General features: G+C 35.4%; 14 protein-coding genes across 17 annotated transcripts; 7 read left to right on the top strand and 7 right to left on the bottom strand.

Moving 5' to 3' along the window:
- The first annotated feature begins 987 nt into the window (after positions 1-987).
- LOC6639307 (RNA polymerase II degradation factor 1) lies at positions 988-2281 on the top strand. Its single transcript, XM_002061695.4, has 2 exons — positions 988-1885; positions 1951-2281. The coding sequence occupies exons 1-2, from the start codon at positions 988-990 to the stop codon at positions 2097-2099; spliced, it is 1047 nt and encodes a 348-aa protein (XP_002061731.1). The 3' UTR covers positions 2100-2281.
- A 1534-nt stretch (positions 2282-3815) lies between these two features.
- On the bottom strand, positions 3816-4391 carry LOC6639308. Its single transcript, XM_002061696.1, has one exon. It carries the CDS (start codon positions 4389-4391, stop codon positions 3816-3818), a length of 576 nt encoding a protein of 191 aa, XP_002061732.1.
- Positions 4392-8077: 3686 nt separating this feature from the next.
- On the top strand, positions 8078-9666 carry LOC6639309. The gene is made up of 2 exons (XM_002061697.3): positions 8078-8125; positions 8789-9666. Exons 1-2 carry the CDS (start codon positions 8093-8095, stop codon positions 9539-9541), a joined length of 786 nt encoding a protein of 261 aa, XP_002061733.1. The 5' UTR covers positions 8078-8092; the 3' UTR covers positions 9542-9666.
- A 3409-nt stretch (positions 9667-13075) lies between these two features.
- LOC6638789 (histone-lysine N-methyltransferase trithorax) lies at positions 13076-16153 on the bottom strand. Its single transcript, XM_002061698.4, has 4 exons — positions 16071-16153; positions 14818-15970; positions 14581-14750; positions 13076-14498 (listed from the first exon to the last, which is right to left on the bottom strand). Exons 2-4 carry the CDS (start codon positions 15343-15345, stop codon positions 13376-13378), a joined length of 1821 nt encoding a protein of 606 aa, XP_002061734.3. The 5' UTR covers positions 15346-15970; positions 16071-16153; the 3' UTR covers positions 13076-13375.
- A 554-nt stretch (positions 16154-16707) lies between these two features.
- On the top strand, positions 16708-20201 carry LOC6638790 (cleavage and polyadenylation specificity factor subunit 5). Of its 2 annotated transcripts, XM_015179084.3 has the most exons (5): positions 16709-17128; positions 17209-17473; positions 17548-17713; positions 19714-19828; positions 19897-20201. In XM_015179084.3, exons 1-5 carry the CDS (start codon positions 16983-16985, stop codon positions 19916-19918), a joined length of 714 nt encoding a protein of 237 aa, XP_015034570.1. In that variant the 5' UTR covers positions 16709-16982; the 3' UTR covers positions 19919-20201. The 2 variants fall into 2 exon arrangements, with proteins under 2 accessions (XP_002061735.1, XP_015034570.1); XM_002061699.4 differs by lacking the exons at positions 19714-19828; positions 19897-20201 and adding an exon at positions 17963-19013 and having other exon boundaries at positions 16708-17128.
- Positions 20202-20700: 499 nt separating this feature from the next.
- On the bottom strand, positions 20701-27762 carry LOC6638791 (alpha-tubulin N-acetyltransferase 1). Of its 2 annotated transcripts, none has more exons than XM_002061700.4 (6): positions 27514-27762; positions 27236-27391; positions 26755-27150; positions 25738-25903; positions 22675-22766; positions 20701-21649 (listed from the first exon to the last, which is right to left on the bottom strand). In XM_002061700.4, exons 1-6 carry the CDS (start codon positions 27618-27620, stop codon positions 21127-21129), a joined length of 1440 nt encoding a protein of 479 aa, XP_002061736.2. In that variant the 5' UTR covers positions 27621-27762; the 3' UTR covers positions 20701-21126. The 2 variants fall into 2 exon arrangements, with proteins under 2 accessions (XP_002061736.2, XP_023034365.1); XM_023178597.2 differs by lacking the exon at positions 20701-21649 and adding an exon at positions 22257-22400.
- LOC26529875 (mediator of RNA polymerase II transcription subunit 15) lies at positions 23756-25511 on the bottom strand. Of its 2 annotated transcripts, none has more exons than XM_023178603.2 (4): positions 25140-25511; positions 24931-25047; positions 24247-24852; positions 23756-24176 (listed from the first exon to the last, which is right to left on the bottom strand). In XM_023178603.2, exons 1-4 carry the CDS (start codon positions 25203-25205, stop codon positions 23967-23969), a joined length of 999 nt encoding a protein of 332 aa, XP_023034371.1. In that variant the 5' UTR covers positions 25206-25511; the 3' UTR covers positions 23756-23966. The 2 variants fall into 2 exon arrangements, with proteins under 2 accessions (XP_023034371.1, XP_023034376.1); XM_023178608.2 differs by having other exon boundaries at positions 24931-25044; positions 25140-25357.
- A 5967-nt stretch (positions 27763-33729) lies between the features above and the next one.
- On the top strand, positions 33730-35194 carry LOC6638792 (phosphoserine phosphatase). Its single transcript, XM_002061701.3, has one exon. It carries the CDS (start codon positions 34131-34133, stop codon positions 34947-34949), a length of 819 nt encoding a protein of 272 aa, XP_002061737.1. The 5' UTR covers positions 33730-34130; the 3' UTR covers positions 34950-35194.
- Positions 35195-38239: 3045 nt separating this feature from the next.
- LOC6638690 (actin-related protein 5) lies at positions 38240-40347 on the top strand. Its single transcript, XM_002061702.3, has one exon. The coding sequence runs from the start codon at positions 38349-38351 to the stop codon at positions 40326-40328; it is 1980 nt and encodes a 659-aa protein (XP_002061738.1). The 5' UTR covers positions 38240-38348; the 3' UTR covers positions 40329-40347.
- A 1325-nt stretch (positions 40348-41672) lies between these two features.
- On the top strand, positions 41673-61493 carry LOC6638691 (AF4/FMR2 family member lilli). Its single transcript, XM_047012118.1, has 8 exons — positions 41673-41918; positions 42845-43717; positions 45346-45524; positions 46084-46153; positions 48983-50424; positions 55431-57165; positions 57234-57414; positions 60128-61493. Exons 2-8 carry the CDS (start codon positions 43177-43179, stop codon positions 60444-60446), a joined length of 4467 nt encoding a protein of 1488 aa, XP_046868074.1. The 5' UTR covers positions 41673-41918; positions 42845-43176; the 3' UTR covers positions 60447-61493.
- LOC111519772 (mucin-22-like) lies at positions 50837-52608 on the bottom strand. Its single transcript, XM_023181723.2, has 3 exons — positions 52510-52608; positions 52317-52448; positions 50837-52244 (listed from the first exon to the last, which is right to left on the bottom strand). Exons 1-3 carry the CDS (start codon positions 52600-52602, stop codon positions 50985-50987), a joined length of 1485 nt encoding a protein of 494 aa, XP_023037491.1. The 5' UTR covers positions 52603-52608; the 3' UTR covers positions 50837-50984.
- On the bottom strand, positions 53813-54352 carry LOC124460715 (GRIP and coiled-coil domain-containing protein-like). Its single transcript, XM_047012180.1, has 2 exons — positions 54267-54352; positions 53813-54193 (listed from the first exon to the last, which is right to left on the bottom strand). The coding sequence occupies exons 1-2, from the start codon at positions 54336-54338 to the stop codon at positions 53873-53875; spliced, it is 393 nt and encodes a 130-aa protein (XP_046868136.1). The 5' UTR covers positions 54339-54352; the 3' UTR covers positions 53813-53872.
- A 5912-nt stretch (positions 61494-67405) lies between the features above and the next one.
- LOC6638693 (ionotropic receptor 21a) lies at positions 67406-71100 on the bottom strand. Its single transcript, XM_002061705.3, has 7 exons — positions 70459-71100; positions 70264-70397; positions 69754-69998; positions 69102-69691; positions 68890-69043; positions 67865-68117; positions 67406-67659 (listed from the first exon to the last, which is right to left on the bottom strand). The coding sequence occupies exons 1-7, from the start codon at positions 71001-71003 to the stop codon at positions 67406-67408; spliced, it is 2175 nt and encodes a 724-aa protein (XP_002061741.3). The 5' UTR covers positions 71004-71100.
- A 19540-nt stretch (positions 71101-90640) lies between these two features.
- LOC6639566 (protein scylla) lies at positions 90641-93548 on the top strand. The gene is made up of 2 exons (XM_002061707.4): positions 90641-91477; positions 92347-93548. Exons 1-2 carry the CDS (start codon positions 91411-91413, stop codon positions 93090-93092), a joined length of 813 nt encoding a protein of 270 aa, XP_002061743.2. The 5' UTR covers positions 90641-91410; the 3' UTR covers positions 93093-93548.
- The last annotated feature ends 28348 nt before the right edge of the window (positions 93549-121896 follow it).

Raw genomic sequence — 121896 nt, 5'->3', positions numbered from 1 at the left:
AAGACAAGTTTCATTTCCATTTTTTTTTTAAGTAACACTAGGCTAAAGCTATTTTTTCAGTGCATTGCCAAAATTAAATTACATGCTAGATCCGCTTTACGACATTAGTTTTCAAGTTCTGCTAGTTGTTGTTAATACCAATTATAAATTTGGCTTACAAAATTCTATTTAAAGGGGTTAAAATATGTGCCAAAGCCATATTTTGTATTATACTTAATTTTTGTATATAGAACTAAACAAGTTTCAAAATTGCAAAGATATTAAAGACTTTTCCATTCCGTAATTTACATATTTTAAATTAAATCTTTAATTTTTATTTTTAAATATATTAATGAACAATTGCAATGTCCAAAACTTATTTTCATTTATTAGTCTGTAGGAAATTCTGATAAATCACCCTTATATCTACATATATATGCAGATTTCTAGAGACACATACTTTATCCTAAGGTAGATCGGCTAGATTAGTTAATTCTCTCTTGTACCAGTTTACAAACTCTGTCGAAACGAAAGGCTTAAGCAAAAAACTTGCTGACGTTGAAAAAGAAATTCTTGTTGATTATGGCCAAGTGGTTTTAGGTATTAGGTATCTTTGTATAGGCCAAGTATGGATTTCAAGCTTAAACTTTGCCTATGGATGGATGGATAGAAGAACAAGAAGGAGACATTGACTTTGTATGTACACTAGAAGTGGCCAGGCCAATCAAATAGCAAACCGGTTAATAGTCAATTCAAGTACCTAGCATCCTGTCGTGGCCATCGGCAACATGCAATTACAAAAAAACACACACACACACACGCACACAGAGAGCCATACATGGGAATTAATAACGTTAAATTTAGAATGGACTTTGCTTGGTTAGTTCGTAATACAAGAAACTAAAAATAGCCGCCGCGAGTGGCCATACCAGTTCTGATAAGTGTTCACCCCACCTCCAGGACCCCTCTCGCCCAGCTCTCTCACCTTTCTATCATCTTGATTGCAGAATGTTCATCCTAGCGTTGTTCTGCCTTGCGGCAGTGGCTAATAGCCATCCGATTGAATCAACTGCCCAGCATATTGTGATTGTGACGCCACAGGCCCAAGTGCATTTGGAGCCAGCCTTACGTTATGTCCATGGTCTATCGCCATTGGCTCGTGTCTCGGCCCCCCATCATGAGGAGACCATTGTGTATGTACCAGCTGGAACGGCTGCCTCTGTTGTCCCTGTTGTCGATGCTGTCGGCTCGGGTCGTGCCAGTGCAATTCAACCGATCCAACAGGAGACCAAGCAAATTGAGAATTTCCCCGAGAACATCAATCAGATCCAGCAGACGGCACAGCAGGGTGTGGAGATTGTAAGTGGTCAATTTGGTGAGGCAGCAGCTGCAGCAGCATCAACTGGTGCCGGTTTCTTCCCTGGCTTCTTCCCATCGAGCGGTGGCTCCAAGAAACCGGATGAGCAAAAACTAAAGACTGAGAAAATCGAATTGATCGAGACCCCGGCTAATACTCAGCCCTTGCTGGCCACTGAGGCACGTCATTTCTATGGTCTGCCCCAGGTCTATCATGCCCCAACTGTGGTCGATGTCGTCCATACGCCCGTCTACTCCTTCCCCATTTCGGCTATCCGTGCGCGCAGCATTCAGGCCGAAGCAGAGCCACAAGCAGCCCCATTGAAAACGGAATTGGAACCAGAATTGCCACTAGCTCAACCTTTGTTAAAGGAGCAGCCATTGGAGGAGAAGCAGCCATTGATCCAGCAGGAGCAGCAACAGCCAGCTGCCATTATCCCAGAGGCCAATGAGCAGAAATCCGAATTCGCTGGTCGTCTATTGGAGGGCAATGCCATTAAACAGGATCTTCAGCCCGCTGAACTGGCCAAGGAGCAGCCCAAGGAAGAGAGTAAGAGGCAATTCCTTCTGTCCGGCTAATTGAATATCTATAAAGATGTTTTCATTTAATTTCAGTTAAAATTCTGCCCGAGCAACCTTTGATCAAGAATCTACCAGCCGAGACTGCTATTCAACCCGAGCAGCAGCAGCAGGCCGCAGCTCAGCCACAATCTCAGCCAGCTGAGATTATTCCAGCCATTCCAGCTATTGCTGGAGCAGTTTAAGCAGAGCCATTACAACAACAACATTATCATCATCTCATCAGCATCCGCGAGCCATTCCTCAACTCCCTCCCCAAACCCAACATCATTCTCACCTCTCTCAAATACTATATCATATTGGGCAGCTTTGGTTCTTCAACGCTTTTGCGTGCCTGTAGCAATCAGGCCAAGGGGTTTTTCTTATCCTTTTTATCTACTATTAATATTATTATTATTATAATTTTTTTTTTTTTGTATACCTATACAATTTTAGTTTTATACTAACTAACCAATCAACCAGCCAACACACACCAGAAGCAACAACAATCGTCAACACATATTTCACATTTTCCAAACATCAACATTAACAGCAACAAATGCAAGATCAACCAATCAATCAATCAATCAACCAATCAACCAACCAACCAACCAACCAACCAACCAACCAATCAACCAACAAAAAACACACACAACACATTCATTCATAATTCATCATAATCACGACTAAACAAACTATATAAATAAAAGTTCGTTCATCATCATTATATTCATTAAACATAACATTGAAAAAAAAACATACATAAAACAGAACAAATAAAAACAACAAAAAAAGTGAATGTAAAATGTAAGAGAATGAGACACTTTTTATTGTTCATAATGGAAAAACGAAAGACTTGGGCAACAAACTTGAGAAAACAACACCCAGAAAAGAAAATAAAAGGAAAGACTTAGGCAACAAACTTGCGAGAACCTTTGCAGCAAGAAAAAAAAGCTAGAACAAACTCGCAAGAATCTGTAGAAAAACAAAATATGAAGCGAAAGACTTAGGCAACGAACTTGAAAAAAAAACTAAAAAAATTATATAAAAGACTTAAGCGTCAAACTTGCAAGAAAAGACTTAGGCAACAAACTTGGTAAAAAAGCCAGAACAAAAGACTTAGGCAGCAAACTTGAACCTACATATACAAGAAACAGAACAAAATGACTTAGACAACGAACTTGTAAGGACATCGAAAAAAGGAACAAAGAAAAAGATTTGCAGAAACATGGGAAACGTCTTGCAATGCGATGAACAATTGGCTACAATAGTGAAAAGACGACAGCTGAGGAAATTTAGAAAAATTAAATGAAGAAGGCAATTTCACTCTAGTAATCAATCCTAGCCAGAATTATTTAATACAACTAAAAATGTTAAATTATGGGCGCTATTTTGATGGCAGACGGCCCTGAGTTCTTTATTCAGTCACTTATGGAGAGAACTTTCAATATAGCATAAAGTTCTCTATGGCTTTCCTCTGGAATTTGTTGACCTGAATGTAAAGACAAATTCATCAAATTGATTGATTACAGTGTCCCACTTTGAATTTTGCATAAACGAAATTTGTTTTTAGATGGGCGTTATGTTAACCAATTTGACCTCCATCATTGCCAAATCGCTTTGAATTCCCCTCTTATGAACGAATTAACCGAAATGAAATCCCACAGCATAAAAATATTGCACATATTACAAAAAAGAAAAAAAAAACATAAATCGTAAGTACTCAAGTGCACGGCAGTGAATACTAAATAGGAATCGACATACACACACACCACAGTGGGAACGTGCCCAGCCATAAGTAAAAGAGTTGAATTGAGGATTGGTGGCACATCACAACGACCGTGGGCATTACGGTTTTTATTGACTTAGGTCTAAAATTGGGAATCATTGGATTCTTCTTCGTTTTCTTCCTGCTTTGCAAATTATTCACCACTCTCACCAACTGTAATGTAAGCATCCTTGTCATCAAGGGTTACGTCTTCTGCCTTAACCGTCGTGGTGGTGGTAGTGTCGGTGGTTGTAATCACTTCTTCGGGAATTTCCTGTCCCTGCGGCTGAGCTAGAGGCTGGAGGATTATTTCATCTTTGCGTATGGGCCGACTTGTATCCTTATAACGATAAATCGAGAAATAGGTTTGTATACGTTGAATAATATTCTCCACTAGTGGTGGAAACTTATGTTCCACACCGTCGCCATACATTTTTATGTTTTGTTTCGTTGCCTCGATATCTACCACTCCGTCAATTGATGGCAACTTAAGGGCTTGTAGTACACCGCGTAACAGAAGAAGATTCTCCAAATTGCTACCATTCTGATTGGGTTTACGTCTCAGGATTAAGCTTCCATTCGGTTTCAATTCCAAATAATTCATTTTATCCAAATCCGAAAGCAAGTTTCTTGTTGCCTCATTGTCTTTGTTGAGGGTAAGTGGCAAAATTGCCGCTTGCAGTAAACTGAAGCTAAGCAGCATTTGTATGAGTTGGAAAATTAACTGCATTTTGTTTCTTTTCCTTAACTTAGATTTGAGATAACAAGAAATAGAGAACGAAAGAAGTCGAGAGAGATGGAAAGATCCGTCTTGGCAGTCGTCTGTTAATGCACTAATTTTAGCCCGACTTTGGCCAACGAACTTATGCCCACAAAGTGCTGCGCTTTTTTTTCACCTGCTTTTTTTTCCCTGCTCTGAATGTAATTGAGTATTTCTTTTTACATATTTGTATTTGCCTTTGTTTGGCACTTGTTTACTCGCTCTTGGCACTTGGCCAACTTTTTTCCACATTTTTTTTCTTTCAAGACGTGCTTCAAGCTCCAAGCTTCTCTCATTGCGCTTTTGGTCACAACAAATGAGTCTCTTACCTTGTTTGAGTTATTTATTTGCATTTGTTTGTTAAATTTTGTTGTTTTTTCCCCCTTTTTCCTTCTTTCTTTCTGTTATACTTAAATTTCCGCCAATATTAACAAGGTGAGTGAAAGTGTTATATTCTATATGAGAGAGATTCACAGGGAACGAGAGAGAAATAATTAGAGTGAGGATGGTAGAAGGAAAATACCATTAAAATTGAAATTGTAATCCATGTGAAATTTTTAGCAGAACTTAGCAAAATTCATTTAACTAGAAATTGATTCAAAATGCCAACTCAAAATTCTCTTATCTATCATTTTATTAAAGCAAAATCTATAAAAATAAAGTCGAAGTGAAGTATAACAGATTAACAAAGGATTGTTAATTAGATACTAAGGCCAATTGAAACCAGTACAAATTACTTTCTCATTTTATTATCAACGATGCCAACTTAGTCATATTTCAAATCTGATTTGAAGAGAAAGGATGACATAAATTTTGATCTGGCAAATCTATCTAAATAGAAATTATGAATATAAATCTTCAAAAATACATTTCTGTGTATATTAAACTTTCAATTTTACAAATGTTTCAGTTGAACTCACCTTATGATGTCTTATTTTTCCAAAGATTTTCAATAAAATTGTTCAAAAGGCGAAACTGTAGAAAAAGAAGAGAAAGTTGTAAGATTATTATCCAGGAACTTAATAACAAAAAAAGAAAATATGATCGTTAAATCATATATGTAATATATAAATACTTGACATTATATTGCAATAAGTTAACCCCTTCAACATTTTGTGTTTTGCATTTATCATTTATCATGTCAACGAAATGAATTAACGAAAAGAAGAAGAAAAATAAAAAACGCAAAATATTTTTATTAAAGCAGTTATATATATATATATATATTATAAATATAAAGAAACGAAAAATTATTAGTAAGTATATGTACCAGGCCTCAATCCAGAAAACCTGATTTGGAAATTAGGTCTGCGTTTTTATTTAGACATTTGCATCATCATCACCAACAAGATACAGACTTACGACAAACATTCCAGAAGAATCAAATACAAATTCATCTGTTTTTCTACTTAAATATCAAATGTATTTTGGTTTTTGCTTCATCGCTTGATTGTTTTTAAAGGAAATTCCAAAAAGTAAATATAAACAATTTAAATTTAAGTATGTAGCCAAGAAGATTTATGAAAAATAAACAACAACAATAATCATTTTTTAGCAACAATAAGTTAGTCAACCAGTTGATGAATCATCAACTACAACTATGTTGTAGAGAAGGTTCTTTTCTTGTTTTCGTTCAAAACACAAAAACTAATGAAATTCATTGAAAAACTTTTGGCTCGTTTTTGTCTACAGCAACATTTTGAATGCTGCTGCCTAGCAACGTCAGCATTTTTGGTAGGAGATTATAATGATCTTCACGAATAACCAAAAATAGATTGCAATTGGTATTAAAAATAATAAAAAAAAAACGTGCAGCTTATTTATTATATAAATAGTAGTAAATTATTTTGTAATTTCTATATGTTGATTAATTGCGCAGTTTCCTTTATTTTCTGATACTGACACATTAATGGTTTAATGTCGGTCTTGCCCTTTTCAAGTTCTTAAGGCTCACCAATCTCCATACCTCCTCTCCACCTACCAACTATCCCACCATTCAATTCACCCATCAAAATCAATTCACTTCATCATGCTAATTCTTCCTGAATTGTGAAGTAAAAATGTTGTGAACTTTAAGATTGACATTTGATAGCACATTGAGAGATTTGATTACCAATTCTTTTTATATCTCTAATTATAATTATTCATAAACGTCAAGCAATTGCTTGCCGCATGTCAAAACATAAATAAACTTCCGTTTAAAATAGTTAGTCTACAGGAAACTGAAACCAAAAAGCCAAAGCTGTAAATTTTGCATTAATTATGAGTAAAAAATGCTCAAATTGTTTAATAGAAAAAATAAATAAATAGCCACATTAAATGCGAAAAAGAATGACCAGAAAAAGTATCGACTCACATTATACCCTTTGCTTATTTTAAGCTCTCTGTGGCCATTATATATATTGAAAATTACATAATTTTTTAAAACTCTTACGGAATTGCATTTAAGTTGAGATAAATCATATATGGAACTTTTTAATTTAACTTCGGTCTGCAACGAATTGAAGTGGGAAATCAAACATATATTTTATGGCATATTAATAACTATTTACTTAACTAAACTAATTTGAATGTCCTAGATATCCTTGTTTGCGTTCCCAAAAGTCCCAAATGAGTTAAACTATAGTAAGTACCCTGAGAGACTCGTAAGTGTAGAGGCTTAAACAGGATTCAAAATCCATATCACAATTTCGAATGTGGACGTTTTTAGCCAAAGAACAAGTTTCCAAATGAAAAAAGGTATCCCTTGATATGAGCGAAATACATTTGTTAAAGCAATTATAAAAAATATAATTTACAGTAAAAGTATTGGCAATTTCATTGGAAAACTCAAGCATCTTAACCATAACTGATAGCGAATGGCAAACGAATGAACCCCATTTTACTACCCATTAAAGACAATATTATACAATACGTAAGTACTATCTATGAACAACAAAAAATTGCGGTGGGGGCGGGAGGGGAAAATCATCTTCAAGACACTCGTAACTGACAACCAAATGAGCTCACAAAATTGCCACTTAGCTGCGTCTCCACTCTAATGAAGGGGATGTCCAAGGGAGCGAATCGAATCGAATCGCATCGTATTGTATGTGTAGTTGGAATGGAAGTTTAATGTTTGAAATAGGTTCTTCTCTATCGGCAGAGTATGGGAAATAACAATTATTATTATTAAATAACTAATTGAGCATTGGGCCCATACATACAATTAATGATGTTTTCATAGCATCAGCCCCCTCGACCTATGAGACGACGAGAACTCTCTGGGAGAAGTGTGAATTTGAGTGATGTTGATAATGAACTTCAAATTGTTGGCTGCCGCTGAGTAAGAAACCGGACAGAGATGATGCTGATGCCGATGCTAAGATGCTGCTGCTACGTCGCACATCTTCATTCAAAAGGCAGGCGAAAAAAAAAAATTTTATTTCTTTTTTTAATTTTATGCAAAACGCAAAAAAACAACAACAGAAGCAGAAGCTGAAGCTGAAACTGGGAAGCTGGCAGCACACAACAAAAAAGTTAGTATAAAAGGCAGCAACATTTAGTTATTTAGTTATTAGTCGAGCTTTAGCAACAGAACAGTAAAAAACAAAATCGAAAACAGATATTGGATAACTACACGCATATATATATATATACATCTATATACAACGAGTGATATCAAGTTTAACATGAAGTGTTTTATATTGGCCGCTCTAATGCTGGTACGAAAGAGAAAAAAAACGCTGAGATCTATATATTAGATAGACAATTTGCATAATCAGTCTGAAATTTACGATCGTCTATTCAATTGGTAACCCATTCAATTGAAATCCGGGTTGAATGTAACAAAATGTCACATTGAGTGTTGTCATCTGTGTTTCTCATCTTTTTTTTTTTTATTTTTTCTTTGGTATTTGTTAATAATATTTGTTTTGCTATAATATTTGGCAAATATTTAATAGTTACATGTGCAAAATATCTACAAAATGGCTACGATACAAAATACACACAATGACATCATCGTTTCCTTCGATTATAATTACTTATTTTTGTCATCAAATGTTAAAGCTTAGTTTATATACATATTATCAAGAAGAGAGATTTCGTTTTAGTTTAAATTGAATTTAAGGTCCAAAAGAAGGAAAAACTTGCGAGAAACATATTTATCAGATAAGAAACTTTTAAAACTACATAAACTAAACGTTAAAAAGTGTCATTCTGTTTTAATTAGTTATCCAATTTTCGACACCATTCGATTTTTGGTTGATTTTTTAATAAATTAGCAGTTTTTATGAAGGATATGTACATATAGAACTCTACTACACGTGTTTAGAAATTTAAATTGACCCAACGAATATTGCTTTTGTTTTTCTTCCCATTATTAGGCATCTCTATGCTCAGCTGAAAATATTTTCAAAATCAACATTACTCCGGAAGAGGCACAACAATTTCTGCAAAGCGCCCAATTGCGTGGCATCAACGACATTGAATATGCACCCAAGACTGGAGAGAATCCCCTGCCCGAGGCACGTAATGAGCGTGGTGAATTCGTGTACATGGGTCGTGTGATAGAACATCCGGAGGATTATGTCGAGGAACATTATGATGCCCATCAGTATCATGGTCAAGATGGTTTGGGACAATTCGCCTATGGCTATAGAGACTGGAACCAGGGCAAGAACGAGAAACGTGATGAGACCGGCAAGGTGACGGGCTCTTATAAATATGTTCAGCCACATGGTCGTGATTTTGTGGCCACCTATTATGCTGATAAAACTGGTTTCCATGTCGAGGACAATCGTCCGGCCCATTTGAAATTGCCAGCCACCAAAACTCCGGCTGTCCTCAAGGCCGAGGAAGAACATTTCAAATTGTGGGGTGAATTGGCTGCCGCTGCTGGTCACAATCCTGATCCTTATGCTGCCGAATATCAGACAGGTGAGGGTGCCTATCAGCCCAGTGAGGCCGAGACTCGTGAATATGTTCATGAGGAGCAACCCTATGTCCCCGGACCCGAGGAGACTGGTGAGCCCAAGGGCTTCTTCTATGCCTTTGACTATAATGTTCCATTGTTGCGCAACAAGGAGGAGCGCGCCGAATTGGAGCGTCTTAGGGCCATCAACAACAAAGAGGAATAGAGTCTGAGTTCACAAAATACAGATTCTTGTACATACTTCTACCATATATAGCCTACCATTCGCATCTGAAAATATTTATTTAAACTTCAAAACCTAAATAAATCTTAGCCACACACAATCGATAACAAACGATAAAAATCGAAACAAAAAACAGCGTCCTTTTCTACTGATCTTAAAAATAACAAACTTGTTGTTGTCTGTCTACTAGGTACATGAAAAAAACACTGATATACTTACTTTATCGGTGTTATTTCCTGATGAACTATTTTAGCACATTTTTTACTCAAAAAACAAAACAAATGCATCACCAAATGATCATACGCATACAAACATACATAAGCATATACATATGTGTATGCATGTACAAATATGTCTTTCTAGCGTTATTTTGTTACCAGTTTTGCCAAAAAACTCAAAGCGTTTTAAATGCAAATGGAACAATTTAAACATAGATTACCTCAACCTTATGCGGATTAAATTTAATTTCACTTTAATGAGATATTAAAACACAAGAAGAAAAAACAATTTGCAAACACTGCGACCCAGCCGCCAAAATTAAACACATTGCGTTGCCAGACGTCGTTCAACTAAAGCCTCTGTTAATTTAACAGAATTCACAACAGGAGCGCCAAGCAATCCTGTTTAAAAACCAAAAGCTTCTTGATAACCTAATTAACAGGAAGTATTTCTATATAAAATATAAATAACCATATTTATCTTTTTAGCTATTTAAGAGCAAAATACAATACTTACTTTCTACAGAATATTACCAGGCTGCTAACTCAAAAACCAAGTGGAAATACATTTCTTGAATATGTTTTGTCATTTTATTGTTACATACATATACATATATATAAAAAAATGTGTGTGTGTTTTGTTTTTTGTATGTTTTTGTATAATCTTAGTTATTCTTCTTCTACATCGTCTGATGTATATTTGTAATTTTATTGTTGCTTTACATTTACAAATTTTCAAACGCCTTCTTATCAGAGGGAAACTTTTCCCTATTGTTAATTTTCTTCTTTTTGTTGTTTGTTTGTTGTTTGCTTTTCTTGCTTATTGCTTTTTGCATTTAACTTAATTTTAATTAATTTTCGTTTTTTTTTTATAATATTTATATGTATGTGTGAGTGTGTGTGGGTGTATGTATAGTTAGTGTGATGATTTTCGTAATGATGTTTTTCTCCATTTTAATGTTGATGTGCATTCTATTTGTTTAAACTAATTTACAACCAGTTACAAACAAGGGCAAAGCATTGGAGAAGAGCTGGTCATTTCGCCCCCATTAAGATTTCCGTATGGCTACGCCCATGTTTAAAAACTAGCATTTAGATCGTTTTGTTTTGCACCTGAATTTCGTGTCGTTAGCTTTCGTTCTGGAAATTCTCGGTCGTTATGTAAGATTTAATGTAGCATACTTTTTTGGGTGCCAGTGTAGCTTACTTTTTGGGTGCTAGCAAAAATTAAATTTTCTTTGTATACATTTTTGTTTTGTTTGCGTTTTTTTTTTGTTTGTTTTTCTTTTGGAATTTAGAATTTTAGTTTGAGGAATTTTGTTTTTGTTTTTTTATTTTGTTTTTCTTTCGATGTTAAAAAACGAAAAATTTGATTTTCGAAATGAATCACATTAGTAGAGAGAATTTTTCTTTTCGTTCTTTCGTATTGTATGTATAATTTGAGTTATTTTTTTTTTATTTTTATTTTGTTATACACCCTGTACACCCATAGGGTACAACAAATGGGGGGTACATTCGTTTTTATATATGGCAGCATTGTTCAGTCCGATATTGCAGTTTTACGAGTTTTAGTTGTTTATTATTCATAGAGTTTTTGTTTTTTTTTTTTCTTTTCTTTTTGTTTTTATTATGATAAGTCGAAAATGCATGTGTTGTTTTGGGTTTAACTTAATTACTGAGAAAGTTTAAAATGAGATTAGGTTCGATTAAGTTCAAATAAATTCAAGAAAATGCAAGAGAACAAATGACAACAATTAAATAGAAATAATTAAGCAATAATAGAACCTGTAGAAATTGAAAAGATATTCAATATTCTATTATAAATAATGATATAAATTAAGATTATTTTTAGGAACTTTTACTATCGAGGGAAGGATATTTAAACGGTTTGTTGTTCTCAATAACCATTTGAAATTAATGCCAATTGTTTTTGAAATGCTTTTTCTACTTTTGGAATCGAAACTTTTTAATTCAAGTTCAAGTTAAGTCATATATCTTGCAATTAAAGGGTGTATTTTTTAGGACATTTGACACCTTTCATGAAAATATTCACCAAAAACCTAAACACGGAATAAACGTTAATTGGTTTCCTTCTTCAAAAAAAATCGTTTTATAAAGTAAATGTATATAAATTCTTTAATAGAATGATCAGGAGCTTAAAATGTTGTAAAAACAAATGGTGATCTAAAGATCTTTTAAAATAGAATCTCTGGAGCAAATGATATTACAATTTGGAGAAAATAACTAATCGATATGCAAATTGGAACAACATCCATCGTAATTGTGTTCAAAGTCATAAATAAATATAGAAAAATTGATCAAAAAAAACAATTAACAAAAAAAAAAATTACAAAGCACAACATTTTGAAAACACAATAAAATAGAAAAAATCCTAATCGAAGAGGAACCATTAATAGAAAAGTTCCATTCGATTAGGAAAACAAAAAGGCGAAAAACAACAGTTTAGCCATGCATTTAGTGCTATAATAAGTAGTATATAAATATATAAGTAAAGGGTAGCATAGGGGGTATACATTTTAAGGTACATAAGAGTTGGTTGGTTTCTACACAAATCATATAAAATTGGAGATCAATTCGATTCGATTCGATTCGAATCGATTATGGATTAAGGGATTGGAGTGAATGAGTAAATGTTATGGTTTTATGTTTTGTTATTCTGGGGGAAAATTTGTAATAATACTTTTTCTCATTTTCAATGGAGAAGGAGGAGAATGAGGCAATAATGCAATGTGCAATGGGCAGATGATCATTTGGCGCATGAGTTTCAATTTACGATTGCCTAAATGTTAGTTTAAATACCATTTTATCATTATCTTTTTTTTTTCTTTTTTCTTTGTATTATTTTACGGGTTTTCTCTTCTTTTTTGTTTTTTCTTTTTTTGTTGTATATATAAGGCAAACTGTATGCTTAAACATACAAATATTGAACTATATAAGTACGTCATTTATATATATATATATATATTAATATACATATATATATATCTATAGATGTATATATGTTTATGCCAGGGGAAGATTTTGGTTTTTATTTTTCTTGTTGTCACGATTATGGTTGTTGTGTCTGGTAAAAACAGTGGAAATATTATGGAAAATGGCACAAATTTTGTTTTTTTTTTTGTCCTACATCAACTTTATCGTCTTCTATTTAGTTTCTTATGCAGAGCCTTTTCACAAAAAATTGACTGACTTTTGTGATTGTGTGAGTTTGTGTGTGTGTGGGTGTGTAGTATGTATGTATATGTATATATAAACGTTTTTTGTATATATAAATCTTGTATATATATATATATATATATATTTTTGTATATATGCTACATGATGTCCAAGACTTCTCTTCTATGTCTAGGTGCCAGGAGGAATGACCAATTGGAGTAGTGAGTAAATGGATCCTTTTTGTTCACTCACCATCAATCAGGTCAGTTTGCTAATATTATAGCTAGTGAGTGCTAGTTTTATCCTTCTGTGTGTGTGTGTGTGTGTGTGTGTGTATGTGGTGTGTGGTGTGTGTGTAGGTAGGTATCTACTTACCTCTCTACTTAAATTTTCTTTGTGTTGCAACTTAATTTGAAGAATTTTACTTGGCAGCCGCTGCTGCTGCTGCTGGCGTTGCCTGAGCCGTTGATACTTTCAGCTTGATAAACATATTATTATCGTTGTTGCTATTGTTCAAATCAAGTTTCTGGACCTCACATTCCAGATTATTGATGCAGTTCTTTTCATATTGGCTGGCGGCATCGGTTGTGCTGGCCTTTTCGCCATTATTTGTCGCCGACTGTTGTTGTTGCTGTTGCTGCTGCTCACTGGGCGCCACTTTCTTCTCTTTGCTCTTTTTGAGGGCATTCAAAAGGGTTTTCTCTTTGCTTTTTGTCTCCTTGTGATTGCTGCTATCCTTATCCTTGTGCTTGTTGTTTTTGAAACGCGGGAAAATGCAACCGTTGGGCAGAAAACCGCCCAATTTTTCTTTTTTAGCAGGAGCTGGAGCTGGAGTGGGAACTGGTACTGGTACTGGTACTGGTGCAGGAGCTGGTGTAACAGCTGGAGCTGAGGCAGGAGCTGGGACGATGGCAACAGGTATTTGAGCTGGTAAAGGTGCTGATGGTGCTGGTGATGATTGAGGATTGGGCGTGACTACAGGCGTGACAACTGTAGCTAATGGTGGCTGAATGGAACCGTTGCCCCCGCCTCCATTACTATTTATGTTGGCGTTCATTTCCATTTCTAAGGCATCTGCATTCTCCAATGATCCATTTGTTTTATCCATCGAAGTACCACCATTATCTGTCTGATCCACACAACTGTCGTTGTGTGAATCTTCTGACGATTGTTGTTGCTGCTGCTGCTGCTGCTGCTCGATTTGCTCACTGGCTACTTTGTTATCCAATTGTTGGGCAAAAACAGCCAAAGTAATGCCATTACCATTACCCTGGCCATCTCCGGGCACTGATTCGGCTATGCTAGCTGGTTGCAATGAGTTGCCTCCCTCAGTTAGCTGACCAGCACCACCACCTCCACTGGCCGCTCTTGCAGCATCTGGCGATTTGGGAAACATTTGCTGTGTGGTTATATTCTGATAATGTTGCTGCTGACGCTGCTGTAGCATTTGCTCTTCACGTTCACGATCTCGTTGTGCCTGCACCGCATTCCAAACATCTTTCAGCTCACCAGAAATGTCACGATCCTTGAGTATGACGGCGTTTCTACATGAATGAAGTGAAAAATGTCAGTTTTCATGAATTACAGTGAATAACCACACCCCCTCCCACTCTCCCAGTCCACTACCTGACTAATTTCACGCCGGGATTCATAGCCTCCACAAAGTCACACATTAGTTCCACCATTGCGCGACGCTCTTCAGGATCTTTGCTATGACGACCCGAATCTTTGAGTACCTCTGGATTGGCCATAACGGCAAATACAATTGGTGGACTACGCGGACTGCCGGGTGGCACCTAAAATACAAATACAGAAAACCCTTAATTAAATGTCAAAGTTAAAATTCATTCTCATTGAACTTACGCGCATGCCGCCATAGAGAGGTATGGGATCACTGGGTTCTTGTGGTATCACAATGCGTGTCCAGCTAAGGACATTGATGAATAGCTCCTCCCCCGTCTCCGTGGTGGTCCGTATGCACATGTGGGGTTGTGGTGGATTCTTAAAATGACGATAGGCTCTCGAATGACGATAACTGTGTGGGGGTGGTGAGGATTGCATTAGGCTAAGACCCAGGCCGCTTAGGTCATTGTTGGTTTCCAGTTGCTGTTGCTGTTGTTGTTGTTGCTGCTGCTGCTGGGCATGTTGCAGCATATTATTTAGTTGCATTTGTTCTTCAACCATAATGTTATTGTTGTAGTTATTATTGTTGTTGCTTGATGTTGCTAAAGTCTCTTCAATGGCAGTGCTAAGATGTTCATTTGGTTGGTGTTGTTGCTGTTGCTGCTGTTGTTGTTGGTGTTGTTGGTGTTGATGTTGTTGCGGATGCTGCTGCTGCTGCTGTTGCTCTGAATTAGCACCCCCTTCAGCCTCAAGTTCTGCTGCCGACATAATGTATCTTTTGTCCTTTTATTTTTTGAACCAATATTTTGTTGTTGTTGCCGCTGTTTCGTCTCCGTCTCTCGCTCACTCTCTGTATCTCGCTCTCTCGTTTGCCTCTTTGTTCTACTTTCAGTTCAGTTTAGTGTGTAGTTCCTTCTTCTGCTTCGTGTTAATGCTGCTGCTACTGTTCTTCTTCTTCTTCGTCTTCGGGGTGCCTGGTGTTTCGCCTTCTTCTTGCTACTTACCATATAGCAATATTTAACTTTTGACCTTCTTTGGCGTAATTAATGGCCATGCATATTACGTCGCGTTGTATGTGTGTGTTTCGTGTCGTTGTGTTTGTCGCCTTTTACTTAGCTTTGACATTAAATATCCTCCCATACACGAAATACAGCCCTTACCTCTCTTACTCCCTTGCTATCTCTCTCGCTCTCTCTCTCCTTCTCTTGCTGTCGCCCCTTGGCCTACTGCTGCTGCTGCTTCACTGCGCACCCCCGCACCATACGCACACATACAGTTGGGAGTTGTCGGTCGCTGTCGGTGTTGTCGTTGTTTTTATTGTTGTTGTATTTATTATTATTGTTGTTGCTGCTGCTGCTGCTGCTATTGTTGTTGGTCGTCTGGGCCTTTGAGCCTGTTTAATTTTATAATGCAAGCAGATGAAAAGAAATTTAAATAACTTTCAACTTCAAAGCATCGGCATGGCCTTAATGCATATTCATTACGAAACTTACACATTTCACACGTTTTCATTTATAATAATGATTTTCCATTGCACCATTCAATATATATATACACCCACACACACATACATTTGTATGTATATATATAGGGGTGCATACATAAACACACACACACACACACGAAATGCGTTTCTTTCTTTCGTCTGTTTTTTTTCCTTCAGTTGCTTCCGAATTACATTTTTTTTTTGTTGAATGTAAATACAATGCTCCTTGTATTTGTTGTTGTTGCGGTTGTTTTTGTTGCTATTGTTCTAGTTGTTCTTCTTGCTTGCTGCGCTGAATTTTAAATATAGCAAAACAGACAAACAGACGACAACGGGTGCCCTTAACATAAACAACAAAAAAATGTAGGGTCTCCGATACTTTACTAGCGACATCTACTTTTTTCTAACGGAGAAAGTCCTAAGGGCTGAGTAAAAAGTGAGCCGAAAGTGCTAAGGTCTAAGTAAAAAGGTCAATTAATCGTCCAGATGGCGCCACTGGATTGTTACCATTCGATAACTTAGAGATGGCCTAACAGATGTGTCTTAGAAAAAACTGGGAATTTAATGGCGGAAAATACCAGAAAATACCAAAGGGGAAAAAATTCCCTTCAGTGAGAAAAGATGACAAAATCCCAAAATAATGGGAAAACACACATTACATACACCGTTTCACACACAAACGCCGGCAACATTTTGCTGCGAAAAAATTTAATTATTTATGTGCAAAAAGGGCACTTACTACATTAAAGAATAAGCTGGGACACGAGCTTAGAGCCAAGCGCTTGAAATAAAACAGTTATTGCAAGGATTAGTTGGATACATTTTAAAGTTGATATAGCAACTTTTCGCATTTTCTGTGTGCGTGCTTGCCTCTGCTCTCGCGCGCGTGTGTGTGTGTGTGTGTGTGTATAACATAATAATGGCGTCCACACAAGTCTCAAATAAGTCGGGCAGCGGATGGCCCCGCCGTGGCAGTCAAGGCCAGGCGGATGCCTCGGCCAGCAATAATGGCACGCAAAAATATAATAACAATCAGGCTCTAACCATAAATCGTACAATCAATCTGTGAGTGCAAAACAATCAATCTTACTCCGTTTTCATTCATTGATCTCTAATCATTGTTGTTGTTGTTGTTGTTTTCACAGTTATCCTTTGACCAATTACACATTTGGCACCAAGGAGCCGCTATTTGAAAAGGATCCATCGGTGCCATCGCGTTTTCAACGAATGCGCGAGGAATTCGATCGCATTGGGATGCGACGATCCGTTGAGGGTGTTTTATTAGTCCATGAACATGGTTTGCCGCATGTCCTGCTTTTGCAATTGGGCACAACATTCTTTAAATTGCCTGGCGGTGAACTAAATGCCGGCGAAGATGAGGTCGATGGCCTAAAGAGATTACTTTCCGAGGTGAGTTTGAACTGCCTCCCCCTCCTCCTCCTCCATCCATAGTTTTAAAATTTGTTCCTTCACTTCTCTTTTAGACGCTGGGTCGTCAGGATGGTGTCAAGCAGGACTGGATTGTTGAGGACACCATTGGCAATTGGTGGCGTCCCAATTTCGAGCCTCCGCAATATCCCTACATTCCGCCCCATATAACAAAACCCAAAGAGCATAAGCGTCTCTTTCTTGTACAGCTGCATGAAAAGGGTAATTATCCAACTGACTGATCCCATGGTAGGCCATATATATATATACATCAATAACTCTGCGGTTGCTTTCCAAGGAGGCAAAAAAAAAAAACAAAAAAAGAAGCAAAGCCCGCAAAAAATTTAAAATCGTTTCCAAAAAAAAAAAAAAAAATATTTATCAAAAACAACAAACCAAACCTCATGTCACATAAACATATAAATATATATATATATATATCTATATATATCTTTTTCAAATACTGTTTAGATGATACGGACAGGAACGCCAGTTACTACGATGTACCCTGAGCTGTTCCGCCCCCCTCCAACATTTTCTCTCAGTGTGTGTGTGTGTGTGTATCACTCGTTAACCAAAAATCCAACCTCTCCAACCAAATATTCTCAAGAGTGCGCGCCGCCCGCCTCCACAAGTAGCCAAACAGCAACCACAAAGCGAAAAAGAAAAAGCACAGAACAGACACAGAACCAGGCGCACAAAAACCAACCTATCTTCCATAGTTCCTTGTTCTTGGTCTCGCAAATTCGATACATATACATACATATATACAACATTTTTTTTTTTTTGTTACTATCAGAATGATATAATTCTTGATGATATATAGTTATTGTTGTCGATATCATAAATATCTTGTGTTTGGCTCAGCTCGCGCGTGTTGGCATATGTTTGTTTTTTTTTTGTTGTTCTTGTTTTCTTCTTATTCCATAGAATTTATACTAAATTTGGGAAAATTCTATGTGAGCGAGAGAGAGAGAGAAATTGTTGTTGTTTGTGTTTTTTTAAAAACATATATAATTTTGTAAATATGTCGACATCTGGCGGCTCTTTATATAAGAATTTCCCCCTCAAAACTATTTCCTAAAATTGATTGTGATGTTAAAGGTTTTTTTTTTTTGTTTTTTTGTAATATACATATTAGCATACCATTTATCTACTATACTATATAGAGGATAATGTACAAGTATTTTTACAAGCAAACAAAGCATTTTTGTAACAATTTGTTATTGTTATTATTGTTGTTGTGGAATTGCTGGCTGGAATAATGTTTGCAAATCTTGCGTGTTTAGGCAGAGATTTGCTTGCATACGAGCGCCCAGCCAGCATATAGGTTTCTAGGGATCAACAAAACCCCCCAAAAGTCCTTCCAACGCCCCCGCCCACAACAGTAAAAAAAAAAAATGAATCACCACCAATTACCCTCAAATTAGTAGTAGTCGCTCTTACTAAGCTAAGCACTCGTCAATTTATCAATTATGTAAAAGCAACTCTGTTTATATACTTATTTTCATAAATTACTTTTTTTTGTGTTGTTTTAATTATTCATCTTAAAAGCAAAAAAACCAAAGAAAACTAAAAACAAAAAAGGAAAACAAACAAAAAGAACCAATTGAATTTAATGTGCGCTGAATTCGACCATAAGGTCCTTTCAGTTTACATAGTATTATTATTATTATTATTATTATTATTTATTTTCACTTTCTATATCAAATCGAATTTGTTGTCTTGCTCTCTTTCATGTGTGTAAACAAAAAACAAAAAAAAACCTATGAAAATTATATGTTTAGTCACGACTTGGTTCTGTTTTATAGTAGCAACTATCTGAGAGCGCAATTAAGACTGAAAATCTTAGTAATTAATTAAAACAAAAACACTTAAATGAACGAACAATGTAAAAGAAAACGAAACAAAATACAAAAAGTCAAAGAGATGAAAAACAAGAAATGAAATGAATGAAAATAGAAAAACTAAACAAAAACGATTTTTGTATACAATATAAAATTGTTATAAACCTAATTGTACAATCGATTCGCTCTTTTTCTATCTATCTATCTACATATATACAATCTCTGTCTATTTCTTTCTGTCTCAATCTGTCAATCTTTATTTTTCAATCTATCTCTGCTTTTATATCTCTTATATATATACACATATATATATATATATATATACATTCGCATATATATTATTCTGTCTGTATCGTTTTTACCCCCACCATTTAGCACTTTTTGCTGTGCCCAAAAATTATAAGCTTGTTGCTGCCCCATTATTCGAGCTATATGACAACTCACAAGGCTATGGACCCATAATTTCATCCCTGCCGCAAGCGCTATGCAGGTGAGTTGATTAATTTCATTATCAAGTGATACTATTTTGATAACATTTTGCAACTTTTTCTTTTTCAGATTCAATTTCATCTATATGTAAAGGATATATCCACTACTACTACTGCAGTACAGCTCTACCCCCTCCCCACAAGAACTCACTCAAATGCCGCACTTTTTAATGTAGAGATCTCCATTATCTGTGTGTGTGTGTGTGTGCGTGTGTTTGGAAGGTGTGTGCGTGCGTGTGTGTATGCGTATGTTTTGTAATAAGAAAAATGATTTAGAAACTTTACATCAATTGTAATTCCTACTTCTTGGCATATAGAATCTGAAATCGAATCACAAAACCAAAAAAAAAATAGAAGAAAAAACTACAACAAATACTTTTTTGTGTGCTTTATTTCATTCATTTATTTATGTCATTTGAGATATAGATTAGGCTTTTGGTTTCTTTATTGTATTAAGAACTAAATATGGTTACAGAGAAGAGAATGTCTTTTTCTTGCATTTTTTGATTATAGTTGAAGGAGTTTAATGCGCTTTTGTTCTATGCAGTTGGCCATTGGTGATTAAAGCATATAATCGCTATAGATCTGCTCGAAATATTCACGTTTGCTGCAATTGGAAGAGATACACACACCGGGCCGTTCATATTGTTTATTAATTAAATTTTTGGATTTTGGTTTCAGATTCACTGACAATGGGCAACAATCTATATATTTGGTTTACATTGAACATTTTTAAATACTTGGAACTTTGTGAGCTTCAAAAATCAAAGAAATTAACTAGATCTGTTGCCCAATGCTTAATATACTGTGAATTTGTGTATGTGTGTGTGTTACAACTGAATTATACTATATATATATATATATTATTTGATTTGACTATGGCTAACAATAATAATTATTAGATTAGATTCTTTATGTGTGAGTTACTCTAGATAATCAACATTATTTACTCTTAGCTGCTCTGTTAAGTGCTTGTTGTGTGTGTGGTGGTTGGCCGTAACAAATGAAAGACGAACACAAACAACAAAATTAATTAAATAAATTACAAAAGAAGCACAAAACATAATTTGAACTATGGTTTAAACTAAACAGGAACCGCCTTTTAAGTGTGTGTTTGACCTAAGGTTTATAGGGGATTTCTTTACGTATGTATATAAAGAGTTAAGTTTTAAGCTTATATGCTAAATTCTGTTTAATTCATTATTTATGCTTATATATGCCACGTACAAAAAAATCGAATGTTAAGACATTTGTTGCCTCCTGGCTCTGGCGGATCTCCTTCTGTTGCTGCTGCTGCTGCTTACCACAATTTATTGTGATAGAACTTGAGATCATAATAACCCTGATCGGTTAATCCTCCAGCACCATTGGCACCCGATACTGTGGACATGGCATCTGTGTTATCTTGACCCGGTGAGGTTAATTCATGTCCGGGCGGACGATTTATTTTAACCACACCGAAATCTTCACGTTCCAATTGATTGAATTCCATTTTACTGCTGGGCATAACAGCCATGCCCACACCAAAAGAGCGATTCTTCATGCCAGTGTGTTGTTTGGACAATTGGAATGCCGGTGGCTTACGATTATCCCCAATGATGCTCTCCGCAGCCTCCGGCGAACGTACCGACGGCGGTGTCGGTGTGTGGGCCTTCCGCGGCGGTGTTGGCGGCAATGGAGATGGTGGTATCTCCTCCAGCTCATCCTCTGGTTCTTCCTCTGGCTCTGGGTCAAGCTCGGGTTGAAGTTGAGATACGTGAATTTCGGGTTCTGGATCATGCATCTGCAATTGGGCTGCTAGTTCTGCCAAGTCATGGCCGCCGCTGTTTAGAGAGAGGTTTTAATAGAGTATCTAATATTATAATATGGTTTACAAGAAAAGTTTTGCTATGCAAAATCGGAAATGAGGGGACGACACGGCATTTACTCTTTACAAATGTGTTTTTTATTTATGCATTTGATTTTATTTAATTTGATTTGGATTTTTGAGTTTTTTTATTGCACGTCAAAAGAGAGAGAGGAAAAAAATTATAATAATTATAATAATAATAATGTGTGTGTGTGGAGGGAGGGGAGGTTGAAGGCAGTGGGTGGTTTGTTTAAACAAAAATAAATTATGCATTTAGTATTAAAATTTGTTAAATAAAATGTCATCACAATTAATCAGGTAATTTGTGTGTTTACGTATTTTGTGTGTTTCTGTGTATGTGTGTGTGTGTGTGTGTGTGTGGTTCCAATAATGTTCTTATTGTTGTTGTTGTTGTTCATGTTGCGGACGGTGCAGTGGCAAGTGCAGCTAGAGGCAGACAGCATCAGGAGCAACATCTCGCATCTTTTGCTTTTCGGATAAATTCATCAGCTTGTATATATGTAAGTACATACGTGTATATATATATATAGTTTATATAAATTAACTAGGCAAAACAAAAATTAATAAATATTTATCTATATATATAAATATAAACGAAAGATTTGTACAATTTGTTGTTCATTTTTTCTTGATTTTCTTGTATGAAATGCCAGCCGTATTTGTAATCTGTGGTGTATTGTGAGTGTGCTATATCTTATTTGATTCTGAAACGAACAAAAATGAAAAAAAAAGAACGACAAAAGAAAAAAAAAGATATAGACAGACAGACAGAGAGAGAGAGAGATAGAGAGAGAAAGTAAAAGAGACAAGTGAAACCAAAAGAAAACAAAATAATGAATGAAACGAAATGGACATAAAATATGTTATATATATATATATAGAAAACAACTAAATTATGACCACTAAAATGTGGCTTAATTTCTCTCTTTCTCTCTATATATATATATGTATATTGTATATATGATTGATCTGGTTTACCTGCTTGACTCGACGCCGCCACCACCACCCACTCCTCCTCCACCACCGGCAACTTTGTTGCTGCCATTCTTAGAGCCACCAGCATGAATTATCTAAAATAAAAAGAAAAAACACACAGAGAAAATGAAATATCGTTTAGATTTTATCAATTTCAATTTAACTCAATGATTTAATCCATTGAATTACTCTATTAATTGCCTAGTATATGGCCATAAATACATATACTAGTATACATAATTAAGTTTCTCGTTATTGTGGAACCACCAAACGAACCACCAACTAAACCAACCAACCCCATAAAGCCAGTGAGGAAAATCTAGCACACACAAGTGTCAAAGCTAAAGGAAAGTTTATTTCACATGCCACACACAAACCGCGCCTTGGCACGCAGCCAATGTAAACTGAAACCAGAGCCACCCCAAAAGCAAAAAAAAAAAAAAAACAATAAAGCAAGTGGTGCCACAAGGAGCGGATTCAGTGAAAATCTAATGCCATCTAAAGTTTGGCATAAAGGAGTGACTTTGGATTCTAAGGAGATCTTATTCAAATGAAGACTTATTCTAAGTAACCAACTAAATATTTCTATGTAAAATATTTGAAAATATTTTCTGCCGCTTTTGATTTAAAAGCGAAGGCCACCCCTGACTTGACCCACTGGCACATTCCAGTCAATGCATAAAAGAAATCCAAGAAAAATGTCATAAAAATATGGTGGGGTGGTTTTTCTGTTTTTTTTTTTTTGTGGGGGAAGGTTTGTTTCCTCATTTACTTATACTAAAACACAACGTTTTGTAGTCGCCGCCCGCCCCCTTCTTTATTCCTACATACATATGTATATACAACTCATTTACACCACACTTTTCCTCAATAGAAGGCACAAACATTTAGAAGGTCGGTAAAAACCGAACTTTGGGTCAAGCTTATTAGTAACTTAATAACTGAAATCAATTAGGAATAGAAAGAATAGACATTTGTTTTGGGTTAAGTCTGGTTTATCTCAGATTTATCCCTTTTTTGGTTGAGGTCTATCAATCCTCTAAACAAGCTCCTTTTCTTTTGCCTTGGCATAAAAAAAGATTGGTTGTTTTTTGTTTCGAACATTTTAGTTAACATATGCTTCAAATTTTACATATAATTGTGTTTGGAATTTCGTTTTTGCTTTCGAATTGAGTTGTGGGAAAAGATCATGATCAGCATAAAAGAAACAAGAAACCATTTACAATGAAATTTAAAATTTTGGAAATTTTTAGAACCGGAAATTTGATTTTTTTTGTTGGTGTTCATTCTCAGGCTTATTGCACTGGGGAACCAGCATCACCGTGTCCCAGCTCGGGGGAGCGTACCAAATAGATGGTTGTTTGGCAATTGGGACAAGTGGTGCACATTTCAGCATCCGGTGGGGGAGCAGCACCACCAGCTCCGCCATTATTGCCAGAAGCAGCCGCTGCCGCAGCATTTTGATTAGCATTGGTTGTGCCACCGCCAATTGGTTGCTGGGCAGGCTGTAATCAAGGAAGAGTGAGTGTGTTGGTTATGGAGGGTCAAAAGGAAGCAATTGCACTATATATTTACATAGCCCTGCTGCTGTTGAGCCTGTTGAGACTGAGCCGCTGCTTGTTGCTGTTGTTGTGCATACATAGCTTCCTGCTGTTGTTGCTGCTGCTGCTGCTGTTGCATCTGTTGTTGTTGTTGTTGCTGTTGCTGCATCTGTTGCTGCTGCTGCTGCATTTGTTGCTGCTGCTGCTGCTGCTCATAGGCAGCCTGTTGATGCACATGAGCACGTCCTGTGGGTGCCGGCTCAAGGCGTGTGGGCTGCCCGGCAGCTGGAGGCTGCACATATTGTGGCTGTTGCTGCTGGTGCTGGGAGGGCACAGCATTCATCGGTGGAATCGATTGTTGCAGTGGTGGCTGCTGCTGCTGCTGCTGCTCTTGTCCACCGGGCATACGCATGGTTGTCATGGTAGGTGGAGCAGCGGCTCCTACCCCTCCTCCCGGCTGTGGCATTGTGGCATTTGCCATACCAATTTCCAAGCCTGAATGGCGTACACGTGAGGGACGTGCAAATGCATTGTTAGACAAGAAGGCCTCATCTACATCCTGCAACCCAGAGCGTCGCTCAAAGGGATCCTGGCGCAAATTGCTGCCACGACTCAAGGCATCCAAAGGACTCTTGCGTGGCTAAGTGAGTTGACGTTGTGTGTGTGTGTGTGTGTTGGTTTATACAATTAGGAACAAATCAGTCATGTTGTGTCTTACATTTTCGACATCTTTTTTGGCCTGACTGGGACTCAAGCTGACCTCGCTGCCGCCAAACTTATGGCCAACATTGGTTGCCGCTGCTGTTGGCTGATGGTGGACATGGCGTGACTGCTGCTGTAAACCAAAAATGGGGGTATGAATCGTCTGCACACTGTACCCCATTCCTCCACATTCTCCGCTCGTGTGTGTTTATTTGACCAACTTACCGCCACACTGGTCTTAGAGGCAGCATTAGCGTTCTGGCGTGCGGCTCCACGTCTTGGATCCATCATTGAAAATTATAACACCGAATAACGACTAATTCACACGAAAAACTTTTGCGCACAAATTTCGCGACGACGACCGTCGACCACGAGAAAACGACGAAATTAAAGTAGGTACACTTAATATATATATATAGATTATTATTATAATAATTATTATTACTTTTCCTTTTTGTATTTTTATATTTAGTTTTAGTTAGGTTTTTTTTGTTTTGTTTTTTTGGATGTAAATTGTTTGAAAAAATACTTTTTATTTGTAAAGAGAGGAGGAAAGCAAAAAACGTTGTGAATTGTATTGAGGAAAAATGAGAACTGAACTTTCGTACCCCAAATGCTAGAGGACCTTAAAAATTTATCCAAATTTTGGTCAAGTCATGGCCTCCCCAGATCACAATTCAAAGGCTACTTTGATTGCTTTTTTGGTTTGTTTCCAAATCCAAGGTTACTTTGTTTTCTATGATTCTCATTGGGGTATGGATATAGTATATGTATGTACTTATGTATGTATTATTAATTAGATTAGATTATTATAATGTAGTACCTCCGCCATACTGCATGTGGGACGCGGTGCACCATAGCGTCCCGATGGTGAGATCTGTGTTATTTGCTGCAACAAAACATTCGATGAAGTCTGTTGTTGCTGTGATCCACGTCTTTTGTTAGCCTCATCGCCCAGATAAGTAGCACCAAATAGTTGAGTGTTAGGACTTGATGTGATGATGTTGTTATATATATATAAATCAGTTAGTTAAATGGCATAAAAATAGAAAGAGAGAGTGGGGAGAGAGAATATTCAATTAGTTAGGCACATAAAAAGCAAAAAAAGCCACCAAAAAATTAGTCGATCTTTGTTATATCCTGGAATCAATACCATATGAAAATATTTCTAAATGAAAATGCATTTTCTATATAGAATTGTCCTATTAGAGTGATTAATTTAACTATCTCTTTAATTAAACTCATGTTGCCTATAGTTAATATTTCGTCTAAAACGAATCAGGATTCCTTAAACCGCCAAATTCATTTTGGTTAGTACTTCTTCTCAAATTATTCAGCATAAAATCAAATATTTCATCTATCTTCCCGATCCTCAAGGAGTTAACTAAACACTCGTCTCAAGAAAAGTAAAATTCTATCTACATCTGCCTATTTGAAATTAAGTTAGCACATTTTGCCAGATTAGCTGACCAGACTTTTGACTGCATTCTCTGAGTTTTAGTTAATAGTTAGTTAAAGCTTTCCCTAAGCTACAAACTATAATTACTGATTTATATAAAAAACGTAAAATGGAAAGTAAACTGAAACTAAAACTGACCCAACTCTATGGCCTAAAATGCTCAGTTTTTTTGTCTTGACTAAAAGTAAATTGAATATTAAGTAGTAAGTAAGTAACAGGGTCTTTCTTTCTTGGCTTTCACTTTCATTCGTTATCCTTTCATCATGAATAGACACTATTTGCACTAACAGCAAGATATGCAAATTACCTGAAGGGGTAGAAGGAGGAGGAGGAGGGGGCGGGCCACCAATGAAGGAAATGAAATGTTTCCTGAGTACTAACCTGTTTGTTATGTGCAGGCCATTTCCATGTCCATTGGCCGCAGATTGAGAATTGGAATGGTTTGAACCATTTTCATTATCATTATTATTGTTAAAGAAACCCTCGTATAGAACAAAATTATTCGCTTGCGGTATGGTACGCTGTAGACCATAATGTTTGGCCAAAAATGCCAAAAGTTTCTCAGATGGACGATCCACAGAACATTTGATTGGGGTCCAATGTTCCTCTTTCAGCATAGTCTCAAAGAGACGTTTGCCCAGGCCCGAACGTTGACGCGACTCATGGACATAGAAATCGAGAATCGATGGAGCCTGCTCCACTTTACGTGTCTGACCGGTTTCATCGAACAAATAGAGATCCTTGGTGCCAACTTTAAGAAGGCCAATAACAGCACCGCTAAAAGGAATTACAAATTTTCATTTTATTGCATGTATAGTATAGTTAAAATCTTTGGTTATTTGTATATTTCGAGAAGACTTACTTGTGTCCAGCATTGCTATCTGCCAGCAGATAGATTGTCTGATTCTCAGACATTCTGAGACGCTGTGCTGTGGTCACTGGCTTACTTAAACCCTGCGATGTGGCCGATAATTGACCCAATCTATCAATTATTTCCGACATCTTTGAGGTGGCATCTCTGTGGCCGGGACGGACAACAGGTGGATGAGTGGCATGAGTGTTGGAAAGTGTAACGTTTGGTTAATTGGTTTTAGATCCATGATCCCAAAAAATTACTCCGCATACAATTTCAATACTCACAAACACTGACGCCGATCGCCGCGAAAGGTGTGCGGCAAGAGATTGGATGTCACTTTAATAATTGACTGCGGAAACAGCGGTTTAATGTCGAAACGGAAATCCACCATTCTTCTGCTGTTTGTTGCTGATTGCTCTGACCTATTTAGTATCTCTCTCCCTCTCTCTCTCTCTCTCTGTCACTCTCTATATATGTCTATATATATATATATATATCGTGGTATTCTCTGGGCCGCCGCTTCACTGCTTCGTCTGTAATTTGGTAAATGCGAATTTGCGAATTCAAATTTAATGGAGCGTTACAATAGGCGTGCTCTTTTGCTGTATAAAGCGATTGTTTGATTATCAGTTTCGTATGTCGTATCAATTATTATTTCGCGTTTCTTTCTATAGGGTGTGGTGCTATGGTGGAATCATTGAAATTGCAACTAATCACCGACTTCAAATGATTCAGCAGCAATCAACGAATCTTTTCCGACACGTGTGAAATATACTATGGGAGTGCCATCAAATGGCAACAAAAAAAAAAGAAAAAAAATCGAGGTGAAGGAAAATTACACGACAGATCGATCTATATAGCGATTCTAGTATCTAGGCAGACAATTTCTATCAAATTTAGAACTGTTTATTACTTTTCAATTGCATTTAAAAAAACAAAAACAATGTAAATAATATTCAAAATGGGTTAAACAATGCGGATTTTTACATAAACAAGTTTTCAAAGTGAATATTTTCAAAGAGCTTGATCGAAATAGATTAATAATATTCAAAAACAGCTTGAGAATATTAGAAACAATTTAAAAGATTGAAACTTTTTAAAAATATTTCCCATAAAAATAAAAAAAAAAAAACAAATTGAGAATATTATAAAGAGCATGCCCTATCAAAAACTTGACTTAATACGAAAAAAAAACAATTTATTATTTCGTTTTTAACGATTTCAAAGATTTTGCTATAATAAATATAATACGCTATAATATGCTATAAAAATATAAATATAATACTATAATAAATATATAACGATTAAAATAAAACCTAACGAATGTTATGAACGATTTCATCAAATACTTGATGAAAACAGATCTTGAAATGATAAAGAAATTGAATAAAAAATGATTTAAAACCCATCGATTCAATTGTAGAGTTCGGTCGTGACTATAAATATATATAGCATGATGTCAACCAATAAATAAAAGCGTCACAAATTCTATTTCCATTAATTACGTGCCTATAAATGGATTATATCTAATCCGACTTTATGACTTTTCAAATGAATGAGACTATTAAAGTCATATGAAATTAAGTTTCATGCATAAAAATCTCATGTTATGCAAAAATTGTTCATTTATTTCGATTATTAGAATTTATTGAGTTATTTTAATCTATATTTCTCTTGCAATTTGACCCAATTGAGGGTAATTTTCAGTTATTTAAGCAAAATCATCGCTTAAGCTGATTACCATCAAGGAATGAATTGCGTGCGGTAATCGGTACACACACACACACACACTCACACATGTACATTATGTATGAATGAATGAATAAAGAAATGATGAATGAACAAATATGTGTGCCATAGTTTCAAGTGTCATTAAACTTGTGGGCCAGGACCTAACTCTTTTTTGCTCATGTTGGCCGTATTTATTGTTGATTCTAGCGAGTGCAACGAACTGGCAAACTGGCAAAACTTACGATGTCAGAACGATAACGCTTGGCTTTTGTAATTACATTTGAAAACAAAAAAAAAAACAACAACATCAAAAGGGGGTGGGGCAGGTACTACACATTGGTAGTTAGTTAGGTGGATTCGCTGTTCCTAAATGGAGGCTGGTTTCAGTTGGCAAAGGGGGGCAGGGCAAGCAAATCAACGTTTTTTTTTTGCCATTGTTATTTACTGTTGCTGACTATTTTTCTATAGTTTTGTCAGCGTTAAAACTTAAACAAGCAGCTCGAATGTCAAAAAGCGATAGGCACCAACTGCATAAGCAAATGACGTGTTTTCCAATACCCTCTCTGCTTGGGGCATATCGAAATATAAGCAATTTAAAAGGTAAAACAAAGCTTTTCGTTGGTTTCACATTAAGAGAAAACTGCTTATTCATGTCTACTTTTAAAATCACAAAAAAATATTAAACAGAACGGTTTATATTTGAGTCAGATCGGCTTATTCTGTATATACATACAAAATAATGCATATCTTTTTACTATAATTTATATGTACATAAATGATCGACAATTGTTATCAGCCCAATATCATTCTTTTTCAGTATATTGTAGATCTTTAGATTGAAAATTACTATACTAATAATGTAGATTTATTTTCAAATGAGTCGAAAAAATAGTTCGTACGAATACTTTATCTATAATAAAACTAAGTTGATTATTATTTTGAGAAATCATATAGAAATTTATACTAAGAATATTCAAAAAGTTACTTCAATAGCCTTCACATTCAATCGAATTCTAGAGAAATCGAGTAGAAGGTATCTGATAGTCGATTACGAGAATTGTTTATGCAGTTGTTGTTCCTTTTGTAGCCAGGAGCCCCCCAGCAGAGAGGGAATCGCCTTGCCATTGTTGTTGTTATTGTGTGTTTATTTGCCCAGTGCATAAAGCATTGACGTTGCTATATAGCCATCTCGTTTACACCACAAAGCCCAGCTTAAGCTCCATTTATAACTGTTTATAAGCCAAAGCAGAGGAAGAAGAAGAAGAAACAGCAATGACAACCAGAAAAACAACAACAAAGACAATGTTTCGTTCCTGTTGTTCCCCCCCAGTAAAAATGTGTCAAATAAGAAAAAGGGTAAAACGGGGGAGCCGGGAGAAAGGTAACTTTGCTTGCTCTCTCCCCAAGATGGAGAGCAATGCAGTAAGAGACAGAGAGAGAAAGAGAGGAAAGTTATCAAAAATGGGAATTAAGAATCGCGTGCAGCTTGTAAACAACAACAACAACACCTCTCACTCAATTTAACGGTTAATCAGCGGACAGCAACCGCTGCACTTGGCAACAAATCACGATGATGATAGCCAGAAGATAGAGAGGGAATGAGGGAAAAGTAAGTGAGTAGTATTATTAACAACTTGCAGTTTTTGTTGTTGGAATTTATTTGCTTGTTTTCTTTTCTTTCGAAATAACAATAACAAATCTCTTGCTGCAGACAAGTGAAAAATAGAATTTATTTTTACTTAATTCATGACTATTATTTTTGATTTTGATTTTTCATACAGACGAGACTGACTTGGTGATGAAATCGTCTATGGCTATTGCATGCCATTTCAATCAATTAATCTCTGATGATCCGATTCCATTCGACGATGACTTTTGGGGCAGACGATGACACACACTATTTGCCTCTACGCCCTATCAGCTGTTTTTCCCCTCGAGAATCTTTATAGAACAAAACAAGCCCTCAAAAAGCAAAAAATGTGACGCTATCTATCATATGTTAATGAAAGTCGTCATTATGCAACGACACTTATAAGTATGCAAATATAGTATGTATATATATTGCACCTGTGAATGTATTGTCTATAGTATAAACTCTATACATTCGATATCATAGAAGAAACTCAGTTGCAATGCCTCACTAGATTTTGCAGTGCACTGATACGAAAACACGGAAGATAATATCAAAACGGGTTGTAATAAAAACTTTATAGAAGTCTTAAAGCCTACTAATGTTTCCGCAAGAGAATGTTGTTGAAAGGAATTCGGGGAACTCTTAACTGAAGCAACTTTGAGCCCAAAAAAACACTCCTTTATTTTTATATCTGACAAGGATTCAGTCCACATTACACCATATATGATCTAGATATACTTTTACTAAGCATATTCTTATGAATGAAGGACATATTTTAACTGATGTTTGTTAAAATAATGTTGTCTTCTCAGCCATTGTACCGACTACCATTCACTTTGAATATGCATAAGAACAGATGAGCACTCTAGCGCCCTTTGCAGCCCATTGCGGCTTGGTAAATCTCCTGATGATATGTAACTTGGCTAAATCTTATCCGATTTTCATGAAATTTGATGGGCCGTTGGTATATGATACCACATATTAGTATCCTTTTTTAATTAACATGACTCACTTATATACTAAACTAGTCCATATTACAAATTCTGATAGCTTTGGCTCTTAATGTCTTTGAAATACATATTGACTTAAAGGCGTCATGACGAGTGAACTTGAGTTTAGTTACCATTTTTGTGGAATACGGGTAGATGTTAATTACAATTGATTATCACATCAAGAACATGTGTGGTTGACTTGACCAAAGGACATAATAAATGAGGTATGTGTGTATATAAATACATATGTATATAAAAAGGAACGTTTGTATTTTTGGACATGTTTGTGCCTGCCAGCCAAGCCTTACGTGGTGGTGTACTCTCTAGGTAAATTTATGCAGCAACAAGGTCAATCGATACTCAAGTTACCAAGGCAAGGGAAAAACTCAACGTCCAAACAACAACAGGCGCCTTTGCTGACAGGTGCTCGCGGTTGATTTCACCTACCTTCCTTCCTACCTAGCAAGCTAGCTGCCTCCTTCTTTTCACCTCCTTTTTTTGTCAGCCTTCTTCTTGTTGCTCAAGGCAACGGGCATATGTACATACGTGTGCTTATATGTATGTAATTAAAAATATAACTAAACGAATGTTTACGACTTTGTTCAATTGGCCAAGCTAAGCTTTACTTATGCATGAGAACACGCACTGCAAAAATTGTTATTTTTTTTTTTCTTACTATAGTTTTGTTTTGTTTGGTTTGGTTTTTATCAAAGTGCAACTCAACGATGGCAATGAAATACTTTTTGCGGTCGGTCGGTCCCCCACTCACTCTAAAATTCCCTCTCTCTGTGTTGTTTACCAGAGACCGACCATCGATCACGGCAAAATGTCGACGACGACAACGACAACGGCGACGAGCAATCAAAACAACTTGTTATTCCATAATAATAGCAACAACAACAATGCAAAAAAAACCGCAAACAACATCAAATTGCACATTGCAATTCGAAATGCACGCGCGCTTCTCGTTTCGTCTTTTTTTATCTAATTGAAATTGAATGAAGGAAGAACGAGCTGTTCGCACACACAGCACACGGCATTCTGCTCAGAAACACAGAGAGAGAAAGAGTGAGATAGAGTGAAAGAGAGACTTCTAGAGATCTGCAGAAGGATCGTTTTGATCGCTTTGATCATCAATTGATCATCGACCGAATTGCATAAGCTTTAATCTAGACGGCTGGCTTTTGTGTGGTTATTTTCCATCATCCAGTGATTAATGGGAACAAAAAGAAAGTAAGTAGTAGTATTTTGAAACGATCAGTTGTTTGTTTCCCCCGGTGGACTTGAATGCGCTGCGTAATGGGGTCTTTTTTGGTTTAGATAAGAGCTTCGGGGGTATTCGGTGTGTGTGTGTGTGTGTGTGTGTAGACAAAACAAAACACTCGCCGAAGTCCAAATGCGGTTTTTCATAGATTCTTTTACTACTTTTTTTTTTTTTTTTTTGGCAATTACTTAAGGTCTTCCGGTGGCGATCCTCTTTACTTTAATCAGCTGTTTTTTTTTTTTGTTCGTTTTCTTTATTTTAATGGGGTGTGCTAAAATTGATAAGGAGGAGAGTCTAATCGTCAATGTGGTCTGTGTGGTCAATAAACCAGTTCTAGCCAGTTCCATGGCACTAAAAACACCACTTGACTTCGGCAACATTAATGACAGCATTTTGTGTTGTGGTCTGTTTTTTTTTTTTTGTTTATGTTTTTATGATAAGCACAGACATTGCCATCTCGTTTTCACTCACGCATGCAAGCAGCACGTGAACCGCAAAGCGCGGGGCAAAGATCCATTTTCCCCCATTCACAAAGGAAGTCTAAACTTAAGAAAAGGCAACAACAACAACAAAAAAAAGAAAACAATCAAAATCACTCGGCTTCTGTATCTGAAGGGAAGGATCTCAACCAATAATGTCTGTTCCAATCATATACTATATATAGTAAAGAAAAACATTCAATTGAAATGGTTTTAATGTAATGCTTAGCCAACGAGGCGACTCACGATCCATTGGGCTATCGTACGATTACCGTGCAAGAGAGTGAGAGCAGCCGCCGCCGCCGTCGCTGCCTCTGCCGACTGAGCGACGTAATGTGTGTTGTAGCTGTATCTCTGCTTTGAGCGAGTTTTCTTATAAGGGCGATCGACAAGCGTCAAGTCAGTTGTAAAAAGTCAGTCAACGCGATCATATCGTGTGTGGGTTAACACAAAGAGAGAAAGAGAGAGAGCGAACACACACACAACAGACAAATACACAGAGCATACTAGACAAGACAAGCCAAGTATATGTATTTTGTATATGTGTGAGACTAATAAAAACAAAAAACAGCTGAGAGCCTAAAAGCGCGTGTGCGAAAAGGAAAAGAAAAAATCCCCAAAAATATACATATTCAACGCATACACAAAATAAAGAAACCAATAACAAGAAACACCAAAGAAATCTGCGCGTTGACAGCGGAAATTTTTTGTTTGGCCATTTAACCTAAACCCTCGGCAGTGTGTGAACAACGTCATCACAACGTGGTCGTCCTCGTTATCCTCCCTATACACAAACATCAAGATGAGCAGCTCAGTACTTAGCCTGGCACGTCCTCCGCCAACAGTTTTAGCCGCCAAGCAATTGAATTGTAATGGCAACGGCTCCATACCAATTCCAACAGTTGCGGCCAATCCTTCAGCTGCCACGGCTGCCACACCACCCAAACAGGTTCAATTGGCTGCCAAAATCATTCAGCAATCGCAAATTGTTTGCTTCGATGTCGACTCCACAGTCATTTGTGAAGAGGGTATCGATGAGCTGGCTGATTATTGTGGCAAAGGTAGCGAAGTGGCACGTGTCACCAAGGAGGCAATGGGCGGCACTATGACCTTCCAGAATGCCCTCCAAATACGTTTGAATATCATAAAGCCATCGCAGCAGCAAGTCCAGGATTTCATACGCGAACGTCCCAGTACTCTTACCCGAAATGTGAAACGTTTTGTCAATCAATTGAAGGCAGATGGCAAGCAGGTTTATCTCATATCCGGCGGTTTTGATTGCCTAATTGCACCTGTCGCAAACGAACTTGGCATACCACTCACTCAGCTGTATGCCAATAAAATGCTGTTCGACTATCAGGGCGCATACGATAGCTTTGATATCAATCAGCCCACATCTCGGTCTGGCGGCAAAGCGGAGGCCATCAACCTGATTAGGCAGCAACATAATGCGGACGCTCTGATTACAATGATTGGTGATGGTGCCACCGATTTGGAGGCTGTCCCACCGGCAGATCATTTTATTGGTTTTGGTGGCAATGTTGTCAGGCCCGAAGTCTATCGACGCGCTCAGTATTACGTAACGGACTTTGAGCAGCTGATTGGAGGTGGCGGCCAATAGGCGTAGGCGACAACAAACGGCGGCAGCAGCAGCAGCAGCGACGCGGATATTTTCTGTCAGCGCCGCATTTAGTATTTGCAAATCGACGTGTTATATATTATATAGTAGTAAATAATAAAAGTGTTTTGTGTCTCTCATGTATGTACAGATTATAAATATATATAAATATATATATACGTGTGTGTATATTAGTTCATAGTCAATTGCTAAAACAATAAAAAAGAAAAAAAGCGATAGTAAAATTACATATTAACTTTCCCACCCACTCATCACCGCTGTTAAGCGTCAGCTGTTTAACAGCACGCAGAGAGAGAGAGCACTAGAGAACAGTTAAAGTGTAAAAGCTCCAACAGTTCGTTACCCTGTGCTTTCATTCCATTTGGATTGACTCTTGGTTAAGAAACAAGGAAACAAGTGATTTCGTTTTATTATACCTTGCATTCACATAGAGGGAAAGGGTATACTAAAGCCGTATATGCTCAGCATCCACCTGTCCGTCTGTATAAATATTAAGATCTCGAAAACTATAGCAGCTAAAGCCACAAAATTGCATATGTAGATTTGAATGGTTTATACGCACATCAAGTTTGTTACAAATTCTTGCCACGCCTTCTTACGCCCTGGTTTAAATGATTTTTTTACCTAATTTAAATGAAATTTTATAATTAAATTTTAACTTTTATTAAAGTCTTTAGTGACCCAAATTTCCATTAGGACTTTTCTCTACATGAGCAAATATGTATATTTGCTTTCAGTTTTATTATGCCTGCCAAGTACTTTGTTTTTGTCCAGCTAAATAAAATATTCATTATCTTTTTTTGTATTATCTGTGTGATAAATAACAGGCGGTCTTAAGTAGCTGACTTTATTGTTTAGATATAGCCGAATCGCGGTTTACCTCAAATGCTTTTTAATATTAAATGTGGATTATTTTGCGTTTTCATTCAACTTTATGAGAGCAAAAAAGCTTCTGTATTATTTATGAACATAAATATGATAGATGGTGATCGCTGACAAGATTGGTAAGAGCATTAGGAAGGGGTCTATTGTGAAGAGAGAACAAAAATTGCCATTGGGTTTCTCATTCGTCATTTTGAGCTCTAACACCACTTTCTGAAACTACTTTAGCCCAGTTTCTATAAAAGATAGTTACCAAAAAATAAAAAATATGTGGTACGAAGGTTAAAGTAGTTACTACAAAAAACCACATCGAAAAAAAAGTACTTTCTAAACGGCAATTAAAAGCAAACGAGTTGCTAAATTACACACCCGTTTCACCCAGACCAGACACCAGAACCGAGTCAAAGCAATTAAGAATTGTTTTATAAAAGCCAAATACCAAACAAGGTTAATATGTGGGCGCCCCCCGGAGCAGAGTTTGATATGAATGGGCGATTCGTGAGGTGAATAAATTGAGGGTCAACGTCATTGCGTTTAATTGCCCCCGCGGCTAAGAAGCAAACAAAACTGCTTTAAAGCATTCGCCGGCTGGGTCTGGACTTAAAACCTTATTAGGAGCAGATAGTGTTCATAGCAAAAACGGCAAATGGCTGCGCGGTCGGTTTCTCTCAAAGATTTTTCAACGCACAGAGGCGTGAATTAAGGCCAGAAACGAACGAACATGCTGCAGTTCTGGGGCAGAACGAAAACCAACCAAAACGGAAGCAAACCCGCGCGACGCGGAGATGAAAACAGTTTGAGATGGGAATATGAGATCACCAGCATAAAAAATTTTTGTTAAAAACTGTTTTTTTTTTTTTTTGGGGGGGCTTATATGCATCTTTGTGTGGCAACATCATCAACCATCGACTGTGTGACGCATGCAAATCATATGGAGGCCTGACTGACTCACCTCACTACGCACTCACTGGCTATAATAAGTTATGATGTTTGGCTGCTAGCCCAGACGTAAAAAGCGTTAATAAAGCCCAAGAGGGACAGCATAAGACGAAACAAAAAGCATAATAATATACAACATTTTTTTTTACAATTTTGCTATCTGGACTTGGCAAAACCTAACAAAAAAAAACAGAGGCAATACTATAGACAAAAGCTAAAGATATAATAACTGAGATTTTGTCCCAGGAATTAGATGCGGATGCGGATGTGTGTGAGCGTTCCAGTTTGCAACTGCAGCTGCTGCGCCCTAACAGTCTCACACACAGACACACATACACACAAACGCAAACATGGTAACAAAAGTTTTTTCTGAATTAAAATCAAACGGTATGAAAAAAAAATTCATCACTGTTATTATTGCAACACACATTTGTTGCTGTTGATTTGTTTATAATGTTTTGTAGCTTACGTTTCGTTTTTTTTTTTGGGTTTCCGTTTCGGCTTTTAACAATCAAAAAAAAAACTGTAACTGTTACTGTGGTGTATCTGTGTATGTATACGCGTGCCGCGCCGCTCTGTTATGCGAATTGTTTGTTACGACCAAAAAAAACACAACACTCTCAACACCGGAACGATGGCGACTTTTGACTGGGACGTTGTTGATGCCACGAAAACTAGATATAAACTGAATTTTAAGTAGCAGCAGCGCCAAGCCCCAAGCAGAGATTTTTATTTCTGGTCTTTCTTTTTTGGGGGTTGCGCAGAGCAGAGAATTAAGCCCCAAACTTGAGACAAGCAACAGCTGTTTGTTATTAATCGGCCAATATGGCTATCGATATATTGTTAATTTTATTAGAGATGGACTATCGTGTGGCTAAAACCAATGTGAACATCACATGTAAATAAAAGTCAGTTTTGCAGTGTTATATGCCAAATCTAGGATGATCATATTGAACGAGACCGCTGAAAATATATATATGTTAATATCAACAAAAGTTTAAGGGTTAAATGTTTAATATATAATCGTATCATATGCTAGAAAGTTTAGTGGGGCACCCGGGGTTTTTTGACCTATTTATTTACTTATTCTGGCATTTTCCTATAAATCTTTTAAATATTAATGTCGATTGTTGAAAAATTGTATTTTAAATATTATTTGTGTTAGTGATGGTAATTTTCAGTAACGACAATATTATCGATAGTAACTCACACTATTTAATCGATGGCGTAATTTTTGATTCCTGGTCAATGATGAGACAGTAGAACTAGTTCAACAATATGATTCTAAATTTTATAAAGCCAAACCTAAGTTTACATCATAATAAGTAATTTACAGATGTATTATAATAGAAGGGCATTATAAATAAAAACGACACTTAAGTTTCTCATGATTTAGCTATTTAGCAATTGTGCTGATGGCTTGTTTTTAGCCAGAGAATATTTAGAGGTTGAATGGGCATCTCTAATGCCGGTTCTGCCAGCGTTCCCTCGTTATTTTTTGTTTACAATCTGCGAAAGATTTATTTAAAGCCACAGCAGTAAATAACGCTCGCTTGGACGATGGCAAAGCGGATTTTGATCATCGACAATGGCTCGTATGAGTGCCGTGTGGGTTGGCAGAACAGCAAAGAGCCGGAATTACGTTTCCGCAATGTCTTAACAAAACCACGCAAGGACCGAAAGAAGGAGAAGAATGGAACGGGTGACGCTGGTGGTAATCCACCAGCAACAGCAGATGCCTCATCATCCGCCTTGTTAGCAGAGGGGCCAGCTGAAATTCAGGTGGGCAATGATATTACCAATATCGAGGCCGTTCGTGCTCATCTCAAATCACCTTTCGAACGCAATGTGATCACCAATTGGAATCATCAGGAGCAGATTTTTGATTATGTCTTTACAAAAATGGGATTTGAGGGTTCCACAAGTATTGATCATCCCATTGTGCTAACAGAGGCCTTGGCCAATCCCAGCTTTTGTCGTCAGCAGATGAGCGAACTACTTTTCGAATGCTACGGAGTGCCGGGAGTCTCCTATGGTATTGATGCCCTCTACAGTTGGGAACACTATCAGCAGCAGCAGCCAAAGCGTGGCAGGGATGGCCTCATCATAAGCTTTGGCTATAGCACAACGCATGTTATACCAGTCCTTGATGGCCAATTGCAGTTGGAGCATGTGCGTCGACTGAATGTGGGTGGCTATCACATCATTACGTATCTGTTCCGACTTATGCAAATGAAATATCCCGTCCATCTAAACGCCATCACCATAAGCCGCATGGAAAAGTTGGTCCACGAGCATTGCCATGTGGCCACGGATTATCGTGAAGAGCTAGTTAAATGGTCGCGCATGGACTACTACGAAGATCATATAATGAAAATCCAATTGCCTTATAATCCCGTCACTGCCTCAAATGCCTTGCTAACGGCCGAACAGAAGCAGGAGAAACGTCGCGAATTGGCCATGCGGCTGTTGGAGATTAAGAATCGTCGCGAACGCGAGAAAATGCAGGAGGATGAGCAACAGTTACAGCATTTCACTAAACTCCGGGAACTTTATGAGCAGCAGAAGCTGCAGAAATTTGAACGTGCCCTGGAGCAGCAACAGATCAAAAGTCTAGAAGAGTTGGATGAGCTTATCCTAACCATTAAAGGACGCATTCAAAGGATCAAAAAACGCCCGCCAACAGTGCCACGTTCCAGCAAACAGGACAGAATGGCTAAACCACCGGAAGGTGTATCCCAGGAGGACTGGCTCAATGAATTGCGGGCCAAGCGAGAGAAGCTGTTGCAACGCAAGCAGACACGACAGCAGCAGCGACAGGAGCAGGCCAAACGGCATACACATGCTGCCCAGGAGCGCATGAGGATTATCTCGTCTCTGGCCCGGCACGAAAAGCGCCGCAAGCAACCGAATGGCGAGGAGGAGGACGATGGTTTCGGCATGAATGACAACGATTGGGATGTCTACAAGCGTATAAATCGCTATAACGATGACTCCGACTCAGATGCGGATACCGAACAGCTACTTGAGTATGAGAAAATTCTGGGCCACTACGATCCCAACTTTGATGAGGCCCAACCGGATGGTCAGACATCTCAGCAGAGCGCTGCAGAAAATTATCAGCTGCACTTTGGCGTAGAGAGCATTCGGGTGTCTGAGATTCTCTTTCAGCCCAGCATGATCGGTTGCTCTGAAGCCGGTCTGGCGGAGCTAATAGATTTCGTTCTCAAACTATTTCCCGCGGATAAGCAACAACGACTGGTGCAACATGTCTACTTGACGGGCGGATGTGCTCAATTTCGTGGTCTCAAGGAGCGTCTGGCCAAGGAATTGTTAGCGATGCGTCCGTTTCAGTCCACTTTTGAAATTTATGAGTCGCCCGAGCCGATCTTAAGCCCTTGGCTAGGTGCCTGCCTACAGGCCCGTGATTCAAACTTTTCGCGCATTATGACCACACGTAAAATGTACCAGGAATATGGCAGCAATTATTTCCAATCTCATCGATCTAGCAATCCTTATTATCCTACACCAAAAGAATAAATGTTATTTTTGAAAATTAGATTTTTCTCTTGTTATTTGTAAATATTTCAAATTTTGTGGTCCGATTACAATTTTAAATATCGATAATAATAAATAAAGTTATCGATATCACCGAGTCAGCTGCTATAGCTCACTGGCGCTGCGGCTCATTGTTCAAGCGTTTCGCAAAACAAATGAAGTCGCTCAGTGTTGGCAAAAGCAAAACTGTAATTGGCCATTGCAGCCAAACCAAACAGTAACTTGCTGCAAGTAAATAATACACAAATAATTAAGAAAAACGGTTTTATTGTTAAGTGCAAAGCGTGTGAATCTGCAAATTAATACTAATTCAAGTGTACCAATTGAAAAAACTCACATAACTACATTCGAATACAAGTGCACAAACAAAAGTGGTTGTTGGTGTTATTGTCGGACAGGAGGGTGTAGGGTGGCAAAAACAGAAAATGCCAATGCACACAAAGAGAGAAAGAATGTTGTGTCAAGTGTACTCTCTTCTGTTATCAATTACATTTACGCGGCAATTGTTATTGTTCTCCAGACCTTAGAATTCTAGTAAAGCAAAAACGGTATTACCCACTTTTCTTTCTACCTGCCAGAAGTAAAAAGCAAGAGTGAATAACAGACCCGAGCAGCATAAATAGTTTATTAATAGCAAAAAAAAAGCGCAACTGAAGGCCACCTGTCGAGTATGTGCACTGTGTTTATTCAGGCGTGAATATGTTTAAACATTTTTGATGGCTAATTAAAATTGATTGCCTGTGTGTGTGTGTGTATGTGTTTTATATCGCGTATGTGTATGAGTACGTTGAAAATTATCAATGAGTTAATTAAACTTCTGTTGAAGTTTCTGACCAAAATCAATGCTGACTTAGAGAGCGCGAGAGAGAGAGCGCCAAAGAAAACAAAAGAGAGACCATTGCGTTGCGCCGTCAAAACGGAGTTACCACCATACAAATTATTTAACTTGTATCAGATGCTAAAACAATAACAACATGAATCGGTGTTGTTTTCTTAGTTTAATGCATTAACATATATAGCAATTGGCTTTTCAATGATTATTATCAATTCAATTTGCACATAAACAATAAGAACTGATAAATAATTGTGGCATGACAACCCTAAAGAAAGAACTTACAACGGCAACTCCCCTCATTTGCAACGCGCAGCTGTTTTTGCTCGCTCTCTCATGCGTCTCTTACGCTTATTGGTTGTTGGCTCTCTCTCGCTCTCACTCTCACATTGTTGTCACGTCACTTTTTGGCCAAAACACACACAGACACGTTGACTCTGGCTGACGCCGTTTCATTTCTGTCAGTCTCTTTCAACGTTTCTTTCGACGTGAGTAAGCGTTTGGTGGGGCTCTGTGTCTCCTGTCTTCGTCGGCTAATAAATGCGCGCGTGCTGAGAATTGTGAAAAGAAAAGTGGAGAGAATAAAGGAATCGAAACAAAAGATTAAAAGATAAAACAAAAAGTTCATTATCAAATGCAACAAGAATCCAGAGAAGACCAAGAGACATAGAGAAAAGTGACGCGAAAAGGTCCAAGCGCAACGGACACTGCCCTTGAAAGTTATGCATGTGTGTGTGTATGTAAGTGCGTGTCTCTAATGGATGTGTGTGTGTGTATGAAACGTTTCCAAAAATTCTTCAATGTAAAAATAAAATTCGATTAAGTTTTTAAAGAGCACAGACAGCAACAACAACAAAGGCAACCTTGAAAAGGCAGATCTGCCGCTGCTTATTCCAATTTGCTTCTTTTTTTTTTGTTTTATTTTTTGGCTATTTTTATGTGAAATGCTTGAATAGTTTTCCATGTGTGTGTGTGTCTATGTCAGTGTCAGTGTCCGTGTCCGTGCGTCCAATAAGAAAAACAGTGTCCAAGAACAATGAGAAATTCCATTAACATGGTGTCCGTGTGCCAGCTCTGTTAAGTGAATATCATTTTACAGTGTATCCGCATGCACATACAATTTCTAGTTAAACTATTTCCCAATTAGAATATAATGGTCAATGAACCAATAGATCCTCTTCACCTTAGGAATTGTATCCAAATTGAAATCTTTTCGAGGTCACATCTAATTGATGAATTTTGAAAAATCTTCGTATCTGTCAATCCTTTTACAGTTAATTAATATGAACGTAAATGTATTTGCTGTATCAATTAACAGTCAACTGGTCAGTTAACGCAAAAAGCGGCTTCAATAGGAACCTAAGAATGCCCACTAAACGTGCTCTGCGAAAGTATTGTTACGCTTTCAGTTTTAATAACATTTAATATTTAATTGTTTTCTGCCCATCCCCCTCTGCCAACCTTTGGCTACGCCCTTACACATTTTACCTATTGTTTTAATTTTCCTTGTTTCTTTTCAACTTAGGGCCCTTAGATAAATATGTCATGCAGGATGTATTCAGTTGTCTCTAATAGTTTTCATTGTGTTTAATACATACAATATTTTCTTATAAATTTTTTCACATCGTTTTTTTTTTGGTGGATATTTTCATACATTTTTTTGTAGTAGCAGCAACAACATTCAAGGAGGAATCTGCTGCCGCTCCCAAAGGAAGAAAAGGAACTGGAACTCACGCACAAAACGCAGCAGCAGCAGCAGCAGGAAAAGCAGTTGGCAATGTGCAAAAAAGCGTAGTATATATACATAAATAGTAGTAGGCAAATGGGCATAACGAATTTCTCTCTGTGTGTATGTTTGTGTCTGAGAGAGAAAATGAGGCGCTAATTAATTAACTAATTAAAAAAGTGAAAAGCGGCGCTGCGAGAAAAATAGGTGAACAAACACACACCAACCAACAAACCATAAGCAACAGCAACAACAACTATAAAACTCTTAAAATGACATCATACGCAAATGAGACAACAACAGGAACAAACACAACAACAGCAGCAGCAACAACAACAACAACAACAGGAAATGCCACAGCAGCAGCAGCAACAGAGGTCACCAATGTAGCTATAGATGGTAATGGAATAACACTTGGAGCAGGTGGAGGAGACACTTCTACTGCAATTGAATCATCCTCTAAAGTCATGGCCAAGCAATTGGCAACAAACAGCAACAGCTATCATCACCACCACCATAATGACGATGACAATAGCTCCTCTGATGGGCGAGAGAAAACCGATCATACACCTGAAAATATTAAGAAAATCGCCGAAATAATGGGCGAGGATGTTGTTGTTGGAGGTACGGCTGCTGCAGCTGCAGCTACTTCGCCGTCCATTAATTTATCACCACGTCACAATCTGCAACATCATCATCATCATCAACACAGTCAACAAAACAATGCCAATTTTGTTGGCTTGGGTGCTGCCATTGATGAGTCAAATGCCAAGTTCTGTCTTGGCAAGCCGCCGCCATTGCCGGCTGAAAAAGGTGAGTGTTAAAATCAGCAACCACAACAACAACAGCAACAATAGCGACTAATTTGCAAGTCTCTTTAGTGTTGTTGTTGTTGTTGCCTTAGCTTGTAGTTTTTAATTTGAATTTTTAATGAAGTTACTTTATTTTTTTTTTTGTTGTTTTACGAGTCGTTTTGCTTTTTGGCCACGGCTCTTAACGCAAAATATTTATTGCAATAGTCATAGCCAAAAAAAGTTAACAAGCTGGGGCACAGTGGGTCAGATTTATGCACAGTGACAATTCACTTTAGCGATTACACAGAAAGTTCTTAAGGGGGAATTGTTTCCAAAAAGGAGAGATATCAATAGATATCCAAAACTGACTCCCCTTCCTTGTCTTAACTTCATCTAGACCCAGATTCTCCATTGAACCAAATATTTTTTGGTTTGCACTTTCTCATCCTGAAATAGAAAAAAATTAATTTATAGAATTTGGCTTAAAATTCTATCGCTTGATCGGTTTTACAATCTTCATTCCATTTTGGTATGTGTGTGTATTAGTCATTCAACCAGTTGGCACAAAGAAACGATCAGGTATTCCATTTCTACCCATGAGAAAGTTAGATTAAACGTAAAAACATTTGTTGTCCTTGAACATGATGGTAATTAATCCCCATTTGCAATGCGAGACAATAACACTTGTTGAGCTTTATTCAGGGAATGCAATCGTAACGTAAACCTGTTTCAAAAGATTCACAATTAGCGGCCATGGGAATTTATTTCTTTATCTTTTCCTATTATTTGTATAACAATTATCTGCTCTAAGAAACGTATTTGAAGAGCGGTCATCTGGCAGACAAAATATGGGATACACTTGATAAATATATAAAATAAAATGATAATAATCTTATGCAGATTGCCAAAAAAACAAAAATATTTTCCAAATATTTACATTTTAAGTAATTGAAAAGATTTTTGTATATATAATTGCCGTCTCGAAGCATTTTGCCTTCACTTCACTCATAAAAAAAAAGCAACGAACCTTCCCATATGTATCTACATATATGTATATATTTGTATATCACAAATGTAGCCCACAAATATTCGATCTCTCAACGAGTTTCGTTCGCTGAGTCACCCAACGTCACCTCCAGTAAGTAGATCGGCGCGGGGGGATTTGGGTATACAACAAATTGCGTGCGCGGCATGAGAATGTGAGATAATAATGCCAACCAAACAGCCAACCAACCAACTGACTGAATGACTGACTGGGGCAACCGTGTTAGAGGTTCAAATTGTATTAGGTAAGAGATTTTTTGCCAAAGAAAAAGAAAAGTTAAAGTAACACTGATAAACGCTTGGGAAAAGACAAAGAAAACAAATCAAAGTACATGCTCAGTTTAAGTGTCTTGCGATTCGATTAAATTATACAGTAAACACTCTCTATAATGTGGCATAAAGGCATATAAAACTATGTCACAATTTCTATATATGTATTTGATTGTGAGTTTTCAAGAGAATTTCAAATATTTCAATTAATTTGAAATGTCACAAAAGTAATTATTCCTCATAAATTATGGGAAATTTCTTGAAATCTACGATATAATAAACTATTTATAGTTTTTTAAAAGATTACAAAGTCAATGTATATACATTATATAGATATCTATACATATATAAACAAGTCGATGACCTCAATCAGATGGATGACAAATGAAGCAACTCTGATGACCACTGAACACCATCAAAAGTGGTTGTCGTCGTCACAAAGCTTTCTCCATCCACCGCCACCGACGCCGTGTGTTGTGTATTGTGTGTTGTATGTGTGTGTTTCAAGCAAAGCAAAGAAAATAAATTTAAATATATAATAATAATATATATATTTGCATGTGTGAGAAGCAAAAAAAAAACAAAACAGCATGAACACAATTTGTTAAATACAACGATGCTTTTAATACCTTGTAAATTGAGAGAGTTTACAATCAAAACTTATTTTCTGTGACTTGTTGGGTCCTCTTTTATCAATCATTTAATGAATTCAATTTCTTATTGAACCTTGGCTTGGAGAACCCACCTAGACCCAGTTTGGTCCGTAGTAGAGCGGTTTTGTATCTAGATCACAATCATATCGAAGAAGACTCGAACGAATTGCGATTCTGTCTGATGCTTCATGGGAATTGTTTTGTCCATTCGCTGGCATTGAATTTTTTGATACTTAAACTGAACAGATGTAAGATTATGACCATGTAATCACCCCTTTTTGACCCATTCGTGAATCATTTTCTACATCGTGTCGACCATGAAACAATGTAATCCAATTTAAGACACGTGCTTGTGATTAACAGGCATTATCATCTCGTGAAATTTCGCAACAATTCTTCGTTCTTGGCTCAATTGCAGGGCTTACCTAATATAGGAGAAATGAATCTTGTCTATTCGAATATACCCCAGTTCAATCTAGAGACAATTTGTGAAGAACAAATGACAAAAAAGACAAAGCATTTAACAAAATGTTTTGATGATTGAATTTTTTTTAGGTTTTTTTAGTTTTACGAATGACGTAAGACAAGAAACTAATTAGAAACCAATTGAAAGTTTGTTCAAAAAACAAAAATACAACAAAAATTGTTATAGATTTCCGTTACCAAATTTGCTTACACTCACATTTGGCCTACAGAAATTGCGTTAAGCCAAAAAGAAGCTTAAAGACCAACCAAAAATCAGCAGGCGGTCGGTCAATACAATAATTTCCTCTGTTAGACTTTCCAAAACTCTACTCAAAGAAGGAAGAAAAAAACAAAAAAAAATTTATAAACCGTAATATTTTGCAAAAAGTAAAAGCTAAACAAAACACTCACACAAGAAATAAAAAGCGGTAACAAAAGACTTTAACGCTACTCAACAATTGCCAAACAATAATAACAACAATAATAATAATAATAATAATACTGCAACAACAACAAATTCAATGTGTATGAATATTGTGGCCGCAATTTTCAATTGCCATAGAAAAATGATGTTGTGTTGTGTATGAGCCAAAAGACATTTTGGCCATGCACAGTGGGCAATATAATTGGCTATTGTATATGGCATATATACACACATACCCATATACCCGTATTTCTACTTCTCTTCTCTTCTTTTTGTGGTCGCATATCGCGGATATTGTGTCGGCATACAGACAATTTCCTGTCAATTTTCTGATCTTTACTAAATATGTATAAACTCAAAGTCTACCAAAGTCTGGTTAAAAATTTACCAATTATGGTAACAAGACCAACGGACTTTGTGCGAGGAAATGAAGAAATATCAGAAAATATGTTGAAATGATTTAAGAATTATATTAAAACGCGCTACCCCCATTCGAGATTTAAGCACAAGTGACTATAAAAACTAAGTAGGAAGGTTTAAAGTTAAACAGTCCATGAAAATCATAACATGGAATATCATCAAGTTGCTAGATCGTTTTCAATTGTCGGTTAAGTATCACAAGAAAGCATTTTAAGCCTAAGAACTACTTAGAAAGAGTGACTTGTGTATTAAGTTGTTTACTAGAAGTATGGCTACTTAAAATCCAATTATATATGAATTCTTCTATATAAATAACATTATTTAACTAAAGCTGGAATCAAGTTAAGTCATAGACAAAACAATTCAAGCATAGAGATTAAAAGTCCCATTTGAACCATCAATCATATTAATTAATAGAATGGTTTTTTTGTTAAGCACCTTTATAAGGTTAAACGAAACTTAAGCTTTTGTGTGATTTAAGATGATGACGATGTTTAGGTAATTTTTAATTTACAAGCTCCTTTGTTTTGTATAGTAGTTAAAAAATAAATTCACATGTCTCTAATAGCATTTCTAGAATTTCCAAATTAGGGTTCTAAAAAAATGAACATATAATAATATAATTTATAGCATCAAACCATTAAGAAAATTACTCAATAAGAGCATGAAAAAAATGTATATAAATTTCTAATATTTAGTAAACGATATTAAACAAATTACGGGTTTTTATAGAGCTGGAGAAAAATTAGTATGTTGATGGGAAAAATGCTAGGAAAAATCTTAAACAAAGACTTGTAAATAGTTATTGTGTTATATCAATGAAATTAAAACAAATTTGAATATCAAATAAAACTACTTGTGACCGATAATACTATATATTCAATCAACTGGAAGCAGTTTTAGTCATTTTCGCGATTATTATATCTAAAAATATATTCATGATCACCAAAGATCAAGGAAAATTGCTTGAGGGATTAGACGGTATACATGTTTTTAAAGATAACAAATGCAATTTTAGTTGCAGTTTTACGTGGTGAAAATTATATCATAGAATAAGCTTGGCAAGGTGAGAGAAAAGGAGAAAGAGAGAAATTCAAATGAATCGAACTCGCAAACAGAACTGCAAGGGGCACGAACACACGAATTTTTAGTTTCCGGTGTGATTTTCTATTGCCAAAATGAACCAACTAATAATTGGATGTCTATCTATAACTATAGTTATTGAGTTGGGAATCGAGACGAAACAGACAGACAAACAGACATTTGGATAGTGTGTCCATTATTAATATGCGTTAGCCTGCTTGTCTTCCGTAATGCGGAAGTTAATAGTGCCCACCACCTGCACCCTAGCTAGCTAGCCAGGTAGCTTCTCCATGGTCAGTGGTTAGGTCTCCCTTCTTCCTCCTCTCTTGCTGTCCATCATTCCCCTATGAAAATCAACGAACTCTAACCTTCACTTGGTTTGGTTTGGTGTGTGTTTGTGTGTGCGTTCAGCCATAGATCACGAACTGCAAGGCGAGGCAACGGCCCAGTTTAGTTCAGTTCAGTTAAGTTGAGTTTGCGTGGCCAAGTTGAAAGCAAATTGTTTGATTTTCTTTTACTTTACTACTACTACTACTATATATTATGCTATGCCGCGGAAATGTATTGTCTAAAGAGAAAGAGAGAAGGAGAAAGAAAGAAAGAGATTATTGCAGTTAGCGGAAACAGTGAGGGAATGTCAGTTAAAACAGGTGAACAGCAAAGAAAAGGCCGACCCTAAGTGCGAGTCGTATGCACAATCGGAAGTTCATTGAATTGGGGTTTTCCCTTTATTTTTAAGAGGGTTAAATTGTATAGATTTCATCTAAACGCTTGAGAGAGGGTAAATATTCAATTCTCTGGCTAATTCCGTCCCTGGTTTAGTTTTAGTTTCTTTTTCACTGCATTTATAAATGTTAATAATATGGAATAATAATAAAAACAACTGTAAAATAAAAAATGTTAATTTAATTGTCTTGCATTGCAGTGGCTAGAGCGAATCATCATCATCATCAGCAGCAGCAACAACAACAACAACAGCAGCAGGAAAATAATCATCATCATCCAGACGTAGACGAAGAAGAAAACTCGACGGAATCTAATTCAACGTCGACAGCTACAAAGCAATCACTGGCATTCACCATAGATCACTTTGATACCTCAGCGAATGATGCAGCTGCGCAGGCGGCACGCTATAAGAATATGATGGAACGTTTTCAAAACCGGCACAAACGTGGCGCATCCATGTCCAAGCTGGAGAGCGATGGCCCAGTGACGCCAAATGGTGGTGCCGATGAATTGGCCACACCCACACCAACCAGTGAACAAACACCGCCGCCGCAGGTCAAAATGCGTGTACGTGAGCGCAGTGCCTCAAGGGTGAGGGATGCCTCCAAGCGTCACAGTTGGTCACCACGTAGCTCTGGTACATCCGAGACGACGGCATCTGCTGCTGCAAGCCGTCCCACGACAGCAGTGACTAAAAGCAAGGTGTCGCCTTCTCCGGCCACAGCCAAAGGAGCTGCCAATTCGATGGCCAATCGTACAGGACAGTTTACCCCACGATCAACGGCCATGCAACTGGCCCTTAGGCAGGTGGAGATGCTGTGCCCACAGCCGCCGCTAGCCGATGGTAAAACGCAAATCGATGAGGATGTCGTCAGTGAGGCTGGCACCTACACTCTTGACGGCGACAACTATACGGAAGAGCAAAAAGATCTGATGAATATCGATCGTAATGCAGCAGCAGCCGCGGCGGCGGCTGCGGCGGCGGCAGCTGCTGGCAAACAGAGACCAAAACAACTTCCCGTTAAGGCGGCAAGGGCTAGCAATGTTCTGGAGGTAAATTACTATCATGAAACGCAGCCGCAGCAAGAGTCAAAGGCAAGCAAAGCAGGGTCCACATCAAACACTAGTGCTACTGGTGCCTATTTGGAACAACTAAAGTCACGTGTGATGCGTCAATCGTGTCCTCCTCTCCCGAGGTCACCGCCATCGCCAGCCGCCGATGTTGGTTGTTTCACTAGCGTCACTACCAGTGGGGTTTTGGCCAAACAAAGAGCCCTCGATACTCATCCCAAGTTAACGCGCCACTCGCACAGTCTGTCCACATCACAAATCGATAGCTCCGAATATGTCAGCAATGAGGCCAAATTGCGTCAGGCTCCGGGTGGAGCATTGGCTGGTTCGGCCACAGACTGCCAGAAGGCCGAGTACCGGCTCAATGTGTTCACCACTAGCACGAATCAGCAGCAGCATCAAATGCCAGAGACTCCTACGACGCCCACTGCCACAGAGGCGGCATTGTTGCAGACGGCACAGACGAAGCAGGACTGGATTCAGGAATGGGCACGCAATGCTCGGGCACGCAGTTTGGCTCAGGATGTGAGTGGAAGTACTGCAAGTCGTCGTAAACAACAGCAGGCACAGGTAAGCTAAGAATATCATTAGTTAACCATATCTCTTCCAACTGATAAAATAGTCAAATATATCGGATTACTCGAATATATTACAGAGCTTATATAGGAAAGATCATTTAAAATGGGTGGGTGAAAATATATTTACCAGTGCCTAATCTAAGACTGTGAATTATCCCAAAAGTATGCAATTCTCTTGTTTCATACCTTCGTAGCGCGCCTTTTTGCAACATTTTCTACATTTTTATAGACATTTTAAGATTATTTCAGCAAAATTCAGTTTTCTTTAAAAAAGTCTTTGATAGAGTATTGTAGGGACAGATTTCCCACATTTCACATTTCTAACTCCTTGATTTTGCTTAGATCAGACTACTTCTAGATAACATATTTTGAATATCCTATGGAAAAAGAAAAGATATAGTCAATTATGTAACTGCAAGGTTATACACCAAGTCGACACTCGGAATTGTTTCGGTTTAATTTATTACTTTTTTTTTTTTCATTTTTTGGTATTTTTTGTAATATGTCGGGATTATTATGTTGTTTTTTTGTTGAACCAATTTGTGGATTTGATTAGAACAAATTGGCAATGGCATTGGCTGCATTGGTGGCATCGTTGGCAATAGTGTTGGCAGCCTTGACGGCATCGTGGGCCACATTATCGGCAGCATTGACGGCACCGCTGGCCACATTTGTTGCGGCATTGGCCACATTGCTGGCAACATTTGAAGCAGTTGAGACGACAGTACTAGCAGCATCGGCAGCAGCAGAAGCTACTTTACCGGCGGTGCTGGCAGCATCGGAGGCAACTGTACCAGCAGCACTAGCAGCGTTTGATGCAACTGTGCCGGCGGCACTTGCGGCACTGCTTGCAACCTTAGAAGCATCAGAAGCAACTGTACCAGCGGCACTGGTGGCATCGGATGCAACTTTACCTGCGGTACTAGCGGCACTGCTTGCTACTTTATCGGCAGTACTGACGGCAGTTGAAGCTGCTTTGCCAGCAGCACTGGCAGCATCAGAGGCAACTGTACCTGCAGCACTAGCGGCACTGCTTGCTACTTTGGAAGCGTCAGAGGCAACTGTACCAGCGGCACTGGCAGCATCAGAGGCAACTGTACCTGCAGCACTGGCGGCACTGCTTGCCACCTTCGAAGCATCGGAGGCAACTGTACCGGCACAACTCACAGCACTTGAAGCAACTTTTGTGGCAGAATCGACAGTTTGACTAGCCGCCTTTGTAGCATCGGAAGCTACTTTATCAGCAGCACTAGTGGCACTGCTTGCTACACTGGAACCAACCTTAAGCAAGGTCTTGGTCGTACCGCTTGATGTGGCCTCCGAGGCAACTGTATTTGCCATGCTGTTGGCAGTATTGGAAACATGGCGACCCATAGCATTGGCCGTCTTTGAAATATCCCGGCCCACACTTGCCGCCGTTTGGGCCACACTAGCCGATGAGGAATCACTGGAGTTGCTAGCCGCCGCCGAAGCAATTTGGCTGGCCGCATCCGATGCTGAGCCATAAATTTCATTAGCCAATTCGCCAACAGAACTAGCCACATCCTTGGCAGCACTTGCTGCTGTCTTATCCACACTGGTCGAGGAGTCATCACCAAAGATAGAACTAATTACGCTTTGAGCCCCATCGATGGCGGTATCGGCAACCTTTTGAGCTCCATCGATAGCTGTATCGGCCACCTTGCCGGCACCAGTTAAAGCTGAGTCTGCCACACTGGTGGACACCAGGGACGTTGTCTTTGGAGTTTTAATTGTTTTCTTGGCTGAGGCGTTTTTCAAAGCTGCAGCGATTTCCTCGCCAGCTAAAGTTTCCTGTAAACAAAACAACAAAAATACTTTGTAAACCTTCTTTCTTATTCCATGCCATTGAAGGTGAACACCTACCGCCTCTTGGGAAACTGCATGTCCAAAGGCAATGGCACTATTCGAAATCTCTTGTCCAAACTGTGTACCCTCCTGGCCCAAAGAGTCGCCAAAGATGGAGGCATCTTGTCCAATCTCAAGACCAAGATTGCTCTACACAAAGCATAAAATCAGTTAATTGTTCAACAATTAATTGTTTCCTTTCACTCCTTACCAATTCACTCAACGCACTCCTGGCGCTAACTTCCCGTATTGGCAACGAAATGGCCAAAACTGCTACCAACACAAATGCTGCTACGAATTTCATGTTTAACTTTGTTTTTTCAACTAATAATTTTGCCTAATTTCACATGGTATTTATACCAAAAAAAAAACTTAAAATTGTTTATATGTATAAACGATAAATTTTAAATTGTCACAGTCAACTTCTATATTGACTAATGGTCACCAAAATTTGTTTATATCTATGGAATTTTTTTTTATTTTTGTTTTAACCAAAGGTGAACTTTTTTGTTTTTCCCTTATCTAAAGCTAATGGAGTGGTGTGTAGGTGATTGATCCATTTTTAAATATATAAATATACGAAATTTCAGCTCCACGGTTGAGTGCAAGGCACCACCAATCCTCATTAACAAAATTAACCCATTCGTCCCCCGACCCTTACCCTCACCCTTTCTACGTATTCCTTCTTGTGTTTGACATGGCTTGTAAGCGAATATGTAGTTCCATCCGGACATTTCTAATGACCTAAAGCAATGCCACCGTCTGCCAAGTTATCTAAAAATTGTCTGCTTATTATCAAAGAACTGCGCACACCCGTCATTTTCATCCGTTCTCAATTATTACGACATAATTTTTTTTGCAAACAAAAACAATCGATACGGTCAAAGTTACAATAATAAAAATAAAAAAAAACAAAGAATTGCTAACCGCATTATTATATGCTGACTCAGTTAAAAGTGATACGATAACTCTCTGATTAGAGATGCCAAAGATCGCGTTAAAACCCCTGAAATTTTCTCTTAAGGAAACATTTTCATCACTTATATCGATCTATATATCGACTTGTAGATCTCAACGATAGTTTTCTGACTGGCGATGCCAAAGATTGCTTTACATTCGCAGAAATTTTCTGTTATCGAAATACTTTCTTCACTTATCGCATATATCGATCTATATATCTATCGTAATGGAACCTCAAATACCAATATGCCTTTTTTACCTATTTAAAAGTAGGGTAAGTCTCCATTAATGACGACTTAAGACATAAACATTTCTATATTTAGACTGGGAAAAGGCGTAGAAATTTATAAGTCATTTGAATGATTAATATCTGAATTGTAAACTACAATCAAATGTTTACTATATTTACGGCCAGACATAAATAATTTCTATAGAACTACCAAACCACAAATTTGTGGCATTTTAAAAGGATTTCCTATGGGGATTTCTTTCAATGGGAATTTATATATACATAACATGAAAAAAAAAAAACAAAGCAATCATAATGCAGTAATCAGAATTTATTTATTAAAAGAATTCATTAAAAAAAAAAGAACAGAATTAGTGTGCGGTCTTTAGATTTTGTTTACAATGTGATTAACCTTCTTGTCCACTTTGTTAGTCACTTCATCGGTTTTCTTATCGACTTTCTTGGAAATTTTATTGGCTTTCTTATCCACTTTCTTGGATATTTTATCAGTTTTCTTGTCCACTTTGTTGGTGATCTCGTTGGTCTTGTCATCTACTTTATCGGTTATCTGATTAGTTTTGTCATCGATTTTATCAGTTATCTGATTGGTTTTGTCATCGACCTTGTTGGTGATCTCGTTAGTTTTATCATCGACCTTATTGGTGATCTCGTTAGTTTTATCGCTAACCTTGCTGCTTATCGATTTCTAGCGAAATAAAGAAGAAAATTTTGATTGAGTTCAGAAATGGGAACACTCCCATATTATTATTATTACTTACAGCTGCCACTTGCTGTTGTGCCACAAGGACACAGGCCACAATGGCGAAAAGGATTGCTACTGAATATTTCATTCTTGTGTTGTGAATTCTTCAATTTAGTTTCTCAACTAATGCCATTTGACCAAATTCTCATGATATTTATACGGAAAGACATCTAAAGATATGAGATTGTCACGCGCCACTATATACTTTGAGTAATGCTTAACTGACAGAAAGAAGTTCCTGTGTTTTTTTTCGTTTTATCAATCTATTTTTAATCAAAATCACTTAAAAACCCCCCCGAAATCAAATCATCCTGATAAACCACCTTACCACGAAATATGTCTGAAAGGTGTCTACCGCAAGTTGAATGAATTGCATCCGGTTAATCAAAACATACAAAAACGTTCTTAGAAGCAAAATATGCGTAACATTCTAACCCGGTCAGGTTATTAAGCAAGGTACTAAGATTGGCCAACGATTGATTTGGTTTATCTAGTTCAATTCTTGTTTTGTAGAATGGGTGTTTAAGATCCGGAAATACCAATATCGACTCTTCGAAAAGCTAAAAAATTGTTTAAAAATTGCACAAATATTTAATATTTTTCTATACTTATGGTTTATGGCATAAAATATAACCTCGATGGAAGGGTTATAGTAAAAATTTGCAATAATTTTCAATCTCTGCGTGTATTTTAAACGAATCCAAATGACAAATTTGGTTGCTCAAGCTTCAATAGTCTCCGAGATCAAGTTGTTTATGCTGACAGACATGGCAAGATCAACTCGGCGGTTGATGATGATCACGAATATTTATTTTGCCCGCCTACTTTATAGATTTTCCAAATATCTAGCTGGCCAGTCGTATAACCGATAAGTATTTCGGTTTTAGCTGAACTTTTTAACGGTTAACCACTTAAACACGCTTCAATAGAATGATTCTCTGTGATAGTTATTGATAATAAATCAAAGAGTATTAAAACCGCAGAGGCCAATACATAAGTGCGCTCATTTATGGAAAGTTTACACTCATTCAAATTTTTATTGATTTGTAATCGCGCATAAATAATTGTCTTTTTTTGTATTAATATTTTCACTATCAAATGGGAAATGAATGATTAATTTTTTTTTGCACTTTCATTATTACAACTTAATCGATCTCTCTCTCTCTCCCTCTTTCGACAGCAACTAATGACGCGCAGCTATAATTGCTCGGATACGGGTGTCGATTCCCTTACTGATGACAGTCTCAGTCTCTATCATCAACATCAACATCTGCAGCAGCAGCAACAACAGCAACAACAACATCGCCAATATGTGACAGCAGCAGCAGCACAAGGAAAATTGAATCGCAGCAATTTGGCCGAACGTTATCGTCTATTGGGCGACTGTGACTACGCCAGCGATCCAGCGTTGTGCAGCCACAATAATAATGATGGCGGTAGTTCAGGATCTCAGATGATTGAGCCACCGTATAAGCCACCCAAAAGTCCCAGTAAGATACCATCGCCGTTGCACACGCTGGGACGTGCGCGCAGTGCCAGTCGTCCGCGTCCTCATACCACAGATGCCTATTTGGAGCAGACGGCAGCAGCCATTAGCTGTCTGCAACAGTCGCTATCGCGACGTAGTTCCGTTAAATCGCCGGCTCAGAGCAGTCCACAGCATAGCCTAGAAACGGCAAACGGTGGTGCTGGCGGGGGTGGGGGCGGTGGCGGTGGCTATCGTCGATCCCCATTGCATCGGGCTCTCATGACCAGCAGCATCAACGAAGCGCAATTGCAGTTACTCACCAGCGGTGATTATCTGCTCAAGCAAATGAATCGGCGCAAGAACTCCTTGGATGATGATATCGAGCCGCTTGAGTCATCCGCTCCGTTGTCGCCGCTGCGTCGTTCGAGCTCCTTCCAGCAGCAGCAGCAAATGCAACATCAACAGCATTCATCCCATCATCAACACCACCATCATCACCATCACCATTCGGGTCGTCAGGGTCGCCCCAATTTCCAGAATCTATATACTCCGCCAGCAGCTCGTCATGCCCAGCAGCAGCAGCAACTGTTGCAACAGCTTAAGAAATCCTCAAGTAGCAATAATTTTGAACAAGCCTATAGCGATTATGACAACGAATTGCAATATTATATCAACGATGAGGATGAACTGGGCACTGGAGGTGCCTATTACTCTAGCAACGAAGAGGATGAGCCACCAGATATGTTGGAGCCCCAGGAGACGGCTGTACCCCTAAGCAATACGCGTCTCAATAAGGCTCTCCTCATGCGCATCGAGAGGAGCAAACAGCGACAGCAACAACAACAACAGCAGCAAAACAGTCATACACCAGCCAAACCCAGTTCAGCTCCAGCTGGCAAATTATCAGCTGCAGCTGCTGCTGCTGGTCTAATTGCCTGTCCCAATACTCCAGAATTGCCACGACGTGGCATTAAGAGTGCCACAGCCCGTACAACTGTCGGCTCGATGAAACCCTCACGTCAGTCCATGCCACGCGACACTAGTCTCAGTCGTTTGGCCCAACAGGTTCCCAGTTCCTTGGCCAATGCCAAGAAACAATTGCTCCAGACCGCAAATGCGAGCAATCGCGAGCAACAGCCAAGAGTGCAACCAAAATATTTGGATATATCCAAATACAAGTCGGCCCAATCCAATAATTTTCTGCGTAAAAATGATGCCAAGAGTACATTGAAGCCATCGGAGCAAATGAAACGTAGCCCCAGTGCCTCATCTATGGGTCTAAGCCGGGGCGAGGGCATACGGGCCAGTAATCGGAGTGTGCGTAGTGCCGCCTCCGTAATGAATAGCAGTACCACATCACTAGGTGCTGGTGGAGGAGGAGGCGGTGGCGGCATGGGCGGTGGACTAGGACCACGAGCTTCTTCAGCGGTGCGACGTGATGCCTCAGGTAAGTTTTTGTGTGTTTTTACACCTACTAAAAGAAACACGACTCATGTAAAAACTCTTTTATCGCAGTCAATAAACAAAAGGAAGCTGAAATGGCCATGTGGAAACGTCGCTCCACCTATGATCCAATGAAGGCAGCAGCCGAAGATCGCCGCAAAAAGGAAGAAGCGCGTCGTGCCCAAAGTCAGGCAAGACAACAACAACAGGAGCAGCAGCAGGAACATCTCGACGATGAAGTGCCTTTCGAGAGGTAAAAGCTTTTAGAAAAAAAAAACCAAACTACAAATTATACATTCCAAAAAAAAAATAGGAAATATTGCCCCAAGTTCCTTAGATAGATCTCTTTTTTTTTGTTTGTAGAGCAAGAGAGAACGTTTTTAGGTGCAGAAACAATTCTAGAATCAATTGATTTCTTTGAATTTATATGAATATTATAACTAACTACACTAAAAGTGTAACTAAAATGAATTTCTATAATCTTATGAGAAGAGATATCTAAATTATATAGATGAGAAAAGAAATTTAAAGTAGATAAGGAAAGACTTTAATTTTTCCTATTTATATATAGTTGTATATCTTCCTGTGACTCTATTTAGTATTATATATATATATACATATATTTTCTATATATTGATTTGTAACATTATTGTTTTTTATATTTTTATTTTTGTTATACTCTCTCTATATATATATATTCTTTTGATCATTAGCTTAAGGTTATGGTTAATATCGCGACTAGAGGTAAAGGTGCGTTTTATTTCTGATTATTTCCTTTTGTCAATTAGATCAAACAACCAATCATATACTTTATATCATTATTGCTAATTAAACAATCTACATATATTAGTATTGCTAACTAGACATCAAGTTGTTGATAGTAAAAAGAACAACAAAAAAACAAAAAAAAAACCAAAATATATAACACCTTCAATTTGTTATTAGTATATAATTAGGAATATATGTACCTATATCAATTAATTAATGTGGCAGTGAACAAAAGCAACAACAACAACAACTACAAAAAGCATTTAGTTAAATTTTATGTATAATTTTTGCTAATTATGTTTCTTTCTCTTTTAATTTTTGTACACCTTTCTTTGAAACAAAAACCAATCAACCAACCAACCAAAACCAACCAACACCAACCAAACTATATATACACACACAACTCCTGTCAGACCATCACGCTCACACTATCGCCGTGGACAGTTATGACCAACGGATATGGATAATATGGGTGTGGTGCTAGTGACCGATTTCTAGATCTTCTACTACAATAATACTACTGCTATAACACTAACTTATTTCCAACAACAACAAGAACATACTATTACTATATATACACACATATATATATATATATCACGACGATACGATTACGATACGATATTATATTCCACATAAAATCGAAGCAAACAAAACTCAACGATGCCAATAGAAGAGCAGCAGATAGCGGCAATGTAGTTGCTCCTTTTCATCCCCAAACGAAAAGCGATCGAACAACAACAACAACAATAATAACAACGATATCGAACGAGATAGAAAAGAACTCGCACACATACACACAACACACAGATATATATAACGCAGCAATTATTGATGCATACTTTTGGGCTTTGGGTCCCCGTCCCCTCTACCTAAATAAGTTGCGAGTGGATTAGAGCGAGACACACACAAGAAAAGAAAGCGCAGCGAGAGAGAAGTTTCTTCTGTTTGTATTCTCCTCTACCTCTAAAATTAGTAATTTTTAATGCTTGTTTGTTTGCAAATATGTCTTAAATATTATATATATATATATACATTACATATATGTATATCTAAAAAAGCCATACAACAAAATTTTGTTTGTCAGTTTGTTGCGTTCCTTTCGTTCGTTCGTTCGTTCCTCGTACTCGTTTTGTGTCTTGTGTCTGGCTATTTCATATGGCGCTAACAACAATAAACAAAAACAAAAATCAATTGCATAATACTAAAAAAAAAACAAACTAAAACTAAAATCTAACTTCACGCTGCAAAAACTATGTAAATCTAAAATTTCATTAAGAAAAATTCGCCAAAATTAGAAAACCTTGTTAAAAAGTATTCTCGATATCTATGTATATCATTTAGTAGAATTTTCGTCTCCACCAAAAATTTAATCAACATCTCTTACTCCTTAACACACATAACACACACACATACAGAGACAACTTCCCCCCCTTTATAGACCTTTTTTGTTTTTCTCTGAGACGTGGATTTCTATATTAACTAACTAAAGTTTTTTTTATATATCTAATTCAATACGTTTTTTTTTTGTTTCTTATTTATTAGAGAAATTCAACGAGTTCATAGATAAACCAACCAATCTATATCTTCAAATACAATATTCTGTATGAAAAAGTATTTAATTTTAGTATATATATTTCATTTTATGTTAGTTTTCAAAAAGAATTGTAGTAATTAAATCTGGCACTCTCATCATAATAATTCAATGTTATTCAGTTACTACATCTTGATGGGAAAGTCTTCCATTCGAATTTTTGAGTCAAATTCAAATTTCATTCTATGTTTTATGGAACTTAATTCATAATGAAGTCCCGTCCCAAGAAAAAATTGGTCGTTGTCTTTGTTGTTGGCCTGTGTGTAATCTCTCCTACCTCCACCCCACCCCATTAACTGTGTTTTGTTAATTGTAAAAACGTTTGTCTTGTTTCTTCATCACATTTAAACCACAAAAAAAAAAACCTGTAACTTGGCTAAACACAACTACTTAACACCGAAACTCATCAACAAATTAAAAATGCTTTCTTAGAATATCGCTGCTAGATATATTTTCACATAACATTCGAGCGATAAGATCATTCACACACCCACACACACACACACACACACACACATTCATTGCAAATATTGTATTAAATTTGAAAATTAAGAATTTGAAATTTGGCATAACTTTGAAGTAATGTTGATTTGTTTTTCTACAGTGTCCTGCGGCCAGCCAACAATTTAACCCTCACGGGAAGCAGCAGCATTCACTACAGTCCACGAAACTCAATGGAAAACGACGCTTGGACGCTTGGTGAATCCTCAGAGTTTGGCGATGATTACGATGAGAATGATGAGATTGACGATCACCATCACCATCACCTCCATGATGATGATGTTGATGCTGATGACGATGATGTAGATTTAGATGAATGTTGTGAGAATGATAATTATCATGATAATGTTGCCGGAGGACAAGAGTCCGATGATGTTTTTGAAGTGGAATCTGTAGAGGGTACGCCCCAAATCGCCAAGTAGTAAGGGCAGCAAACGTGATATACATATATATATATATAAATCCATATAAAATATACATAATTGAATATATGTATAACATATTGATTGTATTACTTAGCGAGCGTAGTAGTGTGCGTTATATAAATATATACATTCATACATACATACATACATATATAGAAATATTTTTACTATATAGTACAGAGATATGTATGACTCTTTCTATTTTTTTTTTCTCTCACGGATTTTTCAATTGAATATTGTTTTTAAATGAAAATAAACTTGAAATATGATGTATATGCTTATCAAAACGCGATTGATGCTGTCCAATTGTCCTCGTATTTATGCCATAACAGATTACAAAAACACACAAAACAATTGTCCAGAAATCTTTTCAAAATGCTAACAACAATACACGCATAAGTTCAGAGTGATACAAAAACAAGAAACAAAACAAAAGAAAACAATGCACCGACTCTTCAAATGTAAAATGCTAAAAAAAATGTTATAATTTCAATAGCAAAAATAATTGTAAATTTTATTTGACGGTGCATTTAACTAAAACGTTAAATTCAGTTTTAAACAATATCTAATATATCATATATATTTATATATATATACGTTTGTATGTATATATTATACTCACATATGTTCCAGGCATTGTTTTATCAGGCACATGGACTGCAAATTATATTATAAGAATTTTTATTCGAACCATAACGGGAATTGAATTTATATATTATATGATGTACTCTTGTGCCCTCCCCTCTCCGTACATTGTCCCGGGTTCAAAACAAAAACAAAACAAAAAATAAGTAAACTAAGTTTCTCTCCCCCGCTCCACTTACTTTCGTAGGCTTTGTAGAGCGTTATATAAACATATATATTTTTTTTTGTATTAATAAGATATAGTTTTATATATGAGCATATGAAACCAACTGAACAATTATATATATATATACTGCAGCGAACGAGGGAGAGAGAGAGTTAGCGAGCGAGCGAGAGGGGAGAGCGTATTGGATAATTGCTTTTAAACTTTTTAAGTTGTTAAAATTTGATTGTAAATTATTATTATTATTATTATTATTATTTTTTTTTTGTCAGCTTTAATCGGTGTTGGTGTCCATTATTTTTTTTCTTTTTAATCTTGCTCCTATATATCCTGAATGAAACTTGAATTAAGAAACCCCAAAACGAAACAAAGTTTTGTGATTTATGTGAATTCCCAAGTTCAAGCTTCATTGATTGATATATACATACATAAGAGTTCCCTCGGGCAGCTGCACTAAAATTATTATACACATTTGAAAAAAACAAATATTCTTTAGATTTTTGTTTATACATACAAATATGTATCTACATTTTGTTCAAAGTGAACACAATTCAGCCAGAAATTGTTTACTACTTACTGTCTTGTTATTTCATTTGGCATATAATTTTAGATGCAAAACGAAAATAAACGAAAAATCATACAAAAAAAAAGGAAAAGAAAAAGAAAAACTTTGACGTGAAAAGAGAAATGAAATTCATTTTGCATTCATTCAACATTTTGTAAAATGTGAATGCAAATGAATTTCTTCATCTCGGCACAATAATTTGAATTCACTCAACAGCATGCTGCTAATTTTCACAGAATGTTCTTATTGCCAAGCAAAACACAAGTGAGAAATTCCTTCTACCGAAATGTAAACTTTTAAATAAAAATGCCAATTGCATTTTAATTACTAACAAAAGGGGCAAAAACGCAAAACGAAGAGCAGCAGCGCGGAAACGGCAGTTATAACAGCGGAACAACAAGTTAATTTCACCCAATCTCAGGACACACTAAACAAAATAACTGTAAGTTAACTAATTTTCTATATAATTTTACACTTTGTCGTTTTTAGATTTTCTACCAGTTTAAGTAATTTTATCATTGTTTTAAATTAATGTATCCTTTCAAGTTACCACCTATTAGGATTTTAGCGCCCCCGCAGCTTCATAAACGGTGGCTTGAGGGTTGGGGACGCCTTCGCTTAGGAATAGAGTCGCGAGTTCAAGTCTCGGCTTGGTTGAAATTTTTTTAATATTGACTTGAGCATTATTTCCGCGGCGCAGCAATTAAATTTTTTTTCTTAAATATGCCTTTTTTAAATTTCTAATTAAATTTAAGTTAAAAATTATTTATTCAACGTCTGTAAAATATAAAAAAAAAGGAAAAACATAATGGTTCCTTAAATCATTTCAGCTTACTGCTCTCGCCATGCGTACATTTATAGTAGTAAAGATCATAAATCTCAGCTTGAGAATTCTAATGCGAAAACCGAAAAAAATGGGGGCGCTCTAATTGGTAATAAGCTCGGAGTAGTTAGAGGAGATGCGTTGCGGGAGCTTTGCTGTCACATCGTGTGACGTCACACACAAAAGCTGTACTTAGTGAATTTTCGCTGCACTAATTCTAGATCAGTACGGTAGCTTAATGGTTAGAGATTTTGTCACTCGTACCTAAGGTCTGAGTTCTCGAATCCCGCCCACGCGTGTGTAATTATTAGGAGATTTTTAAGGAATAAAAATAAATTAATTGTGTGTGTTAAAAGGTGGGAGGGAGGAGGGGTAAAGAAGAGTGGGTTGTTGTTGTTTTGGGGGGAATCGAACAGAAGGAGAGTAGAATACAATAAGAATGGTTTGTGTGTGGGGGATTTGGGGAAAAAGTTTGTGTGTCTCTTAGGAGGGGTGTTTGGAGAATATGAGAATATAAAAGAAAAAAGAAAGAGAGGTAGTAAAAAGGAAAGGTGTGTGGTGTGTGTGATTTTGTGTGTTTAAGGCAGGAAAAAGAGGCCCCCAACCAACCACAACCCCACCACAAAAAATTTGAATTTTTTCACACGTTTTCGAAGCCTCCTAAAATTATGCAACAAATTATTTTCTAAAAGTATGCAACTAAAACTTTTTTTATTTTTCAGCTCTTTTATTTTTGGGTATGCAACAACATTTTTTTTCCACCAGGCAGGACATCAATGAAATCGAGAGATTCGTAATAACTCCGGTCCCCGCAGGATTATCGCAAAATCCTTTGGTCAGCAGATAGTCCTTATTCATTGGACTGGTTTGGCACTAGTTTCGTCTTGATCCATTCATGGGCTTACGAGATATCAGCACTTAAAGTTTGTTCCTATCTCAGCTGTTTGAAGGACTTTCAAGGATATAAAGATGCCAATCGATGATACTCAATGAGTGCTTAGTTTTTGCCAAAGGACATCATTATAGGACTTCACATGGCCGAGTTACAGCCACTTTTAGCTGTTTCCTATAAATTTTATGACCTACCGCCTACAAAAAACTTGAAAAAATTGTTTGATAAATAAATACCTTCAGTTTTTTTCTATATCAACCTCTTGTCTTTTTCTGTTAGCCTGTTATTTTTTTTTTAAGAGATTAGGTAAGTAAATTTCAGTTTGCAGTATAAAATGAATAATCAACCTACTACATTTTGCTGTTCGCCTGGTATTTTTTTTTAGATTAGGTAAGTAAATTTTAGCTTGCAGTATAAAATGAATATTCAACCTACTATATTTTGCTGTTCGCCTGGTATTTTTTTTTAGATTAAGTAAGTAAGCTTTAGCTTGCAGTATAAAATGAATAATCAACCTACTATGTTTTGCTGTTCGCCTGGTATTTTTTTTTAAGATTAGGTAAGTAAATTTTAGCTTGCAGTATAAAATGAATAATCAACCTACTATGTTTTGCTGTTCGCCTGGTGTGTTGGTAGGACAAGTTTACCTTAAAAATATCAATGCGACCGTTTCTCATGGCCTGGTAGTTCAATCGCAGCAGCCCATCTAAATTAAGACCGAAACGGCGGTAGTTTTTTTGTCAAAAATTTTGAAAGGGGGTAGGTCATTAAAATTGATTTAAAAAATTAAAAGTGGCTGTAACTCGGCCATTTGTAGTCGGATTACGATGTCCTTTGGCCAAAACTAAGCATTCATTGAGTATCATCGATTGGCATCATTAGATCCTTTAAAGTCCTTCAAACAGCTGAGATAGGAACAAACTTTAAGTGCTGATATCTCGTAAGCCCATGAATGGATCAAGACGAAACTAGTGCCAAACCAGTCCAATGAATAAGGACTATCTGCTGACCAAAGGATTTTGCGATAATCCTGCGGGGACCGGAGTTATTACGAATCTCTCGATTTAATTGATGTCCTGCCTGGTGGAAAAAAAATTTTATTGCATACCCAACGCTCCAGAAATTAAAATTTTTGTTGCATACCCAATGCTCGGGAAAATTTTTTTGTTGTATGCCAAGTTTATAAAATGTGTAGCATACTTTTGGGGGCACAATGAAGCACGATAAAAAATGAGATATCGGGCGAGATATCTCATCACCACACACCGCCGCTCCCTCTCCCTTCCTGATGTGATGGTTTGGATTTCTCAAGGAATTTCTCTTTTCCTCAATTGCATTGTCTCCCCTCACCATCAGCATGGGCCAACACCAACAACAACACCACGCCGCCACACGCTTCTCTTTTCTTTTCCCTTCCCAACACACCACCTACTACTAACTCTCTTCCCACACACATTCTCAACCGCGTCGTCCATCCAATACCATCTCCCCTCCCTCACCCACCCAGCACCGCCGCCCAACTAACTACTCTTACCTACTACTATACTACTATACACACCCCCCCTCTTTAAACCTCCTCCATCGTCTTTTCTTCAATTTTTTCAATTCAATTTAATTCTTTTTAATTGAAGGAGTTAATATTACCGCGTGCGGATTTGAACTCCAAAGCCTTTCTCAACAACATCGACGTGTCTAACCGCAGAGCCACCCACTGATTGCATTAGCATACTGCGCAAGTGCACTAAGAACGGTTTTAGTGGGTGAGTGTGACGCGTCACAACAACACTCGCGCCCCCATCGGCCTCACAAACACAACAACAACACACGCAGGTTTTTTTTTCAAGCTTCCCTTAGAATTCCCAAGTGAGAATTCTTTCAAGTTATGTGCAGCTTAGCGCTAGTTGCTGCAGCAGAGCTTGCCATATGCACATCTCTTTTTAACTACTGTGTGCTCTTGTACATGAGTTTTGAATTAATAAATAAAATAAGCTTAAAGCGGGACTTTTTTGGGGCTAAGCCGGGAATTGAACTCGCACCCTCGCTTTGGATGATCAGCGGTTTATTTACTTAATACGCCATTGACATTCAATTAGCAGGCAGAACAAAATCAGTGTTTTGTTGAGCCGGTATTTGAACTCTTACCTTGCCGGCTTTGTGGACACATTTTGCATGATTTATTGTTGCATACTTACTAGTGCAAGTTCTGAAATACTTACAATTAGCCTGCCTATGTAAATGAGGAACAAAATAAACCCAAAAAAAAATTGTAATAATTAAAACTATGAAATTTATATGAATAAATTTCTTAAAAATAAAACAAATTGATTGTGATGCTCATTTTACTTTAAATAATTATATTTTATGAAGATAATTTCAGGAACTCTTCAAAAGCATTTGCTGAGGCGCCAATCCAATCTGTAAAATTCGCTAAATCACTTAATATCGATGAGAGGAAAAATTCCAAAAACTGAAAAGTGGGAGTGCCGTCTTCCTTCAGACGATCGATCGTTTGTTCGTTCGCTGTTGCTGTGCTGCTGCTGCTGCTGCTGCTCACAAATAAAATAATGCAAGACTAATTAAATTAAAATAAAGTTTCTAAAGTAAACAACAAGTCAAAACAAATTGAAACGAGACGAGACGAGCAAAAAAACAACATCAAAACAGGAAAACAAATTTTTCGTAACAATTAAATGCTGTTAGTTATGCCACCAAGGGATTCAGGGAAATAATTAATAACATAAAATTCTGTAAAAATTTGATTTGAAAAAAAAAACAGGCACACACACACATTAAAATTTCGAAATTAAGACAAAACGATAAACTTTTGTTAGTGATGATATACCATCATCTCGGGGGCTTCCATATTATTTTTAATAGAGAGAACAAAGAAACCGATTTGGCCAAAAAGGCCAAATGGGGAACAAATTAAATTGTTTATTCATAATTATGATTGTTATTAACATATTCTGTTGGATTTGTTTATTACGTCTAGAATCTCTGGCTCGTAAAAGGTTATAATTTTTTTTAATTTTTAATTTTGTGTTCTTTCGTGTTCATACCCTTTACTTTAATTGGAGCTAGATTAAATATATGTAACATAATTTTTATCTTACAGATTACATAGTATATAATTTAAAAAAAAATTAATATCTTTATTAAACATTACGTGAGAAAAATTTGGTAAATTTTACTTTTCAGTTAAAGGGTACTTCTTAGTTTGTAAAATTTTTTGATTTTAAATCATTTAATTTCTGCCTAAAATTTCCTATTGCCATTTATTTTTCTTTTTTTTTTGGCAGTTTTCTTTTTGCTCTTCTTATGGTAGTTTTTTTTTTTTTTTTTCAATCTGTTTAGTCTGGTTCTGGGGGCACTTAAAATTTGGTTTATTTACGAGTATTTAGCATTTGTGATATATCCAGGCGATTGGCAATAAACAATTAATGCATTAGCTCATAAACAATGCAAATTATTATTTACGAAAAGTGATTGAAAGAATTCCAAAAGAAAAAAAAAAACCACACCAGAAAAATCATCTTCATCATTCTATATAACCAATCCCAGCCACATTGCTGTGAACTGAACTGAACTGGATGAATGGCTGGATGGATAGGGGATAGGATAGATAGATAGATAGATGGATGGATGGATGGTTTGAATGGGGCATCCCACTTGAGGCCCTCACTTAAGTGAGGTCATGATATATGGAAAATTGACTTTTATAATATATTTTTCGGGTTGGTTGTTGTTTCCTTCAGTGCGTCATTCGATTGTGAAAAGAAACAAGTCGCTATAAGTACATCATCATCATAATAATACATATACATATATACACATCCATATGTAGATACATATTTGTCAAATTGCCATTCTATTGATCTGGATATAGACGTTTAAAATTATAATATAAACTGGGACAATATGTATCATACATTGGATGCTTCATGATGTAATGCCTGAAATGCCAATTTTCAGCCAATATGGCACAGATGGCAATTAAATAGCCAATTATCAAGGCCACAAATGAGCTCCAGAATTTACGTAAATTCATAAGGGCCTCTTGTGGGGCCTCCTCCTCGGCGGGTAAACGTTGTATGGCATCGCGTAACCATTTCGCAATTAAGCCTATATATAAAATAGGAAAAAATAAGGAAAGTCTACTTTTAAGTTAAGAAGATTTTGATTTAAATAAGGGATAGACAAAAATTATAATAATAATTAGGAATTGTCAAATGAAAAGAAATATATTAATTGATTTGTGGATGCTTAATTAACAAAATGAGAAAAACTTTTATTTGCAAGTGTTTTAATATATTTTCATTTGCCTTACCACTTTCGGCTAAATATTTAATATAAGTATCCACATGCTCTTTAATAGCCGAGTTCTTTTCTAGAGCAATAACCACCGGCATTTGGATAACACATTCATGCATTATATGTAGAGCAGCAGAACCGGATCCAACTCCATTTGTGGTTGTGGCTGCATCGGCAGCATCACTTACAGAATCATCCGTTGAGCGTAGATAACGCAGATAGAACTCGTTATCATAGTAAGCGCACTGACCCTTGGCAATGCGAGCGATCTGCAAATAGGGTAAGGCAAATTGATAACAAGCAATTTCTTTATAGTATTATGAGCATTATACTATATATATATGTACATAAGTATGTACAATGCACATACTATAATATACAGTGTACACTGTACAGTTTTCTCACTACTTAAACGATAAGTAAGTAAAACTGTGTTTACACACATACAAGTGCATATATTTATTATTGTCTGTTTGTAACTGGCGAATGAATAAACAATCTTTTTAATATAACTCCACTGTTGGAATACAATGAAAAACGCTAATGAAGAGAGTCTTATGAAAGTTCTTTATTCATTTTAGCAACTGGGTGCAGTTTTCTAAATGCCTGAGATTGTGTGTGTGATTGGAGTTTTCACATAACTTTATCAGGGCCCCAAACTGATTAACCATATAGCCAGGATAAGCAAAAGTTACGAGCAAAAGCTGATTCTTGATCGCTGAAGGGTTGAATCCATTCCATTCAGTTGGGCTAAAATTCAATTTGAAAAATTCTACAAATTCTTCAAAAACTTTTAATTTTGCATTTTAAATGAGATATAACTTTTTAAAATCTGCTAGAAATTGACTAAAATACAGTAAAATCACAAAAAAATATTTAAAAAAATATCTGAAATATCCTCAAATAACCCCGATTTTATGAATCTGTCATTTTGTGAATTTTGGACTGATTTTATATATCAGTTTTCTTATGAAAAAGTAATCTTTAAGTTTGCATGACAATAATATGATTTTGAGTTCAGATTTTGGCTCGATCACTTACCATATCATTACTATGCGTCATTATATTCATTGAGGTACCCAATTGTTGAGCCACAGAGTCACTGGAATCCAAAAAGAATTGTCTATTCTCGGTCAATTCGGTTGAGAGCGGTAAATGAGAGTATAGCAATTCCTGTAGAGTATCAATTGTAATCCTTTAAGGGAAAGAAGTTTAACTAGAAGATTATGTGGTTTTAATAATAATTTACTCACCGTGCCGCCGGATTGGCCAATATGGCTGTGAAACTGGCTCGATAGGTGGCCACCAAGAGTATACAATAGATCCAATACCAACCAGTTAGGACACGTAATGGCCAATTTCTGGGCATACGTGGCAATGCCACATAGAGCAACATACTATATGTAAGTAATATACAATTGGGATAATCATCAAAGATATCACGATACTTAACGACGGCCGTTGAACGACGACGCATCAATGCGATGCGAAAACTTGATCTTTGCCAGACATTTTTATCCACACGATCCTCGGACTTAAGCCTATTCCATCGTAGGCAACGAAAAAATGTCTTTTTATTATTTTCGCCATCATTCGAGAGCATGGCATTGAGGAAACTTATCATATAGAAGACACTGCCCACCACGAATAGTGATAGCAATACACCAGCCCACATTCCGCCACTGAAGGGTAAAATGAATGTCTGCCATGAGTTATCTGCTGTCGATTCTGGCGTTAGAAAGGTTAAGCACTCGAAATTGTGTGGATAACTAAGTTCCACAAGATGTGAATATGCCTGAAAGAGATGTAAATCGCCAATGGCAAAACGTGCCACATGACGCGACTGCTCACATTGAGGACACAGTTATTGGGCTTATTAATTTCAGGGATTTTCACTTTACTTACCACTTCGCCAATGATTAGCGAATCTATCAGCCTTGTCTCATTATCATAATAATCGTTCTGCTGATCTTGCTGATCATTCCAATCCATTGTATCACTGACATTGGCATTATAGTAAATAGGATGAAAATTTAATGCCTTAGCCAATGCATTCATGATGTCAATTTCAACACCTTGATAGACATTTGAGGACCTTATCAATTGCACCATGGGATAATGCTCAGCAATTGCCACTGGCAGTTGAGCACCTAACAAAAGATAAAAGTAAATGCATTTAAATAATAATTTAACTTGTAGGCGTAAATGTGTAAAACTTTGCCCCTTAAAGTATGCAAAAGGCTAGAAAAGTATTCAAATTGCTAACTTTTTGTAGGCCTTGTAACTTTAAAATTGTCTATAAACAATGTTTACTTGAAGAATACCAAAATTTCCGTATTTGCGAATTTATAAACTGCCCTTTGCATACTTTAGGGGGCAAAGTTTTGCCAAAGTTGTATTTTTATTAGTGAAAACCTTTCAAATTCTTGGTTTTATCTATAAAGAAAACACTGCCTTGAATGCGTTGACCAAATGACCAAGTGGCCAACTGTTTAGCAACCAAAACTCCACTCAGTATGCCAGGATATGCAATGGTTGATATGGTGAAACTGCGAAACAAATCAAATTGAATAATCATTCTAAACACTTTCCCATCTGAGCAACACTGACCTATTATCCATGAGACGTTTAAGAAATAAACATTCCACGAAAACACTCCACAAATGCAACATGTCCTCAACAAAGAGCCTCGAGTCATGCAATAAAATATATTTCCTTTGCATATTAAGTGAACGATTACGATAGATATATTTTAGTAGACGTTTCACTTGACCGGCATTCAATATGGTTATCACATATAAATCACAATCACTAGCCTTCATGGCCGATAAATGCAATTCCAGACTTTTGCCTGGACGACCCAAATCTTGACTTTCATTTACATGCATCATATAGCTGGGACATAAATTGCGTCCAATTGATTCATAGTATGAACGATCGTAGATTGGAAAGTGTATATCATCGGTGATGATGGCAAAACAACGTTTCACATTGACCAATGAGAGTAATTGTTGCAACAATTGCCTCAAATGGCTGTGATACTCATCCAATGGCCATTTATTTGAGAATTTTATATGTAACTCTTGGCTCATTATTGGAGAGGGTAAACAGTACCACCACCAAATGAGAAATACAATTGAATGCCACCGATGCATTCTAACCAGTTGAGCACAACAGAAGCAACTAGAATTTGTAGCTGAGAATCACAACTCAACTCACAATCAAATCACAGGACATTCTCAGACATGCAGATCTAATTAAACTTGCCTGAACTTCATGAACTCCACTACTTCAAGCTGTCAATCTAAATCTAGAAATTTAACTACCAATCATTGACCTGATTTCACTGTGAAATCACGTTTCGTTTTCATTTGATTTCATTTCGAATTTCGACTAATCGTTTATGCGCAAAATTAGGTCACTTGCATGAGGCAAAGAGGGTGAGAAACAGAGAGGGATGGGGCGATGGGAGAGAGAAACCTTCAACAAGTAAAGGTACTTAAACTTTGCTCAAAAAAAAGGTAAATATTTCATTTGTTAGTCCTTAACATATTTGAATCAATGCTTATGGTTTGATAGAGTCTAATTAGAGATGTTTTCAGTTCGATTATTTCCAATGTGTTTGGCTTTCCCAACTCTAATAATCACTTACTGAATAAAGATTAGAAAAAATTGAAATCTAGCAAGCCTTTCTCGCTAAGATTTACTACGAAAAAGTTTACTTGGTGAACTAGTCTAGTAGTCATTAGGCATTCTATCTCATACTTCTCTTGCTACACATTCTATATTTAGTCTGTTTAACAATTTTCACCCATGAATTTTATTCATTAAACAAAAAAAAAAAAGATGGACTTTGTGCACATTTTGCTGATTATTTTAGTCACAACTCATTACAATTCGGCTAATCAACAACATCAGCCTCTGGAGCCGAAGCAGCAGCCGCAGGAGCAGCAGCAGCCGCAGGAGCAGCAGAAGCCGCAGCAGCAGCAGGAGCAGCAGCCGCCGCCAAATGAAAAGAAACATGTACAAATTCTATTAAACGAACGTTCGTGGGAAGAAATGCTAAAAGGTGAATGGCTTGTGGGTTTCTGTGTCCCACTCGTACCGAATTGCTTTCAATTCGAACGCACTTGGATTAAATTAGCCCAGGAAATGGAACAGGAGCAGCAGCAGCGAAGGGATAAGAATAAACCAGAACGTAATATTACTGTGGCCAGCATGGAACTAAATTATTCGGAGGCACTTGTTCGACGTTTCTCATTGGAATCCTTGCCCACCATTTTGCATGTGAAGGATGGAGAATTTCGCCAATTGCCAGTGTCCTATAAAGTGAAAGAGATTAAAGATGTCATTCTCTCTGATTGTTGGATGAAGACAAAGACATTGCCATTTTGGAAACATCCCAACGGTTGGTTTATTCATGCCTTGATTCTATACATTAAGCTTATCGATGAGGTATACGAGAGCCAATACTTGAGCATTGAATACGATCAGGCCGCCTGGTTGGTTCGCATTTGCCTAATGCTGATTGCAACAATGGTAATGACCATCTTTTTTGGTATTTTCTCAATCATATGCAAACTGGCCAATTGGCGTCTCCCATCATATCGAAGACGATCCCCCAAAAAAGGGAGCAAGTCGCATCCCATGCATTGATGACTAGTTATTACTTATTTGTGGGCATAAATTATCTCTTTAGGTTATTATTATAAAAAACAAAATTTTACGTTAATGAAACAAATGCTTAAAAGCCCCTACAAAAATTTGTGTTTTATTTGCATTTCCTATGAGAAGATATTCATCCATCTTCACAGGGAAAAAACTAAGAAAATGTTTTCTTGATTATTTTTCAATAGTATTTCATACGAATTTTGATCATAAAGTTATGGATGAATTTGGATTTGCAGAAATCTTTTTCCGAATATATGTAACCAAATTTAAAGACATTAAGTTAGTTCCATACTTATTTGGAATTGATGCAAAATGAATTGGAAATTTTCAATAGTTCCTCATATTTATTATCATTAGTTATGCCATTTAGATATTGATAAGACCAAAAGTACTTAACTAAAAACGATAACCAATTGAAGTTACATTAGGTGATTCTTTCTATATACGCAGTAATAACCATCGACTTGTTAGTTTGGACTATGAGACTATGAAAATTGGCCACGATGACTTCAAAAGGCAATTAACGTAATGTAGAGGTAAGTCGATTGTGGTAATGGGTGCAAAACTTCAATTAGAATGGCAATTTCGAGTCATAGAGTATCTCTCTGTCTCTCTCTCACTCGTTGTGCTCTCTCTGATAATAATGGTCAGTGAAATTGTCTTAGTCATTGTCATTGGCAGACGCTAAGCGTTAATGCTAATGATTATGCGCACAAGCTGAGACAACTCAAGTCCGACAGTCGACAGTTGAGAGACGAGTTGGACATGTCACCAGGAATCAGTCAAACAAACCGATTAAAGCGGACCAGAAGCCACATTCAAATACCCATTAATGTCAGGCTTAAGTGGTGCAGAATGCGAGAACCCAAAAGCCAACCAAGGTAAATGCGAAAAAAAAACGCATATCTATAGGTATTCTCGCTCGACCTGCTGCCAAACCTCTTGGCCATTCCCTACTGTGTATGTTTGTGTGTGTGTGTGTGTGTGTTACCATTTCCATTCCCAACATCCCGGGGCTATCCCACAATGCGTTGGTGTTGAGGTTACCACTATCGGTGTGTGTGTGTGTGTGTGTGGATATATATGTATACTTTCTGCTCTTTATTGTCGTGTAATTAACTTTTTCCGAATCTCCGGATTTCGAATTGTTTGCACATAATTGCAATTTAATTATTTTCCTCTTCTTTGCCGTTGTTGTTTTTTATGTTTTTATGGATTTATGTGTGTCGGTCTGGGCCATTAGTTGCAGGTAGATACCTACCTACCTGGTCAGCAGGTAACCGCGACGCTAGTCACCATCGTCGTCGCCGTCGTTGCCGTTGCCGTCGACGTCGACGACCAAAATCGATTTTACCATCCCGTCGTCCATCATCTTCCGAGGCGACATGTCGCTGTCGCTATCGCTGCCGTGTGTTATGTCCCAGTGTCCAAGCGGGCACAGTGGAACACACAAACAACATTGTATGAAAATCTGAAAATTTTGAAAATATAATATATCTTGATATTAATTATTTTTACTTCTTGCTAATATTTAGATTAAGAAATTAGGTATTCCTATAGATTTCAATTTCCTTAAAGGTTAACAGAGCATTGGAGTTTCGAAAGTTTGACAAAGACTCTTCGTCTAGTTAGCAATTTATAAGGTTTTTTTTATATCAAGACTTTTGAAGGCTTTATTAAAAATATCGCCAGAAAAACTAAGTTATTTGGAAATGAAAATTGTTGTAAACATTTAAAAATGAATGTAAAAATTATAAAGTTTTTGAATAATTTAAGAATATTTTTTAGTTATAAAGGTATGTTCAATCAATATTCAGCCCCATTTTACTCTTGAAGGTGGATTTTTCTCAATTATTTCGGAATAAATTTATTAAAACTAACTAAAAGTTGATAAAACGAATGACTTTTGTTTTTTATATATTCCAGTTTTTAATAAATAAACCAAAATATATATGAACATTTTTAAAAATGTCCCGAATTCCGAAAAGTCGAACATGAACCGACAATGTGTTAATTTTTAAATGAAAACATCAGAAATTATTTTATATATCAAATGGGATTTATTTTAGGAATCAATCAGAAACATATGCAAAGAGATTTGTGTAAAGTTTGTTAAGAAACAATTCTACAAAAAATTTGTATTCAAAGAATTTAAAGAAGATTAAAAGAACGTTGTAAAATTGCATGAAATACGAGTAAAATTGTTTCTTTTATTTTGGAGTCTATTTCGATTGCATTTTTCCACTGTGCAGTGCTGTCTGCTTAACGATTGCATTGCATGCCCAAAGAAGACCTGGGAAATATTGATAGCAAAGAGATTTTTGGTTTTTTTGGGAAAATTTTTGCGCATTTATTGTTAAGGTCTTGGTCCAGAGACACTATCGTTGAGTCTATCGTTGTCTAGTGTTTTTGATGGTATTGGGAATTCGATTCGGCAATGGCAATGGCAACGACAACGGCTTCATACAATATATGTATGAGTTGTATGGAATATGAGTGTATAAGATGAGAGAGAGTGGGAGAGAGACAGGGAGTAAGAGCCAGTGTACCTTTTCTTGGCCGCTTTTGTTACGTTTCTGTTTACATTGACACATTTTTGGCTATTTTTGTTTTCCTTGGAGATTTTCTCACAAATTTATGGGTTTCTTGAGGTTTTCAATACACATGTTGTTGCGTGGCTCTCACTTTTGTTTGGTCCTTAGCCACCTAGCCCAAGCCCTGAGTCGACCCAACTTTGGGATGAGTGCGAAAATGATGTGTAGGTGATAGCTGATGGCGGGTTCGACACTTGGTTCTTGGTTCTATTGGATATTGTTGTTGCTGATGTTGTTGTTGCTGCTGTTGGCATGGGTAAGCATTCGATATGCTTCTGTTTTAATTTCTCGAAATATTTTATGCGAGTTTCAGAGTTTATTGTTATTTCTTTGAGTTAGGTCTTTGGGTTGGGTTAGAGGTTAGTCTTGGGCTTCTTCTTGTCGTTTTTGTCCTGAGCCTGGGAAATAATTCAACAGTTTTCCCACCTTCTGTATAGAATTTGGATTACAAAAATTGTTTTTAGCATCTGCTAAAGGTAATAGACCTAAAGACTTATCTCTCTATATATCTCTTTCATTCTCTATTCACATAATATTAGTCTTATGAGAAACTAGATTAGGACTCTATCTTATATAACGCAACAATTATTTACTTGAATCGAGGATTTTTATTTTTACTGATTTTACTAGTAAATTACTACTTATTATGTTAATCAGGCATCAAATTGATTATAATTTTCATTTTACATTGATATGAATAATAAATCAATTGCTTTAAAAAGTAATAACCTTTTCTTTAACTCGTTTAAGGATTAACAGTTTCCTAAAAGTCATATTTGTTAGGCATCTCAAGCTATATTCTAATCTTATCAGAACGATAAAGTAAATTTTTAACAAATCTTTGAAAATTTTCATTCAATTGCCTTATAAATCGAACATTATTTCATTTGCAATAAAAATAAAAGAAATCATAAACAATATGAAAGAAAAGTAACCCACTTAAAGGCTGAGAAAGTTGAGTAAGAGAAAAGGGTCCTTTAGTATCCTAACTATAACTTTGATTAAAATTGTTTGACAATTTTTAAATTGATGAAATATTTGCCTTTAAAAAGGTTCAAGTGACTTTTATTAATAGAATTATAATGAATTGGCTAGAAATTTCGAATTCTTGTTGACAAAGATTAGTTAGTTGTTATTGTTGACTAATTTAGATGTTTAATGGGATCCCATGTAGATAAGTCGTGAAAGGTAAAACAAATTACAAGTAAAAACGTACAATGTGAAATTTATTGTGTGAAAATTATTGACATATGAATTCATTAAAAATATTCTCAGCTTGCCATTATGCAAATCCGGTGAAATTATTGGATCAGCTTGAAATTTGAGCGAAAGTAATGAAAGGTTTCTTTGTTTTTTTCGGACTGACAGTGATTCTGTTTCTGCTTCTTTTTGTCATATAATCGCTGCCATATGAACTGGCAAGTTGTATAAATTTGTTTTTATATAACTATCATATGGTAAGAGAATGATTGTTGAGGCATTCAATTTAATGAGAAGTATACATATATATATATATATATACATATATAAAGGCTAATCAATGTGTGTGAATATCAGACAACTGTCTATTTGAACTAATTTCATTATCTTAATGAGGCATTATTAAATTATTCACGTTTACAAATGGGACACGTTGTCCCCATAACTACACAATATATATACAACATACATATATATACTTTTTATATGTATCTGTATGTATGTATATATACGACATATCAATGACTAATCTCCAAAGTTCCTACTATATCTCTCTTTCCATGTGCATGTGTCTATCTATACATATATGTATGCATGTATGTATGTACATGTATGTGTGTTTCATTGAATAAAACTTAATCAGCATTTAATTAAAAGCACAGAAACAAGCAAAGGCCAACGCGGTGCCAAAGCGATGGCGGGCAGGGGCAGGGGGGGAAAAATGAAATGGTTGGGCTAGGTGGCGAGGGGGTAGGCAACAACGCGATTTCGTTGATTATGTAAATCAATTGAGCCAGCGAGATAAAAACGTTTTCATACCCTGTTCCCCCGCCCATTCAAATCGAGACGGGTATATTCAGTTTCTCATTTGTAGGCAAAATGTAGCAAATTTTCTCTCAATTTAGGTCGATCTGTTAAATCATTAACAACACTGTGATAGTCAAAACAAAAGACATGGCAAAATTTGATGGTTTCACCCTATTTCGGGTCTTGCGAATCGAACTGCATCATTAGTTTTTCAAGTTATCACGATGGTTTCATACAAAATTTTTTGCGGAAGTTTTCCATCAATTATAATGATTGTTTACAGAAATGATCCTGTGCAGTATAGTGCATTCTATAAGGACATTCCATTCCACATGAGTAGAATTGCTTTTTTAAAGTAATATTCACTTAATACATTATCATCTATTAATCAATGTTGAAAAGTTCTATCCATTTAAGAAAAATGTTGAAAAGTTCTATTCATTTATGACAAAATAATCTAAAAAATAAAGCAAAATAAAGGCTTTTTAATACGATTCGTTTAAATCCTTAAATTCTGCAATTTATAGTTTACTTTAAAGGGACAAAATAAAGTAGGAAAACGTATTTTGCCATGATTTAGAATACATCTCGTCTATTATGTTTTTTAAAGTTTTATTTACAAAGTTTCAAAATTGTAAGCTTGAGTTATTCTGTCTAATGTCCTTCAAATGGGATCTTTTAAGGATAATAAAGTAATAATAATAAAGTAATATTAATAAAGTAATAACTTGTGATGCAATTTCAATTTCAAGAATATCAATTGGGATTTTGTTTAGTTTCAGTGATAAAAAAACAATTTTATTGCATTTTAGGCTACTTTGCCTGCTAAATCATGTATTAGTAGAGCCAAAAGGTAGTTTTAGTTATGGTTCTTAATATCATAATGCAGTGAAATTCATAAATTCACAATTTCATCTAAACTATACTATTATTTCTTTAGTATTTTTATCTCAATTAAGTATCTTTTAGCCTTATTACTCCATAAAACTTTGTTCAAATAAGAATCGTTTTGGTGTTTCTAGTTGAATAAGTAAATACATAAATTGCTTAACATAAGGTATCTAAAAAGTCGAGTTATTTCATTTTTCGGTTACCAAATTGAATGCACAACATTTTCAGTACTTTGTTGTTTTCGCTGATAAATCGAAATTGTTCTTTTTTTGTATTATTTTCTGTGTGTTGTTTTTTTTTTTCTTCTTTCACCCTCTGGCTCTTAGTTGTTCTCTTAGTTGTTGTTGTTGTTGTTGTTATCGTTGTGCCTCGGTTTTTATATAATCACTTTTGCCAGTTGTTGTCGTTGTTGTTGTTGTTGTTGTTGGTGTTTTGCCTAGTATTTCATTTTCCACTTATACAAATCACAACGAGCCTCTTTTTTTTGTTTTTGTTTTTGCTTTGTTATTATTCTTGCTTGGATTTGCAAAATGCATTGAAAATCCTTTTGATTAAAAATCATACACGCACCGACACAAAAACAATTTCCATTTTAAATGAAATCAAATCATGTTTATGGGGTGATTATAATATACTGTACATATACATATATATACTAAATATAATATCACTGTGTATAGAAATAGGTAAAGAGTCCAAGTTAGGGTGGGTAGAGGCCGCCTCCTTGTCTAAGCGAAACGGCAACAAAAATAAGAGATAACGATAACAACAATGCAATTTGTCATTGTTTAAATGTTAGGCAAAAAAAAAAAAAAAACGGAGACACGCCAAAACAAGGTGTGGGGTGAGGAAAAAGTGAAAAGTTTTTACCACACACACACACAAATATTTGCTCAAGACAATCATCAGATAACTACAGTTTCAATATTTCACCTTCGACGACAATCGGTCTAGTTAGTCAGACAGTCAGACGGGGTAGATATGTATGTATGTAAGTAGTATATCAAGAATATTAAATCAATATTTTACGGTGCTAAAAGTAAATATGCGTCACATTATAACTATATATGTACATATATTTTCATTGTGAAGAGCTAAAAACCAGAGTGGCAAAAAGAGAGTTCGATTTTATGGCTCTTTGTTGCCTGCTGCTCTGACTGACTCTGATGCCTACAAGGTCGCGTGTTTATCGCAAAAATATAAAACAAAAACCTTCTTGCTTTCCTTTATTTTGTTTTTTAATTTTTGCGTTTTGTTCCCTCTACTCTCTACTCTATCAGATACGGGAGACCACATGAAAAACAAAAAATGGGGCAACATGCTGATGAACGCGTAGACCCAACAAAGACGAGACAAATACACGTATGCAATCCATATAGTATAGGTGTATATATTCCAACTTGGTTACTTTGATTAGATCATTTGCCAAATATAATGATAAGGTGGTCGCCACCAGCCCCAATGGCGAGAGATATGAAGAAAATGTGTCATGAAATCGGACAAAAAGTCGAGCCTCTCATTCGCATTTAGCTCTGCTCGTTTCACTTCCTCTTTTGACTCAACAAAAAACAAAAAAAAAAAAACAGAAAAAAGGGGAAAAAGAATTGTGTTTTAATTTGTGGTTCATTTCAAAGAATACCCTATAATATTCAAAGTTGTTAAAGCTGCTATAAAATTGGGCAAATCTTATGAGCTCTTCTTAGTCAAAAGAACCTTAAACTTTATGTATAAATGAAATCAATTTCAAATGCATTTTTGAAAATCGAAATGAAAACTTAAATATATATAACATAATTGATACAAAAATTTAATGATTAAGCGAACAATTGATATGAAAACGGAAGTTCAAAGATTTGAATTTAAATTTGAATTTTTAAATTTGATACATTTTTTTCAACAATTATTACAACTAATCAAACTAATCAGCCCATTACATAGTTAAGATGACCAAAATCCACGCTGAACTCCAATTTAAAAAAACGATAAATATTATGAAAATAAAGCAATCAAATTGTATTTAACATATATATGTACAGTGGTGGTCAGCAGGTTAGCCCCATGAATTTGATTTTCTCGGCTCCTGAAACAACTTCTTCAAAGAATACACATGTATAACTATAATATTAAAGATTTTGGAAAGATCTGTATCTGTATTCAAAGTAACACTTTCATACATCTTAAAAGTAATGTATTAATTAAGCATTATTTTTAAAAATTACTTAACAAACTCTAAAATTTTGAAATTACAATAAGAAAACATTAAAAATCCTTAACAAATTTCTAAGAAATTTATTTTTGAAAGTGTAACTCCAAAAAGTAGGCAATTCTTTTTTATATACCTTATACTTTCGAGCAATTATAGCTAAATTTACGTTTTTCTCAATTAGTATGATAGTAAAGAAATTTGAAATACTTCTTGATATATGGTTATAAGTATAAGTATACAAATATGCAAATCTCGAACCTAATTGATGCCTCAGGTCAAAATTTCATACTTAAAGTAATCATGGGATTTCAATGGAATATTAGAGAATCTATAGATGAGCTATGGAAAATGCAAATCTAGTGGGATTTACAGAGATAACAAAGTTGGTTTCGGTTCCATCCCAAAGATTTGAATGTATAATTTTGAGTTTTCAAATTGAATATACCCATGCTAAAGTTTTTGCTATAGGGTAGCAAAAAATACTTCCAGAATATTGAAGTGAAATGTTTCCGCATTTTGTCATATTCGTAATTTCTATTACTTTATATGTCAATAAGATTGCATCAGTAATTTGTTTTTCTTTTTTTTTTTTTTTAATTTTTGCATGGCAACAGAAATCATTCGATTTAAGGTTTTGCGCGTATTACTCAGAGCCTGGTCTTTGGTAACTAATTTCATCATCAAAAACGTCAAGCAGGGGACTGGGTAGAATATATATATACATATATATAGATTAGGAGATAGTCTTTGTGGAACACGTAAGCTCTGGCAGAGAAAGGGAGAGAGAGAGAGAGAGAGCGATGGTAAAAGAGGTGATGGTGTGGTGGTGGGGGGCAAAGAACAATAGGTTAAGATCAAGAATATATATTTCTTTGTCAACAGAGTCATAACACTTACCCTTAATAAAGGTAAAAACAGCATGAGGAACAGGAGGGAGGGGTAAACCCTTAAAAACAAATTCATTGTGGAAAATTTGCGGATCATTTTGTTATTTTTTTTTTGTTTTGGCTAAGAGTTTTTCCAGTCAGGTATCGTCTTAAGGGGAATTTTGAAGAGTAAGAGGAGAAGGGTCTCGAATATTCTTTGGTTATCAGGTAGAGGTAGTCAGTCAGTCAGTCACTCACCACTCACTCACTTACTCAGAGAGTGAGAGAGAGAGAGACAGAGAGAGAGGTAGACAACGACAGCAACACTTTTGGCTAATGAAATCAATTTGAAAAATCAACTTATCTACCCATACATGACCTCTTAGCCTCCTCTTTTCCCCCTACCATTTCTCTTGCCTCTGGTTTGCATAAATTAATGCTCCATCCCTGTCGCATCGTTTCTATTCAATAGTCACCAATTGGTTTTCCGTTTTTTCTTTTTTGTTTTAAATTGATTTAGTATGACCTGAACCCGGGAAGCATTTATTTTTAGTTTTGTTGGTTTGGTTTTTAAAGAGACAACGTAACCTTTCACCCCCGACATCGACTTGAGATTCTAAAAGACCGTCCGACCAACTGTAGGGAGTTGGGAGTCCGGGTGTCCGGGAATTGGAATTGAAATCCGTTTTTGGCTGACCTTCGTTTTGGATGGCAACATTGCCGCGCACACGCAACAATTTTAAGGGTGATTAGCGCTCAGATGTCTCAGGGCATATGGTTGGATTTTCGTTACGTTTGGTTTCGTTTCGGATTGCTTTTGGTTTGGTTTGGTTTGGTTTGGTTTTACTTTGAGTTGAGTGTTAAATTGATAAATTGCCTTGATTGGGAAAGGAAGTTGAAAAAGTTCTGTTTGCTACACCCCCCCCTTACTTCTTGCGGGTGTTGAAGTTAAAGTCTATGTGGTAAGGGGTAGTGGCATAGTGAGGGGGAAGGGTGATGGAGGGAGTGGGTTGAGAAGTTACTGTTACTTGGTTACGGGGCACTGGCCATTTCCTGATGTTAATTCAACAAGCAATGAAAGACAAGTTTCTTCTTTTTTTTTCCTCACATTTTGTATTCAACTTAATTAACCATTTTTTTTCTGTTTTTTTTTTGTAAGCTAATTTTTTACTGTTCTAGATTTTGACAAGCGAATCATGGTGATCATCTTGTTTATCTATTAGATACGTACATTAATCATAAGATTCGAAATGGAATCAAATGAAATGAAATGGGAGGTGAGTTGAATTGACTTGACTTGACTTGAGTTGTTAGATGATGATGATGATGATGATGATGATGTTGATGATGATGAGATCAAGATGTGTATACAAACAGCAAGATGCTGGCTTATGTTAACTGGAAATATATATATTTATGTATGTGTGTGTGCAGTAGTATTTGTTTGTTTATTATATGCTAGTATAGAAATCTGCATACATTGTCATTTACATACATAATATGTATTCATATTACAAATACAGGTGTGTGTGTGTGCGTTTGTGTGTGTGTTTATGTGTCTGTGTCAGCACCATACAAGTTACAACTTTGTGTATCTTTTATTTTGCCAAGTTTTCTATAGAAGATATCTTTCTACATACACAAACATACATACATACATATGTATATACTTAGATACTTACTTATATGAAGAAGAGATACTTGTAGGTGGCTGCCAAGAGCGTACTTTCAAATGGGGGTTTAGACATGGGCAAGAAAATAAACAGTTCTCGACATTGATCTCATTCACAAAAGTGCAACAAATATATTATATACATATATACATAGTATATAGAAAGAGTTCTATTATGATTACAAAGAGAAAATGAGAAAATTAAACTCTTTCGGCACAAATTATTGTAGTTTTTCCTCAAGTTTTAAGGTTTTTGAGCAATATTTGAGACTATATTTTAGATTAACATAGTTTATTTTAATTAGCAACAATTTGCTTTAGTTTTAGAGTAAATGGGAAACCATCACAATTTTTTTGTATTACTATACTTAAACAGACTCTATAGATAGTAAGTAATATTTAGTATCTTTGATCATAACCAGTAAGGTCGAAAGGTAGAAAATATCTATATTTGGCAAGAACATTTCTTACAATTAGTTGTAAAGATTAAACTCACAGACCAAATGTTAGTGTAAGGGCATAAAATCAAAGAATGAATCAATATTTAGTATCTGAAAAGTAGAAATGTGTTAATCATTTGATTAAAATCAAAGAAAATGTTAAAGATACGAATCAAATATGCAATTAAAACATACTTTAGAGTTTATGGTTCATATGTATAAACTTTATACTTAATATATAAACAAATAGAAACTATCTATAAGTAGGTACAATAAGTACAATACTAAATTTTCGTATATTTCTCGAATTCAATAACAAATGTATGTAAAGTATTCAAATTATTGGAAAAGATCAAAGTTGTTCCATATGATATATATGTATTTGTAGATACATACATACATATGTACATAAAATTCCCTATATGAATTTTCAAATGTGTATATTTTGGATATGATCTTTAGATTTATGAGACAAGATCTTAGATAATTTTAAAGAAAACAAGAATTAACATATATTTACACTTTTGATAAGCTCTTTTGAAAAACTTTTGTAATTTGCAAAGTAAAAGATCTGAGGAGATTGCCATATAGACATATAATCTAGACACGGATCCAAAATTAGGGTGTTCAATAGATACATAAATGTAAGTATCTGAAATTTTTAGATTTTAGAATAAATTTTTAGTTCAATTGAGGACGATGTTTGGTTTTTTTGTGTGATTTAGGCAAATATATAGTTTGTATCTGGGTTGACATCTACAAGTATCTTCTACATACATATGTTTCATTAGATATAGAGGGTGTAGGAGAGAGAGAGAGAGAGAGAGAGAGAGAGGTAGATAGTGATGAGGGGGGGATTTGCTGTATCCACTAGGTTCAGTAATTTCATCATTGCTACGTTTTCTCCAATTTCAGGCAGCTTTACGTAGCCTCCTCTACCTCTACCTCTGACTCTTTCTCTCTCTCGCACTCTTGCTCTGCCTGAACTACAACAAAAAAGAAAGAAAAAGCCAAAAACAAAAAAAAAATATGTATGGTGGGGAGGGGGCAAAAAAAAAAAAGAAAAACCCGTTGCCAAGCAGAAAATGAACCTATTGATGGAAAAAAGCTGACGTCGAATGCAGGCAGAGAGATACATAGAGTCATGCAGCTGTCTCTGTGTGTGTGTGTGTGTGTGCAGAATAAAACAGATGATTGGGCTCAAAAGCTTGCCAACAACAAAAACCAAACGGCTGGGACCGGCCGGGTCTGCACTCTCTCGCACTCTGTCTCTTTCTATCTCTCGCTATCCCTGTCCTGCTCTAGGCCCTTTTTTTCTCTGTCAGGCCACAAAAAATAAATAAATACATAAATAAGACAAGCTAAAAAACAAAACACACACCAAAAACAGAAGAAAAACAAAACACAAAAACAAAAAAGGAAAGAAAGCAAGAAGGAAGGAAAGAAAAGAAAAGAAAAGCAATGAAAAGCAAAAAATAAAAGAAAAGAAAAAAAACACACAGATGAAACGTTGCCGTTGAGCAACTCGTTTGGTGTTTGTCAGCCGATCAGAGCTTGCCAAGTAAGTGAAAAACGGCAACAGTGCAACCCAGCAGCAGGCAGCAGCAGCAAAGCAAAAATATATACCAACAAAATCTATCTATGTATATGTGTATCTATGTATCTCAATGTCTGTCCCTCTATGTATGTGTGTGTGTGTGTGTGTGTGTTTTTGGGGGGCCCGTTGACTGCGCTGCGCTGCGCTGAGCTGAGCTACAGCAACACGAATTGGAAAATCAAAATACTGACTGCGCTGCAGCAGCGGCCATAAAAACGTTATATGTACAAACACACACACAGAGATACACACACACACATTGACATGGGCACTGCATTGGTGGCAGGGAAGTAATGTGGGGCGCTAAAGGAAGAGATGGATGGATGGATGGATGGATGGGGGAAGGTAGGGCGATGCGGAGCGGGGGTGCGTTGGAGCAAACCATATGATGAGCACAGCTGCAAAGTTAGTGGCAGCAGAGCAGCGACAGCAGTAAATGTTTGCCTTGCCTCATTTTTGAGTGACTCCCAAACTGGAGAGAGAGAGAGAGAGAGAGAGAGAGAGAGAGAGAGAGAGCGAAAGATAGAACGAGTGACGAGTTAGATGCAAGCCGGTTTAAAAGCCAAATTAAATTTGCAAATAATTTTCACATAAGTTGTCTAGAATGAAAATTAATTTCAAATCTAGCAACAAATTCAATCAAAGGAATCCATTCCAGCAATTCCATTTCAAGCAACACACAATTTTCCTATTGACCAGCTGAGCCCAGCTTTGGCGGAGCAGGAGGCAACAGCTGAGCGCTGCTCTTGCTAGCAAAAGAGAGCAGAGACACTCAAAAGTCACAGCTGTGCCGGCCCAGCTGAGTGCGGTAGCAGTAAAAGTTCTCACTCGCACACACTCAGAGAGAGAGAGCAAGAGTGCGAGAGATCAAAAGAGAGTGGAATCATATGTGTTTGCTACAAATTACTCTTGAGCCCAAAGATTTTCTGCTCTTGAGTCGTTTAGGAAACCCACTCAAGAGCAAACCAGAGAAAGGGAGAGACTATTTTGCAACTCAAAATGTAACTCGGCTGACAACTTGAAGTCAATTTCTGCCTGTTATTGTGAATACATTTTAAATGTATCTTTCTTTTTATATACATATATTTATTGATACATTATTTATGCATTTTGTTTATTTATTGAACAATTTAGGACAAATAATATGTAGCAGCGAATACTAATAATAATAATATGAAAGAAAAAAACAAGCAAAAGCAGCAAGCCAAACAAACAAATCAACTTGCAAATGTATCTTATGCAAATAACTCAACATCTTTAGGATTCAGTTGTTGTTGTTGTTGTTTTTTCATGGATCCCCACTGGACATGCCACCAACAACAACAATAACAAGGACAATGATGATGTTGGGGTAAAACTTTTGGCAGGACGGGGGACAAGCAAAACTTTTACGCAAAATTGTGTGAAAAAGTTTTCAAAGTACTTTGCATATTGAGCATAAATCAATTATGCATCCTTAAGATACTTTTTTTTTTCTTCTACTACTGCCGCTACTTTTTATTCTTCTTCTTCTTCTACTTCTACTTGTTTCTAAAGCATCTTAATTCAATTGAAGAAATAAGCAAAAACCATGCAAGACAACAAAAAAAAAGCAAAAGCAAAAGCAAATGAGATATTGCTGGCGGCGAGCAGCAAACTGTCGCCGTTAGATGGCGCCACCCGTACCGTTTTACACACGAAATTTTCCAAACTCATAAATATATGTATGTACGTTAGTTTTTTGATTATAATCAATGAAACAAATCGAATCGGAAAACAAACAAAACAATCAGTTATAGATTGCTGATAAAGATAAAAAAAAACAAAAAACGAAAAAAAAAATTTTTATATTTTTATATATAAAAATGGCGAAATGAATGAATAATTTGACTTATCATGATTATTTATCAATCAAAAATAGATATAGATACAGATACAGATATATATATATCTAGAGGGTTTGGCTTTGTCATCTTATCTATGCTTAAAAGCTATAGTCATCGACTTTTAGAATGTATGTGTATATATATATACATATGTATTTCACCTGTCTTTCTTTTCTATATAATGATTATAGGTTTTGCCATTTCCAAGAATATGATTTTCTTAAATTTTTCTATGTTTTTACTTGTTGTTGTTGTTGTTGTTATGGTTGGGCTTTTTTTTTCGCATAACTTTTTCAACTTATTCTTGATAATTTTTGGGAGTGTGTTTGTGTTGATGTGTGTGTGTGTTTTTCCTTGCCTTTTCTTTTTCCGCACACGTTTTCTTTTTCGGGTGTTTAATGAAAATTTATGCATATGTGTGTACGTTTGGCTGCTTCTGTGTGTGTGTGTGTGTGTGTGTGTGTGTGTGTTTTGTTGTGTTTAGTAAAAACTAATTTAAATTTACAAATTGCTTTGAGCAAAGCATAAACTTTTTTAATACCCTCACAATATGCAGGGGTGGGGGTATATTAGTTGCCAGCAAAAGATTCTGTTTAGATAATGATTCATATTCTAATCATCTATATACATATGATATACATACATATATAGTATTTGGTAACTTTGTAGCTCACTTTTTCTTCCCAAACTTCCCAAATTTGATTACATATACAACTTAGGGTATATAAATTTCGAATTTCATCCTCTCCTTCTGTTTGTTGTGTTTTATTTTACTTTTTTTCTCATTTTTTGGTGAAATTTGGTTTTCTTGGAAAGAAAATTTTCTTAGGTTTGAGTGGTATAAAGGGATTTTTTCTTTTTGCATGTTTAGAAGGGGGATTTTTTTCTTTTTGTAAAACATAGACACATATATTTCCAACATAATAATATTCATTTTGAATCTAGCTATAGAAAAAAGAGTATTGCAAATGATTGCGAAATATATTTGTTTAAAGTTGTTCCATTTTTTCATTGGGTTATTAACATTTTAGAGACAGAGAAAGAAAGAGAGAGTAAGAGGGGAAAAAAACTTTATCAGGAAGACAAACGTATGTACATACGTGTATATAAAATTTAAAATATATATATATCAATACATAGCCATCCTAAAATACACCATCACATCACTATAAATATGTGTGTGTATGTGTGTGCATGTGTATGGCCTTTGCATGTGTTGTTGTCAGAATAAGAAGAAGAAAAAGAAGTCGAAGCTGAAGAAAAGAAATAAAAACAGGTCCAACATAGAGCACAATCTTTCATTTTCAATCTATGTTTACGTGCAGTTCCCGAGACCAAGAAACCGAGGCCAAAACTGAGACTGAGTCTGGGTCTGAGAGAGAGACCAAGACTCCAACTGACTGGACTGTTTTTGGTCCGGCTAAAAATACATACATATTTAACAATAGAAATCACAAATAGAAATATAGAAATATGTAATCCATATCTATCAGATGCATTCAATTGAAAATATATGTGAAATGAATGAAAGAAGCAACAAATGGGGGGAGAAAAAAAAAAACTATGAAAAAAATGCAACAACAAAATAAAAGGACACAACAAGCATCAAATCATGATATGAATATAAAATTATTATTCCGTCTGTTTTCATTTGCTGATGAAATTCTCATACATTCTCAGAGAGAGAGAGAGAGAGAGAGAGAGAGAGATGAAGTGAATTCGTTGGAAGCGAGAAGAGTTGGAGAAAAGGAGCCATAATGTTTGGGCATAAGAATACCAATGGACTCCCGTCTTTCGGGGAATGATGAAATTGCTACAAGTGAGAAAGAGATGATGAAATTGGACAAAACGAAAGAGAATTATTAAAAAATCAAATAAAATCATAAAAACTTAACAACAATTTGTGTTGAAATGTGCACAAATTGCACTTAAAATTCTTTACAAATATGCATAGGGCCACACAGCTAACAATAAGAGAATGTAATCAAAATGAATAATAAACAAAGGCAATAAATTCAAGTGTTTTAACTCAAAAACAACAAAAAAACATAATTGGGCATACATACACACATACACATGTATTTATGATAGATGAAAATAAAATATACAATACATATTGAGTTGTAAGCTAATGCATAACACTTTGTATAACTGATATTGCTAAAAAAAAAAGCCATTCAACAATAAGCATTAAACTAATTTGAATTGAATAAAATAAAGTTAGCATTTACCTAAACAATGTGTAATGAAAATGATCATACAACTCATCTATTTGATATGTAAAGATAAGAAAGTGATCTTTCTATCACCATGTCGTCGGGGTCACCGCATACAATTTTACAGTTAACCAACATTGGGGTCACCAATTGTGCATACAAATTCTAAAAATATATACATAAGTATATTTTGAAACCTTTAATTGAATTCATAATTAAATTGTTTTTTGATTTCTCTCTAAATCGGGTTTTGAATATTTACAAACAGAAAACGAACAAAAAAAAAAATACAATACAAATAAAGTTAAAAATGATGATGATGATGATGAAGAAGAGGAGGAAGCAGAAGTAGTAGTAATAGAATGGGAAGAATATGAAACTGTTGACTTAATAATAACAAAAGAAATTTTGCAGCAAACTAAACAAATTGTTTGTTTTTGCTGTTTTTATAATAAAGTAAGTATAATTCATTGGAAATTCCCAGTTATTGTTTTAAGATACATTTGTATCTTATAGCAATTTGATATTTGTGGGTTGTATAGGGGGGAGTGGACGACCAGCGAGAGACAACAAGAGACAGAGAGAAAGAGAGAGAGAATCACGCACTTGGCCATTGAGTTTCGGATTTTGAATTTGAATTCTGAAGTTGGCAAACTGCAGTGGAAAATTTCAATTTTGATATGGTGCGTCCTAGCAGCAGAAGCAGAAGCAGCAGCAGCAGCAGCAGGAGCAGCGACGTCGACATCGGCAGCGGCAGTAATGTGGAACGAAACGGCTGCACGACGGGAGGGTGTGAAGTGCCTTGTCCCTTCGTTTCTTTCCCTCTCTCTATATGTGTGTGTGTGTGTGAGTTTGTGTGCGTTTACTTTGGTTTCCCTAGTATTGTTGTTGCTGTTGTTGCTGCTGTTGCCAACTTCCTTGCTAGAGAACATTTTCATCATCCTTTTTGTTGTATGTACGTTTCGGCCTGCAGCGTTGAAACATGCTCAACCGGCACAAAAGTCACGTATGCATTACACACACACACACTCACACACACGAAGAGCGAACGAGTACGAGGACTAAAGTATAAGCGAGAAAGAACATTACCTAGCCATGGGTAGAGAGAGAGATAGAGAGCATACTCCGACGCCGGCCGGGTTGTAGGTGCGCGCATGAGCGAGTCAGTCAACATAAAGCAAAAGCAACAAAAAACCCATACACAAAAAAAGAGTGCAATTGAGTGGAGTGAAACAGCTGATGATGGTGTTGTTGCTGCTGCTGCAATCCCCCCATCTGACCAGAGAGTGAGATAGAGAGTAAGAGAATCGAGTCGTCAACCGTTGTAAAAATTGAACCAACTTACATCAGCCGTTTCGTCGTTCCATCGTATTATTTGCTTTCCTTCTTGCTTCACATCTACCTGACCCAAAGCGAGCGCGCACCCACACTCACGAACAAAAGAGAGAGAACGAGAGAGAGAGAGAGCGAGCGAGAGCGTACTTACGCTCAAACTGCGGTCCGTACCGACGTTCAGTCAATCTCTTTGCCTGCTCTCAAGAACGAGAGAGAGAGAGGGAAAGCAAAAGAGCCAGCAAGAAAGAGAGCGAGCGCTAATTGTGTACCACCACCACCACCACCACCGCCGCCACCAACTGAGTTCTTTTTGTATACGTGTTGTTGTTGTTGCTTTTGAGTGCCGTCAGCAGCGACAGCGACAACGACGACCAACATATACCCCCGGCCGGAGCAGCGCTGCCTATAAATAGTCGAGACCAGAGCATTGCGGTTCATAGTAGCTTCGAAACACTGCTGAGATACACACCATATATACACACACTCACACAAAACAGTTACTACAACTGAAAAGCGAAAGATACAATATATTTCAAAAAAAGAAAATTTCAAAAATTGTCATCAACAACAAATTTTTTTTTTCCAAGAAAACAGCGTGTATTACAAAAAGAAGAATTCTATATATATTACAACACACAAAACCAAGAATATTGATTGTTTAAACAAAATTTGAGACTCAGAGAATCAGATTCAAATGCAGAAGCAGAAAAAGAAACTCTATTATCTATATATCTATAATAATTAGAAATTTGCCATCAAACAAATGCAACGGACCAACGCCATTTAAGTGATAAACAACATTAACAAAAATAAATTATAATACCAACAACAACAACATCTACAAAAAGTGCTGTGATTTCCAACTACAAAACTAAAAATAAAAAGTTAATTTAAATCAACAACAACAACAAGCAACAAGAAGAAAAATAACCAATCAACATTTAAAAACTTCAAGCAATCATTACAGCAGACAACAACAACAACAACAAAACAAACAACAACAGCAAATTGTGATAAATGAATTAAAATAATCAATAACTATTTTAATATTTGTTAAATGCTTCAAAGTTTCAAGTGATACAAAAAGAAATTAAAGAAAACCTTAAGTAAAAGAACCGTCGGCGAAAAGCAAAAAACCAGAAAAACTTTTCAAATTATTTTCACACTAAAAAACCGACAACCACCAACAAAAGAAAATTCAAATGAAAATGGAAATAATGTCGGTGCAACCCATTTATGTTAGCGATCTGCGATCCAACAAAATTCGAGGTAAGTTTACAAAAAACCAAAGAACAACAAACCAACACACACACACACATTCAATCAACTTTAAAAAAGTGTTTAATAAATGTTGAGTCAAAGGTTTCTAGAACCTTCTTGAATTCTAGAACTTTCTAGACAAATGCAATTGCCAATTGTTAATAAAAAAAAAAAACGTTTTCATTTTTAATACAATTTTTTGTTTTACCACAATACAATATAAAAAAAGATTCTTTTCATAAGCCGTCTCCTCTTAATACAATTTAATTACAATCATTTTTTTTTATTATACTCTTTCCTTGTTCTCCTTTTGGCATTATATTTATTTTTTTTATATATTTTTTTTTGTGGTTTATTTTTATACAAAAAAACGACAACAAAAAAGAAATGCATAAAAAATCAATTTGCAATTACAAAAGAAAAATGTCATAAAAAAAAGTAACGAAAAAAACAACGATGGGTTGGGGGGCGGGGCGGGGAAATGAAACATTAAAAATAAAACACGAAAAAAAAAAACAAAATCCGTTAAACAGCAAACAACATGGTCACGTACACAGCAATAAAAAATGATTTTTGGGCTCTTGCCCTCTCTCCGGGTTGTTCGCCCGTTGTTGTGTGTGTGTGTGTGTGTGCCCCACACACCGCACCACTCAGCGCACCGCCCGCCGTGTTGTTGTTGTTGGTGTTCCGCTTTTATCTCGATGTTCGTTCGTCGTCGTCGACGTCGTTGTCGTTGCTGTTGCCAAGTGCCTAGCCAAGTTGTTGCTCAACACACTCACACACACACACACACACTCATACACACATACATTTAGTTTAAACAATAGGCATTTGGACTAATCAAAGGTTTTCTTTCTTTTTGCGCTTCTCTCTTTTAGATTGGACCATAATGTCACCGCCGACAACGAGCGCCGTTAATGTGAGCGTTGTACCCAAAAAGGCAGCCATTAAGAAATCCAGCTCTAGTTCCAGCTCTAGCTCATCATCGTCGGGCAACAGTATTAAGCACAGCAGCAGCAACACCAGCAGCAACACTAAGAAGACCAAATCCACAAGCTATCAGCAACAACAACAACAGCAATCCATCTATAACAACAACAACAACAATTGTTATGATGATGATGATATTGGCTCACCGGCCAATATTGATTATGTTGCCGTACATGAGCTATCGGAACGTCTGCTGGATGAGCTGCGTGCTGCCAAATCACGTCACTTGACCTGCACCGAAGTCTCGCTACCCTGTGATCTCACGCCCAGCATTGCGGCGGAAATAATACGCGTATCGGAGAAGGAACCCTGCGGCATTCGGGGTTGTACCATTTACATTGAATTCGAGGATGAGCCACAAAATTCAAGACGCATTGCCTCAATGAAATTGGACCCAGAAACAGTATCAACATTCGAGGTATATTTAACATTGCGTCAGGATCATCGCGGCTGGACATCGCTATTGCCTCAATTCATGAAAAGTCTGGCACGTACTATAACAATCAGTCCCGAATACACGATTACCAAGCATAAACTCTATTCGGCCGATGGCTTGGGTGCCAGGCGAAGCTATAGTTTTGGCAGTAGTCAACAGCAGACACAGGCACAGGCCATAGCCACGCCAACGATATAATATAATAATATATATATTATTATATATATACACACATATAGTATATAAGTACGAATCGATCGACTTGATAATGATATGATATGATGATATGGTATGATGTGGAGGAAGTTTGATGTTGATGTTGAAGTTACAACCTCAATCACCCCCCCTCTCTTCCCCCACCCAAACAAAAGAAAATTAAATTACCTACCCCCTGTGATGATGTCCAGCGAGAGAAAGAGCAAGAGATATATAGAGATAGAGATACAGAGAGAGAAAAGAGAGATAGTAGTTAGTTGCCTTTAAACATAATGTTGAAGCAACGACGAATTAAAGTATTCGAAGCCACCCCACCTACACACACACACACACACACACACACACACACACACACACATACACACCAAACACACTTACACTCTCATACTAAATACTAAATGAAAAAGAAACAAAAAATGCAACAAAAAAAAAAAAAGAAAGAAATGTAATGTTTCTTTTTTTTGATTTTTCAAATATTTTTTTTTTCTATTTTTTTTTTTCAATTGTCAGTGTAATTTGTGACTCTCACCACCATTTTACTTAGATGCGTAGAATTCTTAGGAGTTTAAGTTTTGAGAATACGAAAAACAAAACAAAAAAAAACCAACAAAAAAAAAAAAACATGAAATTCAAAGACGGCCAGACAGCAGTCGAATATGGGTACTATATAATACCCCATCGGGTATTATAGAACTATCTATATATCCCTGCCCTGTCCAGTTAGTCGACAACTCATGAATATGTGATAACTGTTTAAGATGCTAAGTGTTCTTTTGCCTGACCCCCAGTTGTCGGGCAAAAGACAACAATTGATAAAACAAAAACAAACAAAAAACAATGATAAACACACAAAAACAGATTCTTTTTTTTTCAATTAAATGCTAGGCTCTATATTACTATATATATATGTCGATATATATATATATACACACACATACACACACATATGTATATATATATATATATCCAAAAAACAAAAACTTGATCTTAACAAATTTCAAATTTCAAATACAACAAAACGCAGTGAAAAAAAAAACGACACAGAGCAAAAGAAGGTCGAAAAGTCGAAGTTGAAAGAACACACGCTCCAATTTTGTTTAGTTAGACGCAGCTTGCTGCAATAAAATACAATTTTTTTTTAAATTATTAATTAATCTTAATTAAAACCAACAAATTTTAGGATTTTAACAAATTTTTATAAAATATATATCTATATATATTATTAAATGTATAGCGCGTACTACAAGAAAAAAAAAAAAAAAAATAAGATTCAATGTTTAAGGCAAGCAAATAATTTTAAAAAATAAAATTTAAACAAAAAAAAAAAAACAAAACAACAAATATCTCAGTAAATGTGAAAGCGTAAAAAATTTGTAAAATTTTTTTTTCTGTCTGTGTAAAACAAAAAATATTAAAAAAACAAAAAATATTAACACACAACTCCAATTGCGATAACGAAACAAAAATCTTTAAATGTAGCAATGCGATATAATTTTAAAAAATTAAATTACAAATTAAAAAACAAAAAACAAACATTAATGTTCTCACCCACACCAACACACACACACACACACACATTTATACACCAACACACACACGAAAGTATCTATTACCCGCAAAAAGTATCTAAAAACAAAACAAAAAACAAAGCGACAAAAATACTATTTATTACGAAAACAACAAAAAACAAAAAAAAAAAAAATACAAAAAACAATACAAAAAATGATGCATGTATTAATTTTTTTCTATTAAACAACAAAACCAACAAAACAAAAAATCATATATTGTATTTAATGTTAAGTTTTTTTTTAAAAAACAAAAGAATTGTGAGAAAAACAAATTTGTAACCAAAATGTAAGCAAAAACAAAAAAAAATCATACGACAAAAAATTACAACACACACAAACAAACACACACATACAGAAAAAAAACACAAAAAAAAACCAAAAAAAAACAACAAAAAAAATTAAACAAAAAATAAAAGCATTACAGTTTTCCTGCGCTAGCGGAAAATAATTGTGGAAAAAATTAAAACGAAACGGCTTTCTTTTTTCTTATTTTTTGCTTGGGGGTGTTTGGAGCGGGGGGGAGGTGCGCCACGACAACTTTCTTTTGCAGCCTTTTAAACTGAAAAACGGCAACGTTGCAACAGCATCAACTGCAACTGCAACTTTAACTCGTTGCAACAAGCTCTGCACCAAGCGGTCGTTGGTTGGTAGGGTAACCAGTTTTTTTTTTGGGTGCCCAAGCAAGTTGTTAACGTGTGGTTGTTGATTTTCTTTGTTCGTGTTGCTTAGCCCACTGTGAACTCGTTTGAAAATGGGCAACAACGCTGCCCACCAGCACCACCAACAGCATCATTGGCACCACCACCACCATTGCCATCATCATCAGCAGACATGAAAACGATGTTTCCGTATTCAAAAGGAACTGGTAGTATCAGAACGATTTAGTTAAACTCCTTCATATCTCAAATCTCATACTAGACCAACAAAAAGTCAACCCACTTTCCACCTTTACATCTTTGGCGTTTCCGTTAAGAACCACCGCTTGACCATTGTGGGCTAAGAGCCAGACATTTCACCAACATTCAAAACCCACAAAAAGTCTTTAAAGTCTTTAACTAAATACATGTATTTGTGACGTAAGTCCATCCATTATGAATCATTTGGTTGATCTCTTGTGTGTAGTAGCCTACGTGGCCCAAAAAGTCTTCAAATTTTGATTATGTTTGACCCTGTGGGCCCGTCTTGTTTCTACCTTTGGAATTATGACAGGGAAATTTGTGATGACAAAAAGAATATGTATATATTGAGACTTTATAAGTACATGGCTGATAAAGCAGCATGGGGAATCCATCCATTGACTTGATTCGATCTTTTTGCCATTTTAAAGGCTACACTAAATATGATTAGCAGCTAAGATATATTAGATAATATTATATTATGTCGTTTCTAAAATCTAATGTAAGGAAAAACAAAAAGTTATCAAATATATATAAAACATTAAAAAAAAACAATTAAATGTTTAATTTGAGTGCAAGTAAACACAAAAAAAACTTATAATATTAATTAAACCTGGCCCTTTGTTTAAACAATCTTTTTTAGTCGCTTGTGCGTCCTATTTTAGAGTATGGATCTTGCAGTTGGTCACTTAATATGAGTCGCACCAGATTAGATTGGAATCCGTTCAAAAGCAGTTCTTGCTATTTGCTCTTCGTGGCTTAAGCCGGGATCGCAATGTCAATTTGCCTTCGTATTCTAGTAGACTTCTTTTGATTAACCTTCCTTCCCTTACTAACCGTAGAATTATGCTTGGTGTTATTTTTATGCACAAGCTCCTAATTGGTGATATCGACTCGCCTGAGGTATTAGCTCACGTAAATCCTTCGGTACCATTTAGATGGAGTAGACATCCTTTGATACCTTTATCCCTTATTCGTTGTTCTTCTAACTATGCCATGCATGAACCTTTTAGGGTCCTCTGCTCTGATTACAACCTTCTATTCCCTGTGATCGGCTCAGAGTTTTCTACAATATACTTAACACGCCCTAAACCCGATTCGATTTTGGTTAAAATAAATTTAAAAATGGTTTTGGCTAATTTTCGGGTGGCTGATCGCCAACTCAAATTCAACAGTCAGTATAATAAAACAATCTTAATGCAAATAAAGGTCATCTATATGAAAATCTTCTTTGAAAGCTCTTGAAGTTTTTATCAGTCAAATCAATCTACCTTGTCGGAAGATTTATTCTCCATTCCATAAAGCAATAAATTTCAAATCACACAAAACCATATGGATTTAAACACATTAAAAGTGTTTGCTGTGTTAAAGAAGTGAAATTCGTCCAATAAAAACTTTTCTTTAGCATTTATGGAAGTCTTGGAGCATAATCCCTTAGATTGTAAAGTGTCGATGTCTCGCTTTACACAGTGGTTCCCTAGGAAAGTAATCCTTTTGTTAAGCGTGAGCCACGTCTACTCAAAGTATTTATCAAAAGGTTAATCCATTTTCGACAAGAAAATTAGGACATCTTTATGGTTTTGTGCAAAAACGGGCTTATTGCATAAACACGAATTCAAATATGTTAGTTTTATTTTTATTTTATTTTATTTTTTAACTTAAATTCAATATTTAGTATCAATAAATTATAGAAAATTTGGAAAATAAAACAATCTGAAGGTAAATAAAGGTCATCTATGTGAAAACCTTCTTTGAAAGCTCTTAAAGTTTAATCTTGTCACTTTCCATTCCTCTCCAGGTGGATAGATTCAATTTAGTAATAGGCGAGGGCAGTTTGTTTAATCAATTAAGAAATGATACTAGGAAAATTTTTGACTCAAAATTAGTTGTTAACATCTTGGCTATATCTGGCTTATAACAGAGAGCCCAGTCAAGTCCCGACACATGGCAATTTTGTGATAAACCTTGCAAAGAACATTATTTTTTTCTTTTTTTTATTGACATTTAGTCTTAGGGATTTCCGTTTTATATTTGTCATGTTAAATTTTCCACAATAATTGCTTGATTTGATGAAAGACTTTAAATCTATGGATTTGAAACTATTTCAATTCTATTGGAACACACTCACACACACACATCATGTATGGGTTTGTAAGTATAAATAGATTATTTACTGAATTAAAAACAAAAAAAAAAAACCATGTCCAACTTGCCACATGTGTGCCATTTAGTGGAAAAAAAGAACAGATCTACTTATTGACTTGACAAATCCCTCGAAAATTAAAATATTTGCTGCGCAAATCTTAAGAATAAAAAAACGAACGAACGCTTTCTAAATATCTAGATATCAAGATAGATCTATCTATAACTCAAAAGTCCACACGTGCCGACAAACAAAAAACAACAAAAACTGGAGACTTTCCATACCGAAAAACCAAAATTAATTGACTGCCAACTGTCTGAGGAGGCAGAGACCAAAAAAAAAAAAAGAATACATATTAGAAGCTAGTTGGAGGAGGACTTGAGAAAATATTTGCCATTTTGTTTAATAACAGAAATTCCGTACGGGTTTTCATCTGTTGTTGCTGTTGTTGTTTTATAATTTTTATGTTTTAAAAATTATTATTTTTTTTTTTTTGTTTTATGCAGGCGGCAAATTGTTGACAATAAGTGACACACCCCAATCTATTTATTCTACTATATTTATTGTTTGTTTTTTAATGGAACGCTCAGAGAAAACAAAACGCGGTATTGTTTTTTGTGTATGTGTGGGGGGGAGGGTTAGTGGATAAGAAAGATAGGCAAGGTAAGGAATGGTGGGGAAGTTAAACAAGAAGTTAAATAATATTGCAAATATTGGCAAAACTTTTATACTTCGTTTTTTTTACCCATTTATTTTCTTCTTTTTTTTGTTTCATATGTGGGGAGACTCCCCAAGAAAGTGAGACAAGTGTTTTGGTTCGATTTTTTGGGAATACCATGCAGATGTTCCAACCGAAACTACAGAGAAAGGTATGTATATATGGAGAGGGTGGTGTTAGTGGAATAGTGTGTGTGTGCGTGTGTGTGTGTGGGAAAACACGCCGAAAATGTGTGACCAAGTGACAAAGCAAATGATATTGGGAAAAATTCTTTTGGAAAAACACGATGAAATGGCAAAAATTACCAGCACGCGTGTGAAAACTATCAAAAAAAACTACGAGTTAGTTATTTTAGATAAATGAGGTGATGACTTTTAGATACCCTACTGCAGGGTATATAATATGTTGGTATATATATCTGCGCAAGTTGCAACTATGTTTCCATTTGAATCATCCTTTTCATTTATTCCTGTTGCGCTTAGCGCTTGTTAATTTTCAAGAGTTTCAAGGGTAAAGACTTTATAGATACCCTTTAAATGTTAAAAATTAACTTACATTTTCATTCAACTTCTTTTTTATAGTAAGAAGTTAATCTCCATTTGAATATCTGTAAAAAGAAAATGAGGTTTTACATTAAATTTCGAATATGATGTATAATATGTACTTCTTAGAGATACTTATAAACACTTTAGTGGTGACCCCGATGTGTTGTATACGAGTTTTGCTGTGGTGACCCCAATGTTTTTTCTCTCGCAGCATTTTGAGCAACAAATCCTTTAGATGAGAAGACTTTGAAGTCTAGATAAAGTTATCATGTGTTAAAAAAACTAATCTCACTTTTTGCTAATAAATTGACAGATTTCTGTGAATTTCCAAAAATAACCTTGAGGTTTTTGATCTCAATCTGAATGTGCCTATTTATAAAGTTAATAAGTACAGGGTATTCATGTTTGTGTGCGAGAGAGCTGTGAAGACTTTGAAATATTTCTAAAAACAACTATAAATTACAAAGTCAAGGAAATTATCAGCGCAGAAAACGCGTCAGAGGAGCCTGATGAAATCGTATAACGAAATTTAATGGGTCTCCCTCCTCCTCCTCCTCCCCGTTCCCGCAGCCACCAACCACCTACCATCGTTTAGCCCACAATCAGACAACAAACAACAACTCAGAGAGAAATATGCAAAAATTGTGACGTGAAATTGATTTAATTAGGTTTTTGTTATGACGTGACAATTTGAATTAGTTGAGAGACATTTAGTTTTGGACCACAAACCGAGAATATTTATTAGTTTTTTTTTTTATCGCTTCGCTATTTTAATTTTTATTTGGTCGTTTTCTTTTTTTTTTTTTTTACTTTGCTGTTTTCTTTCTTTTACGTTCACTTGCACTGAAAGCAAACAAAAAAAATAATGAGATTCAGACAAAAACAACAACAAGAAGAAACAGCAACAACAATAACACGACAAAAAAAAAAAAATAAATGAGATGGGACAAATAAATAAGTATAAGTACGAGTAAAATATACATTTAGTCAGGTAATTCTATTCTTAGATATGACAACAGAAGACCAGACCAGGCCAGGCCAGAACAGAACAGAAGAGAACCAAAGCCAAGAGAGCCAAAAGAACGTGAGAAGGGAGAAAGGGGGGATAAGAGATGTATGGGCAGACAAACCTCTGCGGTCATCAGCCGACTTGGAAAGTGTTTTCTATATAATATTCTTCAATCAGTTCATATTAAATTTTTGTTATTGTTTTTGTTGCAGGAAGCCAAAAACACAACGATGACTAGTGCATTTCCATCTAGACAGATGTTCTCAATCATCGCACTTAGTTTAGTTTAATCTGCATATCTATATAGATATAGATAAACTTGTTGTTGTTGTTGTTGTTGTTGTGGAAGGGCATAACCAATCAATTATATTTGTAATTAGAGATAGCAAAAATAAACTGTTAACTTTCTGATTAGTTTATCTATGGGCTATAATTTAGTGAAGAACATACATATAACAATTCATTTACAATTGGAATGAAATTGGCATAGAAAAATCTATAATTCATTTACTGATTTATAAATTATAATATATTTATAACTGTAACTAATGGAAAAACGAAAATACTTTAAGCTATAATCAACAATACAAATGTATATAGTACTATAATATTTTACAAATATCCGAAAACTTGTATGTACATACATATGTATATCAACAACAAACTAAAGTCAGCAGATCGTCCGACAAACAATTGCAAACAACTGTCATGAGTCTCTACTATATACATACATACATACATATGTACATATATGTATGTATATGTACATTATTTTAAGAAATTTCCTGTATATTTGATTGTGTATAAAGTAAAGGTTTGATCATAATGAAATATTTATTTAAACAACAAGTCAAATATCCAAAAGTTCAACCAATAAATTTAGGTGTATGTATATAATTATGCCCTTGCAAAAAGGGTATATTAATTTTGATCAGAAGCGCATAGAAGGAAGCATCTCCGGCCATATAAAGTATATATATGTGACTATATCATATAGCTCCCATAGTAACGATCGGTGGAAAACAGTGACTTTGATCAATATCTTCGTTATTTCCTCTGCTTAGATTGTAGGCTGTTCTTTCGCAAACATAAGTCTTTTTAGCTAAAACGTTTTTCCACTTTGATGGCTAATAGGTAAGGAAAGAGTTACCAAAAAAGTTGCAAGGGTATACAAACTTTGACGCGGTCAAAGTTAGCCCCGGCCCTCTGGTTTTTTGCATGTGTTTGCCATTAAATTTGCCAACAATTTCATCGATTGATCTAGCGTTTAGTTTAATAACTATTAAAAATCAAAGGGGAAAAATTGATTTAATAGAGGATATTTCCCCGCTTACATATATATCAAAAAACAAATTTTATTGCCGGAAGGTGCATTGCAATCGCAATTAAAATTTTGTCTAAAAATCTTTTCTTGTAAGTCATTTTTGTAATAAATTTAGATATGATTATTATTAATGATTAAGATGATATTGTGTGCGTGTGTGTGTGTGTGTGTCTGTGTTTCAGTTATAAAATTTCTAAAGGAATAAATTGGTTTGTTTTATTTTTTTTTGGCAAATTGCCATTTATTTATAGAAAAAACGAAAAAAAATAATTTACATAGCAATTAGAGAAAATTTTCGCTATGGCGTACGAAAATTTATTTGAAATAAATAAAAATTTGCCTTTCAATCAAAACAATACGATGACATATTGCAGACCGAGTGTCTGACTAGAAAGATAGATATTTATATGTAGCTATAGCACACACACACACACACACAATGGCAGGGCTTTGTAGTCAGTTTTTTCCCACTCATTTCTCTATAGATATTGTATTTTGGCATTATCTGACCATTATTCTATAGTGAAAAGTTGACCCACCTTCTGCTTCAATGTATTGTCGGACAACAGCCATACAAAAGTATCAAATGTGTGTGTGTATCTGTATCTATCCTCCAATTGTATCTATGTATGTGTGTATGTTGCTCTTCATGACAATTTGTCTATGGGGTAATCATAGCAACTATTCATCTATTTTCAATTCTGTTCTGTCTTTTCTATTTTCTTTTTCGTCGTTTTTTTTGTCTCTTGTTTTCTCTTTCTTTTCTATTTAGTTCCCTTGCCCTTGCCTTTGCTTTCGCTTTTTTTTTTTGTTATTGTTGTCTTGTGTCTTCTTTTGTTATAGGCAACCACAAAAATACGAGTCTATATGGCAGATCATACAATATAGAGACAATTGGACATAGGGTTTTTATTTTTATGATTTTTTGCAAGCCCTTCCTCTCCTCCTACTCCTCCTCCTTCCTCTTGTTATGGACACGGGACCGAACTTGGACTGAGAATCGGTTGTCTTGGCCCTTTATTTTTTTTCACTTTGACGACCTTTGAGTTGAGTTGTGCATTACGAATTTTGTTTTTCAACTTGTCATATCTTTTTGTTTTGTCTCTTTCATTGACGATCATTCGTTCTCTCTCTTTCTCTCTCTCTCTGGGTCTGTGTGTATGTGTGTTTCTTTCGGGGCTGACTCAATTGGTGGTATCACTTAGATTTTGTTTGCTTCGAAGACTGATAAGCAGGTTAGGTTAGGTTGCCAACGGACTGTGACAACAATTGACGACTGTTGCGAGGCAGACCCAGAGGCAGGAAAGCGGAAATGCGAAACTGGCTAGAAAATAGCAACAACAACAACAACAGCGACACTAATAACAACAACAAAAGTCAAGAGTAATTGTAGCATTCCAAGGTTTTCGCAATATGAATTTGTCTATATAAACATATGTGTGTGTGTGTATGTATGTATATGTATACATACACTTGAAGGAAATACATATGTCATCCACTTAATAAAAATACAATTTCAGACCCTTTATAAAACTTAAGAATGCGAAAAACAAAAACTAAAAACATGTGCCCAATAAGTTGAAATCGAATATTTTCAAGATAATTAAATTTTCCTAACTTAATTCAGAAATTCCCTTGAACCCAAGGGCTAGAATATTGCAATTGCTTATGTAATTATATTTTCTCTATAATTGTTGCTTAAATTTAACAAGTAATTTTATGTAATTCTCCATAGTTCTTTTGTTTTCAATACTTTTTAATATTTTTTTGTTTTAATTTTTAAAGTTTTTTTTTTTAGATTTTTTGTTGTTTTTGTAATTTATATTTTATATATTTTATTTATTTATTTTATTTCATATATTTTTTTTATTTTTAATGTTTTAAATGTTTATATCTAACATTTTTATTAATTAATTAATTTTTTAAAATTATTTTTTTATATATTTTATATATTTTTTTTATTTTTAATGTTTTAAGTGTTCATATCTAACATTTTAATAAATTTTTTTAAATAATGAAACTATCCATAGTTTTATTTTTATTTAATACTTTTCGATATTTTATATATTTTTAAAATTGTTATTAAATACCTAAATTTATGAAATCATCTATAGTTATTTTATTTCATTTTTTTTTATTTTTTACAATTTTTTTAAACCATCAGTTTGAAATTAAGGATCAGTGGATCGTTTTTTAGATTTGAATTTTTTTTTAATATCTTTTTTATATATTTAAATTTTTTTTTTTACATTTTTTTATGTTTCCTTTTTGTATTTTCTTATATTCTTTATGAGATTTTACACTTTTCTTTTTTTATGATTTGCTTTTATCACCTTTCGTCATGATCTGGATTTTATAGTTTATTCATTTCATGTAAGAATATTATTATTGCTTTATTTGCATTGCTTTCATTCAGCTCGATCAACCATAAAAATATTTATATGTACATACATATGTATATCCGGATACATTATTATACATATATATTATCTACTATATAGTAAACTAGACTGGTTTGTTGAACAGTCTAAGATGTCTAGACATGAAAATTATTAATAGAAAGTTCTACTGATATTTGTACATAGACAGATATGGAATATATTATATAAAACTAAGCTGAGATCTTGTTTTCTATTACAAAACTGCCTTCAACTTGGAGTTGTTTCATATTATTTTGCTCAAAAGGTAGAAATAAAACCTTTTAATTACTGAATATCTTTTCCAAGACCTTTATTGCCAAAAAGATAATTTCGTAATATTTAAAATTATTAATTTATTTTAACAAAAAAAAAAAAAAAATGGAATAGTAGTCAAATAAAACTTTATAAAATTAATAAATAAAATAAAATTTTAATATTTCTAGAATTTTTTTTGGGTTTTGTTAGTAGATTAAGTAAAAAAGTCATGTTTGTTGTTATTTAACATTGTACTTTCTTAGTAGGTAATTATTCAACAACTAAGACAAAAAAAGGCTACCAAAGGATACATTAGTATCCTTTCTCTTAACGTTTCACAGTTCAAAAAAAAAACGAAACAAAAGAAATTGGCAAAATTGGCAGGATACAGAGAAAAAGTATCAACTAGAGTTAAGAGAATGAGATACTTTTCCATGTCACTTGATTTGAATGTCTCTCTGGTTTTTCGCACTGTGTATATTTGCATTTATACCTGGGTTAGCAACAATGCGACTACACAACGGCAACTTTTCATTGCAATCACAAAAGAAGCAGCAGCAGCAGCAACAACAACAACAACAACACTAATGAACAGTGAAGGTTTCCTAAATCGAAGCAGCAACAACTACAACAATGAAGTACTTAAAACAACAACAGCAATAAAAGAAAACCAACAACAACAACAACAACATGACAAAAGTCGGGTGGTAAAGTGCAAAATTGTTGTGAGTCATCTGCAAGTTGCTGCTGCTGCTGCATGTACAGGTTTTTTTTTCTTCTTCTTCTTCTTTTTTTTGTACTTTTTATTGTTCGTATTGTTGCTAGGGCCCGCAGAGTCCGATTGCTTGGTTGTTGGTTTGGCTGACTGGTTGGTTGGTTGGTTGCTTGCTTTTTGCTTCTCTGAATGAGTCGACACAAGGTGGCAACAACAACAACAGCAACAGCAATAATAACAATAGCAGCCAAGCAACACAAAAGGCCACATGTGCAAAATTTTTAGCATAGAAACAAAAAAGATACACGACAACATCAACAACAACAATAACAACAACCACAGAGAGATGCGAGGTGAAGAGGAGAGAGTGAAGTAGAGCAGAGCAGAGCAAAGGCGGCACACAGGCCCGACTGTCATTATCAGATTTAGCCAAAAAAAAAATAAAAACCTAATCCCCTTTGGAAGAGGATAAGAGAGAGGGAGAGAGAGAGAGAGAGAGAGAGAGATAAGGAAGTGATGGTGCAGGGGGTGGGGAACAGAAAATGCCATTTGCCAGTTGGCAAATTAACTATATTTTCGGCAAAAGTATCTCAAAGATATGAATTTGTAACAATAAAAAATGTAAATTTTTATGTGGTTTTTGCAAGTAGATGGAGAGATGGAGATGGAGACTGAAGCCAGGCTATGGCTCTATGTACATTGCTGCTTTCTTATCTCAAATGGTTTTGCCTAACCTACCGTGTACAGAAAGCACACAAAAAACCCCCCCACTCCCCCCACACCATCATCTTCTACACTCTCTGGGCTCCATTGCTAATTAAATAAGAATCTTTTGAGATACAAATTCTTCCTCCTTCTATCTCTATCTCCTCGACTTTTTTTTTTTTAGCAACTTCTATTACTTTTTGTCATTGAAACATTTGTACATAGAAACAGTTGAAAAATGCTAATAGTTTGGCTGAGTAATACCAAAAAAAGAAGAAGCAGAACAAACGAACAATAACGCACACAAAAACAAAAATGAAAAAAAAGTAACATTTCTTTCATTTAATTCACATAGATAAAACAAATTTGCATTCATTTGAAAGTTTTTCTTTGTCATGGTGTTTCTTTTTTTGTTTCCTAAATTTTACATTTTTCTGACACAATTTGGATAATTTGTTATATAAATTAAAAAAAAAAAATAACAACAAACAACTGAATGATCTTTTCAATAGACCAACTGTGAAATTTTATAATTTTTTGTTTGTTTTTTTTTTTTTTTTTGGGGAAAAACAAATAAATTGCAAACAATTTGTAGAGTTTTGCTTGTTTATATAAAGAGATTCGAGATATTGGCAATAAAAATGTGTGTGTGTGTGTATGTTAAATAAGATAATAAAAAGATTAAACTAGTAAAAGTAAGTAAACTATTTTTAGACAGACTTTATGTGGGGGCGAAGAGGAGTTGGTTGGGATGAAAAACTTTTGCTCAAATTCATTTGTATCTCAAGTAGTTAATACAAGTTTTTTGCAACTTTGTGTATGCGAATGACAAGAAAACACATCAAAATCTAGCAGAAACTTTAGCATTTTAGCTTAAGGATATTCACAACTTTAAAATACTTTTAGTACAAAAAAAAAAACGAAAGAAGAAAAAACCAGAAAAATTTAAAGCAATTGTTTGTCAACACAAAAGTTATTTAACAATTTTTAAGGCAAAAATCAAGCTAAATCACAATCATCCTAATTGTACTAACTCCATGTTCTAAATATCGTATTACCACTGTATTACAGTGTCTATTAGAACAACATTAATTGATTTGCCATAGTCTTGCGAAAAGAGAAACTTGCATATGACTAAACGGGGAGGGGACTAGGTAGAAGGTAGAGAGGGTCATCATTTGGTGTTAAGTTGATTCTAAAAACTTATTCATCGACCGAAGAACCATCATCAAACCATCAGTGGATCAGCCATCAATGCCGCACCGGTGCCACCTGAACCATCACCAACAAACTACACACTCAACACGCTGTCCCCCCCCTCCCGCACCACCTGAATGACTTGAAATTCGTTCAAGTTTTTCTTTATTTTTTTTTGGTTTGCTTCAATTTTAAATTGGCATTAGTCATCATTCGGATGGATCAGCAGTTGCATTTTGCTTCTTTTTTTTTTGTGTTTTCATTTTTATTTTTTTTTTTATTTTTTGTTGGTTTGTTTTTAAGTCTTCAACCTGTTGTCGGTTTTATTTTTGTGTACTTGACAGCCATTGAAAGGGCAAGCAGCAAACACATTTCGCAAAGCTCATTAAGTTTGTGTGTTTTTTTGTTTTGTTGTTTTTAATACCCTGGCCATAAACGAGTCTATATGATATTTAGTGACTAGAATAATAGGCCAAACTATATGCAATTCTAGTTTGATACCAAAAAAAAAACTCCCCTAATTTTAAGTTGGGTCAAAGTTTTTGTCTTAAAGCGTTTAATTGGAATGAGAAAAGTAATTTTTCTAGTCTATGTATTTTAAATATAATCTAATTAAATGGAAGAGGAAAGTTTTCGCTATATAAGCTTGAATATTCTAAAATCACAAAAAGTCTAGTATGACTAATTTAGAGAATTTTTATATTATTAATAGCAGAGCTCTCATTCTTTTAAACAAAGCGATTATACAAAGTGAAACACACGGCCAAAATCAAAGTTTTCTGAAGATGCAGTGGCCGGATCAAAGCCCAGATATAAATCCGGAAAAAATCATGGGCTTTGCAAAAGAAGCAACTGTCGCGCTACGATAATCCGCCCAGGACAATGGACGAGCTTTGGGGTCGAGTCCAAGCGAAATTGAGCACTCTATCGCACGGATTGATAGAAAAATTGGTGGAGAGTATGCCCAGGCGCATTAAAAGTGTGATTACAGCCAAAGGCCTTTGGACTAAGTATTGAAAAAATTCCTTAATCTATAAATTTTGTTATACGAGCAAAAGTGGATACTTGCTCATTTTTAAGTTTTTTATGGATAATTCGAGCTAAGGAGGGGATAATTTATAAAATTCTTTGTTTTTCGTTTCATATATTATTAGTGGATTTTTGTTAAAAATTTGGAATCGATATTAATAGATTTTTGTGGGTTTTACAGCCACTTAAAGTCACAGTATCAAAACATGTATCCACATGTGCTCGCTGTGCTGTATATGCATACATAAGAAAGGGTATAACAATATTCGTTATTCTATTTTTATTTTGCATGGATATTGTATTTTTCTTATTGCTGTTGTTGTTCATTTTGAGTTTCTTCTCGGTTCGTTCTGTGTGCTAAATTTTGTAATCGAAAGTTGTTTTGATGTATTTTTTGTTGTTTTTTTGTTTTTCAAAGCAACGGCTTAGTCAAAAGGTATTAAGTAATACTTAGATACGGGAAGGTAGTACTTAATGTACTTGAAAGCCTCATTTAAATTTGTAAATTCTTGATGATGTTCTTATTGCTGTTGTTGTTGTTGTTGTTATTGTGGCTGAACCTGAAGCGAAATAAACATTTACTCACAGCAAAACAAAATATTTAAAAAAAGAAAAGCAAAAAACAAAATTGTTTATGCAAGCTAGTATTAGATTAGTCATCGAATGTTAATGAGTATTGGGCGTAAGTACATGCACTTGAGTAACTAAACTAACTACAAATAATACAAAGTCAATAAAAACAACAACACAAAAATTATAATGAAGCATTTTTATGGGTTGAAAGACTCTTTCATTTGCCTACCATTCCCTCATTTTTAATAGAATTTCATTTGTTGTTAAGCATTTTCCTTTAGATTTTGAATTTTCTTAAGACAAACATTTAAGCCCCAAGTTTAGTTAACTTTACTAAAAATCCCTACATTAAAGCGACTAAGTAAAAGCTTGAAATTGAAACCAACAAAATAAAATAGCTAATTATCAGTTTAGTTAGTTATTAAGTTAACATTATCAATTGCCATTGAAGTGAAGCCTAATAAAAATTGCCCTACGACTAGTGATGTCAAAAAAATGCAGTAATCGATTACTAAATCACATGATTAATCGATGGTCCGGGAAATTAAAATAATCCATTAATCAAATCAGTCGCTAAAACGTTTCTTAGACTTTCTAAGTTTTTCTTTTCTTAACTTAAACTAAGATAATAAGATCTTGGAAATGATTTTTGTTTAAGCCGTGGGTCTACAAATTTTTGATAGTGGTAGGCGACTATTTAAGCAATTAATCGATTACTGACTCATTTAATCAAAAGGCATTTTTCGATACAATTAAATTATAAACTTGATGAAAATTTCATATCATATCATCGAGCCATCACTACTTACTACACAACTAAACAAAGTCACTATAGTTAAGCCTTAATTATGAAAACGAAAATCATTGAAATTAAAGTTTCACATAGAAAATCTCTAAAACTGTCAAATGTGAATAAAGCTTATTGATTTTCATGTTGCGGAAGCACAAGTTGCCAAGTCGACAAAACAAAGTATTACATTAGGACATTTGAAATTCCATTGAAAACCCCCGTACAAGGTCATTGAATTCTGGGAAATGATAACTAAAATGTTGAATAAACAACAACAAACAACAAGTAGACAAACACCACTGAAGTAATGAAAAATTTGGTTGACATGTACAGGAAGATGTTGTTTCTGATTCTTTGATTTTCCTTGAATGCAAAATATTGCATAATTTTTGAAATATTTCCCATTTATATTGGTTTTTTTTTTTTTAAAAAACCAAATCAATTGTTAATTGCATTATTGAAGTATATAGAAAGTATAGCATTTCTGTGTAGTCATAGTCAATTTGAACCCGGACAATCTGACGGACCCAGACAATGATTTAGCAATATGCAATTAGCAATGCCCCATATAGACTTATCAGTTATACTATATAGATGAATATATATGTACATATGTATATATACATATGTATACGTGCGGACGAGAAATTGGCACCTGCAAAAATTCTATATGAAAAACTTGCCTCACACAAGGCACGTAAGTACGTGAAAAGAAAGAGAAATAGTTGTAAGTACAGCAAAAAAAAAAAGTAAGTCACATGTTGGAAATGCTGGTAAATATTTACGCAGACAACGTACATATTATGTACATTTGTCTGGGATGTCTCGAGTGCCTTTTGGAAGCAATGTAAGTTAAGTTAGGTTATCAGTGTGATTCAGTGTTGAAGGGTGGCCAGTTTTTTTTTTTTAGAGATCTCCTATAGTTATTTATAGGCGACAAAAGTACTTGTTCTCATATAGTTGTTTCAACTTTAGACTCTATGGCACTTACTTATCGCTTTAACTATTCTAAGTTAGGCTGAAGAAAGCGCCAGACAGTAGTTGTTGAAAATGGGCTTCATAAAACAAAATTCAAGTGGCTCTAACTTAGAACGAACTGTATAACCAATAAAATACTAATTCATTTTCAAAGGGAAAACGATTGTCGTAATGCCCCATTGACGCTCGACTTTCACGTTTGTTTTTGCTTTATTTTTTTTTTTTTTTTTTCGTTCGACATTGATAGGAATTTTGTTAGCTGGTAGTAACTGTTGTTGCCTCTGTTATCAATATTGTTTTTTCCTTTATAAATTCAAGCACTTTATAGTCCGGGAAGAGTAGCCTTGCCATGCCTAGTCCATGGCATATCTTGAAAATTTTGCAGACGTTTGGTCTTCAATTTGCGATTGCCAAATATATATGAAATGTTATTGACCAATTTGTTGTTGTTTTGTTCAGACGAAAGAGATTTGATAGAAAGACTTTAAATTTGCTAGAAAATTGATTCATTCAGGAATGTTATTTTGAGCAAAATATATATTCAAGTGTCTCTTTGATATGATATTTGTATATGTTCAGTTTTTCGAAAGAAAAGAAGAGCTATCTTGATTTAGACTGACTCAATTTAGTTGGAATCTAGAGATATTCTTTTTACCTTTTAACTATAAGCCATATATATGTACGTAGGTAATTAGGGAATTGACTTTAGTTTAAGAAATATGTAAAATATATGAGTTTACTTTCATTTTTAACCTGATAAAGTTGTTTTGCATCGAACAAATCCTTTAAAATAAATGTAAATTTTAAATCTCAAACAGATATTTTACTTAGATATTGATTGTTGGAAAAATAAAAAAACTGATTGACTTGAATCTTGATTAGAGATTTTTGCAGTTAAATTAATTCTCAAATGTTGGCCAAAACCAAAAATGTAACCTATGTACTTATTTGGCAAAGATTGCTAACTGAGATAAAGATTAGTTTGTGTCCAATTTGTTTTTTTGTTTAGGTTTTTTGTTTTTTGTTTTTTCCTTAAAGATAAGATAACAATTTGTTGATGTTTTCGCGCTGTCTGCCGTTGCCACCGCCACCGCCGCCGCCGCCGCCGTCGCTGATGTCATTAAAATTTTGCCCCAAATTGGTTGGTTGTCTTTCTTCTCCATAGTCAGAAAGCTCTTTGCGAATATTACTACTTGACCCTGGATGTGCAAATAGCGTTTACTCAAGTTCCTAGTTTGTCTTTACTATGCCCAAAAACTAACTTAAATACACACAAGTGAGATAGAGATAGATGAAGACGAAGAGGAAGAAGAAAAAAGTAAAATAAAACGTCTTAAATGTCAACTTCTTAACCTCCCACCGAAAATATTTATGTGTGTGTGTGTGTGTGTGTGTCTGTTGCGTGTTTGCTTACATAACAAATTTGCAAAATACGGTTGACACCCCACATGTCAGGCTATATAGTACATACATATATGTACCTCTCCTATATACATTATGTACATGTATACACGGTCACAAAAATATAATAAAACAGATTCATAAATCTGTAGTTAAGAGATTTTCAAGAGTCTTTTTTGCTTTCCCAAAAGATATTCATATGAATTTCGTTTCAATATATGTAGAAACCTGACAAAGTCCTTTAGACTTTACTTTTTTCTCCTCATAGTTTATATAACGATAAGTTTTTGTTTGCTAGTTAAATGTCATGTCTAAACATTTTTTTGAAAACTAGAACGGAAATACGAAATGAAATCTTTATTAGATTCATATTATATCAGTTTGAAAAAAAAAATTGATATGAAATAGTGCCAACTAGCAAGCAGATTGATTGCCATTTCATATCAGTTTTTGGTCTCAGTGTATGGGCATATATATATATACATATATATCTGTGTGTACTCGTAGTGTGTAGTTAGTTGTGCTTGCTGCGTTTCGTCGAGTAATTCGGTTTTATATTCACTCGTTTTTTTTTTTTTGCATGACGCTCTGATGCTGATTTTTTATGATTGCCGCAAAGGCTGCTGCTGCTGCTGCTACTGCCTTCTGCTTCTGCTGTTGCTTATTTTGCAGTTTGCATTACATGAAAATGACCTACAAATAAATTAAGCTTTCAACTTGTTAATGTCCGTTTATTTTTCAAGTGTACCCTACTGGCATTAGTTAAGCATATGAGTTACTCAATTAATTTTAATTTCAACTAGTCGAATTACTTTAATAACAAAACATTTACTCTTTAGATTGGAAGAATAATAAAAAAAAACCCATTTGGTTTTCTCTTTCAGTTTGACTCTTAATAGACTTAATTTCAAAAAACATATCATTATATCTATTCTGATAACTGTATATCAGTTAAATATAGAAAAAACCTTTCAGTTGTTTTGAATATCTGCTTACAAGAGGTTATAAAGTTGTCAAAATCTCTCAGTTCTTTCGTTGTGCTGAAACCAGTTAGGAATTATAACTAAAATTATAAAATAATTACAAAATCGAGAAAATATAAGCTGGCAATCTAGTTGATTGCTAGAAAGTCTGTTTAATCTATTTAAAATATAGAAATCGTAAAAATAACAGAGAAAACTGACTTTAAATAGCTATTTAATAAAGAACTTTAAAAGAAAATATCAAAATACTTCAAAAATTATTTGTTAAAAATATATTATTCCTGATTTATATAGTTTTGTACTAGTTCAATTACTTTTAACTCACTTTTTTGTTAGACAGATAGAAAACAGTAAATTTCTTATTTTATTATTATAATTCTCAACTGGTTCTAGCAATAGTTTTGACAATTTGGTAGGGAATTTATATATTCCGTATGACAATGTCAAAGCGAATGTATTTTCGTATTTTCTCTTTGTTTATTCAAGTCTTACTCACTTATTTAATTGTGTTTACTTTATTTGCAGCGCAACAAAAGGGACTCTCATCATCCCACTTGCACATACACATATATATATATACATACTATATACATCTCTCATCTGTCCCTTTCGTCGTGTCACACACAAGACGAGGGAACAGACCAGAGACCAGACCAGACCAGAGACCAGATCAGAGCCAGTGGCAAAGCCAGAGCCAGGTGGGTGGGTATATGAATGGAATGGGATGGAATGGGATGGGATGGAGGAGAAGCAAAAGTGCAAGCAAGCCAAGAGAGTAGGAAAAGCGAAACATACTCGTACAATATATGGCGAACAATTTGCATTATTAATTTAATTGAAAAACTTGTTAAATTAAATATTTAAATTTCGTTGCAACAGCAAAAGTTGACAATTTCTGGATTTCTGTCTCTCTCACTCTGTCTGTGTGTGTGTGTTCATGTTTGTTGTTGGCAGTCAGAGCCAACGCCATGTCCCTGATATCAAACAATATGGCAAATAATAATACTAATATGAATACTATGCAAATGTTAATTGAGTTTATATGGGAGAGAATAATGTGGAGCAACTTTTCACAGGAGTTGTACTTGGTTGTAGTGCAAATAATGACAACCAAACCAAATACCTGAACATAGCCAAACCAAAAGTGCTAACAAAAACTGAATGATAAGTGAAATTTTGTCAAGGTTAGAAAGTTCATCTTAATATTTTGACATAATCAACATTATTCTGTCATAATTCTTTGCAGTTGAATTATCAAATAAAAATATATGATTAGTCATTTTTTAGATTAGATTGAGTTTTCATATATCGATTGTTATATTGCTAAGTCATTCAATTAAAGTTATAATTAGGATAGGTTCGATTGCCAATTGATTTGCATAATGATTTTATCAACTTTTTTATATGTTTTTCAGAAGAAAGTTATTGAGTTTCCTATCCAACATCTTTCTAAATTTTCCATTTTTCTTTTAAGAAATTCTAAAAGGATTTCTAATATAAAATTTGAGGAATGCTTAAAAGCAGTATTCAAAATGACAAGCATTCTGTTTTGTTAATTAAAAAATTGTATATTAAATGATTTCCGTTGGCTATTTCTAAAAATTTCTAGTATATGTATACATATGTAGGTATATAGAATCGGAAAAAAGACTTATACTATATAGAATGCAGCTGCCATAGATACATTCATTTTGCTTAATAATTCTTATTCGAAAACTTTCTCTGTTTGCCAGATATCTTTGAATGTTTAAATGTATATACTATATAGTATAGTATGCATATAGTATCTGGGATTTGGAATTGACGCAAGCGAGCAGTGACTCTTTTGTTGTTATTTTTTTTTTTGTATATAATTAATGCGATCGATCAATTTGTTAACCCCGACCGATACCGACACCCCCATCGATAAAGAAGAGATACTGCACATGCATCAAATCAATTACCATATTATGCACAATACTTATATATGGCATGCGCCCAGCCTCGATATATATATGTATATATATATACAAATATATTCAATAGACCCCCACGCGTATCGGTCTAGTGCTCAATGACTTCTCAATAGTCGTTTTATGACCGAGACGGCTAGACGTTTGATAGATTCCTCACTAACCCCTTCACATCACATCTGTTGAATTGAAATCTATATAGTATATACGTTAAGCTACCTAATGACGAGCCTGAGACCAAGCCTAAGTCCGAGTTCGAGTCCGAGTCAAAACCTCTGAGCCTCTAAGCTAACCAGACAGAAACGTGCGCCATTTGTTTGACACACACAGAAAGAGAGAGAGAGAGAGAAAGAGAGAGAGAGATGATAAGAAGGGAAATACAACATCATCTCAACAAACTGGGTCTACGTCGTACAAACTACTATATATTTATATATATATTTATGTATAGAGGTACATATAAATATCAAGTAAATATTTGCAATTGAGAATACGATTTTTTTTTTACTATTTGTTTACATACGTAATCAATACAACAACAGAAAAAAAACAAGTAATAAAAAACAAAAAATAACGAAATTGTCTATACAAACAACACACAATGTGGCATAATAGGCGGGGGGGTGGACGAAGGCATGGGCAATGGAAACACAATTATAGAATGCAACAGACGCGACAAAATAACAACAAATGTATGTATATATAAATATTTATAAATGATCGTGCCGAGTTGTTGTTATTGTTATTATTGTTGCTGCCGCTGTTGTTGTTGTTCTTTAAGTTGTCTGGGATTGTTATTATTATTTATGGTTTATTTTATGCGAACAACAATTTTCATTTCGTTTTCATTTTCAATTTCATTGCATGCAGAGCTCAACTGATGCCCTACACCTGCAATTTTTTGGTTTACATTTACCCTACATTACATACATACATATTTACATATATACAAATTATACATGCAATTCGAGTAGTTAAATATTTATTAAATTAACTGAGGTTATTAAAGGTCCTTTTCACCATTAATGGACGATTAAAAGGTCAAGTTTAAAATGTATCCGCATTCATCATATTGGATATTATAGTAGCTATGGGAAGGCCTCCTCCAGGTGAGGTCATTTAAGGGGAAAGGCAATACTTACTCTTAAAACTTTAGCAATTTTTAATATCCCAGAGCTATTTCTTTCCAAAAATTTCTTCCCAGTTTACATATAAATTCGCCTTTGTATCTGTAGCTTTTGATCTACTTGATATTTAAGGCATTTAGAGATCCAATAAATATGTATTAATAATGATTAAAAAATTTGAGTTTTTTTCAGAATTCCCGTCTTCTTTTGAGTCACAATGTATATTATGTCTATTCTATATGTTTATATAGAATTTTATGTAGCATCTATTAAATTTCACTAATACATAAGTCTTAGAAAATGCAATATGACTTAAGTTATTCTCAATTTTGATTTCATTTGAGAAATTCTTAATGTAATTTACTTTGATTTTTCTTGTTGTTGTGTTTAATATTCGAAACTTCGAACATGTTGCAGGATTTTTTAAATTATTCCAAACTCGAGTTGTATAAAAAACTTTACTTTTTGTTTCCTTATATATTGAAAACAAAAATAATAACAATATTGGAAATGGAAAATCAAAAGAAAACCTTATAAAATATTTAAGTGAAACCATTAGAGCATAATTCAAACAAATCTTGTTTGGTTTATTACCAAATGAAAAATATAACTATTATTTAATAGTCACTATAAATAAATAATGTGAAAATTATTTTAAAAAACACAAAAACAGAGTGAGAAAGAGAATCAATTGAAAAACAAAGGACCACAAGATGGCATCCTCCATCCACTTGTTTTTTTTCTTTTTGGGGTCGGGGTTAAGAGAAAGGGTATATAATTTATCGGTTCAACTGAAACTGTGTGTGTTTGTTTGTGTGTGTGTGTAAGGGAGACTTCTCAACAACATTTGATGACTTTCTGTTGTTTATAGTTTTTCGTTTGTAGTTTTCATTTTTAGGTGTCTTGCCTTAGAATATTTTTATTGCGCGTTGGCGAGACTGACTGATAGCGCCGTTTGAAAAGACCCCCTCCTCCCTACCCCAACCCCCCGATCGCCAGCCTTCTAGTCAACCCAAAACTAAACGAACGACAATAGCAATGTTTTCGGGGCACACCTTTTGGAGTTGTCTACTACTACTTGGGATATAGATAGATATAGACATATGTACATACATGCTAAATATATATATATATATATATATGCACATAAATACAGAGACTATGTATGGTTTGTATGTAGAACTCATAAGCATATATATAAACCATACATACATACATACACATACACAACAATTTCGAAGCCCCAAGCCCCCAAGCCCAGGTGTTTGTGTGAGTTTGTTTGTTTATCTTGCATGTGCCCCGCCGTTGAACCTCCCTCGCAGCAATGTATCCTCCTCCCTGCCCCAAAACACACGCACACATACATCTGTGTATGTGCAAGAAGGAGGAGAAGCAGAAGGGTAGGCGGCGGCCATATTCTTTATTTGCATAGCAATTTTTGTTATATGTCGTTTTTATGTCTGTTTATTTTTCAGTTTTATGCCGATACGCGAAAACGAGAGCGCCAAAAATAAATAAAATCATAAAAAAAAGTAAGAAACACTCGCACTCATACACACTCACACACCCACAAACACACCGAATGCATGTGTGTGTGTGTATCTTTTTATGACATTCTCAAACTTGACCTAGACGTTGGGATTGGGGGAATGGGGTGTGGGTTTAGGTTTTTGGGATCTGCTTGGGCGGCGGCATTATCAACTTGGCACGTGTATTAACCGCCACCTCACACCCATAACCAGCTGCTGCCCCGCGTCCCTAACCCGTATCCGTCCTGTTGGTTACTCTATATATATACCACACACACACACACTCACAGAAACACACAATTCGTAATATTTATAGAAATAATCAAAAATTCAATGCGTTTGCTTTTCCTATTTGCCCTCAAGTCTCTCTTTCTCTCCAATTTTTCGCCGCCTTCTCTTCTTTACCTGTGATTCCCTAACTCACCCATTCCCCCACTTCCCCACTTTTGCCACGGCATCTGCCTCATGCCATCCATGGTGCCCCTTCCCTGTAGTTGGTTATTATTTATTGCGCTGAAAAGTTTCATTATCAATTTTTTGTTCAACTGTTGTTGTTTATTTATTTTGTTTCTTTTTTTCCTTTTACAATTTACATAAGGCAACTGAGCTGGTTTGCAACTTTGTTGCGGCTTTGGCTTCCACTTTAGTAGCGGGATGGGTAGCAATGGGTATGCTTTAGGTTAAGAGAGGGTAGGTGGGTGGGTGGATGGGTGGTGATGTTGGTGCTGGTGGTAGGAGCTGGTTGACGGTTGGCGGTTGGTCGCCAAATGGCACAAAAAGTAACAGCCAACAATGACAGCAAATGGCTGTGTGTAAAACTTTTCACAGTGATAGCGTCGCATTGCAAAAGCATTCACACAGTGGAGCCCGTGCATATCCTTAGACAATATGAGAGAATCAGTCAAATAATTCAAGAAGATATCCAAGAATTTTCATGAATTTTGATATAAAAAAGGTTTCTATCGTTTAATTTGTCAATTTTCAGGTTTTTTAATCGATCAAATAATTACATGACCACTACAGATGACACTTTTAATATCGAAATTGGTTTGTTATCGATTTTAAATGAAATAGTTCTTAATAATCGATTGCCAATTTTCCGTTGAATTTCATTAATAATTCTTAATAGATTGCTTAATTCTATTTTGAGTGGTCTTTGATCAGATTTTTTATTCAGTTTATGGAGTTTTAGAATTGGTTTGATTATATAATCAAAAAATCTTAAATCATATATTAAATACTTATGATCCAAACCAAAATCTGTGATCTGTATTTAGAATTGAAAACATTGATTAGAGCTAAGACTTGAAGGCAGCTGAACTAATTCTTAAACCGCAATTACTAGATGGTATATACTTATATTTAGTATTTTTGGCTATTTTAGTTCCTGTTTAAGTACACAACTACATATATATGTATATGATAGCTATGGACTATCACTTAGTCGCACTCACTTATCACCCACTGTGACCGACAAAAAGTTAGCACCACAAAACTGAGCGCAGAGCGGCAAACAAACAACCAAATGCCATGAAACATTTTAAAATTCAAATCAACGCGATATTTTTCGTTGTTTTTTTGTTTTTTTTGTTTTGTTTCGGTTTTGGTTTGGTTTTTGCTGTTTCCTTATTTTATTTTGCACAGTTTTTTTTTCGTTTTGGGCCTGAGACTGGGCCTGGTGTGTAGTTTTGTATTTTATTTCTTCTTTTATTTTGTTTTTTTTTTTGTTGGTTGCTTTTTTAAATTTCTGGTCACGTATTTGTTTCGTTTGGTTTCATTTTTGGGAAACAATATTGTGCCATGACAATAATACCAGTCCAAGTTGTGGACGATGTAGCCACAGCCACATCCACATCCAGCAGAGCCAGAGCCACAGTCAGAGCCGAATTTCTGTAATTTGAGCCAATTACTGTGGGTGTGAGAGGAGCTGGACGGGAGAAGCTAAATGCAGGAGCAAGCAGTATAGGGTGTGTAGACCGGAGTCAGTCAAGAGGCGATTGGTAGGTGGTACGGGATGGGTACGGGGACGGGAACGGGGAGTGGGAATGGTAGGGGAAGTGAAGGGAAGGCCGAGAACAAGGTGTTTTTGGGGAAGTTTTTGGCAAAGTGTTTAGCATTGGGGCACAAAAACCAAAATTGAAATTTATTTTTGTGATACACAATTTGGTTTATGTTTTTGGTTTTTTCCTTTTTTTGTTCTTTTTTGTCCGTTCGTTTAATACTCTATATTATATAGGGTGTATAGGGTGTATTTAATATAATTAATCAACATTTTCATTAACTTTTTGTGTTTAAAAGTTTTATATTATATTGACATGGGAAATTTATAATTTATAGTGCATATATATATTTTTTTTTACTTTCCACTGTATTATTTATGTATATCTTTAAGGTAATTTTTACATATTTATGTGTATAATCGATATTTGTAATTCTTAGTACAAAATGCTTAAAGTGATTTGGACTCATAAGTCTTAGTAAATCATTCTCACACACTAAAGTAAAAGTATTTACAAATAAAATAATAAATAACTTTAATGTTAATATATTTTTGCTTTAAACAACCCTTTTTTGCGAGTTGACAAAGGGTATTTAAAGTGTTGCATAGCTAAAGCCATTCCAATTCTTTGCTTTTCCTTTTCCTACACGGCTGTTATGGTTTTTTTTGGGTGTTTTTATGTTTTTTTTTTTGGTTTTGTTTGTTAGCTGGTCCTCCATAAATCGTCCTTCTATTATTTGCAAAATGCGAATACGTGATCTTCGCATAATAATTACTCCCAAGCTCTCAACCATACACAAACATCCACATAATTCTTAATGGCCCTGGCACATTTCTCTTGTTGTTTCGTGCATTTAATGATTTTTCTGCTATTTTTTTCGGTTTTATTATTATTTTTTGGGTAATTTGATTTGACTGTTCTTCAGTCGTTATTGTTCAGTTTTTTTGTTTTTGTTTTTTGTTTTTTATTTTTGACTTTAATAGGTTTTTAATTATTTTTCATAATTTTTTTTTTTAGTTTGGCTGAGAGGTTTGAGACAGCTGGGGGAAATGACAATCCACGTATAGCCTTTGTTTGGTTAGTGAATCAAAAAGTAACACAAACAAAAAAAATATAAATAAAAAAAGCATGACAGAAGAATGAGTTTGCCTGGGAAATGATGAACAGCATTTGGAGTGCTGCCCTCGATTTGGGGCAAAGGTTTAAAAATAGATTAATATTAAAATTATACTTAAGTGAATATAAATTTATACAAATTAGCCAAATGGCTTATCGTCTCAGTAACTTTATGATAAAAAGTAAAAAAATCGTATTAACTGCAAAACGAGCAATCGTTTCGTGAATCGATTGTGAGTTAGGGACGGACTTTCTTAGACATATCGATTCTAAATCTATCGATTTAGGGACTGACTTTCTTAGATATATCGATTCTAGTCTATTACTTATTTAGTAATTTTTTTGTGACTACTGTCACACTATTTCCATTTTTTTTGTCAATTCATCGTGGTAGGCTTTGATCCGAACTGGTATAAATAGACGAACTTCTCGCATTTTCATCATTAAAGTGCTTGCCACAGCTAAGGCAGCATCTATTTTTTTCCTTATTTTTCCCCTGAACAATTTAAAACTTAAAAACTATTTTGCTCCTAAATTAACACTTGGGCAAATGCAATAATCTCTTTGAACTCGCCGCTTGTGTCCAGATACTCATAAAGTTTATCTACTATTTTCCTTATTCTATTATGTCGAATTTTAAAATATCCTGATACAATATTGTCTCAGCTCCAATGCTTCCATCATATATTTTTTTGAACTCGCTGCTTGTGTCCAGATACTCATAAAGTTTATCTACTATTTTCCTTATTCTATTATGTCGAATTTTAAAATATCCTGATACAATATTGTCTCGGCTCCAATGCTTCCATCATATATTTCTTTGAACTCGCCGCTTGTGTCCAGATACTCATAAAGTTTATCTACTTTTTTCCTTATTCTATTATGTCGAATTTTAAAATATCCTGATACAATATTGTCTCAGCTCCAATGCTTCCATCATATATCTCTTTGAACTCACTGCTTGTGTCCAGATACTCATAAAGTTTATCTACTTTTTTCCTTATTCTATTATGTCGAATTAAAAAATGTCCTCACACAGTATCGTCTCAATTCCAATGCTTCCATCATATTACTCATTGAGTTTTTTTTCATTTTTTGAGTCTATTTTGAAAGAAATTTGGTTATTCATTATCATGATAAAAGTATAAACTAGATGGACAAGATAAAGTTGTTAAGTCTATCCCGTTTTGCCTAACGCAAATGCTACCCAAAAGCTAATTGTAAGTTAAGGGCTGGCATCTTGAACAGCCATTAGGGCAACAAATTAGCCGGGCCATAACCAGAGCACTCACACAAGCAAATACCTTGGGTTTTTGTTTTGTCCAAGGTCCATGGCAATCCTATACCCAGTTTGTTAGCTTTGGCTTTGGCTTGGCTTGGCTTTAGCCCCATCATCCAGTACCAGTTCCTGGAGTCCGAGTCCAAGTTCGAGGAGTCATCGTCGTAGTCGTCTAGCAGTCGCCAGAGTGTGTCTTGGGCATAATTTACGAGCAAACGCAATCGTTATACTTTGTGAAACAGCATTTGTGCATTTTGTTTAGCCATAAATCATAATGGGGAAGTGCACGTTCTCGATCCCTTGGACGAGACACGTAGCCAAGGCAAACAACAACGCAGTAAGTTGACTTACTTTTTAGCCCCTACCCGTACCCTTCCCTTCCCATCCCACCTGCCTGCCTTTTGTTCTGATCTGGCTTTTGGCCTAATTGATTTACAACACTTTTCCAACCTTACTCAATATCAAAATGACAAATGCAGGGCGCTTTCCCTTTGTCTTTGGGTTTACACAATACTTTAGTATTACAGTTTTGCT

The sequence above is a fragment of the Drosophila willistoni genome (genome assembly GCF_018902025.1).
Source record: "Drosophila willistoni isolate 14030-0811.24 chromosome XR unlocalized genomic scaffold, UCI_dwil_1.1 Seg144, whole genome shotgun sequence".
Classification (NCBI taxonomy): Eukaryota; Metazoa; Arthropoda; class Insecta; order Diptera; family Drosophilidae; genus Drosophila; species Drosophila willistoni.
The sequence above is the reverse complement of the archived record's forward strand: the minus strand, read 5'-3'. Positions and strand labels throughout refer to the sequence as shown.

What these genes read in the sequence shown, in the direction of transcription:
- LOC6639307 (XM_002061695.4), top strand. Translation starts at nt 988, where the DNA reads ATGTTCATCCTAGCGTTGTTCTGCCTTGCGGCAGTGGCTAATAGCCAT. An exon ending in GGAGCAGCCCAAGGAAGAGA is followed by an intron (nt 1,886 to 1,950) that starts GTAAGAGGCAAT and finishes ATTTAATTTCAG; the next exon opens with TTAAAATTCTGCCCGAGCAA.
- LOC6639308 (XM_002061696.1), bottom strand. Translation starts at nt 4,391, where the DNA reads ATGCAGTTAATTTTCCAACTCATACAAATGCTGCTTAGCTTCAGTTTA.
- LOC6639309 (XM_002061697.3), top strand. Translation starts at nt 8,093, where the DNA reads ATGAAGTGTTTTATATTGGCCGCTCTAATGCTG. An exon ending in TATTGGCCGCTCTAATGCTG is followed by an intron (nt 8,126 to 8,788) that starts GTACGAAAGAGA and finishes TCCCATTATTAG; the next exon opens with GCATCTCTATGCTCAGCTGA.
- LOC6638789 (XM_002061698.4), bottom strand. Translation starts at nt 15,345, where the DNA reads ATGTCGGCAGCAGAACTTGAGGCTGAAGGGGGTGCTAATTCAGAGCAA. An exon ending in CTCTCTATGGCGGCATGCGC is followed by an intron (nt 14,751 to 14,817) that starts GTAAGTTCAATG and finishes TTTGTATTTTAG; the next exon opens with GTGCCACCCGGCAGTCCGCG. An exon ending in CCCGGCGTGAAATTAGTCAG is followed by an intron (nt 14,499 to 14,580) that starts GTAGTGGACTGG and finishes TCATTCATGTAG; the next exon opens with AAACGCCGTCATACTCAAGG.
- LOC6638790 (XM_015179084.3), top strand. Translation starts at nt 16,983, where the DNA reads ATGGCGTCCACACAAGTCTCAAATAAGTCGGGCAGCGGATGGCCCCGC. An exon ending in ATAAATCGTACAATCAATCT is followed by an intron (nt 17,129 to 17,208) that starts GTGAGTGCAAAA and finishes TTGTTTTCACAG; the next exon opens with TTATCCTTTGACCAATTACA. An exon ending in TGTACAGCTGCATGAAAAGG is followed by an intron (nt 17,714 to 19,713) that starts GTAATTATCCAA and finishes CCCACCATTTAG; the next exon opens with CACTTTTTGCTGTGCCCAAA.
- LOC26529875 (XM_023178603.2), bottom strand. Translation starts at nt 25,205, where the DNA reads ATGATGGATCCAAGACGTGGAGCCGCACGCCAGAACGCTAATGCTGCC. An exon ending in CCTCTAAGACCAGTGTGGCG is followed by an intron (nt 25,048 to 25,139) that starts GTAAGTTGGTCA and finishes TTTGGTTTACAG; the next exon opens with CAGCAGTCACGCCATGTCCA. An exon ending in CTCAACAGCAGCAGGGCTAT is followed by an intron (nt 24,177 to 24,246) that starts GTAAATATATAG and finishes CCTTGATTACAG; the next exon opens with CCTGCCCAGCAACCAATTGG.
- LOC6638791 (XM_002061700.4), bottom strand. Translation starts at nt 27,620, where the DNA reads ATGGTGGATTTCCGTTTCGACATTAAACCGCTGTTTCCGCAGTCAATT. An exon ending in GGCGATCGGCGTCAGTGTTT is followed by an intron (nt 27,392 to 27,513) that starts GTGAGTATTGAA and finishes TCCCGGCCACAG; the next exon opens with AGATGCCACCTCAAAGATGT. An exon ending in GGCGGCGTCGAGTCAAGCAG is followed by an intron (nt 21,650 to 22,674) that starts GTAAACCAGATC and finishes CTCTCTAAACAG; the next exon opens with CGGCGGCCATGACTTGGCAG.
- LOC6638792 (XM_002061701.3), top strand. Translation starts at nt 34,131, where the DNA reads ATGAGCAGCTCAGTACTTAGCCTGGCACGTCCTCCGCCAACAGTTTTA.
- LOC6638690 (XM_002061702.3), top strand. Translation starts at nt 38,349, where the DNA reads ATGGCAAAGCGGATTTTGATCATCGACAATGGCTCGTATGAGTGCCGT.
- LOC6638691 (XM_047012118.1), top strand. Translation starts at nt 43,177, where the DNA reads ATGACATCATACGCAAATGAGACAACAACAGGAACAAACACAACAACA. An exon ending in ATGTGTGTGTTTCAAGCAAA is followed by an intron (nt 45,525 to 46,083) that starts GCAAAGAAAATA and finishes GCTCAATTGCAG; the next exon opens with GGCTTACCTAATATAGGAGA. An exon ending in GGTGCGACGTGATGCCTCAG is followed by an intron (nt 57,166 to 57,233) that starts GTAAGTTTTTGT and finishes CTTTTATCGCAG; the next exon opens with TCAATAAACAAAAGGAAGCT.
- LOC111519772 (XM_023181723.2), bottom strand. Translation starts at nt 52,602, where the DNA reads ATGAAATTCGTAGCAGCATTTGTGTTGGTAGCAGTTTTGGCCATTTCG. An exon ending in GGAGTGCGTTGAGTGAATTG is followed by an intron (nt 52,449 to 52,509) that starts GTAAGGAGTGAA and finishes TGCTTTGTGTAG; the next exon opens with AGCAATCTTGGTCTTGAGAT. An exon ending in ATGCAGTTTCCCAAGAGGCG is followed by an intron (nt 52,245 to 52,316) that starts GTAGGTGTTCAC and finishes TTTTGTTTACAG; the next exon opens with GAAACTTTAGCTGGCGAGGA.
- LOC124460715 (XM_047012180.1), bottom strand. Translation starts at nt 54,338, where the DNA reads ATGAAATATTCAGTAGCAATCCTTTTCGCCATTGTGGCCTGTGTCCTT. An exon ending in CACAACAGCAAGTGGCAGCT is followed by an intron (nt 54,194 to 54,266) that starts GTAAGTAATAAT and finishes TTATTTCGCTAG; the next exon opens with AAATCGATAAGCAGCAAGGT.
- LOC6638693 (XM_002061705.3), bottom strand. Translation starts at nt 71,003, where the DNA reads ATGCATCGGTGGCATTCAATTGTATTTCTCATTTGGTGGTGGTACTGT. An exon ending in CGCTAATCATTGGCGAAGTG is followed by an intron (nt 69,692 to 69,753) that starts GTAAGTAAAGTG and finishes CAATGTGAGCAG; the next exon opens with TCGCGTCATGTGGCACGTTT. An exon ending in TTGGCCAATCCGGCGGCACG is followed by an intron (nt 69,044 to 69,101) that starts GTGAGTAAATTA and finishes TTTCCCTTAAAG; the next exon opens with GATTACAATTGATACTCTAC.
- LOC6639566 (XM_002061707.4), top strand. Translation starts at nt 91,411, where the DNA reads ATGAAAATGGAAATAATGTCGGTGCAACCCATTTATGTTAGCGATCTG. An exon ending in GCGATCCAACAAAATTCGAG is followed by an intron (nt 91,478 to 92,346) that starts GTAAGTTTACAA and finishes TCTCTCTTTTAG; the next exon opens with ATTGGACCATAATGTCACCG.